The sequence below is a fragment of the Malania oleifera genome, chromosome 10, assembly GCF_029873635.1.
Source record: "Malania oleifera isolate guangnan ecotype guangnan chromosome 10, ASM2987363v1, whole genome shotgun sequence".
Classification (NCBI taxonomy): domain Eukaryota; kingdom Viridiplantae; phylum Streptophyta; class Magnoliopsida; order Santalales; family Ximeniaceae; genus Malania; species Malania oleifera.
The window spans coordinates 4,535,371-4,679,549 of record NC_080426.1 but is presented as its reverse complement, the minus strand read 5'-3'; the positions used below and the strand labels follow the sequence as shown (position 1 = coordinate 4,679,549).

General features: G+C 34.9%; 4 protein-coding genes, 2 long non-coding RNA genes and 2 pseudogenes across 14 annotated transcripts in view; 4 read left to right on the top strand and 4 right to left on the bottom strand.

The window, feature by feature from the left end:
* Positions 1–694, bottom strand: part of LOC131166395 (uncharacterized) — a 5,475-nt gene extending 4,781 nt beyond the window's left edge. The window contains exon 1 of the mRNA XM_058124910.1: positions 1–694. This exon is cut by the window's left edge and continues 53 nt beyond it. Within this exon, the coding sequence (XP_057980893.1) occupies positions 1–143 (143 nt within the window). The 5' untranslated portion in view covers positions 144–694.
* A 19,041-nt stretch (positions 695–19,735) lies between these two features.
* On the top strand, positions 19,736–21,565 carry LOC131166212 (uncharacterized). Its single transcript, XR_009139769.1, has 4 exons — positions 19,736–19,935; positions 20,028–20,073; positions 20,173–20,235; positions 21,361–21,565. It is a non-coding gene; the product is annotated as an uncharacterized LOC131166212 (long non-coding RNA).
* Positions 21,566–43,608: 22,043 nt separating this feature from the next.
* On the top strand, positions 43,609–58,963 carry LOC131165284 (arginyl-tRNA--protein transferase 2). Of its 2 annotated transcripts, XM_058122940.1 has the most exons (6): positions 43,609–43,938; positions 44,382–44,420; positions 45,887–46,037; positions 47,381–48,499; positions 57,749–58,037; positions 58,602–58,963. In XM_058122940.1, exons 1-6 carry the CDS (start codon positions 43,782–43,784, stop codon positions 58,704–58,706), a joined length of 1,860 nt encoding a protein of 619 aa, XP_057978923.1. In that variant the 5' UTR covers positions 43,609–43,781; the 3' UTR covers positions 58,707–58,963. The 2 variants fall into 2 exon arrangements, with proteins under 2 accessions (XP_057978923.1, XP_057978922.1); XM_058122939.1 differs by having other exon boundaries at positions 43,620–43,938; positions 57,749–58,963.
* A 121-nt stretch (positions 58,964–59,084) lies between these two features.
* Positions 59,085–60,195, top strand: LOC131165962 (probable galacturonosyltransferase-like 9; annotated as a pseudogene).
* Positions 60,162–65,797, bottom strand: LOC131165961 (uncharacterized). The gene is made up of 3 exons (XM_058124147.1): positions 65,792–65,797; positions 60,771–60,966; positions 60,162–60,678 (listed from the first exon to the last, which is right to left on the bottom strand). The coding sequence occupies exons 1-3, from the start codon at positions 65,795–65,797 to the stop codon at positions 60,374–60,376; spliced, it is 507 nt and encodes a 168-aa protein (XP_057980130.1). The 3' UTR covers positions 60,162–60,373.
* A 571-nt stretch (positions 65,798–66,368) lies between these two features.
* Positions 66,369–69,825, bottom strand: LOC131165283 (protein yippee-like). 2 transcript variants are annotated; one of them, XM_058122937.1, is made up of 6 exons: positions 69,687–69,825; positions 69,406–69,515; positions 67,538–67,581; positions 66,831–66,939; positions 66,687–66,742; positions 66,369–66,605 (listed from the first exon to the last, which is right to left on the bottom strand). In XM_058122937.1, the coding sequence occupies exons 2-6, from the start codon at positions 69,499–69,501 to the stop codon at positions 66,521–66,523; spliced, it is 390 nt and encodes a 129-aa protein (XP_057978920.1). In that variant the 5' UTR covers positions 69,502–69,515; positions 69,687–69,825; the 3' UTR covers positions 66,369–66,520. The 2 variants fall into 2 exon arrangements, with proteins under 2 accessions (XP_057978920.1, XP_057978921.1); XM_058122938.1 differs by having other exon boundaries at positions 69,406–69,503; positions 69,687–69,819.
* Positions 69,683–70,704, bottom strand: LOC131165960 (large ribosomal subunit protein uL14-like; annotated as a pseudogene).
* A 9,037-nt stretch (positions 70,705–79,741) lies between these two features.
* LOC131166484 (uncharacterized) lies at positions 79,742–125,646 on the top strand. 7 transcript variants are annotated; one of them, XR_009139868.1, is made up of 3 exons: positions 79,742–80,181; positions 125,002–125,093; positions 125,204–125,623. It is a non-coding gene; the product is annotated as an uncharacterized LOC131166484 (long non-coding RNA). The 7 variants fall into 7 exon arrangements; XR_009139866.1 differs by having other exon boundaries at positions 79,806–80,181; positions 125,332–125,646; XR_009139869.1 differs by having other exon boundaries at positions 79,806–80,181; positions 124,725–125,093; positions 125,332–125,623.
* The last annotated feature ends 18,533 nt before the right edge of the window (positions 125,647–144,179 follow it).

Below are 144,179 nucleotides of genomic sequence, written 5' to 3'. Positions count from 1 at the left end.
TTCTCCCGCCTTCGCATGTCAAGAAACAATGCTAGCTCCTCTTCCTTCTCCTTCATCATTGACGTCCTGAGACTGCCTATTTGCTGCCTCTGCCTCACCGCCGCCTGCATTTGCGACTCCTGTGCCCTAAAACTCCGATTCATGGCCTATCCTCAACTCCGCGAATACAAAATATCTGACGAAAATAACCAACGAAACAAATCTGAAATCTCCAAACCAGAAAAACCTAGTTCCTCCTCCGCGTCACCGAACTCAACTACAGCTTCCACTCTGAACTAATCCTCACCTCCATCCAAAACAAAAACGAACAGCAACAGATCTGAAATCGAGCTCGAAATCTCTGAAACATGAAGCACAAATTAACAGACTACACATTGCCATTCCGCTTCACTTCCGTCAAACTCGAGAGCGAGAGAGACTCAGCTCGAGCACATAGCCATTGCCGCAGAGCAGAGCTGAAGAGTGGAGAGAGAAACCTAGAGAGGGAACGACGGGAATCTAGAGAGAGAGAGGGAGAAGTGAAATCGGGATCACAGGTGAGGGGGAGAGAGAGAGAGAGAGAGTGTGGCATTTAATGTTATTTAGGTGTGGAGTGGAGTCTGAAATGGGAAAAATTGATTTGTGTAGATATGGGGCTGTTTTCAGAACGCCACTCTCTCCTTCTCTCTCTTAAGGCCTACGCTTTCAGATTTGTTCCCATTTTGGGTGGATAATCACGAACACTGCCCTTCTCACATTTTCTTTCTCGTTTCTATTTTTCAGAAATTTGAATCAATAGTTTGCAGTTCCGCCCCTGAAATATTTTTCATTTCTGTTTGGCCCCGACAATTTCGGCCCCCTGTGGATTTGATCTTAAATATTATCCCCACCTGGCCGATGATGCAATAAATACATAAATGTTTGGGGATGAAAACACAATTATGAGGGATGGTAGGGAGAGTAAAATCAGCGAATAATGAAAGTTAGTTTGCGTTTTGAAGAGAACTTAATTCTCTTTTGTTTTTGTTTTTTGCAGTTCCTTAATATGCTACAGTTGGCAAAGCTTTAATTATTAGATCTTAGTAATTGCAGTTTTGTGGTTCTAATAAAACACAAACGTATTGATACAACGATTAATACCCATTGAATTTGGAACTTACTCATTAAAAGATCTTATGTTATTACTTATATTTAAACAAGTAAAATATATAACTTGATATATATCTCAATAATATTGATGTTATATTATTTTAAAGGGTCTAAATCTAAAAAATTATTAGGTCAGGTTGTCTGTAACATTTTAGACAATTAATTATGTTTTTTGATTTTTGACTGATTTCGAAGCAGTGTTTGAAATATGAATTTTAGGGTTTAAATTTGAATATGCATGAATTTGAAAAAAAAAAAAAAAAAAGAATCCATACTAATCCAAATTCAAAACCGAAATTCCATGCTCCCAAACATACCTTGAGTAATTTTGAAAGTTTTTAATTTAAAATCATTTAAAATTTAAAAATCATATCGATTGTCTAAAACGAAACATGATTATGCAACCTAACATAATAATTTATCATCCAAATATTAATATGATATCTTATCATTTGTAGGTTCTAAATGCTATATATAAAAAGTTAAGAATGATTTATTATAAATATTTCTCTCGACCAAGAACATTAAGTTGATTCTTTGTCCTCATCCCAAAAATGACGTGAAAGTATGAATCTTTCATTTGGGGAAAAAAATAACCTTTTATTTTTTCGACTTATGGATATTATTTTCAAAACGTTACTCATTATTAGAATGAAATAATAATAATAGAACAAATATTATATGAATTTAATAATTTTTTAAAAAAAAGGTCATGCAAAATTTTATTTGATTACATCTAATATGGGATTGGGTACAAGTAGAATCATTCTTAGATATTTCCCACTATGGATATATAAAAAATTTGCACCACACAATTTCTTTAGTAAATTTATCAAAATTTTATATTGTGACCCTTTTATTAGTATGAATATACATTCACGTAATCATATAAATTCTTAATGGCATATTTATTGAATATTAAATATTATTAAAAAATGATTATAATTATGATGATTAAATAATAACTTAATTATTATTTTAATGCATGATTGTTATCCAGTTATCCCAAAAAACAAAAAAGTATTATTACTTAACATGAGTACTATTTGTATGAACAATTATTGAACAATATTAACCCTTTTTTTAAAAGTAAAACAAAATATTGGGAATTGTTTTTCTTTTCTTAGGAGGCTTATTAAATTCAAGTTGCACAATAGAATATCTTATTTTTCCCACTTGAAACGCTTCTCCATTCTTGCCAATGTTAAAGTTTAAAACATTTAATATAAAAATGTTATGTTATAACCATTTGTACGCGAGAGACATTACATTAACATTTAAATAATACAATATTATAGTCAATGATCAATCTTTTATTCTATAAGGTTTAATGTAGCAAAATTATTTCCTTGCTTTCTTTATTTTTATTTTTTTTGGTAGGGTGACTATTAGAAATACTTTATAGAACGACCAAATCATAACAATTTTTGCTCTTCTGTTTTTTTTTTTTCTTAATTCATGAGACGTTATGTCTGAATTAGAGAATGAGAATTAAACTCATTTCTCATCTTATAACTCATTCCATATCTTTCTTCAAATTTAAACTTCAAATTCCTAACACTAATTACTCCCAACATTTAACAATTAGATATAACACTCACTAAAAATAATTATTAAACTTAACCCATAAATATTAAATATATAATAGCATTGTAAATGATACTATTCTTTCACTCTATATTTGGAGAGACTTTAGTTTTGGATTTTTTATTAAATTTGAATAAGACGTAATATAAAATTTATATTGAAATTTATCGAAATCCATAGAAATTCAAATCTAAGATCGAAAATTCATGCTCCGAGATATAATGTTATTATTGAATAGTGATCCAAATAAAGTTATTTTTTGGTTTGACTAAATTTTAAATAGTGGAACTTAGGGTAGAAGATTCCTACTTCCCACTCTTCCATGCATATAAATTTTTCCAAGGGGTTGGTGGCATGTGAACTCCTAGCAATTTCTTAGTTATGTCCTTTTCTTGTGGCATGTGAAACTTGTTCTTATATGGGATATGAAGATTTCTCACTTTTTCACTTTTGGGTCATGTGAATTTGTTGTAGAAGGATTATTATTTATTTTTTTCTTTTGGCTTTTTGGTTGCTTAGAGTGGGAGATTCATGACAAGGGAAAAGAAGGACTTGTTCTATTTTTATTTTTAAATTTCAGCATGCTTGTTTACTTAGCTTTTTTTAGTGAATGAATGAGATTGTTTTTCAACTTTAGTGTCTAAATTGTACAACTATGTTTGTTGTAGTCTTTGACTTGTTGAACTTCAGCTATAAATATATATTTATTAAACTATATTAAATGCACATGAATAAAAATTAAGGAAATATGTCGAGTTAAAATTTTGAGATGAGTTCATTTATAACAGTGGGCTATCGTTGAAAGTTGTATCTATCTAGTATAAGTTAAAATTGTATTTCAGAAGTTATTACACGGTAAATAAAAAAATAAAAAAATAAAAAAGCTCTCCTTTTTATTTGTTGCCTATATAAGGATATTTTCCACTTTAATGGCTACTTTTTATTTTTTTTAAATACCCTTTACACGAGTATTGATCAAATTTGGAAAAAAAAAAACTTGGTGTAAAAAAAATGTTAGGTAAGCTATAAATAATTAAAAATAAAATACAATGTTATAATTAGCAGCCGAGGATAATCACTTCCTTTATTTGAATCAATATTAAGTAGAATAAATATTGACAAAATATTACAAGTGATTTAGAATAAATAATACAAAATCATGCTCAGTCGGGTTAACTCAAGTGGTAAGGGCGAGTTGTAACTTTGGTGACCCCAAGGTCACGAGTTCGATTCTCCTTTAAGAGTTTATCCCGATGAATTACCAGGAGTACGTCAATGGGCGGACGGCTTTCAACCTCCTGGATTTAGTGCACACTATAATGTCCAAAGTGATACGATGATGGCGGAGTCTTCAGGTTATAAAAATAAATAAAAATACAAAGTCATTCATGCATGCATAAAGGAGACACTAACACTTATACATAGAAAAGTAGATCTTTAATGTGAAGAGACCCACAAAATTAAAATACACTTTTAGTTGTCCATCATGTTAATATAGTAAGGTTATAATATACATATTTCTTGATTGAAACTAGATGCATAGATTAATTATAGTTATGATCAAGAAAAATAAATTCTTGACACCTAATGCATGATAAGTTATCAACAAAATAGGGTGAAATCAAATAAGAATAAAATATAGTGGGGTCTCACCAAAAAATAGAGACTATTAATTGTCGTGTCAATGAAATTCAACATTAGAAGTGTTTTAAATCACAATTATACCATCCATAATAAAGAAAATAAGTCATGAACATATTATTAATAAGAAGACATTATCCGATCATCTATAATAAATTAGCTTTGCAAGCCTCTGCAACCCACAATTTTTTAATAAGCCTTTTATTTTTCACTCTTTCGGTCTTCTTGTTGTTCCAATGCATGTACAAACCAAAACTCCCAATAAGTTTTGCTTCTTCAAATAGAACTACTTATTTTTCTAAATAAAGTGCAATAAACCAATAGAGCAAAGCTTATTTCACGAACGTCCAATCTAATGGGGCACCCCCGAAACTTGATATTTACTTAAACATGGGTGAAGGAAAATTTTATTATGTTAGACTATTTAATAATGTTATATGGTAGACAGACAATCAAATTTTTAGAAAATTTGACTAATTGTGTGAAAACTTAACTTCAATATATGGACGTGCTAAAATTTACTCAAAATCTAAGGATTTAATGAGTTGCTTAAAATTTGACATGGTTAGATATCCAACCTAGTAATTTTAGGGAAAAACATTAGGTCCTTCGGTAGCCCTTCAAACCCTATCATCCCATGAAATCACTCCAAACAGAGAGTCTCACTTGGTAAGACTCAAGTGTATTTTAATGGATCTTACTCTTTAGAATGATTTTATTGGATGAAAGGATCTGATGAGAAGACCATGTTGATCCTCTCGAAGGATTGTCTTACTCTTTTAACTACTATTTAGGTGAATTAAGCAAGTCTAGAGAAACTAATTTTCTTAATAATTATAATATTAATAATAATACTAATAATACTAAGAGGAATTCTTATACTAAAATAGTTAATCTATTTATATCTTAATAAAAATTGACGTAATGTGCTTTACACTTGCACATAATTCAAAATTAGATATAATCAATAAAATTTTACTATTTTATGATTTAACATTAAATAAAAAAATTTACTAAAGAGCACCTACTTTATATTTGAATACATTACCGAAAAAATTCACCACCAGGAAGCTAATATAACATCCACCGCAATATGATTTAATACTTTTTTTAACAAAAAAAAAAGTCTGCAATTTTTGACATCTATCTATTACATATATAAAAGCGATTTTCCCACTTTAGTGCAGAGCAAATTTTTCTCTTTTTAAAATACCCTTAAATAGATATTGGTAAAATAATATAAGAACAGTACAATGTAGAAAAATATGAAGGTGACTAGCAACAATTAGAATTAACACACAAAATATGTTATTACTAACTAATAACTTGATTAAGTAATAAGTAATTAATTTTAGTGACTATTTTTTTTTTAAAGATTAAACGATGTTTCAACATCAAAAATTTAGTAGACCAAATTTTGTCGCCTACAATTTTTGTACATGTTAAAAATATATTTTAAAAAAAAATTTAACAAGTTATAAAAATAGAAAAAATATATATAAATTAAAAAAAATGCATAGAAACAAATTTAAATATATTGCACATACATTGTGCGTATCCAATTTTTTTAGTATATATATAAAGAGCAATTTCTAACTTTGGTGTTTACTTTTTTATTTTTCAAAATACCTTTAAAAAATATTAATTCAATAATAAAGTTATTGGCACTTCATAGCTAACTATTAAATAAATATTTCACAGCTACTTAATAGTTATCATAACTCCTTGTGATGATAAAGAGGTGTAAAAAGTAGCGGTGAGTGTAACGCCCCGAACCCTTAAACCCGGTCCATTGTTTTATTCCTTATTAAATCCTGATAATCCATAAATACATTCAAACATACACAGCAGAAAACATAATTATGATCCTCAATCATAAAAATAAATAATACCAGAGTTACTAATTCTATTTGTATTCCATAATAACCATTCATCAACTGTATTCTCGTATATCCACATATTTCCAAAAATATACAGTATTCTCAACACCAGTATGTTCCACAATCATCCATTAAATCCACAAAAACTTAAAACATAAAGCATAAAACATAACTTATATATATCACAAATATCATCAAAATATTTATACCCTTTTCTCTATCTAGAATCCAAAATGCTATCAACCTCAAGCTTCTCTAAGCTCGTTTATGCGGAGGTCCTGAAAAAGAATCATTTGTAATCGGGTGAAATACATCTCAGTAAGGGAAGGAAAAAATATATATTAAAACAGTGTGTGGTCTACATGAGAATATAATCAACATTTTAATATCATTTCCAAACCATTAATATAAATTCTTAAAAAATATTTCCTGATCCTATTCAAACACATGCAAAATATTTACCCATGAGACTACCCAATGATAGGGGTGATTACCCGTCCATACAAGTAGCACATCTTTGCTATGATATATTAGGCAACTCAAAGGTCACAACTGGAGCATATTAGGGCACTCACCTTACTTAGTAAGCCCTTAAGTGATAAATTAATCTTGTACTCACACAATTCATACAAAGTTTACCAGCAAAGACCCCCAAGAATAAGGAAATCTACCCACCCATACAAGTAGTTTCCCTATACCCTAGTGCGTTATGCAGCCTACTACTACATCTGATACTACTAGACCACTTGCCTTTTTCAGCAAGCTCTCAGGCGAAGAGTTTGCCCCACCCTAGCATAACATGTTCTACTGGCATAAATACTTGATAATACCATAATACATTATTCTGTCTGTCATTATTCAACCATCTGTATTTATTCATGTTTATAATTTTAGCATTTCTTGGCATTTCACTTTACGTAACCTTTAACATTTTACATTGTTCACATTTCATATTTCATATCTATTTCATTCACATTTTCATTTTATTCATTCGTACTACAACTCCTTTTAGTTGTACATCAGTTAGTCTACAAAGATATGCGCTAGAATCTGCTAACATAATTCCTTTTAACTATCATCAATTAGTCTATAGCTCCTTTTAGCTGTCATTGCATTCATAGTTTCATTATCAAACACAAGCAACATAGTCCTTATAACATTTCATTAACAGTGCATTTCTTACGTAACATGCATCTTATACGTATAACATACGTTCAAACAGCATTACTATGTAATGACTCGAATAATAATAATGTAATTTAAATAGGGAGGAGGGGAAATGGAAACAGTAACAGAAGGAGGCAGTCGACTTCGTCAACGAACGCGACATTGCACTTTGGGAGAAATAACTAAGGAATTTATCAGGTCCTCGTTGACGAACACAGGGGATTTGTCGACGAGGTTACAAGAGGGCCTCGTCAACGAAGAAAAGTCTTGTTGACGAGAAGATACTGAGAGAGGATTTTGGGGAAGTCTGAAATTCATCGACGAAGGTGCAGGTTCGTTGACAAACTTTCTACAGGACTGGTCAATGAGGTGACGTGTCTCGTTAATGAATCCAACCCTATAAATATCAAAAACCTGGATTTAAACGCACAATTTAAGAAAAATCACTCTCTTTCTCTCCCTTCGGCTTCTCTCTCTTCTCTCTTCGATTTTGGCTCCGTCATTCGTCAGATCAACTATTTGAGGCCACCACGACGCTCCTGGGGAAGTTCTCTCCAAATCTGTCAGAGCGGATCGTTGGTGGAAGTTAGTCGAAATTCATTCCTGAGTTGAGGTAAGGCTTTTTATGCCAAATTTGGTCTTACTGTAGTTATAGGAAATGATATTCACGTGAAAATACTGAAATTTAGTTATGTAAGTTATTATTTTTAAGGAGTTGAACGAGGAACCCTACGAGTGCAGGACTAGAAATTTTAGGGGGTTTCTTTCAGTGTCAGGTAAGGGAATAAACTAAAGCAGTTATTTTTCATGCAAATTATTATTATTTATCAATAAATTTATTTTCAAGAAAGCATGTATTATATCTGTATATTACGAAGGAAATGTACATTTGGAAAAATACTGCTAATATGTTGAAATGTATATGTATGTATGAGATGTCAGAAACTATGATTTTAAAATACAATGTATGGTTTTATACAGCAAATGTGTGACATGAATATTATTTTACGTGAGAAATATTATGATATGATAATGTTATGAATGAAGTATGTTTTTCAAATATTATGAAAGAATACAGTACATTATGATTTTAAAGTACATGATAATTGATTTATTATTCAGAATGACATGTATGAGATATTCGGCGCAAGGCTGTGATTGATAGCCGACGCGAGGCCATATTTTATGTATGATTTTGGCGCAAGATCGTATTTATGAAATGTTCGGCATGAGGCCGTATTTATGAAATGTTTGGCGCAAGGCCGTATTTATGAAATTATAAAAATGCTATCAATATATTTATGTTAAATGTTATATTATCATGTACTATATGTTATCAAAACCCGGATGTTAGTTTAGTTCAGTTTCAGGAGCACGGTACCGTAGCTTATAGATAAGATATCTATGATCAGATTGATGCTAACCACCCCACGAGAGGGTGGGAGATGGATAGTCGATGTGACTTTCAGTGTAGAGAGTAGACGTCCACCTAGCAGTCCGGAACAAGGTGTGGCGGGCCCATCGTACTTACAGACATTTTTGACTCGACAGTGGTCGGCCAGCCATTGTCGAGTCTCGCCTTCGAGTTGTGCACAACCCGTCATGGGGAGTAATACATGAGATTAGCTAACTATTCATCCTGGGTATGTTTTTAGTATTATTAGCTATATTAGACAGTTATGATTAGTATGATTTATAAAATATAAAGGTATCCATTTATGCAGTTATTAAATGATGAATGTTTTCTGGTATGAAGAATGTACTGTATATCTATATTATCATTAAATGTTCATATTGTCACACAACTGCATTTAGTTTATTTTCCCTTACTGAGAAGTGTCTCACCCCCGAATATTAAATGATTTTCAGGAAACCCAGAGAGACCAGCGGAGCGTGGCCGCTGTTGAGTTTATTGAGTTACCCCGCTAGGAGGGTAAGTGTTGTGCTAGGATCAATGATTTTTGTTGTAGGATCCTAGGAAATACTTTTTGGTGTTTTTTTTTGGGTATTTTGGAGATTATATATAAATAAAGAACGTGATGGTTTATAGTTAACTCTGACATTATGTATATTATGGTTTTGAGAATGTGATTTATATTTACTACTGCTTAGGTTTTCGCTATGAATGACATGTGTCCCCGTTACCCATAGGTTCGGGTTGACTATTTTATTTATTATGGTTCATTTTATATTAAGGAAAGGGGGTCGTTACATACTGTCCACTCATGTCACACATTTTAGCAGAAAAGTTCATACATTGTCTGTAAAATAAGTCAACCAACATTTAACGTTTATTTACTAAAAATATACCTTCATTTCTTACATAATTATCCTGAAATGCTTTCCACTTTCATCAATTCATTTTCACATATACGTAGCTAAATAAGTAGTCCTAAGCTTAGAAAACATAATTTACATGATTGACATTTTATATCCACATGAAGACATATATACATAAATAAAACATAATTCATTTTCATTTAATTCATGAAAACCTGATTTTATATATAAATTTCCCCCTTACATGAATCCTCGAACTACACCAACAGGTATCCCAAACTGACGCCTGTGATGCTCACCTGGACCCTGGTTCAAAAACCCTAGTTTAATTAAATAAACCCCAAATAAACAATTATTTCTACATTTTCTCAACTTATAAACCTTAAATAAACTTATAAAAACCCAAAACTGAGAATCTAGACCCTTACCTTAACTTAGGAGTGTTTCTCGAAATGCCCAGTTTAAGAAACAAATCCGTTAGATGTGTAGAGAATCTTCCCTAGAACACTATAGCAACTTCCGTTTAGCGATTCGGGCTGAATCTAGGCATGATTCTTAAAGAGAAGGGAGAGAAACGGGTTTAGAAAGAGAAACGTGAAGGAAAAATGATTCTCTTCGCGTGAAAACAATCTTGGTTCAATTTATAGATGTTGTTGTAGAGACCCGAACCCGAAATAAGCTGGGTTCGTCGACGAAGGAATCATGTTCGTCGATGAAGTCCTTTAGAGCCTCGTCGAGGAAATTCAAAGCTTTGTCGACGAGCAAATACCGAGCGGGTCAGAGAAATATCAGGAACTTGGGCTCGGCGACGAAGGGATGGCTTTGTCGACAAGCTGTGTGGTGGATTCATCGACGAAGACGCCGCCTCGTCATCGAGTTGGACTTGGTCAAAGGCCCTCTAAATATCCATTTCGGTTGCTTAGAAGTTAAGTTTCTTCTCAAAGCTCTCTCTCTCTAAACCAACGGTGACTTTCTCTCTCTCTCTCTAAGATTCTTCGTTATTCGTCATCCGTTATCCGTTTCTAAAAACAGAAGTTCCTACGGGGATTAGAAGAAGAAGTTTTACAACTTTAGCGGATCGGACCGTTACTTTGAGGATTTTCAGGTTTTCCCCAAAATCATGGTAAGGATCTAATCTCAATATTGATTGGATATTTGGATAGTAGTCGGAATTATAGTAAGGTTATGTTTTGTGGTTTTAGGTTTTCAGGATCCCGGGTTGTCGGTTTGGATCATTTTCGTACGAAGTTTTGTTTTGAGTTTAAGGTAAGGGGAAATTGATTACAATACCATTTTTGGAAAAACTAAACTTGTTACGACCTGCTCATTTTCACATATTATTTTTTTTAATAAAAATCAACATCACACATCTCACATTCCAACTCAGCAGGTCACAATCTACCTGGACCCGTGGGTACTAGGGATACATCAGAACATACAGCAGAAGCCTACGCAGCAGAAAATATAAAATCATATACATCTCATCATAATGTGCAATACAACATACCAGAGTACTACAATCACTATCTCTCCGTATATATAGATTCCAAAAATGGAAACTAGGGACAATTCCCACAAAAACCCAACTGTCCCTACCAAAAACTTACCCTTCCAAAAAGGGCTGATAATCCACACTATGTCAGCGGGGCTTTTCCCGCTATCCTATTTGGGCTCTTGAAAAGTTAATGAAATATAGGGGTGAGACACCTCTCAGTAAGGGAAATAAACTAATACTAGTGTGTGGCAACATGAGTATTTTGTGTTCTACATATATCATACATAACATAATCAGTACTATTTATCAAATCTGGGAAAACATAAGTATATCAAAACATGGCAAAACATACTGCATTCTCATAAACATTTCCCATCTCATATCATAATAATAATAATAACATAAAACAATCCTGATAGGTTAGCTGGCTGTTGTCATGTATTACCCCCACATGACTGGGTTATGAGGCCTGAAGGCGGGACCTGACAATGGTTGGCTGACCACTGCCAAATCAATAGTCTAGTCTATAGGTCTGATGGGTTTACCCAGATTGGTCCATACACCAGGGGCGATAACAACACACTTCTTGAAAATAACCACATCGACCATCCAATCTCACACCACTCTGTACAGCGGCGTTAACACAGATATCATGATCACGAGGACCATGGACACATAGCAATGGTACCGTGCAAGTGCTAGCCTAAACCAAGCCAACCAGGTTCTGATATCATATACATATACTAAAATCATGATACATAGATATCTTATATCATTCATTTTCTCATCATTCATATCATTTGCATATATATACATGTGTCATGATAATCATCGGCCCGTACGCCGATATTACACATTTTAGCACAGCTCATACGCTGGCAAATCACATCACATAGCACAACCCGTACGCTGGAAAATCTCACCCACATAGCACAGCCCGTACGCCGGCAAATCACATCACATAGCACAGCCCGTACGCTAGCAAATCACATCACATAGCATGGCCCGTACGCCAACAAATCACATCACATATCTCGACCCGTACGCCGGCAAATCACATAAAAATCTCGGCTCGTATGCCGGTTTTCCATCATAAAAATCCATATCATCCATATTCCCATAAAACAGTATATCACAACATTTTTACTCATGCCACACAACAGGTTTTCCATATATTCAACATACAATCATTTTTACAGTATTTTGCAAATATAAAACATATAGATGTTAACATATACGTTTTCCATAAATCAAATGATAAGTATATATATAAGCATTTTCTCAAAAAAAGAAACTAGCTTAGTTTATCCCCTTACTTGATTCCTGGAAAGCCCCTACTAAAACTGCCTCGCACCTACAAGGTTCCTAACTCAACACCCTGAAAATGAAAAATCTCAGAATTAAAGTTTAGTATTTCGAAGCATACAATATTTTCCTCAACTGCCAAAAACCCAAATATTGAGTAGAAAGTTTTTACCCAAAAACATTAAAGTTTAACACCTGAGGGGTTCCCTGACTAATACCCTGAAACTAAAAACCTCAAGTATTAAATTTCAATATTTTCATGCGCATAACATTTCTTATAACTAGCGCAAGACCAAATATGGCTTAAAAAACCTTACCTCAACTCTGAGATGATTTTCAACTAACTTTCTCCCACGATCCGCTCCAGCAGATTTGAAGAGAACTCCGCGAGGAGCGTCGTGGTGACTTCAGATTGTTGATCCGGCGTAAAAATAGCCCAAAAACGAAGAGAGAGATAGAGAGAGTGAGCCGAAGGGGAGAGAGAGAGAGAGAGAGTGTTAGCTTCTTTAAGAAGCTTAAATATCCGGATTTCCCCATATTTATAGAACAAGGGATTTCGTCGACGAGTCCGACCTTCGTCTACGAGTTCTTCACAAATTTCGTTGACGAAATCCACTCTTCGTTGATGAAATTCAGTCAGCTCAAAAACCCCCTTGGTATTTTCTCGTCGACGAAGCCCTGTGTTCGTCGACAAAATTCTTAAAGCCTTCGTCGATGAAACCTTGTGTTCGTCGATGAAGTTCGGCAGCTTCTTTCTATTCCTTTTTCCAATTTTCCTTTCTTTATTATTTAAATTCCACTTAAAATTCGGGTCGTTACAAAACCGCTAAAAAATTAGTTTATATTTATATGTATGATTGAACTGCTTATTTTCTAAATTCTACCGAGTAGAAATGTCAGTTTTTACGATTTTTGGTAAAAATGAGGATTTTGGCGCATGATCTCCAAATTTTGTGAAAATCACCTATTTGCATTTAAATTGTAGTAGGAGATGCTTGAATCCTTTACTTTTACATTTAAATGATGTTTATTGGATTTTTATCATTTAGCGGATTTTTGGATTAAACTCGTGTGATATATGTTGAAATAAAAATGTATGAATTTTGTAATGACCCAAATTTTAATGAAATTTAAAATTATAAAGAAAGGGAAATTGGAAAAAGAAACAGAAGGAAGCTGTCAAGCTTTGTCGACAAACACAGGGTTTCGTCAACAAAGGCTTTAAGAATTTCGTCAACGAACACAAGGTTTCATCGACGAAGAAATACCGAGAGGGGTTTTGGTGCCGACTGAATTTCGTCGACGAAAACTGAATTTTGTTGACGAAATTAGTGAGAATTCGTCGACGAAGGAAGCAGCTCGTCGACAAAATCACTCGTCTATAAATATGAAAAATCTGATTTTTATTTCATTCCAAGCTGCCTCTCCACTCTCTCTCTCTCCCCTTCGGCTCTTTCACTCTCTCTCTTCGATTTTGGGCTAATTTTACGCCGGATCGAAGATTTGAGGCTACCACTACGCTCCTGGCAAAGTTCTCTACCAGTTTTCCGGAGCGAATCGTTGGGGAAACAAAGTTGAAAATCAACCCTGAGTTGAGGTAAGACTTTTTAAGCTAATTTGATGTATGCATGAAAATACTGAACTTTAATATTGGGAATTTTCAGTTTCAGGGTATTGACTAGGAAATCCTACGAGGGTCAGGCTAGGATATTTTAGGGGCTTTCTCAGTAGCCAGGTAAGGGAATAAACTAAAGCAGTTATTTTCCATACAAGTTAAGATTAATTATGAGCACATTTATTTTCAGAAAAATCTATGCTATATTTGTTTATCACATATGAAATGTATGTTTGGAAAATACTGCTATTATGATTAAAATGTATATGTATGTATGAGATGCCAAAAATGATGACTTTAGAATATGAAGCATGATTTTAAACGGCATATGTGTGACATGAACATGATTTTTATGTAAAGTGAATCATGATATGAATGATTTTACGAGCAAAGCATATTTTCAGGTATTTTGAAAAGAAGAGTTATGCTATACTGAATTTGATGAATATATGATCAATGAGTTATTTTCAGAATGTAAATACCTGAATGTATCTGGCGCGAGGCCATGTATTTATACTATCGGCACGAGGCCATATTTACGATTTTGGCGCGAGGCCATGTTGTAACGTCCCTCAATTTCTTAACATAAAATATCACATAATAAATAAAATGGTCAACCCGAACCCGTGGGTAGCGGGGACACCTGTCAAACACAGCGGAAAACCCAGCAGCAGTAAATATAAAATCTCAAACATCCAATCATAAAACATAATACCAGAGCATTCTATACATCCTCACATACATCAAAATATCTCTAGAGTCAAACACAAAATAACTCTGACCCTATTACAAAATCTTACCCTTCTCACAGGGTAATCTCACTAGCTCAACGGCGGCCCTGACCCGCCAATCTCTTAGGGGCTCCTGAAAAATTAATTAAGTTTGGGGGTGAGACACTTCTCAGTAAGGGAAAATAAATTAAATACAGCTGTGTGGCAACATGAATATTTAATGCATTTATACGTATACAGTACATTTCATAATTCTATAAACATCATCATATCGTACTGGATAAACATATATTTTCACATCTGTTAATAATCATAACATACATTAAATCATCTTTTATAACTGTAATACTGAAAACAAACCCAGGATGAATAACTAGCTGGTGTTATGTATCACCCCCCATGACGGGTTGTGCAGCTCGAAGGCGGGACCCGACAATGGCTGGCCGACCATTGCCGAATCAAATATGTCTGTAAGTACGATGAGCCCGCCACACCCTGGTCCGGATTGCCAGGTGGACGTCCACACTCTACTGAAAGCCATATCGACTATCCATCTCCCATCCCCTCGTGGGATGGTTAGCACTAATTTGACGTAGATATCTGATCTACACATATAGCTACGGTACCGAGTCCCTGAACTGAACTAAACTAACATCCTAGTGGTGATAACATATAATACATGATCATATATATAACATCATTACGGCCTCGTGCCGAAAATATAGTAATTACGGCCTCGTGCCGAAAACATAAATACGTGGCCTCGCGCGGCCTCGTGCCGATAACAAAAATACGGCATCGTGCCAATAATATAAATACATGGCCTCGCGCCAATAACATAAATACGGCCTCGTGCCAATAACATAAATATATGGCCTCGCGACAAAAACATAAATACGGCCTTGTGCCGATAACATAAATATATGGCCTCGCGCCAAAATTGTTTCAGGTATATATATTCTGAAAATACATCATTTATCACATAATCGTCAAAACCATCACAACATAACTCATATTTTCATAATACCTAAAATTATGCTTTGTTCGTAAAATCTTTCACATCATAATACATTTTACACAAAGTAATATTCATGCCACATATATGCTGTTAAAAGTCATACTTCATATTCTAAAATCGTGAATTACTTACATCTCATACATACATATACATTTTAATCATCATAGCAGTATTTTCCCAATCGTACATTTTATGCGTGATACATAATATAACATATGCTTTTCTGAAAATAAATTTACTCATAATCAATAATAATTTGTATGAAAAATTACTGCTTTAGTTTATTCCCTTACCTGCCTACTGAGAAATTCGTTAAGATCCAAAATTTTACGCCCTTGGCGCCCAAAATTTAACTCCTGCAATATACATTTTTTCCCAGATTAATTAATCTATTTATCCAAAATAATACTCATCTAGTCTTCCCTAGGCTCCATATACTTCAAATTAATATTTAAACTATTATTTAACATCCCTAATTAATTTTCCAAATTTTGCTTGTGGGTCCCAAAATTACCCCCGCGGCGCTCACCCGGGCCCTAAATTCCAAAAATCCTATTTTAGTCCTAGATGCTTAATATTTTAGCATTTCTAAATTAATGGTAATTAATTAAAAATAAGTCCCTTAATAATCGCCGCACCCCAAATTTGGGGTTTTGGCCCAACACCCCCACGAGAATTTCGTCCCACTAGACTTGTAGAGAATCATCCCTAGATTTTGGTGGTGGTGTCCGTTCATCAATTGGGCTTATATCTTGTAAGAAATTAAAGAAAAAGGGAAAATGGCTTACCCCAGGGAATACGCTTACGTCACTCCGACCACCGATCCGTTTCGGCAGAAATGACGGCAGCAGCGAATGGAGTCCAGTGGTATCTTTGGATTTTTGATCGGGCGAAAATCCGTCATGAAATCGAGGAGAGAGGAAGAGAGAACATGAGGAGAAAGAGAGAGTTCAGAGAGTTGTAGAAGAGAAAACAAAAGAAAAGAAATAAAAATGAAGAAGAAGAAGATAATCTGGGGGGGGGCGCGTGAATTCAATTTAGAATCCACCTGAAGCTTCTTTGTGGTTAACATTATATATATATATATAAAATAATAATAATAATAATAAATTTAATTAATATTAATAATAATATATTTTATAAATAAAATAAAAATAAATTTTAATTAATTAATTTTTTTTCTTTTCTTTTTCTTTTAAATCTGATTAATTAATTAATTAATTTTTTCTTTTTAAATTAAATTTAATTAATTAATTAATTAATATATTTTTTTTAATTAATTTTTTTAAAAATTTTTTTATTTTTTTATTTTTGGAAATCAATCCACTAATCTTTTATACTCTTTTTGGGGTTTTTACACATGTATTTATGATTTCGACACAAGGTCATATCTATATTTTCGGCACGAGGCCGTGATGATGTTATGTATGTTCATGTATTATATGTTATTACAACCAGGATGTTAGTTTAGTTCAGTTCAAGGCTCGGTACCATAGCTATATGTGTAGATCAGATATCTACTTCAGATTAGTACTAACCATCCCATGAGGGGATGGGAGATGGATAGTCGATATGACTTTTAGTAGAGTGTGGACGTCCACCTGGCAGTCCGGACCAGGGTGTGGCGGGCCCATCGTACTTACAGACATATTTGATTCGGCAGTGGTCGGCCAACCATTGTCGGGTCCTGCCTTCGGGCTGCACAACCCGTCATAGGGGGTAATACATGACACCAGCTAGCTATTCATCTTGGGTGTATTTTCTGTACTACTGTTATAGCAGATGTTCTATGTACGTTATGAGTTATTAACAAATGTGAAAAATGTATGATTGTTCAGTATGATATGATGAACGTATTTCCGATTTACGAAATGTACGGTATATGTATAAATGCATTAAATGTTCATGTTGCCACACAGCTGTATTTAGTTTATTTTCCCTTACTGAGAAGTGTCTCACCCCCAACATTAATATTTTTTTTTTAGGAAACCTAGAGAAACCGGCGGGTCAAGGCCGCCGTTGAGTGAGTGGAGCTTCCCTACTAGAAGGGTAAGCGTTGAACTATGACTAGGAGATTTTTGTGGTATGGTCCTAGTCTTGTTTTTGACTTTTTAGAAATTGTACATATAAATAATATATTGATGATGTAGTAAACTCTGGTATTATGTTTTATGATTGGATGTTAAGATTTTATGTTTACTGCTGCTAGGTTTTCCGCTGTGTTTAACAGATATCCCTGCTACCCACGAGTTCGGGTTGACCATTTTATCTATTATGTGACATTTTATATTTAGAAATTGAGGGACATTACAAATTTGATATACTATGTATATGAGATATGGGAACTGAAGTTCCAAATTTGTTATACGGGAAGTGTGGAAAATAGAGGCCGGCTATACACTGAGCATTATCAGTGAAACAAAAAGGGATAAGCCGAGTGGATAGGCGCTGGTTTGAACCCGATGTGATTATCTGAATTTGTGAAAATATTATAATTGCACAGGTTATTATATTTTGCTATAAATTGTATATATGATAAATGAAACCACAACTTGCTACAAAAAGGGGTTGAAAGATACTCCAGAAAAAGGGGTTGAAAGATGCTCCAGTAAATGGGGTTGAAAGATACTCCGATGTGAGAAGTTGAAAAAGGTTCATTAATGGAGGTTAAAGATACTCCCAATAGCAGGGAATTCTTCAGATGGAAGGGTATAGTGCAACCACACATGTAAATTAGTGTGGGTACATAGATAGTCGACTAGCAGGAGTAATAAAACCACTGGTGGAATAATAGACCAGATAGGGGTAGTCGGATTATATATTAGATACTTGACAAATGTCTGCACGAACAGGGCATTATTGATGATATCAGTGCACAACTCGTGCCATGGGGTAAACAGGCAAAACATGTTATGACAAGTTGGTCGTTGTTCTAATATTCATATGCATGATTTAAATACTAGAATGTGCAAATAAATTTTATATATTGCAATATTGTAAAGAAATGTTTTACATATACATATATGGGTTTTATTCAAATGTGCATATGTGATCACACACTGTTGTAACACTTTCTTCCTTACTGAGAGGTGTCTCACCCCAATATACAACCTTTGTTTTCAGGTCCATCAGGACGTTGGTCCTTATCACAACCTGCTCATTTTTAGCTGTCACGACCTGCTCATTTTTCACATTTTTTTTATATTATCAACATCATAAAATCAATACTACATATCCCACAATCCAGCTCAGCAGGTCACCATCCACCTGGACCCGTGGGTACCAGGGATATAACAAAACATACAGCAGAAGCCTACGCAGCAGAAAGTATAAAATTATATACATCTCATCATAATGTGCCCAATACATACCAGAGTACTATAAACACTATCTCTCAATATATATACATCCCAAAAATGGAATTTAGGGACAATTCCCACAAAAACCTAACTGTTCCTACCAAAAACTTACCCTTTGCAGAGGGCAGATAAACAACACTAATTTTGCGGGGCTTTTCCCACTCTCCTATCCGGGGCTCCTGAAAAGTTAATAAAATTTAGGGGTGAGACACCTCTCAGTAAGAGAAATAAACTAACACTAATGTGTGGCTGTAGTAACCCGAAAAAAAAAATATAATAATAATAATAATAATAAAATAATAAAATAAAATTAATTAATTAAATTAATAAATAAAATAAACAGTATGATAAGGAACAAATATATATATATATATATATACTTGTGTGTGTGTGTGTGTATATATATATATATATATATATATATAAAAAAGGTATGAAAGCTTCTTTACTTTACTTTAGGTTTATTATATATATATATTATTAAATTAGCAAGCTTCTTTAAGAAGCTTTGGAAGGAAATCCAATTTTTGGATTTGTTGGCCGTGTCTCTCTTCTCTCTCACTTTCTCTCTCTCTCTCTCCTACAACTCTCTCTCTCTCTTCGATTTCGGGTTAGTTTTACGCCGGATCGACAAACCGAAACCACCACGACGCTCCTGGCGAAATTCTCTACAAGTTTGCCGGAACGGATCGTCAGGAAAACGAAATTGGATTTCATCTCAAATCCAAGGTAAGGCTTTATATTCAATATTTGGATTTTTGACAGTTGAAGAAAGTGATATACGCGTAAAAATACTGAACTTTAAAACTGGAAATTTTCAGTTCCAGGGTGTTGATTGGGAACGTGGGAAATCATCCCTAAGTTGAGGTAAGACTTTTTAAAGTCGAATTTGACTTAGTGGTAGTTATAGAAAATGTTGTACGTACGAAAATACTGAACTTTAATTCTGCGAGTTTTCATTTTCAGGGTGTTGAGTTGAGAACCTTGTGGGTACGGGGGAGATTTTCTTAGGGGCTTTTCAGGAATCAGGTAAGGGGATAAACTAAGCTAGTTTTGTTTAAGAAAATGCATGTATACATATATGTAGCATCTGGTTTTAGGAAAAATAAATATATTTATATATATGATTTATATTTGGAAAATACTGTTTAAATGATGATATGTTGAATACGAGGAAAATTTGTTTAGTGTGGCATGAGTATAAAAATGTTTTGTACTGTTTTTTTTTTGGAATGGGGATGATATGGATTTCTATGATGGAAAACCGGCGTACGAGCCGAGATATTTTTATATGTATATGTGATTTGCCGGCGTATGGGCCGTGCTATGTGGATGAGATTTGCCAGCGTATGGGCTGTGCTATGTGATTTGCCAGCATACGGGCTGTGCTATGTGATTGTCGGCGTATGGGCCGTGCTATGTGGATTGCCAGCGTACGGGCTGTGCTATGTGATTTGCCGGCGTACAGGCCGTGCTATATTAAAATGTGTAATACCGGCGTACGGGCCGATGATTTTTATGATACACGTATATATGTGAAATGATATGATTGATGCGAAAATAAATGATATGAGATATTTATGTATCACGATTTTAGTATATGTATATGATATCAGAACCTGGTTGGCTTGGTCTAGGCTAGCACTTGCACGGTACCGTTGTTATGTGTCCATGGTCTTCGTGATCATGATATCTGTGTTAACGCCGCTGTACGGAGTGGTGTGAGATTGGATGGTCGATGTGGTTATTTTCAAGAAGTGTGCTGTTATCGCCCCTGGTGTACGGACCAGTCTGGGTAGACCCATCGGACCTACAGACTACTGTTTGACTTGGCAGTGGTCGGCCAACTATTGTCAAGTCCCGCCTTCGGGCCACACAACCCAGTCATGTGGGGGTAATACATGACAACAGCCAGCTAACCTACCAGGATTGTTTTATGTTATTATTAGTGTATGAGATGAGATATGTTTATGAAAATGCAGTATATTCTGCTATGTGTTGATATGCATATGTTTTCCCAGATTTGATAAACAGTATTGAATATGTTATGTATGGTATATGTAGAACACAGAATACTCATGTTGCCACACACTGGTATTAGTTTATTTCCCTTACTAAGAGGTGTCTCACCCCTAAATCTTATACATTTTTCAGGAGCCCCTGATAGGAGAGCGGGAAAAGCCCCGCTGATCTAGATCAGTTGGTTGCCCTCTTTGGAAGGGTAAGTTTTTGGTAGGGACAGTTAGGTTTTTGTGGGGATTGTCCCTAGATTTCATTTTTGGGATGTATATACTGTGAGATAGTAATTGTAGTGACTCTGGTATGTGTTATGCACATTGTGATGAGATGTATATAATTTTGTACTTTCTGCTGCGTAGGCTTCTGCTGTATGTTTTGTTATATCCCTGGTGCCCACGGGTCCAGGTGGATTGTGACCTGCTGAGCTGGAATGTATGATGTGATGATAATTTATTTATATAAAAAAAAATAATATGCGAAAAAGAGCGGGTCGTTACAGTGGCAACATGAGTATATCGTGTTCTACATATACCATACATAACATATTCAATACTGTTTATCAAATCTAAGAAAACATATGTATTATCAAAACATAGCAGAACATACTGCATTTTCATAAACATTTCTCATCTCATATCATAATAATAATAATAACATAAAAACCATCCTGATAGTTTAGCTGGTTGTTGTCATGTATTACCCCCACATGATTGGGTTGTGTGGCCTGAAGGTGGGACCTGACAATGGTTGGCCGACCACTGCCAAGTCGATAGTCTAGTCTGTAGGTCCGATGGGTCTACCCAGATTGGTCCGTACACCAGGGGCGATAACAACACACTCCTCGAACATAACCATATCGACCATCCAATCTCACATCACTCTGTACAGCGGCGTTAACACAGATATCATGATCACGAGGACCATGGACACATAACAACGGTACCGTGCAAATGTTAGCCTAAACCAAGCCAACCAGGTTTTGATATCATATACATATACTAAAATCGTGATACATAGATATCTCATATCATTCATTTTCACATCGATCATATCATTTACATATATATATATATATATATATACGTGTACCATGAAAATCATCGGCCCGTACGCCGGTATTACACATTTTAACATAGCATGACCTGTACGCCGGCAAATCACATAGCACAGCCCGTACGCTAGCAAACCACATAGCACGGTCCGTACGCCAACAAATCACATAGCACAGCCCGTACACTGGCAAACTACATAGCACGGCCCGTACGCAGGCAAACCACATAGCGCAGCCCGTACGCTGGCAAACCACATAGCACGGCCCATACGCCGGCAAACCACATAACACGACCCGTACGCCGACAAATCACATCCACATATATATATATATGTAAAACATCTAGGCCCATACGCTGGTTTTCCATCATAAAAATCCATATCATCCACATTCCCAAAAAATAGCATTTCACAACATTTTTACTCATGCCACACAGTAGATTTTCCACATATTCAACATACGATCATTTTCACAGTATTTTGCAAATATAAGACATATTTATATATATATAATCATATACATTTTCCACAAATCAATTGATATCTATATATATATATATATATATATATATATATATATATAAGCATTTTCCAAAACAGTACTAGTTTAGTTTATCCCCTTACCTGATCCCTAGAAAGCCCCTAATAAAACTGCCCCGCACCCGTAGGGTTCCTAACTCAACACTCTGAAAATAAAAAATCCCAGAATTAAAGTTCAGTATTTCTAAGCATACAATATTTTCCCCAACTGTCAAAAACCCACATATTGAGTAGAAAGTTTTTGCCCAAAAGCATTCAAGTTTAACACCTGAGGGGTTTCCTTACCAATACTCCGAAACTGAAAACCTCCAATATTAAACTTCAGTATTTTCATGCGCACAACATTTCTTATAACTAGCGCAAGACCAAATATGACTTAAAAAGCCTTATCTCAACTCTGAGATGATTTCCGACTAACTTTCTCCCACGATCCGCTCCAGCAAATTTGGAGAGAACTCCGTCAGGAGCGTCATGGTGACTTCGGATCGTTGATCCGGCGTAAAAATAGCCCAAAAAATGAAGAAAGAGAGAGAGAGTGAGCCGAAGGGGGAGAGAGAGGGAGCATTGGCTTCTTTAAAAAGCCAAATTATCCGAATTTTCGTATATATATAAAACAGAGGATTTCGTCGACGAGTTTGTTCTTCGTCGACGAGTCCTTCACAAATTTCGTCGACAAAGCCCTGTATTCGTCGACGAAATTCAGGCTGCCTCAGAACCCCTCTCGGTATTTTCTCGTCAATGAGCCCCTGTGTTCGTCAACGAATTCTCTTAAGCCTTCGTCGATGAATCCCCTGTATTTGTCGACGAAGTCCTGTTGTTTCCCCCCCTTTTTCCGTTAGTCCTTCCAAAGTTCAATGTCGTCGACGAAAGCGAAGCGCTCGTCGACGAAGTTGATGGCCTCCTTCTGTTTTCGTTTCCCATATCCCTTTTCTTTTATTCTTTAACTACCATTTTATTCAAGTCGTTACAGTCCTAGTTGCTTAAGGGACTTATAGAATTGTTTTTGGTTATAACATACGTAAGTGGTTTATGTGTATATTGAATGTAGTTGGAATATCTCTTTTGGGATTGTATTATTAGGATATGTTCTAAGTCTGTATAAATGTATTTGAGGATATAACAGTAAACTTTGGTATATGTCTATTAGAATTCCGATGAATGTTTATGTTTTTCCGCAACATTTACATTCCTGTTATGTATGAGTTATACCCGTATGTCCCTGTTTAGGGTGGGTTGTCTACGTATCTTGAGCAGGTATAGGTATTTTGTATGAGTGAGTGACACCTGGGTCCGAATTAAGGGTCGGGTCGTTACATTTGTTGCCATGTGGACTCGTCGACGAGAAGATAAGACTCGTCGATGAACCACTGAAGAATGTTCGTCGACAAGGCCGTGAGCTTGTCAACGAGTTTTAGAACAACCAAACCCTCTCGGTTAATCCTCGTTGATGAAACACACATACTCGGCAACAAGTTTCTGAAGATCTCTCATTGACAAGAAAATCCTGCTCGTCAACGAGCACCTGTTTGTAGCATTTTACAATTTTTTTTCCCTTTTTTTTTTTGTAAATTTTTCTTTTCCCCTCTTTTCTTTTATTCCTTATTTATCTTTTTCATCTATTATTTTTCCTAATTATTTTATCATTAAAATATTTTGGGTCATTATTGTGAGCATAATTTGGGGAAAATCAAATTAATTGATTGAAATTGGTCGATTCGGTTCAATTCAGCTCGATTAAAAAATCGGTTTGGTTAATTCGATTATGCCTTCCAACATTTTGGTGAATCGGGTTTCAGTTCGGTGAATAGAAAATAAAAATTTGGTTAACCAATTAACCAATTTAATAATTAATTAAATTTTAAATATAAATTAGTAATATAGTATATGTTAATTTGTTAAAGGCGCGGGCAGGATGGGGGGAAAAAAGGCGGAGCGGAGGAGGGCTAAGGTTTACTGTTCTCTGAGTCCTTTACACCGCAGCGAAGCTTCTGGGTCTGGTCGTCTGGGTTCTCCATCTCCATTCTCCACTAGTCCACTTCTCAGTTCTCCGATTCTCCCTCTTCTCGAATTGCCTCTTCCTAGCTTCGCCTGAGCCCCTCTTCCAGTCTTCCCATGTAATGACCCCAAAAATGTATATACAATTAAAGTATAATAATAATAATAAAATAAAAATGGTTATTAAGTTAATATCAATATGAAAGTGTTTCTCTGTTAGGATCATTGATTCCATGATTGATGTTTAAGAAAGACCTTGTCTAAGCGAGTGCTCAGTGACCATTGCGGCTTAGTCGCTCCCTAGAGGTCGGCCTAGTCAAAAATGAAATTTCATAGGATAAATGGAGATAAAAAATAATAATAATAATAATAATGATAATAATTAATTAAGTAAATTAATTAAAAACTAATTAAATGGAAGTGTCGACAAGCACTTCCATTTTTTTTGTTTCCCTCACATGTATCCCTATCCCCATCCCATACCCCTCATCCCAAGCTCATCACATTCCCATTCTTTCATTTTAAAAAAATTATAATTTTGCCCCTCTCCCTACACTTTTATAAATCTCATTTTCTACCCTAAAATTTTTCTATAAATAGGAAGCTCTCAACCTTCATTTTTCACAATAAATTTTTAAAGAAAGAGAAGGATTAGTGAGTAAAAGAATTAATGGTGGAGAGAGAATTTTTGTTATACTTAAAATTCTCACTCACTCACTCTTTCTGATCTCATTTTCAGAGATATTCGTTGTGACCGTTTCACATGGTTAAGTAAGAGTAAGTAAATTTTGATTATGTTAGCTATTTTTCATGAAATTTTCTCAAGTTTATTTTTACGCATATTTAATTATATTAGTTTTGTAATAACCCGAACTTAAAAAAATAAAAAATAAATAAATAAAAGGAAGGGGAAAAGAAATTTAATAAGGGTGTCAAGCAGGGACTCGTCGACGAATTTGTTCTCCTCGTCAACGATGAATTACCGAGAGTAGGGAAAATTCGGGTTTTTAAACGCTTCATCGACGAACATTTTGATCTCGTTGATGAATGTTCTTCTTGGCTTCGTCGATGAACCCACGTGTCTTGTCGACAAAGATCTGGTTATAAATAGGCCCTAGATCCTCTTTTCTGTGAATTTCTCTCTCCTCTCTCATTTTCTCTCATTGGGTTTCGGTTTCCTTACTGATTTTCTTCAAATCTGACCCGGATTTAGCCCGATTCGACTATCAAAAGCTACCATGAGATTCTTGGGAAGATTCTCTACAACATAAGCGGAACATATTTTCAGTTTGGAGTACTTGAGCAACACTCCAAAACCAAGGTAAGTAGGGTATTTTAAGTTTTATTATTATTATGGAGTATATAGGGTCTAGGGAATGATAAAATGACATTCTATTGAAGTTTGGGTTAATAAACACGAGTTTTTGAATTAAGGTTTGGGTGAGTGCGCAGGCGACGTTATGGGGTTTCCATAGGTGTAATATAGGAAACTAGGTAAAGGGAAAACGTTATAGCAGCTTTTTATTAATTTTAAACGGGTTAATTTTGAGTATACAAATAATATATATATATATATATATATATGTATGAAAATAACTTTCAAATTTAAATGGTTGCGAGTATTGCTTGATTACGACTGTTGTTTGCATGTGGCTACTGATTAGGTTATAAGTTTTGTTTGGTTGTGAATACTGTTCAACTATGAGAATTGTTTGATTATGAATACTGTGGTAAATGTGTGGATGTGCCTGAATGATTGGTTATGCGTTGGATGTGTAATTTGGTTCATGTAAATTGCAATATAGTGTTGGCAGTGGTATAAGGAGGTCGTTATATCATACCTGATATAAATCACCATATAACGTTGGCAGTGGTTTGAGGATGTCTTTATATGGGCATTTATTAAGGGGGTAAAACATTGACAGTGGAATAAGGAGTTTGTTTTACCGATTTACTATGAACGGGGTTGTGTGTGTGTGTGGATTTGTAATCTGTGTGGTTGTGGTGCATGTGTGGGCCACGATGTACTCTGTGAAGGTGTTAGTCCTGTGTGGACCATGTATTCTATGAAGGTGTTAGTCCTATGTGGACTAGTCCTGTGTGGACCATGTATTCTATGAAGGTGTTAGTCCTGCGTGGACCGTGTGTTTTGTATGAATGAGAGTCCTGTGTGGACGATATTTCTTTGTGGATGTAAGTCCTATGTGGACGTTATATTTTGTGTGGATATGGACCCTATTTGGGTGTGAATGAAATATGTGTGTATCCTGTGTGGATTGGTTGTGGTATGCGTATGTATGTGCATCTTTGTGAAATGATGGCATTAGATACGTGTAACTTTAATTATATAAGTATTTATGGTAAAGTAGAGTTCTCCACTCGAGGGCTTGCTGAGAAAGGTGAGTGCCCTGGTAATTTTTTGTGGTACCAAAGTAGAGGGAAGCTACCTTCGTCGACGAGGTCCCTATGGTTCCTCGTCAACAAAATTCAGAGCCTCATTGACAAGGGAATACCGAGGGGTTTTGGGGAGTTCTCAGGAAAGCCTCGTCAACAAAATTCAGAGCTTCGTCGACAAGGATGTCGACAGCCTCGTCAACGAAGCCACCGCCTCGTCGACGTGGCTTTGTCGACGAAGTTAACTCGGTAAATGACGCTTTAAAGGTGTGTTTGAGGTTGCTTAGGGTTTAAGAATTCATAAAATATAGCTCTCTCTCTCTCTCTCTCTACCACCGAGCTCTCTCTCTCTCTCTAAGATTCTTCGTTGTTCATTGTCCGTTTCCAAAAACGGAGGGTACTGCATGGATTAGAAGAGGAAACTCTACCATTCTAGCGGATCAGATCGTCGTTTCGGAGATTTTTGGGTTTCCTTAAAAATCGAGGTAGGGATCTAATCTTAGTTTTGATTAGATATTTGGATAGTAGTAGAAAATATAGTAAGGTTATGTTCTATGGTTTTAGGTTTTCGGGATTCCGGGTTATCGGTTTGGATTGTTTCCGAATGAAGTTCGTTTCGAGTGTAAGGTAAGGGGAATTTGATTACAACAACATATTTGGAAAAACCAAACCACTAAAAAGCTAGTTAATGTTATTATGTTTAATTTAACTGCTTATTTGCTAAATTCTACCGAGTAGAAATGCCGGTTTTATGATTTTACGGTTTTTGGTAAAAATGAGGATTTCGGCGTATGATCTTCAAACTTTACAAAAATCATTTATTTGTATTTATACTATAGTAGGAGATGCACGAATCCTTTACTTATTCATTTAAATGATGTTTACTGAATTTCTATCATTTAGCGGGTTTTTGGAATTAAACTTGTGTGATATATGTTGAAATGGAAACGTATGAATTTTCTATACTATTGATATAGATTATGGGAACAGAGTTCCAATTTGTTATATTGAATATGTTGAAATGGAAATGCATGAATTTTCTATACTATTGATATAGACATGGGAACGAAGTTCCAATTTGTTATACTGAGAATGTGAAAAACGGAGGCCGGGGATACACCGAGTTGAATCAGTAAACAAAGAGGGGTAAACTGAGTGGAAAGGCGCTGGTTTGAACCCAATGTGATTATCTGAATTTGTGAAAAATACTGGAATTGCACAAGTTGTTGTTTTGCTATAAATTGTATATATGATACTGGAACCACAACTTGTGACCAAAAGAGGTTGAAAGAAACTTCAGTAAAAAGGGGTTGAAAAATACTCCAGTTCGGGGGTTGAAATAAACTCTTAGGGCTAGGTACCGATGCTGGCAGTGCAACCATACATGAGAAAATCAGTATGGGTATATCAAATGGTCGACCTGCGAGGAGTTAGTAAGCTGTTGGTAAAAATAAACCAGGGGGTGGTCGTATCATAAAAGTTGCTCGGCTTTGTCTGCACGAACATGACACTGTCGGAGGCAATCAGTGCACAACCCATGCCACGAGATAAATAGGCAAATTGTCATACCAAGCTGGAGGTGTTCTAATAATCATATGCATAATTTAAATACTTGATGTGCAAATAAATGTTTTATGATACAGTATTATAAACAAATGTTTCAAATGCATGAGTTCTTATGAAAATGAGCTTATATGCAGTCACACACTGTTGTAACTCCTTCTTCCTTACTGAGAGGTGTCTCACCCTTTTTCAAGTCCATCAGGATGTCGGTCCTAGTAGAAAAAGGGGTTGGGGAGATTACTTTTGGTTAGCTTACATAAGCGTTTTAAATCTTGTAATAAACCTAGATGAAAGTCCTTTTTAGAAGGTTGTAATAATAAGAATTTATTCTAAGTCTGGTTTTATGTAATTGTGGATGTATTAGTAAACTCTGGTATAAGACTGATAGAAATCCCAATGAATGTTTATGTTTTTCCGTAACATTTACATTATTATTATGTATGAGTTACACATGTATGTCCCTGTTTAGGGCGGGTTGTCTACATATCTGGAACAGGTACAAGTATTATGTATAAGTGAGTGACACCTGAGTCCGTATAAAGGGCTGGGTCGCTACATATGGGCGAGTAATCTTCCCTATTCTCAAAGACTTTACCTGGATACATAACCCAGTAGCTCACTGAGTAAGGTAAGTGCCCTAGCATTAGTGTTAGAGCATAGGAAAACTACTTGTATGGGCGGATAAACTTCTTTATTCTCGGGAATTATCAATAAAAATAATCATGAATGTGTGTATGATATCAGATCTGTGTTGCTATTAGTGATGTGACTTCTCAGCTTCTATGTTATTGATTATCGGATAATTATTTTTTGTATGTATTAAACTCTCTACCACACACTGTTATAACTTTTTCTTCCTTACCGAGAGGTGTCTCACCCCCATCAAATTATTATTCTTTTCAGGTCCTTCAAGTGATCAAGCTTAGACAACTCTAGGGTGGGGTTTAGTTGTGAGTGGTTAAAAGAATGGGTTTATATACAGTTTTATGTTAAAATTTTCCTGGTTATGTAATATGGAGGATTTGGTATACTCTTTTATGGGTTTGTTTATATATGTATATAGAACTCTGGTATTTTATTTTAGGTTGTCTATTTAGTCCTTATAACGACCCGAAAAATAATGGTATTTAAATAATAAAAGAAAGGGAAATGGAAACAGGAACAGAAGGAGGCAGTCACGCAGAAGGAACTGAATATGAGGTACAGAAGGTGGTTGAAACTGATTAAGGATTTTGATTGTACCATCAGTTATCACCCAGGGAAAGCAAATGTAGTAGTTGATGCATTGAGTAGGAAATCCAGGGAATCAGTGTTGGCGGCTATGGAGATCCAGTATCCAATCATGATGGATTTGGAGAGACTCGACATAGAGTTGGTAGAGAGTGATCCTCCAGCGTGTATTGCTAGCCTAGTAGTACAACCTACTATGCAAGAAAGAATTAAAGCAGCTCAAAAGGAAGACCCAGAATTAGCAGAGGTGATGGATAGAGTGCAGAATGGTTAGGGGGAGGAATTCTGTATTTCAGATGACGGAACTTTGCGGTTCCGTTCCAGACTATGTGTTCCTACTGATGCTGACATTAAGAGAACTATTTTAGAAGAGGCTCACGTATCTTTATATACGGTTCATCCCGGCAGTACGAAAATGTACAGGGATCTTCGAGAGTTTTATTGGTAGAGTGGTATGAAGAGAGAGATTGCCGAGTATGTAACCCAATGCTTTATGTGCCAGCAGGTAAAAGTTGAGCACCAGAGGTCAGTAGGTCAGTTGCAGCTGTTATTTATCCCATAGTGGAAGTGGGATCATATATCCATGGACTTCGTTTCAGGGCTGTCGTCGACATCGCATGGCTAGAATGCGATTTGGGTGATAGTAGATCGGTTGACTAAGACCGCTCATTTTCTCCCTATCAAGATCAACTATCCCCTCAGCCGTTTAGCGGAGATTTACATTCAGGAGATAGTTCGTTCTTATGGGGTGCCAGTATCGATTGTGTCAGATCAAGACCCGCATTTTACATCACGTTTCTGGAGAAGCTTATAGGAAGCTTTAGGGTCTCAGCTATCTTTCAGCACGACATTCCATCCTCAATCAGACGGGCAGACTGAAAGGACGATACAGATACTAGAAGATATGCTTCGAGCGTGTGTACTAGATTTTGGGGGTAGTTTGACTCAGTTCATGCCGCTGGTAGAGTTCGCATATAATAACGGTTACCAGTCCAGTATTGGCATGACACCGTTTGAGGCTTTGTATGGTAGGAGATGTCGATTTGCTTTGTTTTGGGATGAAGTGGGTGAGCGGCGAGTAGTGGGGCCGGAGCTTGTGCAGTAAGCATGTCATAAGGCTTGGCTTATCAGGGACAGGATTAGTGCAGCTAAGAGCCAACAGAAAAGTTATGCTAATAATCGCCGCAGGAATCTGGAATTTGATGTGGGTAATCATGTGTTTTTGAAGATAGCTCCAATGAAAGGGTTTATGCGATTTGGGAAGAAGGGTAAACTTAGTCCTAGGTTTATCGATTCATTTGAGATTCTAAATAAAGTGGGGCCGGTAGCCTACAGGCTAGCTTTACCACCTGTGTTATTTAGGATCCACGACGTATTCCATATTCCTATGTTGAGGAAATACGTCCCAGATCCTTCTCATATTATCAGTTATGATGAATTAGAACTTAGTGATTCACTGGAGTATGAGGAGGTACCGGTACAAATTTTGGATAGAAAAGTACAAGAGTTACGTAACAAGGAGATTCCTTAGATGAAAGTGTTGTGGAGAAATCATACCGTTGAAGAGGCTTATTGGGAATCCTAGGAACAAATGAAATAGAAGTATGCGCATCTATTCCGAGAAGTCTAAATAGGTAAAATGTAAGTAGTTAGGTAGTATTTCTTTTGCAGGTACATATAATGGTTTAATTAGTGTAGCATTTTAGTTTTGGGAGAATTTTTATTTAGTTTATGTGTAATCTTAGAGGACTCGGAATGTAACCACGGTATTCCTCCGCCATAAGTGAGGGTAAGTAATAAAATAAGTAGACCATTTTCTTGTTAAGGGATGACGAGTTACGTGAATAGTAATTTTTGAGGATGAAATTTTATAAGGAGGGGAGAATGTAACGACCCGAAGAATAATGGTATTTAAATAATAAAAGAAAGGGAAATGGAAACACGAACAGAAGGAGGCAGTTAGCATTCGTCGACGACATTGCATTTTGGATGGCATAATCCCGAAGAATTTTTCAGCTCCTCGTTGACGAACACATGGGACTCATCGACGAAAGTATAGGAGGAGCTCGTCGACGAGGACAGGATTCGTCGACGAGAAGATATCGAGAGAGAATTTGTGGAAACCTAAAATTCATCGACGAGGGTTGAAGTTCGTCGATGAACTTTCTATAAGACTCGTCGACGAGGTGACGTGGCTCGTCGACGAATCCCGCAATATAAATAGGGTTAGACAAGAATTTTCAGTCATTTTCCTGCTCTGAATTTCTCTCTCTCTCCTCATACGGTTTCTCCTCCTTCTCACTAAGATTTTGGGCCAAATTTCCGCCGGTTCGACGATCTAAAGCCACTACGACGCTTTTAGGAAAGTTTTCTGCAAGTCTGCCGAAGCGGATCGTCGGTGGGGCTGAGTTGGAAACCATCCCAAATCCAAGGTAATTAGTATTTGGTTAATTGATAGTTGTAGGAAGTGATATACATGTAGAAATACTGAACTTTAGTTTTGGGGAATGCTGTTTCCAGGGTGTTGAGTTGGGAACCCTGCGGGTGCGGGACAGATTTTCTTATGGGCTTTTCAGGAATCAGGTAAAGGGATAAACTAAGCTAGTATTTTATGAAAATATGTATATTGTTATAACATTTGATTTTAGGAAATAAATATATTTATATATGATTTATATTTGGGAAAATACTGTTAAAAATGATGGTATGTTGAATATGTAAAAAACCTGTCAGTGTGGCATGAGTAAAAATTGTTATGAAATACTGTTTTCTGGGAATGTGTGAATGATACGGATTTTTATAATGGAAAACCGGCATATGGGCCAAGATTTTGATATATTTGTGACTCACTCGAAAAATGAGCAGCTCGGAAGCTATCCCAAGTATAGGAGTTCTGTCGTGTAATACTAAACCCAAGGGCTAGATCGTCTTCTCAGGGAATGCGTTTAATCTCAAAATTTACGTTCGTCAAATCGAAAACAAAATTGTACTGAACTCAGTTTAGATTCGGGTTTTTTAAGATTGTGGAGACTTAAACAAAAACATAAATTAAAGTCCTAAAACTAACATGCTTCGAATTAAAGAGTAAGGATGGAAACTCTAATCTACTTAAGGAAATATCAAAACACGCGCTAATTAAGGATGATAATTTTGAACATGGAATTAAAAACACACAGGCAAGGAAACTCAATCAGATTCAAACGCACACACTAAAAACCAAGACTTTAACACAAAGCAAGAACTCGAACCAAAATAAAAAAACACAAATAAAAACCTAAATTTAAATACTAACGAAACACAATAAAAATGCAAACTTTGATAAATCTGACCGTAAATAAACCGAGCTTCAAAAAAAACTAAAACTTGGGAAACTTCAAAACAAAAACAATATTTTTTCTTTTTTTTTTCTTTTTAATAACCAAACTAAACCTTAACAAAATTAACTAAATGACTCGAACAATAATTAAATCTACCACCGAAAACAATAAAAAAAAACATTAATAAATAATTAACCACTACAATGATAATAAAATATTTAAAATTCAAGATCTTGTCTTTCCAAATAACTTCAGCAAATAATTTAAAATAGTAGCATCCAACTTAATATTGAAAGAAATAAAAGAAGAGAGAGAGAGAGTTGGAATAATAACACCACAGTACTTAACATAAAAATAAAAGGAAAAGAAAAGAAGAAAAGGAAAGGAAATAAGAAAGAAAAGAGAAAAGCCCAGCCATGGTTGCTGCATCTGCTGGTTTCTTGTGGAGGTTGCTATGCGTGGCTGGTTGTAGAGGTGAGTTTCAGCAGGAATGAGGGGCCAGAGTCCTGCAAGGAGGCGCTGCTGCGTGCTGGTACAGCAGAGAATGGTGGAGGAGGCTGGCTGTGCTGAAAGTTGAGAGAGAAATAGAGACAAAGAAAAAACTGCCGGAAGGAGAGAACAAGAGAGAGTTCAAGGAGAGAAACTGAGGAATGAAAAGAGAGTAGTCAAAAGAAAAACCATAGAAGAGAAAAGAGAAAAGAGAAAGGGAAAAGAGAGAAGGGGAGAGGGGGAGCCCTCATGGGCTGCCTGCGTAGGGGGAAGAAACAAAGGAACTTAAATAGGAGGCATTGGGTGCCCTAGACCCGAATGAGAGATTTGACCCATTTAGAGGACCCGAATTATTATATTTTTTTGTTCTCTGTTCATTACAAATTCTGCTCTTCTGGAGTTCTTTTCTTGCAAAACTTAAAACATAAAAGTTGTAGATAATCCTTTCCTCTTTCTCTAAAAATTTGAATCGTCTCGATCGGAGCTCGGACGGAAAAGTTATGCATGAAATACGAACAGGTGTCGGTTTTAATTCTCGAGAATTTTCCTGCGACAAAAAATTACCAAAACTTCATAAATTGTGCAATAAAGTTCAAGAATGATGATTTTGGCACTTCATTAAAATATTGGATAATTTTGGACATTTAATTAAAAATATAAACCATAAAGCTCGGGTTAAACGCCCAATTACGCAGTTTTGACGTGTAATCAATTTGCCGGTGTACGAGCCGAGCTATGTGTATGATTTGCCAGCGTACGGGCTGAGCTATGGATATGTTTGCCAGCGTACGGGCCGAGCTATGGAAATGATTTGCTAGCGTACGTGTTGTGTTATGATATGCCGGCGTACGGGTCGAGCTATGGTAATATGTAAAATACCGGCGTACAGACCGATGATTTTTTATGATATACGTAAATATGCAAAATGATATGTTTGATTTGATAATTAATGATATGAGGTATCCATGTATCACAGTTTCAGTATATGTTATATGATATCAGAAACTGGTTGGCTTGGTCTAAGCTAGCACTTGCACGGTACTGTTGCTATGTGTCCATGGTCATCATGATCATGATATCTGTGTTAACGCTGCTGTATGGAGTGGTGTAAGATTGGATGGTCGATGTGGTTTTTAAGAAGTGTGTGAGCACCCCTAGTATACGGACTAAGTCTGGCAGACCCATCAGACTTACAGATTGTACTTTTGACTTGGCAGTGGTCGGCTAACCATTGTCAGGACCCGCCTTCGGGCCACACAACCAAGTCATGTGGAGGTAATACATGACAACAACCAACTAACCTACCACGAATGTTTTTGTATTATTATTATATGAGATGAAATATGTTCATGAAAATGCAGTATGTTCTGCCATGTTTTAATGATATATATGTTTTCCCAGATTTGACAAAATAGTTACTGAATATGTTCTGTATGGTATATATATAACACGGAATACTCATGTTGCCACACACTGGTATTTGTTTATTTCCCTTACTGAGAGGTGTCTCGCCCCAAAATTTTATAAACTTTTCAGGAGCCCCAGATAGGAGAGCGGGAAAAGCCCCGCTGATCTAGTACTATTTGTTTGCTCTCTTTGAAGGGTAAGTTTTAGTAGGGATAGTTGGATTTTGTGGGAAATGTCCCTAGATCTTGTTTTGGGAAGTATATACTGAAATACAGTGGATATAGTGACTCTAGTATTTATGGTAATGTGATGGATATTTTCATATTTATAATATTGTGATTGTATGTTTCTTACTGCTTAGGCTTCTGTTATGTGTGCTGATGTATCCCTGGTACCCATGGGTCCAGGTGGATTATGATATGCTAAATTGGGATTTGTGATATTGATTTAAAAAAAATGTGGAAATTAACCAGGTCATCACATTCCTGCTACATGAATGGCATCGGAGACATGTGATAGGTTTCATAACACCCTAGACCCCACTTGGCGGGATCAGGGCGTTACAAGTTTTATCTTTAATATATTTGCATTATTTTTGAGTTAAAAAATATTCTAAATCCCTCAGATATTTTACAGCATTAATTTCTATTCAAGAAAATATTTTTAACACGAAAATTTTGTGACATGAGTTTATTTTTACGTTGCATATTTCACGAAAATGTGAGTAAAGATGACATGAGTTTATTTTTACGTTGTGTATATCATGATAATATAAGTAAAAATGAGATTTTTATGATATTATTTTAATTGCATAAATTATATAATAAGATGTTTTCTGTAACGACCTCAAAATTCTTATCATTTTAAAAAAAAAAAGTATATACAATAAACATTCTTACGCAACGAAAACACAAATCATAAAACCATTTATACATAAACTGTACAATACCATAATCCAGAATATACAAACCATACAAAATGCCCCTCAAGTATCATCTATCCCAAAAACATACACAGCTCTGTCAAAACTCACCCTATAACCAGGGTGATCTGAGCTACACTCTATCCGCGAGCCTGATCTGCTTGCCTAACTGACTCACCTGAAAAATGTTAAAGTAATGGGATGAGTCAACGCTCAGTAAGTGGAAATGTGCAATAACTAGTGTGTGACAACTAAGTTAAGGATACTTTTAAAAATAATAACTAAACTGTAATGTAATAAATCATCTGTAAAACAAATCTTTCTTTCACAATTTAAAACATATTGTATCGTCTGTTTTTCTACTTTTTATACTGATAATATCATACTATACTCATCATATACTATAAAACTGTAAACATATATATATATATATATATATATATATATATATATAACTTTGCGGCCTAGACCCCTCCCATGTGATCACATTTCAATCTACCCATCTCCTATTTCTCTCAAAATCCACTCCTATATATAACATATACTATAAAACTGTAAACTGTAAACGTATTCCACGTTTCTATGCTGAGGAAATACATCCCAGACCCCTCCCATGTGATCATATATGAGGCACTGGAGTTGGGTGATACTTTAGCTTATGAGGAAGTGCCAGTGCAAATTCTTGACCGGAAGGAACAGGAGCTACGCACAAAGAAGATTCCACTGGTAAAAGTTCTGTGGCGTAACCATGCCATTGAGGAGGCTTCCTGGGAACTAGAGGATCAGATGCGTCAGAGATATCCGCACTTATTCAGTGGAGTTAAAGCTGAGCCAGTCAAGTGAATGGAATATTGTTAGAGTTTTATTTGTATAGTGTAACGTAAGATAAATAGAGTTTTTAGTTTTGAAAAGTGAATGGTTTTGGGAGAATTTTGAATAGTTGTAATCTCCCAGAATCGTCGTTGTAACCACGGTATTCCTCCGCCATAAGTGAGGGTAATCAATAAAAATTGAAAGTGTTTTCACTAAGGAAGGGAAACAGGAGAATGACAAATTTCGAGGACGAAATTTTTATAAGGAGGGGAGAATGTAAAAACCCCAAAAAGATATATAAAAGATTAGCAGATTGATTTCCAAAAAAAAAATAATAAATAAAAATAAAAATAAAATAAATAAATAAATAAATAAATAATAAAAAATAAAATAAATAAAAAAATATTATTATTAATTAATTAATCAGATTTTAAAAGAAAAAAATAATTAATTAAAATTACTTTTATTTTATTAATAAAATATATTATTATTAATATTAATTAAATATATTATTATTATTATTATTATTATTATTATTATTATTATTATTATTATTATCAAGCTTCAGGTAAGTTCTCAGAATCGTAGGCAGCCCCCCCCCCCCACGACATCTTCTTCTTCTTTCTTTTCTTTCTTTTCTTTTCTTTATTCTTTCTCTGCAACTCTTGCAATCTCTCTCTCTCTCTCCTCACGTTCTCTCTCCCTCTCTCCTAGATTTCATGACGGATTTTCGCCCGATCGAAAATCTGAAGATACCACTAGACTCCACTCGCCGCTGCCGTCATTTCTACTGGAGCGGATCAGTGGTAGGAGCGGCGTAAGCGTATTCCCTGGGGTAAGCCATTTCCCCCTTTTTCTTTAATTTCTTGCAAAATATAAGCCCAGTTGACTAACGGACACCACCACGAGAATCTAGGGATGATTCTCTACAAATCTAGTGGGACGGAATTCTCGTGGGGGTGTCGGGCCAAAACTCCAAATTTGGGGTGCGGCGATTATTAAGGGGCTTATTTTTAATTAATTAGCATTAATTTAGAAATGCTAAAATATTAAGCATCTGAGACTGAAGTAGGATTTCTGAAATTTAGGGCTCGGGTGAGCGCCGCGGGTGTAATTTTGGGACCCGCAGGTAAAATTTAGAAAATTAAGTGGGGGTATTAAATAATAGTTTAAATATTAATTTGAGGTATATGAAGTCTAGGGAAGGCTAGATGGGTATTATTTTGGAGAAATAGATTAATTAATTTGGGGAAAATATAAATTGCAGGAGTTGAATTTCAGACGCCAAGGGCGTAGAATTTGGGATTCTAGGGAGACTCTCAGTAACTCAGGTAAGGGGAATAAATTATAGCAGTATTTTTAGAATTATTATTTGAATGAATATGTGAAATTAAACATATGATATTTTGTCTGAAAATTATTATGATATAAATATCAGATAAATTGTGTGGCATTTGAGTAATTGTAAATTGTGATATTTTTAAGTATAAAATATAATAATGTATAATTTCTGAGAAAATATTGAAATGAGAATTACTGATCTGATTAGTGAAAAATAATATAATATGGTATTATTATATGAGTAGAAATGTTTTGCCTGGAAAATGAGATTTTGTGAATTATTGATATTGGAAAATAATGAAATGTGGTATTTATTTGTGAGTGAAAATTATTTGCATGAGAAATGAGTATTTTGGGAAAATGTGAAAAATACATGAAATATGATATATGATATTACGAGATGATGAAATGTGCACAAAAAATGATGAGAATATTTATATTGAACTGAATTGTGATATACTGGAATATAATTGATAAAATGTCAATACCGCATAATGATTGCGGGTATGTGGTGATAAACCCTGTTGGATGGTTATGATATTTAGCACGGTACCGTTGCGAGTGGTGTTAGTGCAACCACACGGACTCTTGGAGCGTGTGGCGTGACAGTCGACTATGCCATTGTGTAGGGTTGTTGGGCCCCCTGAGTCCGGATCAGGGTATTAGGCCGGCCAGTCGTACTACAGACGCGATATGTGATATAATATTTGATCTAACCGGGTCGGCCAACCGCGGTTAGATCTAGCCTTCGAGCCGCACAACCTTGACCATGGGGGGAAGCATGGCGTGTATAGAAAGATCCTCAGGGTGGCCATGAGTTACAGACGTGATGTTGGTATTTGATACCGAGGATACTCATGAACCGAAAAGTAAAGTGGAAATGAAAAGTGAAAGAATGATAAAATTGGCTAAAATGAGAAATGAAAAAAAGAATGGAAATTGAGAAATAAAGAATGATAAAATTGAGAAATGGAACAGTGTGAGTTAATAATATAAATAATTAAACCGAAGTGAAACTCTCCGCCTGAGGGCTTACTAAGTAAGGTGAGTGCCCTGATGGGTATCAGATGTGGCTATACCCGGCTGCATAACGTGTTAGGGCAAAGGGAAGCTACCTGTATGGGCGGGTAATCTTCCCTATTCTCAGGAACTTCGCGTGTAAATATGTGTTGGAAATCATTGAATTTGATAAATGATTTTTAAGCTTATAAAAGCTTGTGTTGTATATCTATATGATTATGTGTATGTGAATATTAGTATATTTTCTCAAATGAAATGGTGATTTGAAAAGTAAAGTGTATTATAATTGTACTCATTTGGCCACACACTGTAAATAATTTATTCCTTCTTACTGAGATGTGTCTCACCCAATTTATCTAAATTTTTCAGGGAACAGAGACCGGCCGGGTGACAGAGCTCCGTGATAGTAGGGAGCTGAGACCCTGATACACAGGGTGAGTTTTTGGACTAGGGGAGATGTAATTCCCCTAGAGTTGAATAGTAATTTTTAGTATGGGAAGGTAGTGTGAATATTTGTATGTATATTGATACTATGGGTATTGTATTCTGACTGATATGTGTATATTGTTTTTCGCTGTTAGGTTGAATATAATAAAATACTCTTTACCCGGTACCCAATGCGGGTCGGGTTGTATGAATGGTACTAGGATTGTTGATGTGGCCGATTTGTGGATGTTGTGGATTTATGACGTGATTATTTATTTATTAAAAAAAAAATTGTACGTAAATCGAGGGTGTCACACAGGTACTTCCCGCAGTACACCAACACTATGCTCCTACACCAAGTAGTTAGTTCCGGTTACTCGAAGGACCTGAAAAATATGTACGTACAGTAGGGGTGAGACACCTCTCAGTAAGGCAGATACAGGTTATATCAGTATGTGGCATTTGAGTGTTATCATGATAGCAAAACATATACAGTTAAATGCAATTTTCAATACTTCCACAAAACAATGCATACACGCACACACACATGATCAAGTAACCCGGTGTCGTCACACCCTTCGGCCTGAAGCCGGCCCGCAATATCCAGCGTCGGCCCGTAGCCGACCCGAGAAACACAGCGTCCCCGACACATGGCAAATCTTAGGCTCCTATGGCATCATATTGGTACAAACTGGTAGATTCACACCCTTCGGTGATCAGCCAGTAAGGCTCACGTCCTCGGATATAGAGTCAGACACTCTTGCCAACGTCGCAGGTGGTAAACACACGCCCTCGAATATAGAGTCGAACACTCTTTCAGTACCTGGAATAACTTGGAACCCAGTTCCTATTGCATTTCATTTTAAAACACAACCATGCATGCTCATATAACCAAATAAACCACACCCATTTGGTAATCTATAAATCATGATTTTTCAAACGCACATAGTTTAATAAAGTCAAGGCACGGCCATCCCTAACACAGTACATAACACAATATACCAAATGTTTTCCAACAAAACCAGGGAATGCAGCCCAGTACCCCTTTTTTCCCAAAAATTGTCACATGAAAAATCCACAATTTTACCCATTAGATTTCCCCAAATGAGTAATCAAAACGCATGCAGGATCGTAAACCATAGTTATATCGAGTCCGATTTCAAAAATAACCGACATGAACTGAATCCCCTTACCTTTTCCCGAATGACAAATCCAGAACTCCAAGGCCCCTAAATCGTGAATCGAGTTCCAAAACCTACAACCCATAGTACAAAACTCGCTCACAACTCTGTTATCTACAAGACTACCAAATCATAACTGAAAACCGAGCCTTACCTCTATTTTGGGCCAAAACCTGAGAATGCCCGAAACGAAAATCCAATCCTTAGAACTTGTAGAGAATCCTTCCCTAATCCTTGTGGTAACATTGGATCTACGATTCTCGCTACATGCGACAAAGAAATCTAAATAGATAGAGAGTAGGTTGAGTTTCTAGAGAGAGATAGAGAGAGAATTTGAGTTTTCTTGGCTAAGAAATAATGAAAATATCTATTTATAACCCTTTGACTCGGCCACTTCTCGTCGACGAGACTCTCAATTTGTCGCCGAGAACTACAACGACTTCGTTGACGAACTCTGGCTTCATCAACAAAGCTTGCTCAATTACCAATTTACCCCTCTCTTAATTAATTAATTCCCTATATCACGATTCGGGTTCTTACAAAAAACGTGTGGCAGTGCTTGACGTGCCAGAAGGCAAAGGCTGAGAACCAAAAAGCGGTAGGACAGTTGCAGCCACTCTACATCCCTAAGTGGAAGTGAGACCATATATCCATGGATTTCGTTACTAGGTTACCGTCAGCACCGCATGGTCAAAATGTCATCTGGTTAGTAGTCGATCGACTGACAAAAACAGCCTACTTTCTACCTATTAAAGTTAGCTACCCTATGAACATATTAGCAGAGATCTACATTCAGGAGATTGTTCGACCCCATGGAGTGTCAGTATCTATAGTCTCAGACCGTGACCCACGCTTTACATCACGGTTTTGGAAGAGCTTGTAGGGGTCTCAGTTAGCATTCAGCACTGCTTTTCATCCTTAGACAAACGGTCAGATAGAGAGGACGATCCAGGTACTTGAGGATATGCTGCGAGCATGTGTATTGGATTTCGGGGGTAGTTGGACCCAGTATTTGCCGCTAGTTGAATTTGCCTATAATAATAGTTATCAGACCAGCATCAGCATGACACCTTACGAGGTGCTTTATGGTAGGACGTGCTGTTCTCCTTTATACTTGGATAAGTTAGGTGAGAGGCGAGTTTTGGGGCCAGAAATAGTGCAACAGGCGTACGATAAAATTCAGCTTATTTGAGATAGAATCAGTGTAGTTTAGAGTCGGAAGAAAAGCTATGCAGATACCTGCCGCCAAGAATTGGAATTTAAAGTGGGTGACCATGCATTTTTGAAAATAGCACCGCTAAACGGAGTCATGAGATTTGGGAAGAAGAGTAAGTTCAGCCCTAGGTTTATTGACCCATTTGAGATACTTGAGAAGATTGGGTTAGTTGCCTATCGGCTAACTTTACCACCAGTTTTGTTCAGCATACATGACGTATTTCATGTTTTTATGTTAAGAAAATACGTTTCAGATCCTTCCCATGTTATCAATTACACAGAATTAGAATTCGGTGATGCTCTAACATATGAGGAAGCTTCAGTGCAGATCTTAGACAAAAAAGAACCAGAATTGCACAGTAAAAACATACCACTAATAAAAGTCTTATGGAAGAATCAAGCAATGGAGAAAGCTTCTTGAGAGCTTGAAGAGAAAATTAGACAAAAATACCCACACCTATTTAGTGGGGTATAGTAGGGATTAGTGACAACTCCGTTAACTTACAAATAACTAATTTCTCAATTCCATAATTTGCATCAAGTTTCACATGATATCAAGTTTGCCACTTATTTGAAGTGATTTGGAGATTTGACTTCCTTTTCTTTGGGACGGACCCTTTAAAGACGTTGCGACAACAATTTCATTCACATTTTAGATATTATCTAATTAAAAAATTAATAAACAATTGTAAGTAACATAAATTTTAACTAATTTGTTATTTAGAAAAAATAACAAATTTGCTCTTGTGCAATTAAGATTTGACACATAGAATGATACATGGTTGGCAAGGGCAATAGAGGTAGTGGTGGCAGTGGAGGAGGGGGAAGAGGAGGAGGAGGTAGCAATACATGGAAGAGGAGTTCAATAAAGGTAACCAAGGAGGAAAATGAGGCCGACAAAGGAGGAAAAGGAGGTGGTGGAGTGAAGAGGAGGAGGAGGAGGAGCTCCACGAGGGTGGAGGAGGAGCGATGGGATGTGGGAAACGAATACATCAAGCCACACTTAAGAGAGCGTAGAAAATGTTCAAAAAGCATGAAAAATATTATTAAAAATTATCCAAATTACAAGTTTCATTGTATCTCTAAGTGGTTAAAGAACAATTTCTCATTATTTTTTTTAAATTAATATTAAAAAATAATTTTTGAACTAAATATTTAACTGTATGCAAGTCAAACAATATGTTTTACATATGTATTTATTTTAGATATTTTTTCTTTTAAAAACGGAGGCATAAAATTAGAAATGAGAAAAAAAAAACTATTATTTAAATCAGAGTTACACATTAAGAGGTTATTTCACATAATTTAATTTTTCTTTCAACATTAAATTTGAATATGTTTAATGTAAAAATCTCAGACGGTTGATATGTCCCTAGGGCCCACTAATGGTATACCCCGAAGCAATTTTCGGACGCAGACGGCAAAGTTCTATTCAGTAATTAATACTAGCAGGTTAAGAATTAAAACTCACCTTGGGCATCATTCGAAGAATATTTGAGACCCCAAAAACCAAATCAAACTAATAAAAAAAAAACACGTACAAATTCCAGAGAGAGAGAGAGAGAGAGAGAGAGAGGGACTTGCAGTCGAGACTCGGAGGGAGAGAGAGGGCTGAATCGGCTCATTAACCCCAGATCAGCCGATAAGCCGATAATGGCGGGGAAATCGGGAAACGAGGCTGGCAGTAGCAGCGCTGCGGGTCAGGGTGGCAGAAGCAGCAATAGAAGGGAGAGCGTGGTGGTTGATGTACGCAAGCATCGGAGCTCCTGCGGCTACTGTAAATCCGGTGGTCGCACTAGCATTTCTCACGGTTCGTGTCTGATTCCAATTTTCTCTGTGTTTACATATTTGATCGGGTAGCGGAAACTCGAAAGTTTGGGTGATTTGTTGTTGTAGTTCATCTGAATTTTAAGGTCTAATTAATTTTTGAATTGTTTGAAAGCATAATATCGGATTATTAATAGAAGGGACACGAATTTCTGTGGTTTTATTGGGAATTTGTTGCCCATTTTCCGAACATGGGGTTCTGATTAACATTAGCGTGAGTATTGGTGGGTGCCAAAGGCTTTCTGAATTTCATAGTTTTGACTATCAGTAGCTCGAGAAATGACAAGTAGAGTGGATTGATGTTTTAAGTATTGTAAAATTTTAGTTGTCTTGATTCCCCCCCTCTCCCCCCAACCCTCTCTCTCCTTGTATGCCATTTATTATTAATTGTATGAAATCTGAACTTTTATTGCCTTCTTTTTGCAGGTTTATGGGCGCACAGCCTTACAGTTTATGACTACCAAGGTTGGTAATTTTGGCTTCTCCTCAAATCGGGATGTGAACTTATGTATAAGGTTCCTTCAGTCATATGGTAGTGCCGGGGGATTGTTTAGATAATGAAATGGTGTCCTCTTGTCATACCCAGCTGCTAAAATCAAGAGGGGACATCACTGATTTTAGAAACAATGCTCCATATGTCATCATTTTCTTTTGTATTCCTGCAATTACCTTATATTCTGTTGATCTTCTATAGCTCGATGAGATTTAGTATGTAATTATCTCATTTTAGCTTTAGCATATGCTATGTTGTTATATGAACGAAATTCACGAGTCCTTGTATTGTGTTGATCTTCAATAACTTGATGAGATGAAGTAAAATTTATTTCATTTTATCTTTAGCATATGCTATGTTGTTAAATGATCAAGAGTCATTAGTCCAATCATAATACCGACCAGGATTCTCTCTCCTTTGTTCCTTCTGGATCTCTACCTGGCATATTACTCATCCTAATTTTGCCTTCATCCTAATTTTCTAGGTCGGCTTGACAAATTTTTTGTTTCTCTCCTTATTTTGACTACAAGTTTCAGTATTGACCTGATGGAGAAACATTATAAAATAAACCTGCAAATTTGCAATACAAATAATGGATTTTGCACTTATGAAATATGTAGTTGAATAGTAGTGTAACATGATAGAACAATTTTATGTCTTCTCTGGTTCTAGTAGGCGACACATGCCTTTATTTTTTCATTTATTTTTATTTTTTAGTGTGATTACGACTGCCTGTGCTATTGTAATGTTTATTCCTGTTTTGTTGACAGCTGCTTTATCTTTATCCTCTTCTTTTTATTTATTTTATTTTAAACTTTTCGGCAAGGATGGTTGATAAATAGATTGATGGATAGGTAAGAATTTATTTAGATGTTTTGGTACCTGACTTTTTGTTTGGCTTTTCATTTATGTAATTTTTTAGAGAATTCCACAGGGTCTACTGCCATGGTGTGTAGGTGATAATGCTACATGCTTGGACTTGTATAGTTGGGTTCATGTCGTTTTATGCATTTCAGCATTGTCTAGTTGCTTTCCATGTGGATGCACTCGTGTGCACACAAACACGCATATAGGGTCTGTTGGACCAAGGATTTTATTTGGGGAAGGGAAAATAAAGAAAAATAAGAAGGAAACTCATTTTTTACTATATTTTCTCTCTATATTAAATACAATTAAAAATGAATATTTGTTCTAATAAGATTAAAATTTAAGAAAATTAAATGTTATTGATGTGTAAAATCAAAAATTTATTTACTGATTTGGTATATATATAAAATTTTTATTTTCTTTTTCACTTTCCTTGATAACCAAACATAATAAAATGGATACCTTTGAATTTTCCTTTTCTTTCCCTAATATTTTCCAAGTTCCAAATGGGCTATAGGGGAAACAAAATTTAATTTTGATGGCTATTTGAAATTCAATGCTTCTTTTGCAGATCTACTTGACAGAGGTTGGAGAAGATCTGGCTCTTTCCTTTACAAACCAGATATGGAAAAGACATGCTGCCCATCTTATACCATCCGTTTGAAGGCAGGTGATTTTGTTCCTTCTAAGGAGCAGCTTCGAGTGTCTAGACGAATGCAAAGGTATTGTTCTATCGCATTTATATGTGTTAGTTTCTTCCTGCTGTGTTGGTTCCTTTCAAATTCCTTTCTCAACTTACATTTTGTTTGTCCAAGGTCTTTAGAGGAATTCTGATGACATTGTTTAAATTGAAGACATGGTGATTTTATTAAAAAAAAATCTGAGGTACCTCCGTATTGGGCATTTATAGGCATGCGAGATATTAACCTCCCTTCAGTAGAAGTTCCAAGCAACAAAAAAGTCAATGCTCTCTCAAGATGTATTTTTGATACATCATAACTGGGGGACATTAGGATTGGGGCAGTTGATTTAGGGTTAAGTTTGTAAAGGGAATTGGGCAATATGGGAAATTATGGCTAAAAAAGGGACTCAAAACTGATTTGGAGCCAAATAATTAGAATAGTGAAGATGCCCACTAGCCTTATGCTACTAGGGGCTGGGAATTGCTTCCGGGAGAAGAAAGCCTCGCTAGGGTTTAATTGAATTAGTTAGCTGCAACATGAATGATAATGCTTCATTCCAATGAAGAGAAAGCCAATACAAAGCTTATATAAACTCTTACTGGTTTAAACCTATTAACAACTAAGCTTAACTTTTGAAGCTAAACTAATCTCAACCCTAGATAACTGACCAGATAAACTGAAGAAAGGCACAAGATATCAAACTAAATACTCATAAATAAGACTCAATGCAGAATAAAAATAGGCCAAAATGGCCTGCAAACAGTATTTGTATTACAGCAACGTGTCACAGTATCATGAACAGTATCGCTACAATTCTTTTAATACCCAACTCCTAGGGAAATCTCCTCTACCATCAAATCAATGCCTATGATCTATAAATTCATCCCTATTCGTGTATTCTACAAACTTGACTCCAAGATATTGCTTGTACAATCGTGGGCCAATTCATTGAAAATTTTTTTTTGTAACCAGCACTTCTAATTGAAACAATATGATCACCTTGCACTAGTACATCGTACATCTTCAATCTCATCTTTCATTATCCTTCCACCAAATCATTGCTTGCCGATAATAAAAGGACCTTTTTTATTTCATTTTTCTGACTGCATCAATTTTGTTCTTGTTTCAGATGTTTCTCAGATCTTGCCATGTTTTTTGCTGGATTATTTCAAAGTTCAAACACTGATTAGCTAAACCCCTGGGATGGGTGTCATCAATGGGGTTCTATAGGAGCATGAGTGGAGTTTTGTTGTTCCCATCCTCCTCCACATTCCATGCATTAATTAATTTGGCGTTGCCTTCTTGTTAATATTATGCTCATGTAGAACATGTTTAACTTTCTGGTGAAGTCCACAGTGACAGCAATAATATCTAATGACCAGGTTTCTGGATGGCACACTGGATGTTAAAAAACTAGACAATCATGACATTTCAAGCTCTGCAGTGGGAAAGTCACTGGCATATAACCATGAAGAGAACAGCAAAGAAGAACAATTTATGTGTCAGTTATCAGAAGAACTTGATAATGTGGTTGGTACATGCACTAGAAATGGGGAATTCCCTCACCATATTCAATTACCGAAAGCTTCTGTGAAAAAAGTTTTGCAAGCCAAAAGGAAGCTACTGGCTGAGGGATCTGAAGAACTCTTGTACTCCAGCAACATATCATTTCAGATAGCAGCCACTTTAAAGCAGGCACAATCAGCTAGAAAGGATGTCAGCCAGTCAAGTTTTTCAAGACACAGCTCTGAAGAAAATGGGTTATCTCCAAAACTCTCTCCAGATATTATTGCAGAAAAGCTGGCAAGTTCTTCAAGTCAACTGGAAGAAAGCTTTGGTCTGTCTATCAGAGCTTGCAAGGGCCACATTAATTTTTATTCTGCCTCAAAGCAAGCTTCTTTGGACATAGGGCTTCAAAGAGCTACTGTCCCTGAAGCGACCTTGACAGAATGTGAGAATAAGGGCGCTTGTCTGAAGAAAAGCCCTGAAACACCTGAACATCCCAGGGTTAAAAGACAGAAGCTTGAGATCCGTTTAAAAAGGTCCAGTTTTGATCCGAAAGAATATGCCTTGTATAGAAGATACCAAATTAATGTGCATAATGATACACCAAATCAGGTCACTGAAAGCTCATATAAGAGATTTTTGGTCGACACTCCCTTAATATATGTTCCATCTATTGGTGATGGTACTGTTCCGCTTTGTGGCTTTGGTTCTTTCCATCAGCAATATTGGATTGACGGTCAGTTAGTTGCTGTTGGTGTGATAGATATTTTACCCAAATGTTTGTCAAGCAAATATCTATTCTGGGACCCAGACTTTGCCTTCTTATCACTAGGCAAATATTCAGCCATCCAAGAAATAGGTTGGATAAAAGAGAATCAAGCCTTTTGTCCTAGCCTTCAATATTATTATCTTGGCTACTACATCCACTCCTGCAGCAAGATGAGATATAAAGCAGCATATCGCCCATCCGAGCTTCTTTGTCCCTTGCGCTACCAGTAAGTTCTTTTTCTTTAGTTGGAGCATGAACTATAAAGAATCCCAAACAAATTGCAAGTTCTTTCGGTATTCTGTTTTGAGCACCTTTCATTTGTTTCACAGAAGTATGAGTGGTTTTCCATACCCTTCATAAGTCTTTTCACAACTTGTTTTTAGTTGTGTAACTTACAGCTGAATGGGCCTCATTTAAAATGCTCAAAAAGGCAAGAAAATTTTTAACCTAAAAATATGGAAACTTTTCTGGCATCCTTCTATATTTTTCATCTAAAGTATCATTATAAAATTAGAAAATCTATAAGTGTTAGTTTCTTGTTTCATGCATGCAGTTGGTATGGTTAGTGATCAAGTTTAAAATTATCATTGGTAGCATTTTTTTTTTCTCTTTTGCTGGCTAAATTCCCGAAGTACATTACAGTTCCTGCAGTCATCCATTGTTTTGCTGGCACTCCCAATAAACAACTCAACTTTTATTTTCAAAAGCTAGAAAAGTACTTTGAATGATCAAGCCAAACAGAAGTCTTAGGATCACTGTAAAAATTTATGAAAACTGAAAACAATAAATAAAAACTAAAACCAGCAACTTGGTTAATCTTTCTAAAACTAAAATAAATTAGAAACTTGATTGAAATGCTTATTGAAAACTAAGGTGTAGTCCCAAGAGGGGGGGTGAATTGGGTTTTAAAATTTCTTTTAAATTCTTTTTGTTTTTAATGAAGTCTTAACCTTTTATTGATTTGTTCAATCCACGACCACGGCACAAATAAACATTCAATCAACCACTCAAACCAATTAATCACAAAGTAAGTGACCAATCAATTAACTACACAATATTTAATTAAGATGTTTAGTTTGTTTGCAGCCCTGTAGTGAATGAAATTTTGAATCAATCCCTATATTTGTGAAATTTGTTTCTCAATTGATATTCAACAAAACATCCACTCTATTCCCAAAATTCAGATTTCAAATAAACCTTAATTAATAGGTTTTGGGGTGTTAACCAATCAACGTACTCCTTTACGGTTTCCGGAAAATATTGATTAACCAACTTACTTCCTTTCGGTTTCCGCAAGCCCAAAAACAAATTACACTTCAGCTTTATTTGAAATCCAATCCACGTAGTTTTTAAGATTAATGAATTTAAAACATCCACACAGTTTATATGTGCTGAAAATAAAGAGAGTAAGGGAAAGAGAGTGACACCGGGTTTTTTACGAGGTTCGGCTTATCCCCATCCTACGTAGTCGCTTTTGGCAAACCACCAAAGGATTCCACTATATTAGTTCCTTTTTGGGCGGAACAACACCGTTACACACTCCTTCAGTAGGCTAGAGCCCACCTCTCCAAGTGATATTCCCTCACTCCGTCACTCATTCAATTAGGATAGAGCAGCACCTCTCTAAGTGATCCCCTACGCTTAGCCAACGATCCAACAATCCTGAAATCGTCAAAAACACTACAAGAATACAAAATGATAGCTGCGTATAAAGAGTAGATTAGTACTATTTCTGCACTATATACGTCAAACTTTAAATATCAAGATGAAATAAGATGAAGTTCAAGTATAGAATTCACCAAGATTCTTTCTTATAGATAGAGAAAACTTAATTGCAAATTAGAACTAAGGCTTTTGATCAATCAGCAATTTTGTAGAGTTCTCCCAGCAAGGATATAAGCAAGTATGGGCTTTTGGAGAGTATGAACGTAGAATGCTTGTCTTGCTTTTTCTCTCAATTTGATTCATGAGTCTAAAGCGATATTTATAGAGTTTTTTTTGTGGAAGAGTTTTCCTTATTTACCAAGTTGACTTGGAGTCTTTGATCAATTTCACAAAAGATTTAAAATCGTAGAATTAATTTTGAAAAACTTCCCGTTTAGTTCGAATTTCAAAATCTCCACGGAGTCAGTCGGCTGACTCACTCGACTGGGTCAATTTTGTGCAGATCAATTGGCTGGACAGGCGGCTGACAGCATTCTGTTTGTCCAAAAATTAATTCCAATAAATTGTTAATCGGTTGATTGAACTTAGTTCAAAAATGTTAGTCGACTGGCCAGATCAGTTGTCAGTCAGTTGACTAATCACAAGTCAAAATAGTTAGTCGGTTGGGCATTTTATTCATTCTAGTGTTTTGTTAGTTGGATGAGGAAACCCTATGCAAACTGGTTAGTCGGCTGACCAATTAATTCTTCTGGTTTTTCATTTTTAATTTTCAAAATTAATTTTGCTCTCTTGCTTTGATATTTCAGAAAACATTTTTCGAGATTTTAAATAGGTCTTTAAGTCCATAAATATCCCCTAAAAATTCCCTAAAGAGCTTCAAAGTATTTCAAATGATATTTTAACATTAAAGTACTTACATAAAGACTTCTAAGACATTTTGACATTCTTGGTGCTTGAGTCTTCATGCTTGTCTTTTCTTTGAGCTCTCTTGCTTTGCTTTCTTTTGTCTCTCTTGTTTTTCTTCAAGCTTTGATATACTTTTAAGCTTTCTCTCATATTCTTCAAGCTTTAAAATATCATCTTGAAATCTATACTTTAAGCTTCTTTTGATCATCCTTGTATACATATTCTTGAGTTTCAAAAACTTGAATTTTGAAATATCATTACTCAACCAAATATGTTAAGTTCCATTTGTTTGTTAGCATCAAAACAAGATGTTAAGCCTTGTAAGACCAACAATCTCCCCCGTTTTGATGTTGACAAACAAAGAGCAAAAATTTGAGTAAACCTTAAAAAGATTCCCCCTTAAAATAAGCATCATCTTAACAATATTTGTAGTTTCAAGACCAATTTCAATATCATACAATATCATGCTCATTACGTTATTCATGTTCAAGATCATTCAATACTTTTCCCCCTTTTGATACATATATCATGTTTGAATTTTTCAATACCATGCTCAATTTTTTTTGCTCAAAACTTATCCCCCTTTGGACATCAATCAAAAAAGAGTAAGACATAAAAAATGATTAAGTTCAAATAAAATCATATTTTGAGCATATGAACATATGAACACACACTTCCCAATATATTGCAATATAGTATATGTAGTGTGCTTCAATAGTCAAATAGTCATGCATATTTCATATTTGTCATTCATATTGTATATGTATTATGACATCTTTAAATTTACAATTAGGCATATGTTGTACAACATTCATATTAGCTAAGAATATTTTAAAAGTCATATTTGTCATTCATAATTCATCATTCTTTCAACATTCTTTCCCTCTTTGACATTAATTCATGATACCAATTGTTTATTTCATGGTACCAATTTGATAATCTCATATGATAACAATTGAAAATTAGGGAAAAATCATAATACAAGCAATGAGTCATAATACTCCCCCTGAATTTAATACATTCAGATTTGATACCAATTATGCTTTTAAGTTTATCATCCCATGCTTCAAATATTGATTCATATCATGTATTTGCTCATGGATACTAATATCAAATACCAATATCATGTTAATATCATCAATATCTTAACATGCTCATGGATATAATTATGTTGTCTTGCTCAAATACCAATTGATATATTCATGGATACCAATATACTTCATAGATACTAATGTTGATGTCACATCATGCACTGCTCATGGATACCAAATTATTTAGATGCCAAATTTTCAATTTAACTCTCTCTCCTTTTTGACATTAGTTAACATAAAGAATATTATCAATAAGCATATGTAGTTTAGTACAAGGAGCAGCATAAGACAAATAAGTTTATCTATGTGATCCATCATTAACATGTATGGTCAAGAATTAATTTCATATTCATATATCAATGTCATATCAAAATTCATGCATCAAAATTATGCTCCATTTATTAATAAATAAATGGAGGTGCCGCCCTCTTTTACAAAAAAAAAAAAACTTCAAGCTCAAATTTTCAATATATAGTGAGCCATAAATTATCAATATAAGTCAAATCATTTTCATGTCTTTGGCACTATGAAGATATCAGTATGTAAGCATGTAAGTATAACAACATATCATAGAGGCATGGAGCATAATATTGCATTGTGCTACAATTTTGCTCATGTTTCTTAAGTGTTTTTCATTCTGCTTAACTACTTCTCATTTTGCTCAAATATTTTTCATATTGCTTCAGATTTTCTTTCTTTTGATTTCATGTGAACTCCAAAATTTGCTTTGCAGATCTTAATGTTTTCTAACTCGTGCCTTGTACGATTCATTCATTGATTAAGGCCAACAATTTTTATTAGTTTTAATATGATAAGCATCAGTAAGCTTCTTAAAACTCATTTTTCATTCAACCAATTCAATATCCTTGTAGAAGATGTGATTAAGTTTCTTTCATAATTCTAAAGGAATACCTAACATCTATGGAGTCCTTCATTTATGAACTAGACTTTTATCTTGGTACCCATACTTTCTTGGGTCCTGATGGTTTGTTAAGACTTGATTTTTCTTTTATTCTCCATACTTGTTTAATTCTTACATTTTTCCTCCTTAATGGACATCTGAACTTAATGTGTCCTTTTTTCTACGTTTTCTTACGTGGATAGCATATGGTGTGCGTGTAAGCATTTGAGGAGGTGCTGACATAGTCTTTGGAGGCTTTTTATAAAGTATCCCATGTAGAGATTCTTTTTCCTTTTATTTTCAGTTCCATTAAATCCTATGCCTTCTTTGTTTAAGGACATTCTTTGTGATCCAATCATTTTGTCAAAATTTTCTTTCCCTCTAGTAAAATTGTAAATGATCTTTTCTTTATCTTCAATTTGACTTTTGAGATCATTTATCTCTATAACTTTCTTGCCATCACCATTCACTTGTGATTTCACTATTTCTTGAGACGAGTTATTGATTTTACTTTTTAATGCAGAAATATATATGTCTTTCTCAATTTCCATAGAAGTTTGGAATCTTAGATCTTCTATTTCTTTCACCATCTTTTCATTTTTGCTTTCTAATCTCTTGATTTTTAAATCTTTCTCTCTTTCAACAAGATTTTTAGATTCTAATTCCTTCATGACAGCTTCATTCTTATTTTTCAATGAGATATATTGTTTGGTTACTTTAACTAACATTTTATGAGCTTTGAATAATTCATTTTGTAACTCTTCATAAGATGATATACTCTCATCATCGGTTTCATTAGATGGATCATTACCATATTCATTATCCAATTTGGATGAGGAACAATGTTCTTCATCAATCATCCCATGCCATATAGCAAGTATAAGCAACCTCTTTGTCACTTGATTCATCATCTGAACTACTTGTACTTAGATTATCCCAAGTATTGACTTTCATTGCCTTCTTATTTTTGGAATCCTTCTTAAGTAGTGGACATTCCGATTTTATATATCCAGCTTTGTTGCAATTATAACGTGTAGGAATTTTATTTCTTGATTTCTTCTTTCTAATTTCTTCTTCTTCTTCATTTGATTTAGATTTTGATTTTCTTGTAAATTTATTCTTCCTTCTAAGGATTTTAGAAAGTTTCTCAGATATGTAGGCTAATTCATGTTCATTCATCTCTTCTTCATCATCACTAAAGCTTTTATTTGTTTGAAAAGCTATGGATTCTTGAGCTTTAGTTTTTCCACTTCTTTCATTCATGGTCATTTCGTATGTGAGGAGAGAACCTATGAGTTCATCTAGGGAAGTGTTTTTAAGATTTATTCCTTCAGTTATTGCTATGGCTTTTGGTTCCCATATTGGTGGCAGCCCTCTAAGAATTTTTCGAATCATCTCATAGGTGGTGGATGTCTTTCCTAGTGCATTGAAGGAGTTTATAATATGGGTGAACCTAGTGTACATACTAGTGATTGATTCTTCGGGATTCATCCTAAAGGCTTCATATTCACTAGTGAGCATATCGATCCTATTATCTCTTACATCTACAGTTCTTTCATAGGTTACTTCTAGTTTATCCCAAATTTCTTTGGCTGTTTTGCAGGCCATGACTCTATTGAATTCATTAATATCTAGAGCACAATACAAACCATTGATTGCACTTGAATTTACTTGCAGCATTTTGTGATCTATTTCAATCATGTCCTTTTTCTCCTTAGGGATTTGTTTTCCATCTATTAGTTTGGTAGGAATTAGATCACCATCCGTGACGACCTCCCAAGCTTTCCAATTCATGGTTTGAAGGTAGATCCTCATACGTTATTTCCAAAATGTATAGTTTAAACCACAAAAGAGGGGGGACCTAGTTGAGGATTGTCCTTCTCCAAAGGGAGCTACGCCTAAGTGTGCCATCAAGATCTTTGTATAGCTACTAATTAAGATTTGCTATAACCCCGCTCTGATACCAATTGAAAACTAAGGTGTAGTCGCAAGAGGGGGGTGAATTGGGTTTTAAAATTTCTTTTGAATTCTTTTTGTTTTTAATGAGGTCTTAACCTTTTATTGATGTGTTCAATACACAACAAAAGCTTAAGTCTTTTATTCAATTTACAGCCACAACACAAATAAACATTCAATCAATCAATCAAACCAATTAATCACAAAGTAAGTAACCAATCAATTAACTACACATTATTCAATCAAGATGTTTAGTTTGTTTGCAGCCCTATAGTGAATGAAATTTTGAATCAGGCCCTCTATTTGTAAAATTTGTTTAAAAATTGATATTTAACAAAACATCCACTCTCTTCCCAAAATTCAAATTTCAAATAAACCTTAGTTAATAGGTTTTGGGGTGTTAACCAATCAACGTACTCCCTTACGGTTTCCGCAAAATATTGATTAACCAACGTACTTTCTTTCGGTTTCCGCAAGCTCAAAAACAAATTACACTTCAGCTTTATTTGAAATTCAATCCCCTTAGTTTTTAAGATGAATGAATTTAAAACATCCACACAGTTTATATGTGCTGAAAATAAAAAGAGTAGGGGAAAGAGAGTGACTCTGGCATTTTTACGAGGTTCGGCGTAACCCCAGCCTACGTCCTCACCTTTGGCAAACCACCAAAGGATTTCATTATATCAGTTCTTTTCCGGGCGGAACAACATCGTTACACACTCCTTCAGTTGTCTAGAGCCCGCCTCTCCAAGTGATGCCCCCTCACTCGGTCACTCTTTTAATTAGGCCAGAGCAGTACCTCTCTAAGCTATCCCCCACGCTTAGCTAACTATCCAACAATCCTGGAATCGTCAAAAACACTACAAGAATACAAAATGATAGCTGCGTACAAGAACACTCTCTTAAAGAGTAGATTAGTACAATTTCAGCACTATATACTTCAAACTTTAAATACCAAGATGAAATATAATGAAGCTCAAGTATAGAATTTACCAAGATTCTTTCTTATAGATAAAGAAAACTTAGTTGCAAATCAGAACCAAGACTTTTGATCAATCAGCAATTTTGTAGAGTTTTCCCAGCAAGGATATGAGCAAGTATGGCCTTTTGGAGAGTATGAACGTAGGATGCTTGTCTTGCTTTTTCTCTCAATTTGATTCATGAGTCTAAAGAGGCATTTATAGAGTTTTTTTTTGTGGAAGAGTTTTCCTTATTTACCAAGTTGACTTGGAGTGTTTGATCAATTTCACAAAAGATTTGAAATCGAAAAATTAATTTTGAAAAATTTCCCGTTTAGTTTGAATTTCAAAATCTCCGTGGAGTCGGTCGGCTGACTCACTCAATTGGGTCAATTTTGTGTCGGTCAGTCAGCTGGACAGGCGGTTGATAGCATTATGTTTGTCTAAAAATTAATTCCAATAAATTATCAGTCGGCTGACTAATCACAAGTCAAAAGAGTCAGTCGGTTGGGCATTTTATTCATTCTGGTGTTTTGTCAGTCGGCTGAGGAAACCCTGTGCAAACTAGTCAGTTGACTAACCAGTTCATTCTTCTGGTTTTTCATTTTTAGTTTTCAAAATTAATTTTGCTCTCTTGCTTTGATCTTTTAGAAAATATTTTTCGAGATTTTAAAATAAGTCTCTAAGTTTATAAATATCCCCTAAAGATTCCCTAAAGAGCTTCAAAGTATTTCAAATGATTTTTAAACATTAAAGTACTTATATAAAGACTTCTAAAACATTTGGACATTCTTAGCGCTTGAGTTTTCATGCTTGTCTTTTCTTTGAACTCTCTTGCTTTACTTTCTTTTGTCTCTCTTATTTTTTTTCAAGCTTTGATATTACTTTTAAGCTTTCTCTCATATTCTTCAAACTTTAAAATATTATCTTGAAATTCATACTTTAAGCTTCTTTTGATCATCCTTGTATACATATTCTTGAGTTTCAAAAACTTGAATTTTGAAATATCATTACTCAACCAAATATGTTAAGTTCCATTTGTTTGTTAGTATCAAAACGGGATGTTAAGTCTTGTAAGGCCAATACTCATTTTTGTCATTCAACTAAATAACAATTAAAAATAAGATTAAAATAATAAAAAAATATAAATTTTAAAAATGATGATAAAAATAGATATTTATTGTAGTTATTTTACTTTATTATTTTATTTCAAAGCTCATTTTTTACTGCTGCAAGAACAATATTATTGTGCATGATAATTGAATAATGGTAAAAAAAAAAAAATTGAATGGCTTTTATTAATATTATTTTAAAAATGTTTAGAAATTTTATGGATATTTTTTACTTCGGTTATATTTTAAATTCACATGGTCAGTTATTTTTAATTTTGATTAAAAAATATGTATAAAATGAGTGATTTGATTTGCAAAGTTAATTTTGGATATTAAAAGATTTTGTTATCAGTTTTGTTTTTGAAGAAACTGAAAAGATGATAGTAAAAACAAAGAACTAGCAATATAAATCAATATGTTATCATAATTTGTCTCCTCACTGACAAAAATGATACGCCAAACAGCCCCTTAGATAAAGGACGCCAGAGTGATGGACTAACAATGGAGGATTTTAGGCCCTTATTTAGCTATAGATTTAGAAAATGCAACTTTGTTTTGAAAATTTGCTTATTCTGGAAGTCTTCATTAATTTAGGGTTATTATGAGTAATTTTAGTTTTTTTAGATGATGCTTTTTAATTATTTGTTTTACTATAATGTTGGCTGTGTAAGTACTTTGTCCATGCATAGTGTGCAAATCTCGCTTACTGTCTCTCCCTCCTACGTTCCTCTTCTCCTCATATTCTCTCCTTTCCCCTTATTTCTTGCTCTAATCTCCTCCATCTCTTCTCTCTCCAGTCTCTCGTTGTTTCTTGGCTGTCCTACAGTACATAGGTATTTATGCTGCCTTGGTTCTTTTGCTGATAGGAACTGAATGTTTCTCCAGGTGGGTACCATATGATATTGCAAAGCCTTTGCTTGATGCAAGGCCACATGTTGTCTTATCAGATTTTTCCACTTCACAACATGGAGAGTCCTTGTTGCCTATTCCAGATGATCTGATGGAACAGCAACATGATGACCTTGGCCGTGAAGGGGACTCGAACGATATTATGGATGAAGATGAAGAAGAAGAAATAGACGATCTTGATTCTGAAAACTCTGATGGGGAAATGGAAGGTGATGATTTTAATAATGTTTTGATTGGACTGCAGGAGTCTCGTCTGAGATACAAGGTATGCAGAATTGCAAACTATTTATTTGGTTGTACTTGGCCAAGCCAAAAAAGAAAAAAAAAATCTTCAATGTGGCCAAAATGGAAGCAGAAACAACGCGAACCGATGTGTTTGACATGGTCAATGTATCTGGTGGATGACTCCAAATATTTCCTTCATTCTTATCTGGACTATGCTATTATATAGCTAGTTAGGAAGTACGTGCTCAGAGTCCATGTTGCAGATGTGGTGACCAAAAGAGAGTGATAAAACAAAACAGAATCAGTGCGACTTGCTTGTCTTTTGATTTTTCCCCTGTGGTTCTGATCTTCCCCTTTCTTCTCTCTTTTTTCTTTTTTCTCCTATCCCCAGTCTCCCCATTATGCTTCATCCCCAAATGTTGAATAACTTGATCATCCTGGCCTCTGGAGGATGTCTCCTGACGAGGGTGGTTGTGTTTTACAACAAAAATAATCTCCCTTAATAATAAGACATGAAGTTGAAGGAATTTCTATTTAGTTCAACATTTTTCTTTTTCATATAGATTGCATGAAATGTAATTATTGGTTTCTTTTCTTGTTGAAGGATTTAAGACACGCCTTCACTCCCGCCCATAGGAGTTGCCTGCATAGATATGCGAAGGCAGTGGGCGCAGAGCTTTCAGAGCGAATGGTTTATTCACTTGACTAGAGTACTGGATAAGACGGTAGTGTGATTCTCTTTCCAGCTTTGAAACAGAAGGGGATGTTCCATAGTGGAGGTTGAATTTGTTGCCTGCATGTAGCGTAGGGGCCTAAAGGAGTGCTGTTCTGGAGTTTGTTTCTTTGGATTGGGGATAGTTTTTTAATTGATGCATGTTCAATGAACCCTGGATTCCAATTTTTATGTATTTCTTGTGCTCGATCAGTTTCCTTAATTCGTGAATTGAATGGAACTGGATTTTGAAATGCTTTTATTTGGGTTTTGGATGAGAACAGAAGTTCATGGTTGTGCCATCTTTTTATAAGCCTATGTTAGGGAAATGGAATTGTGTAGCTTTTCTTGGTGTTGTATATGGTCATTAGCACAATGGTACATGCTAACTTTTACCCTCTGCCAAAGGACCAAAACTGGATGAGAGCAGCTGACCCAGTTGCGGAAATAAATTATTAGAGTTTTTCCTATTTTTGATTTTTTTTTTATTTTATAAAATATTAAATAACGGTTTGATAGGAATTTTTTTCCCATTTTGATGCGTCCCAAATCTCGTTGGACAATCTAGCGAGATCTAAACAATGAGAGTGACCGCTGCTTGACACATGGTGGGCAAATCTTGTTGGATGGTTTAGTCAATTTTCATCAAAATCTCGCTCCAGCGAGATTTAAACTAATTTTTTGAAAAATTGCTACTTCATGTTTCCTCAAGAACATCTCTCGCCGGATCAAAAGTCATCGGCGCACCGGAGTACTGTCAAGCCAATTTCAAGGCCTACTTCACGGGTACATTCTGGTCTGACCCAGTTCTGTCCAGGGCATTCGCATGAAGGCGGTCGACACCGGCGTGATGGTGATGGATTTGGTGAAATGGAGAGAAGGAAATTGCAGAAAGAAAATCGAGGGGTGGATGGAGTTGCAGAAAAAGAAAGAGGATTTACGAATTGGGTTCCCTCTCTCCTTTCCTCATCTTCGCTGGAACGTTGAAGCCATTGATCACCGGTGGAACCAGCACAGGCTCGGCAGTGACAACGTGAACGCAAAGTTGCCGGCCATTGCACCCTGGGCCGGTGAGTTTGCTGCACTGGGGAGAGCTAGACAGAAAGAATCAATCTGTACACAAGTATGAAAGAATTTCCAGAATAAAAAAAATAAAAATGAAATATAAAGAATCATCATTCTAAAAGTTCCCATTTTCATCTTCGTCTCCATTTAGTAACGACTTTGATAACGCTAGAGACCTCTAGTTGCATCCATGTCTGCAGACATAGTTTATTTCTCATTCCAAAGTTCTACTTATATTTTCTCTTCAACTTTTTCATTTCCCATTTCTTCTTGTGCTGTTCCCTTGCAATGAGGTGCTTGAAATGTTTTTGAAATCAAACAGAATCTCTGTTTTCTTCTATTTTCAATTTTTCTGTTTAAGCATTTTTTTTGGCAGCAAATTGTGAAGAATGGAAAAACATATTTTATAGCAGCGTTTTAAAGAAGGAGGGAAGAGCAAACATCCACCGGCATTGGTGCCGCACTAACCAGAAGAAAATTACTTCTTCCCTTAAACAACAACGCATTGCGATCCTTTGCCGTTGGAACCGCGTTGGAAACATACGCCACCGGTGACAAGCAATTGGCCAGAAGCACGTAATTATTGGCGGCGACATTGCTCAAGCAGGGTTCACGGCGGTGGTTGTGGTGGGGCGGCATTGCGGAGGGATGCCGTTGACGGCCTCCAGATTGATCTCGAAGAGCTCTTCTTCGTCTTCTTCCATGTCTACTCCTCGGATTGGTGTTGCGCAATCCACGACGGGAGAAGCCATGGAAACTGCGAGATTGATCGCAGTTGTTCTCTCTCTTATGCTAATGCCCTTCTTGCCTCTCTCTATTTTCCTCTGTTTCAGTTCCACAGAGCCCATCTCAGCGCGTAGGAGTCGTCGAGTTTGGCATTGCTCAGGAGCTCCCTCACGAACAGCTGCAGGAAATTAATAAAAATAATTACAATAAATTAATAAAACTAGTTGAAGAGAAAACAATATTAATTAGATTTAATATAATTTTTCTCACCTCTCACATCATCTCTGTCGAGTTCACCATCACGCACATCTTGGTCTCGAGCCAGAGCTTGAAGATGGGGCCGTGGGCGGCGGGGAGGTTGGTGAAGCAGCGGCAGAGGTGGGTGTCGAGGAATGGAATGTAGCCGAGCAACGGCAGGCCGTAGGGGCCTGGCGGCCGCGGCGCCGTTTTGAGTTTTCTTGGACTTCTTGGGGAGAAGCCAGATGAGGAGAGTAAGGTGACAGAAATAAGGCTGATGATTCTTTCTTCTTCGAAAAAACGTAGCTTGCTTCACGGAGGAGAGGGAAAATACGTCCCATGCACTTATGGTCAGGTGAGATTTGAGGAAAACTCGCTGTACTCCAGAAAGATTTGCCCGCCACGTGTTAATCCGCGGTCACCCTCATTTGTTTAAAACTCGTTGTACATCCAATGAGATTTGGGATACATTAAAATGAAAAAAAAAATTCCCCTCAAACCGTTGTTTACTATTTTATTAAATCAAAAATCAAAAATGGAAAAAACTCTAAATTATTAGGTTTGGCAGTTTAGTCACATCGAACAACTAAATCAAAATCTAAATCAAAATCTATATATTTTGGGTGATTTTTGGAAATTTTGAATTTACGATATCAAATTTAATTAATTATTTAAAATGTGAGTGGTTAGATAAGGTTAAATTTTGGCAGTCTCTACCAAAGGTCTTATGGGTCATCATCGCTATGCACCCAACCTTCTAACCCTTTGTAATCTAAGAAAATGACAAATTATCGAACGTAAATAAATTTCATTTCAGCATAAAGCATAATCTTCAAGTGTCATCTTAGTGAAGCTGAGTGGATGCCTTTAGATTTGTGACTTAATGAGATGCATGTTGAATGTGAACTTCTTTTATGCATGAATGTGACATGGTTAAAGCTTTAGAAGTAAATATATAGTGAAAATCTATACAGAAAAGAGCACTTTTAGATGAAAGAATTGAATTCCCTATTTAATAAATTTTTTATTATCTTAATATGGATGCGGATTTAGTTACTTTGCTATATCAAATTTTAGATTTCCTTATCAGTACTAATACTGGGCAAAAGTTTCTCGAATGAAAATATAATAAGGTTTTGTAGGAGGGTCGTATTCTGAGGGGTTGAATGAGGGCAAGCCTCAAATCGATAATAAGTGTGTTACATCCGAACTTCATAAGCATACAGTTTCTCCAAATTTGGAGGAACCATATAAGTTCGTATCTTTTCCAAATTCTTGACATGCAAGACTTGCAGGTGTTGCATATTTTGTAGGATGAATGTGATAATAAAATTGGATTGAAATTTGACTTGATTACTGAAAAATTAGACGGAAAGGAAACCAACATGTTCAATTTTTTTTTTTTTAAGTTTTTGAGAATGTTTTCCCATCTTAAACTTTGGGCTTGATTTTTAAATCGATAAATTTAAACCTTGCAATTTTAGATCGATGCAATTTTTTGTTTTATTTGAAAATTTACTTTCAATTTGGAATATAAATATTTACACCAGTATATTGTACACACTTCTCACATGGATGGATATAAGTTGTATGATTATTGCGTTACTAACCCAAAAAAAAAAAAGATCAAACAATCATGTGCATATCATATTATATCTTCTAAATAAACATAGCACATAACAATTAAGTAAAAATAAGTAGCTTTAACTTATAATGTCACACAATGACACATACTGTATTTGGAAGTGGGAGGTAGACTTTTTTATAAATCATTTGTATAGAGAAGGGAATAAAGTAGCAGATGCTTTGATTCGACAAGGTGCTATGGGGAGGAATAATTTGTTTACAAATAATAGTCAACTTCCTAGAGTTATCAATGGTTTATATAAATTGAATAAGATGGATACAACTTATATGAGATATGTTTAGTTGATTTACTTTTGATATTAGTATATATTTATTTTTTTCTTTTATTTGGTTTGATGCGTGGGTTGTTTTATTGGTTGGTAGGTCCTTGTCTAGATTTGTTTGGACTTATAGTCTTATTTTGATTGGATGTTGTTGTTATTTTCATGAGGCCTTTAAATTTTTTTTCTATATATAATCTCTCATTACTTATCTTGTAATCACGGTATTCTTTCGTCAAAAGTAAGGGTATATCAATAAATAAATGAAAGTGTCGCCCTTCTTTAAAAAAAAAAAAAATTATTTGTAAGTGGGAGGTGTTCATAATTCACCAATAGAAAGGAAGAAATTAACAAATAAATACAAGGCAATACACGACAAATAACACAAATCATATGTCAATGTGCCATTTTAAAAATTGCAATTGTGTTGAAGTGGAGGAAGCACTGGGGCTTACCCATTCCTCCCCACTTCCCAATAATGTCGTCGGAATCGCCGAAAATAATGTGGGGGATGGCGTGTGCAAGTTTTTATTTATTTATTTTAAAAAATCCTTAAAAATTAAAATTAATATACAAATTAAAGGCATCTTTGGTATTATTGTCATTTTTTATTTTCTATTTTTATTTTTACGTAATAAAAAAATAGTTTATAAAGACACATTTGTTTATAGTGTCAGTTTTATGTTTTTTTTATTAATTTTCATCGACTTGCAAAAAATTTGAAATTAAAATTTAATAATTTTCAATTATTAGTTATCAAAAAAATTTTATATCCAAATTAAATCACTCATTTTGTATGCAGTTTTTATTAAATTAAAGTAAAATAATTATATGAATTTAAATATAATTAAAATAAAAATATAGATAAATTTCAAGAACATAAAAAATAATAAAAGCAAATTACAAAATATTTTTATCATTTTTCAATTAGCATGTGCTATAAGATTGTTACTTACTTTTAAAGTAAAATTTGGAAATATAATAATTAAGATAATATAATAATTTTATTATTATTTATATATTATATAATTTGTATTTTTAAAAAATTTATTATTTTAATTATATTTTATAATATTATTTGATCTAAAAGAGAAAAGTGAGTATTTTTAATTTATTCATTTTAAATTTTACAAATATTAAATCAAATATGCTGTTGATTTCTAGTTCTTTGTTTATATTTTTTATTTTAAATTTTCATTTGACTTGCAATTTCATATTTTTTGTTGACAATTATATTCTTGAAAACTCATATGGAAATGAATGTCCATACCTTTAAAAAAGAAAAAAAAAAAAGAAAAAAAAAAAAGACAACACATTATAGAGACCTTTTGTTAAATAATTTTTTTTTACAATAATCTATGAATTTAAATAAAATCAATAACAAAATGCTAATTATGAAATCTTGGATTTAGCTACATAATTTAAAATAAATTTAATATAACTTTCAACTATATTTTTTTATTTAAAATCATAAAAATTCGAAAGCATAATAATCATAGGTATATGCTGCCAGAAGTTCTCTCCTCCGTCCTCGCCCATCACTTCAAACTTTGGCCCACAATTTATTAATGATTAAAACTTCTAGCAGCCTCTCTCTCTCTCTCTCTCTCTCTCTCTTTCCCTGTGGAGAAAGAAAAGCAAAGCATGTCAATTCGCCCACCCACATTGATGAACACAATACAGTTTCATACAAATATACAAGTCAACGCAAAAATTTATTTCTCCTTTGGTAATGTTTGAAACAAAAGAGGTCATTTGGGGTGAATTTAAATAAAATTAAAAATCAATTTATAAGAAATTTTATTCAAATTTATAAAAAAATTAAATCTAAAATCAAAATTTAAACTGTTAAATTTTTTTATAGTTACATTGAGAATTTTTAGAATCCTTGGCCTAATAATAAAATTAATAAAAGGTTCTCCACTTGTCCAATTTTTTTTTCAGAACTAGACATCGTGGTGTGTTAAAATGATTATAAAATAGTTTCTATAATTCCAAATATTAAGAGATTTGATACAGTTAAGTGTTAATTGTTAAAAATTGAATTTTGAATTATAAATCAGATTCTAAATTCAATTGAATTAGTTTCTAAACATAAATTTTGAGTTTTTGTTTTAGAATTGCGTGGATGTGGATCAAACGTAATACAAAATTATTTAAGTTTTTTTCGAATTCAACAAATTTAAATTCGAACTCTGCAATCCATACTTTCAAATGCTACCCAAGAGGTAAACTTTTATTCAACAACTATAAATTATAAACAAGTTTAGACCTTTACAACTTTTTTAGTATGTTAGAATAAAATGAAAATAAAAAATTATCTGTCAAAACATATAAAAATATAAAGACTATTTCATTTCATTCCATTAATAATTGTATAGATTATGAAAATGGATGGTGGAATTTTATGAGCAAAAAATTCAAAGCTCCAACCTTATTACTCTTTTTTTTTTCAAGTCAAAATTCAAAATTTCAACACAGTATTGACTGACTATTTCCTTATTGCTCTTGGTCGGTCACAACTAAAAGCTAGCTTGTAAGTGAACAACTTATTTAACATTAATAATTTATTACTTTATAAATTAAATTAAATTTATTTTATTTTATTTGTAGGGCCAAAATTATGGTGTACCTAACCAACCAATCCACCTTAGCACGAGATGTCCAATCAAATGCCAACCCTTCATCCTGGTTTTTGGGTAATTGCAACTCATTAATTTTTTATTTTTTTATTTTTAAATTATTATTATTATTATTATTATTATTATTATTATCCCAACAAATAAAGGGTGGGAGCACATCACTGTCAGCCCTTTGCTAGAGATTGGCACGTACACTGATATTTGCAGCTCCAGTGGCTTGGGCATTGGGAAGAATGTTCTAATTTAAGCAAGCATGATCAGAAGAACTTTGAATTTATATTGAATTTAAATAAAATATAATATAAAATTATTTTAAATTTTTTTAAATTCACTCAAATTCAAGTTTAACGTTGCAAATTTTTAAAGTTTTTTTTTTTTTTTTAATTTGATTATGTAATTCATTGACAAATTATTATGCAAAATTATATTGACTTATATTAAACTCAAATTCACAACTCTAAATTCATCCTTCTAAACATGATTTAGAAAGAAAAGCGTTTATTACCTTCATCTTGAAACCCCTATATTTATTTTTGGAAATAACAGTGCAAAACTTAGTCTATGAGGATTTTTCTTTCTTAATTTGTTGACATGCCAGAATTAGGCCGCATGTGCTATTTCCTCTTTACCTAACAAAACAATGATGAAAGTAATTTTCAAAAAAGAATGAAAAAGAAATTTAGGTGTAAAAGTAGAAAAGCAACATGAGAAAGAAGAGAATCACTAACAAGACAATGACTAAAGTAAATTTCAGAAAAGAATGAAAAGGAAATTTGGGTGTAAAAGTAGAAAAGCAGCATGGGAAGGATGATGATCACTGACAAAGAAGATCGAGCAAACCGAGATTACTTTTATTCAGATTTGCTCCTATACATATCTTCTCTTACCGCTGAGCATTTATGCATGTACCCATTTGCATTTTTCTTTTAGGGCTTCAAACATTGAGACAAGATTAGATGACAATAAAATGTGTCAACTGTGTAGAACCCACCATTTTGCTACTAGGACTTCACAGATAACCTTTCCAAATAATTACCACACAAGTAAGCTCCAACAAAAAGTTTAGCTATCAAAAATCAAAATGAACAATCAAACGTTTGTGTTATTAGGGGCATATGCTGGGCAAGCTGCCACAATTGGAAATTACTAGTTTGAGTATCCATGTTGAATGAGAACATTAGTTTGGGGGGGTAATGAAGGATAAAGAATGTACATTTAACAATGAAAGGGTTTGTCAAGCATCATCTGCATCACTTCCACCAACTTGGGTTTCATGACTCACCCAGTAATTGCTTCCATCAGGGCCTGAAACCTTAAACCTGCTCAACAACAAAACCCACATCTCAAACACTGAATACTACTTTTCTGAAATTATGTCATACTGAAATTAATCTACCGACCGCTCGAGGACAGATTTCCCTTCCTTGTATTTCTGGTTCTTTTCATGGGCAGTTTCCTGGGGAAAAAATTCAAATAACCAACATCTACAATTGTAGAAACAAAAATAAAACATGATTTTGAAATTTTCAACCACCCAAACTTACATATTTCCATCCCACGATTGATCCACAACCAACACAGAAAATGTCAGCAACAGTGTGCAGTCCAGTCATCATCATTCTTTCTTCCGTAGCTCCGACAGAGACATTCACTCTGTCAAATAGCAAGAGAATTGAATCAAGAGCAGCAACCAAATTTGAACATGAAGTCTATGACTTGCATGCAATCTACAAAAGTATGCAAGCAAGCATGTCCTGCACGATCCATGATGATCTTATTTGTCACATATGGGCCACCCACTCATATTTTATACAATTATACCTGCATTTTCTTCACAACTTCTCTCTCATGTCCTGTTCAGAGATACTTATAGACTAAGAGAGGCAAAGTAGGAGTATGAGACATGCTTCGAGACAGTCAAGCGTTATTCGCATCATAGTGAAGCGTTATTCGCATCATAGTGAACTGACGTTTGAAATACTAGTGCTCACAATCTTTAAGACAACAAACTAAATTCATCGAGGATTAGAAAAATTGGTCAGGCATGCAGGCAATTGACAAAAATTTTTCAAAAAAAACTACAGGCTGAGCAAAAGATTTACCAGCTAAACTTTTTCCAAATGTGTACAAACAGCGAATTGTTCTAACTAGCCCAAGTTATTGCCATAATATAGCATAAAAATGGTTGAAGTATGAAGTTGTTTCTCAAAGATTGGTATCAACGTTACTGCACAAATCAAGAAAAACTTACACCTTATTGAAGAGGTAAGCCTTCCCATGCCTGCAGTGGAAAGACTGAATAGAAGAACACAGGCGAAACATGTAGTCAGAATATTTGCATCTAAAGAACTCCTAAATTCCTAATCAAAATGCATCAGAGACACTGAAAGAGAAAAAGAAGAGGAAAAAAGTCTTCTGCGTGCTAAACTATTAGGAAAACACATCTATAATATCATCATCACTGTCATCAAAGACTCATAAAACTACCTGGGTTTGGCTGTGCTAATGTTGCCTGCCATTTAACTCTATGTTATCATTTCTTTTGCTGATAATTACGAGTTTGACTTATGTATATGTGTCTGCCTTTAAAAACATACTTCATGCAACTTCAGGTGCTTAAGCACATAAAGACAAATAGCTTTAAAATAAAAAATAATAAAGATATAACAGCACAATTTATTGCACGCTACCTAAGTTTATCTTTCAACATTTCAAGTTTGAGACATTGCAACCTTCTAGAGCATTCTTCCACATGTGAATTTGAACAGTAGCCCCGATGGGGACATTCATGAAACTACTTTAAAATAGAGAACAAGATCCATCTTGAAGCAACAAACTCAACAATGCATCCAATTAACAGGGTTAGGGCTACAGTCATACTCCATTACACAACAAAATGATCTGCAATTCCATAAACTCAAGCAACTTCGGGATTTTGATCCATTAGACTGAACATTAAATTCAGTTAAAGGTCCTAAGAGCTGGAAATCAAGATCAAATGTGGGTAATAGGCTGAGCCAAAATCATCAAACTGATATAAAGTGAGAGGTAAATGGTTAATGGAAATTCCAGTAAATTTTCTTCCAGCAAGGAGCTATATTAGATTTAGTAAAGTAAGCTCGTCTGCTGACTATCAAGATGACACATTCAACAACTGAAACTCAAATAGAAACAAATTGACATGATTTTGGGACAATTATTTCAACGGCAAGGAATACAATGAGCACATCTCTGCCAACCAGAGGCTCATGGAACCGAAGGTATAAGACCATCAAGTCAACTGTCAGGTCTTACACCATTCCAGTTTTGTCAGTTTGACCCATCCAGTGCTGAATTTCTGTTCAATTGTTGGCTTTTTTGGTCTTACCAAATTTCAGTTGACAAAGAAGTTTCCACATCATAAATTAACCCTGTAACCCAGATAGAATAATCGGCAGATGACACAGAGAAACATCGAAACACCAAAAAGACACCAGCAAACAAATTTCTGACATCTACTTACCTTGTAAAGCAAAGAGTTTCATCTCTTTGCAAGAAAAATATGTAACAAAAGTAAGATATTCTTGGCATCCGGATTTGGAAGGATAATGACATTTAATCATTCAACAGCCAACAGAACATAATTGGACCCTATAAGAACATTTGTAGTTGCACTTCAATTGCTTCACAATTTAGTAATTACAACAAGAGATTCACCTTGAGGATAACACAAAGTCCAAGTGACTTTATTTGAGATATAATAAAGAATAACGGACTCTGCCACTGCCAGGTTGCGACCCCAAAACAACATGTTTCTTAGGTAGAATTCCTCATGCAAGACGCTATACAAAAAGCTAAAGATACTCGAGCATACCCTCCTCCAATTAAATAACTCTCCTCTTGAATTTTGATATCAGAAACGGAAATTCTGTACTAATAAATATAATGATGCCCAACTGTATTAAACTAAAGGAATCATTCAAAAAAAAAAAGGACAACGTAAAACATAAAATTCATTTACAAAAAAAAACAGATGAGAATTTCGCAATATATACACGGGAAATACCAAAAAGCTCGATCATCTAAAGAAACAAAAAAAAAAACAAAAACAGAAAAGCAGCGAGAAGAAATGATGATGACCTTGGAAACGATGTCTTCGCAGAGAGCAAGATGGGTTCGGCAGTGCTTGCAGCTGTAGATCTTGCCTTCCAGGTTCACTACAAATAGCCTCCCCATTTCTATATACAGATCTTCACAGAACTCACAGTAAGAAAAAGAAAATTCAGACAAAAGAGGTTCGAGAAAAAATAAATAAAAAAATATCAAAGAGACAGAAGAATCAAACAAGACGACGACTGCATTATGCGAATATTAAGATGAACAAGAGAGAATTGCGCCATTGATCGTTGAAATTTGCTTACCCCGGGTGTTTGCAGTTGGAAGAAATGCGAGCAAAGGAGGCAGAGGCTTTCTGAATCCACAAATCACAAATATGGCACTATTTTTCTTTTTCTGTAAAAGGACGAACCTGACATGACGTGGACACTACGGTTCGGCTATTATTATTTTTTTATTATTCTTTTTATTTTATGTCGTATTTTTCTGAATTTTGCACCGCTGCCCCTCTTTTATATTTTTTCATACTTATAGCCCTGTGCTTTAAAATTTTCTAGTCTGACCCCGAAACATTAGCACTTCTTGCATTTATACACCTAGGGTCTGGGACCGTAAAATGATCCGCGTGAGGCAATAGTATGCCCCCAAAAGTAGGGGTGAGCATAATTCAGGGAAACCCAAAATAACCGATTTAACCGACTGAAATTGGTCGGTTTGGTTCGAGTAAAAAAATGGGTTGGTCGGTTCGGTTAAACTTCACCAAAATTCGGTGAATTGGTTTTCGGTTCGGTGAACAGGAAATATAAATTTGGTTCACCGATTTTTTTTTTAACAACAATTTTTAAATATTTCAAATGATTCCAAAAGTCTAATCGCAGCCATGATCAAAGAAAATAAAATCAAGACCAACACACTTAGACAGAAGCTGAAGCCTGGCCATAAATCGGCACACTCCTTACCAATTAGACCAGTTATGGCAGAACCTTTCATTTCACCTTTAGGATTCACGATAACACCCACATTATCTTCAAAGTACATGTAGACGCCATCCTTCCGGTGCCATGGCTTGCGTTGGCGAACAATAACTACAGGCATGACCTTTTTGCGGAGATCAGGCTTCCCTTTCTTCACAGTAGTCACCACCATGTGCCCAACACACGCCGAAGGCAACCAATTCAATCAGCCATTGATCCCCTTCACCGAAATAATATAGAGATTTTTAGCGCTAGTGTTGTCCGCACAATTTACAGTCGCTACGACTGGTAGACCTAGCGACATTCTGAACTTCTTTCTAGCCGACCTTCCATTACCTCACTTCGACATTGTGGCCTACAGGCAAAACACAGACAACGAATTAGGGTTTTTGGGAATTTAAAATATAAATTAATATATGTTAAATAATTAAGTTTTTCCAAAATTTTGTTTTTAATAATTAGTTTTATATAATTTCGGTTAAATTCGGTTAATCGAATTACCCGAACAGGTAACTCTGTAACGACCCTAATTTTTTCAATGAAATTTAAATAATAAAGAGAGAGGGAAATAGAAACAGAAACAGAAGGAGACAGTAGACTTCGTCGACGAACACAGGGCTTCGTCGATGAAGAAATACCGAAAGGGGTTTTTGAGCCGACTGAATTTCGTCGATGGAAATTGGATTTCGTCAATGAAATTTGTGAAGAACTCGTCGACGAAGGTCGGGCTCGTCAACGAATTCTGCTGCCTATAAATACTAAAAAATCTTATTTTTATTTCATTTGAAGCTTCCTCTCTCTCTCCTCTCTCTCCTCTTCGGCTCTCTCACTCTCTCTCTTTGATTTTGGGCTCGTTTTACGCCAGATCGAAGATTTGAGGCTACCACGATGCTCCTGGCGAAGTTCTCTACGAGTTTGCTGGAGCGGATCGTTGGGAAAACGGAGTTGGAAATCATCCCAGAGTTGAGGTAAGACTTTTTAAGTCAAATTAGACTTTGTGGTAGTTATAAAAATTGGTGTACACATGAAAATACTAATGTTTAATACTGGGAGTTTTGAGTTTCAGGGTATTAAGTAGAAAATCCTACGGGGGTCAGGCTAGGAAATTTGAGGGGCTTTCTCAGTAGCCAGGTAAGGGAATAAACTAAAGTAGTAATTTTCCATGCAAATTATTATTGATTATGAGTAAATTTATTTTCATAAAAAGCATATGTTATATTGTGTATTATGAATGAAATGTACAATTGGGAAAATACTGTTATGATGATTAAAATATATATATATATATGTATGTATGTATGAGATGATAGGAAAGCATGATTTTAGAATATGAAGTATGATTTTTAACAGCATATGTGTGGCATGAACATTATTATTATTTTTTTTATGTGAAATGAATCATGATATGAATGATTTTGCGAGCAAAACATATTTTCAGGTATTTTGAAAGGACGAGTTATGCTATACTAAGTTTGACGTATATATGATAAATGAGTTATTTTCAAAATATAAATACCTGAAACGATTTTGGCACGAGGCCACATGTATGTTCTCGGCACGAGGCCATATTTATATTACCGGTGCGAGGCCGTATTTACTATGTTATCGGTCGAGGCTGTCTTTACTATGATTTTGGCACGAGGCCATATACATGATTTCGACACGAGGCCGTATCTATGTTTTCGGCACGAGGCCGTGATGATGTTATGTATGTTCATGTGTTATATGTTATTACAACTAGAATGCAAGTCTAGTTCAGTTCAAGGCTCGGTACCGTAGCTATATTGTAGATCAAATATCTACTTCAGATTAGTGCTAACCGTCCCACGAGGGAATGAGAGATGGATAGTCGATGTGACTTTCAGTAGAGTGTGGACGTCCACTTGGCAGTCCGGACCAGGGTGTGGCGGGCTCATCGTACTTACAAACATATTTGATTCGGCAGTGGTCAACCAGCCATTGTTGGGTCTCGCCTTCGGACTGCACAACCCGTCATGGGGGGTAATACACGACATTAGCTAGCTATTCATCCTGGGTTGATTTTCAGTATTACAGTTATAACAAATGCTTATGTATGTTATGATTTATTAACGAATATGAAAGTATATGATTATCCAGTATGATATTATGATTATTTCCAGAGTTATGAAATGTATTGTATATGTATAAGCACTTTAAACGTTCATGTAACCACACAACTGTATTTAGTTTATTTTCCCTTACTGAGAAGTGTCTCACCCCCAATATTAAATGAATTTTCAGGAAACCTAGAGAAACCGGCGGGTCAAGGCCGCTATTGAGTGATTGGTGCTTCCCTACTAGAAGGGTAAGCGTTGAACTAGGACTAGGAGATTTTTGTTGTATGGTCCTAGTATTGTTTTTGACTTTTTGGAGATTGTACATATAAACAGTATATTAATGATATAGTAAACTCTGGTATTATGTTTTATGATTGGATGTTGAGATTTATGTTTACTGCTACTAGGTTTTCCGCTGTGTTTGATAGATGTCCCCGCTACCCATGGGTTCGGGTTGATCATTTTATATATAATGTGATATTTTATGTTAAGAAATTGAGGGACGTTACAAATTTAGTTGGGCAAGGTTCGGTTAATATCCCTTATTCGGTCGGTTCGGTTAATGGAAATGATTAACCGAAATTTTCGGTTAATTAACCGAATTTCATCGAACCGACCGTTTGCTCACCCCTACCCAAAAGGGGGGTTGGAAACTTGTTAAATTCGAGAAGTTCTAGCTATAATAGTGCCTTTAATTAGTTGTTAGATATTTAGGAATTGGGATAGAAACAAGTTTTAGGAGCTAGAAAAAATAATATTTCAATTCAGAAAAAAAAATTATTAATTTAGAATTTTATTTTTAAAAAAATTGTCTATAATAATTCTATATAAAAAGTATTATTATAGAAATAGAATTCAATTTTATTTTTTTTATTACCATTGTAAACATCGTAGTCAATTAGGGACATAAGTGAGTTAAGCTTACTCGTGAACTACTTGGATTCAACTCATCTCCTAACTCGAGTCGACTCGATCTTACTCGAGTTCGAGCTACTCGAATATTATAACAAGTCAAGTTTAAGTTTATTAATAGTATCCGAGTCGAGTTTCAAGCTTAATCAATCTTTTTAATTTTATTATTTTTATATTATATATATAATATAATATATATTTTTATAAATATATTTAACATTATATATATATATTTCATATATTAAATTATAATTAAGTTGAGCTTGAGTTTTAAAAAAAACTTGTTTCAAGTCAAGTTCAAATCTAACAATTATGAAATCGATTAAGTTCAAGTTAAGTTTCGAGTTTAACACTTTTTAGTCAAGTCGAGTTCAGGTATTTTACTGTGTCGACTCGACTCGACTCGAATACACCCTTATAATCAATAATAAAATACTAAACAAATAGAGAGTGAGATGAGATTAAAATTTAAGAGAAAGGGTCAAAATAAAAATTGTTGAAATGTTAATAGAATAAGAAAAGAAATACATGAGAGCGAAATATTTACCAATATGTAATTTGTGAAAAAAGATGTGTCAAATTGTTGAAAAAAAAAAAAAGTGAAGCTAATAAAGGGAGCCTAAGATTTTTTTCTCCTTATATAATCAAAACTCAATCTTTGATTTCTTTTTTCTAAAATGATTTTTTTTGTAATCTTTTGAGACATGTACTTTGACTTTTTAAATTTTTGTTTTCTCATATGGTTTTGGACTAAATGAGATTGCTACATCAATACCAAGTTGAAAAGAAAAAAAAAAATTGCATCAAGAATGATATTTGAACAATTTTGGTGCACAAAATTATAGTCATTTTTGGCTTTTAATTTTCAATTCCATAAATCCATCCAAATGAAACAAGCTAGGCAAACTTCTTTATTTATTTATTTATTTAATTTGCTGTCAAAACCCGTTATTACAAATTAAGAAATTTCATTGGTTTGAACAATCTATTTTCTAATAAAGTTATCTGATTTTTCCTAATTAAAATGCAAAAATAACTAATTACAAAACAATCTTCTCTTAGAAAAAATTGGTGGCAACACCCCTCAAAGCTCTCTCTCTCTCCCCCCGTCTCTCTCTTCTTTTGAATTTTTGGTTGTTTATTATTTTATGTATTAGTATAATAACGAAGCAACCATTTAAACTCTTATTTTATTTTCATTTTTTCAAATTATTTTGCTTTTTTCATTTATTTTTGTGGATCAATTATTAAAAATTCCATAGCCAGGATTTTTTCAAATCTACTTTAATTCCAAGTTATTTACATTATTAAAAAAAATTGAAATGGAAAAACAAGCAAGTTTCCATTGCTATTGTTATCGTTGTTGTTGCTATTGGTGTTGACGTGAAAATTGAGCTTCATTTTACCTTTCACAAATCGAGTTAACGATCATTTTCAACTATACAAAACAAAAAATGTTTGACAAATCTTGGGTCTGATAGCATTGGTAGTGTTACGACCCTGTGAACAATAAACAAACACCAGAAAAATTGAGAGACACCAGAAATTTACGTGATTCGGTCTAGATTGACCTATGTCTATGGAGCACACCATAATCCACTATACAACCGAGAAAGAATACAATCTCTCAGATAGCTCTCTCCTCTTCTCTCTTCCTCACTCCTCTACATTCTCTCCTTCTTCTCTGTATATTAACCTCTCAACAGTTATTCTCTATTTATAGATAGCTGGAGTAAATTACAATAAATGAAATTGAAGAACTACAGTTAATCATCTTCATTCAATAGCCGCAGATTACGGCTATGTTGTCACGCCCCGAACCAGGAAATGGGACCCGGGGGTGAAAATTGTAATCTAACCTGTTCCTGTATCATACAAAACATCAAAGATACAGTACAAAGGATGATGGTCCGACCCCGTGGGGTTCCCAAGCACCCTAAACACATCCAATCATATTTATATACACAGTGGAAAAAGTCATTTTATATCAACATATCCAGTACCATACCAGAGTCTATAAAAGAGCATAATATGGCTCTAACAAAACGTACAAATTGGGTACCCAAATACAACTTAAAATGGCAACCCAACAAAACTACAGTCATAGCACTTACCCAAGCGCTAACGCGGTACATCGACCATTACGCTCCCTACACCAGGACGTTAGTTCCGGTTACCCGAAAAACATGTAAAAATGTACGTATAGTAGGGGTGAGACACCTCTCAGTAAGGAAGAACGCATGTTATATCGGTGTGTGGCATTTGAGTGTTATCATGATACAACATACACGCAATTAAATGCATTCCAGTACTAATTTACATAGTGCATACACGCACACATACGGTGGCCATTTATACGCAGCCCTGTCACAATACATACACATGATCAGTAATCCTCAGTGTCGTCACACTCTTCAGCCCAAAGTCGGTCCGTGACATATGGCGTTGACCCGTAGCCAACCCGCGAACACGGCGCCACGGGCACATGGCTAGTCCCTGACTCCCATGGCATCGTACCGATGCTAAACTGGTGGATCCACACCCTTTGGCCTGATCTACTGGAATAGGCTCACGCCCTCGGATATAGAGTCGGACACTCTCAGTACTTGGAACAATTTCGGAACCGCGTTCCTACTAGAATTTCAACATATCACACAAACATGCATGCTTATATAACCAAACAAACCACACCCATTTGGTAATCTAAATCATGGTTTTCCAAACAGATACAGTTTAAACAAGTCAAGGCACGGTCATCCCAATCACGCAGTATAAACCACACATATACTCGGTTTTCAACAAAACCCGGGATTCAGCCCGTCGTCCATTTTTTCCCAAAACTGTAATAATGAAAAACCTATAGTTTTCCCCGTTAGATCCCCCCAAATGAGTAGTCAAAACACACACAGGACCGTGGACCACAGTTCCACCGAATCCGATTTAAAAAATAACCAATATAACATAGTTCCCATTACCTTAATCTCGTAAGCAAATCCCAAACTCTAAGGTCCCTAAACAGCGAACCGAGTTCCAAAAGTTACAAATCACAGTACAATATATGTTCACAAGACAGTTACCTACAAATCTATAGGATCATAATTGAAAACCGAGCCTTACCTCGATTTTACGCTGAAACCCAAAAATCTCCGAAACGAGATTTCGATCTGTAGAAATTGTAGAGAATCCTTCCACGATCCTTGTGGTAGCTTCTATTCCGTCAACGATCGACGAAGAATTTTAGAGAGAAGGAGTAGGGAGAGGTTTAGTGAGAGAGAGAGATATTTGAGATTTCTTAATGAGGAAGCAAATGAAATTTCCTTTTATAGCCCTTTGACCCGGCAATTTTTAATTTTGCCCTCTCTCTTAATATTTAAACCCATTTTTCATATTTCGGGTTATTACATATGTCGTGGACGCGTCTTCAGCTTGCAGTTCTGCAGATCACAGCTCACGTGCATCTCTTGACTCCAGCTACACAACAGGTAGTCCTTTTTGACACTCATGTCAAATGATAAATCAAGTTGACAATCATCTTTAACTAAACAAAACAAAAAGAGTTTGATACATTCGGGACTAGCTACATTGGAGTATTTTTTGACATCCAAGTTAGAATTAGGATCAATAATATCTAATGTGATTATAATGTCTTCTGCAATACATCTTGTGTCTTTGTCTTGTGATCTTAGAACACTAAATTCGCCAATTATCTTTACTACGTGATATATATGATTTTTAAAGAAATTATAGTTATGGATTAAATTTTTCAAATAAATTATTATTATTATTATTATCATTATTATTATTGTTGTGGCGACTATTAACAAATCCTCATTGTTTTTTGTTTTAGATTTCAGATAGTAATGCCCAATACTGCCTCCCTGCCAAACGAAGGTTGGTTTTAAGGTGTCAAAATCAGCCTCAGGCCATTCAATTATGACAGTGAATCTTGGTTTATTGTAGCAAAACTTTAATAGCGACCCATGGATGTTAATTGTGGAAGTGTAGTTTAATTTTTAATTTTTTAAAAAATATTAAAATATATAAATTAAAAGTAAAAATATTTATGGTTAAATATCAAAAATTTTAAATAGCATAATCTTATATTTGGGAGAGATTTTGAACTTAGATAAAATATAATATTAAATCCTATTATATTTGTTCTGAGCATATTAATATTTAAATATATAATTCAAATTTCATACTCTAAAAACCTAGCACATATATCTTGTACAATCTCTAAAAACTAACAGATGCACACGAGATACGAAACTTTCATTCAATAATCTTTTATGAATGACATATTCCCATATACTTATTTTAATGGCGATTTGATGAACTCTCAAAATGTTCAAAATAATGCTATAATTTACAAATACACAAACATATAAAAATAATGACATAAAAATAATCCCTTGCCAAGTTAAGTATATGTGCCAATTTTTTCCTTTACTTTATATTTTTTTATAAAAAAAAAATTAATGCAATATATACTTTGCATATCTCAGGTTTGTCATGAAGAAATGTGGAATCAAAGTAAAGGCAAACAGAATTGTGTACTTATCTTTGCATGTACTTATCTTTGATTTTATTGTGTGGTTGGTTTTGAGTTAGGAGAATACAAAAAGGATGTCCTAAAAAAGTAAATAGAAATAAAGAGAAAAATAAAAAAGAAAAGGGATTATTTGCAAAAAATTTGAGAGAAAAAAAAATTAGTCATGCTACATAATACGAGACTCAAACCGCTTCACCTAGTGAGATACTTTCTTGTGAACCTATAATTAACATTGTTTAAAAATATTTGAAAATCGAGCCAATTTAGAAAATTAAACTAAAAATTTTATTAATCAATTTGTTTAGTTCAGTTTCAATTTGTATTGATCATAAATCGACAATTACTCAAACCAAACAAATATATACATATTTATTTATAATATTATATATAATTAAACTATATTAATATAAATATATATATATATAATGCCTTTTAAGATCCAATTTTTTTTAAAAAAACATGGCTATATTTAATTGGTTATTGAGGTAAAGACAGTGTGTGGCTAACCACGCCAAATCATAACTCAAAAGAAAGAAAAATTAAGCCCCCAAAATCCTCTTCACCAAGCTGCTACTTAGATATTCGTCAGATTGTGCTCAGATTTCCATTGCTATTTGTTACCCATCACAATTTTATCATTGCAACAATGTTGAACCTTTTCTTGACCACCTCCTCCTCCGCCTCACAACCTCTTTGACAACCTCAACCACTCAATCATCGTTCTCAGGCCTCCTTTTCCTTTAAAATGCTCGTAGATATGATTTAACTATTCGTTGATCTCAAACCTTCACTTCAACAGTGCTTTCCCTACCTTAAAATCATTGCGGATCTGGATTTTTTTTTTTTGTTGTCAAATGTGCCTTCTTTAAATCTATTGTTTATTGTGTAGATGAAGGATGGTTAGCCTTCAATTTATATTGGATATCCGAACCTAACACTTGGTTAACTATGCAGTCAATTCACCTAGTGTTCGATTTATAAAATCTCAAAATTTATGGGATTGGTCTAGTTCCATACATATAGATTGGATTCAAATACCTAAACCATGAAAAGCCCAACCTATACCGGACCTTATTATTGAGCATTTTTTAATTAGAAAACTACAAAAAGAAATATTAAAATTTAATGCCTCTAAAGTAGTGTTTGGGAGCAAGTTTTAGGATTTGAATTTATATTTATGAAAATATTTAAAAAAAGTTTAATAAAAAATTGATATTATGTTTTATTTAAGTTTAAAGTTCCAATTTTATGCTTTGCAAATAAATATTTAAAAAAAATTATAAACAAGACTTATTCTGTCACTCCTTGAATAATGCGAAAACTCAAAATCTTTGCATTGTAAATATTTAATTTTTTTTAAAAAATGTAAAATAGTTCAAAGAATAAGTATACAAAATGACCACTTCCCTTATATAATCTTGTATTCTCCCGAGAATTTAAGTTCATATAACAAAAGTATTCCCGTTCATTACTTTTTGACCATTATTTAAAAAAAAAAACCATATTTTTCTTTAATTTTAAAATGTTATCTTTAAGAATATTAAAAAAATGTCACAATGAAAATCACACTTCTTTCCTTATTTATATACTACTACAAGTCCCTTATTTGGTGTCATATTTCTAAAATTCAAAATTAACCTTAAATAAGATATATTTTTATTTGTTAAAAGAATGAACAGTATAAGTGTACAAAATATATTACAATCCATATTTAATCACTAGTAGTTTTTATTTCCCTTTATTCATTTTCAAACTGTCATTATATTATTTAATTTTTTGTTAATTTATATATATTTTTTACAAAATTTTAAAAATAAAGTAGCTTTGAAGCACGCACATGATGTGTCCGTGGTTCGGTATTTTTAATTTTTTTTTATAAAGAGGTGAAAATCCCTTCATTCAAATTGCATCCCTAACCTGCAAGGAAGGATTCCTCCCGCCGCTGCAGTTCTCCTCCTCCGTCGCCGAGGGCGCCACTGACGCTGTATGTTTCCTTCTCAGGTGATTTCTCTCTCCGTGTCTTTTTGAAGACGCAAGCCACTGGTTTGCCGGCAGCTTGGGGCTGAAGCCCTTTCCGTTCTGCCGTATTTCAGCTCTCTCTCATGGAAACAGCCCTCCGTTTTGAACTATTTTAAAAGCAGTGTTTGCTTCACATGTCGTGATTTGTTTGTTTCTGTGCGCGGGGTGACTGATTGATTTCCGATTGTTTAGCCTATCACTTCAATGATAATTAAAACTACAATGAAAACCAGGCTGCTCCAGTTGCACTATGCTGCAAAACCAGGTTGAATTCCCATTTACTTCTCTGCTGTAATTCTATTTGTACGTAAAAATAATTTTTGTACATTTCAACTGTCTGTGTATGTTGGATGCAGTTGCTGCGATAGTTATGATTTTTAGGGACGAATAGTCCTTGTAAAAACTGATTCAGATCTAGATGTATGATCTGATGCCTCTGCATATGGACAACGTGTTCCTTGTTCACAATTATGTAATGCATCATTATTTTTCACTTTTGGAGTTTCAGTTTTGAAACTCCGAAGGTTATTATTACTTAATGTTGGGGTTTTAGTTTTAAACTCCCAAAGGTTATGGGAGTTTGTTTTTGAAACACCAACTATGGTCCAACATTGAAGGAGTCACCACCATGATCCGCTGCGGTTACCCATGGTTCTTTGATTTGTGGCAATAAAACTGCATGAAGCTATTTTTTTTTGAGTTTGATGGGGGTTGGCTATTATATATACTGTTTTTGGTCCCTAGGCTCACTCACTTGCTTCCTTAAGATATACACCATCATAATTGAGTGAGGTTAGAGCTTGGAAGCACCAAATCACAAAAAAAAAAAAATAAAAAAAAATGCAAGAGCCATAGATCATGAGTTACCTCCGGCCATTGCCGAAAACTTGCAATCTGTCTTTCTTTCTGTGATTTGGTGCTTCCAAGCTCTAACCTCATTTAATTATGATGGTGTAAGGCTTGGTTTTGTTGTTGTTTATATCCTAAGGAAGCAAGTGAGTGAGCCTAGGGACCAAAAACAGTATATATAATAGCCAAGTCCCATCAAACTCAAAAAAAATGGTTTCATGCTGTTTTATTGCCACAAATCAAAGAAGACCATGGATAACCGTAGCAGATCATGGTGGTGACTCCTTCAATGTTGGACCATAGTTGGTGTTTCAAAAACAAACTCCCATAACCTTTGGGAGTTTAAAACTAAAACTCCAACATTAAGTATATAATAACCTTCGGAGTTTCAAAACTGAAACTCCAACATTCTCCCACTTGGTCCATACGTTTAACTTAATGTCTTAACTTAGTCCCATTCATTATATTTCTTAAGAAACAAACACAAATCATGGTGATAAGTACTCTAATAGTGAGTATTACCTTCCATGTATTACAATGCATTTAATTTCCCAAGCATTACTCTATATGCGGCAATCTTACTCAATGAATAAACCTTATGTTTATTCTTGGCCCTATATATATGAACTTTCTCAAATAAATTAAGGTGCACAAAAATATGAGAAAACATCATAATAAATAAGAGTTTCATTAAAATAACATTGTCCATGCAACTAAAAATTACATAATGGAAGCAAGTCCCATTTTCACTACATGATCCTTGAATTTCAACGGTGGCATGCCCTTAGTCAAAGGATCAGCTATCATCAACTCAGTATTGACATGCTCAGTGACCACTTTATTTTCCTTAACACGTTCTCTTATGGCTAAATACCTGATGTTAATGTGTTTGCTTCGACTACCACATTTGTTGTTCTTTGCTACAAAGACAGCGGCTGAATTGTCACAGTGTATTCTCAATGACTTAGAAATGGAATCCATGATTCTAAGCCCAGATATGAAACTCCTTAACTATACACCATGTGAAGTGGCCTCAAAACAGGAAACGAACTCAACTTCCATAGTGGAGGTAGCAGTCAAGGTTTGCTTAGAACTTCTCCAAGACACGACTCCACTGGCCATCGTAAAAATATATCCAGATGTTGATTTGTGTGAATCAACACAGCTAGCAAAGTCCGAATCTGAGTAGCCAGTTATTTCCAGATTTTCCTTCTGTCTATACATTAGCATGTAGTCTTTGGTTCCTTGAAGGTACTTCATCACTTTCTTTGCAGCTCTCCAGTGGTCTATACCTGGATCACTCTGATATCGTCCCAACATTCCACAACAAATGCAATGTCAGGCCTTGTGCAGACTTGAGCATACATCAGACTTCTGACAGCAGAAGCATATGGAATGTTCTTCATTTGTTCCCTTTCAAAACTATTTTTCGAGCATTGGTTCAAATTGAACCTATGACCCTTCACAATGGGAGCTACATCATATGAGAGGACTAGACCCAAAGCTTGAGACCTTTCATTTTGCACTTCCTTGTTGTCTATTTTGATGATATCTTGATTTATAGCCAAACAAGGAAGGAGCATCTAATTCATTCGAGAAGAGTGTTTGAAGTGTTAAGAGAGCAAAAACTTTATGCAAACTTGAAATAGTGTGCTTTCACGATCTCATAGGTAATTTTTTTAGGATTTGTTGTGACTGAAAGTGGAGTTTCTATTGACCTTAAAAAGGTCAAGGCCATTCCAAATTGGCCTACTCCTAGGAACATTCATGAAGCAAGAAGCTTCCATGGGTTAGCCACATTTTACCGAAGGTTTATTAAGAACTTTAGTATCATCATGACACCCATCACAAATTGTCTTAAGAAAGGTGAATTTATATGGTCTAAAGCTGTGACCAAAACTTTTCTTAGACATAGAAGACATGATGACTAAAGCACCTATGTTGCACCTTCTTGACTTTCAGAAATTATTTGAAGTTGCTTGTGATGATTCTAGTGTGGGCATAGGAGGAGTGCTTAGTCAATAGGGGCATCCTATTGCCTTCTTTAGTGAGGAATTGATTGATGCAAAACGACGTTACTCCACATATGACAAAGAATTTTATGTTGTGGTTCAATCTTTGAGGCACTGGAGACATTCCTTACTCCCACAAGAGTTTGTACTCTTTTCTGACCACCAGGTCCTTAGATATTTGAGTACCCAAAAGAAATTGAATCATAGGCATGTAAAGTGGGTTGAATATATTTAGTAGTACACTTTTGTGCTCAAACGCAGAGCTAGTGTTGAGAATTAGGCTGTTGATGCCTTGAACCGAATTGTGGCCACTTTACATACCTTGGAGGTGAGTCATAGGCTTTGAGAGCATAGAGAGAATATTCCCAATGTCCTGATTTTTGTGATATCTTTTTTGACTTGTTACAGGGACTTCCTAGATCATATCCTGATTTTGTGATCCATGGTGGATTTCTATTAAAAGGGACTAGGTTGTGCATACCCTCTACATCTCTACGTGACCAGTTGATATGGGAATCGCATGCAGGTGGTGCTACAGGTCATTTTGGTAGAGATAAGATCATTGCCATGGTAGAGGATAGATTCTTTTGGCCTAGTTTGAAAAGGGATGTTGCTAGAATTATGTCTCATTGTGGTACATGCCAAACTGCAAAGGGTAGAAAGCAAAATTCCTTTACCTGTGCCTCATACCCCTTCGCAGGACATTGGTATGGACTTTGTTTTAAGACTCCCTAGGATTTCTAGAGGAAATGATTCTGTCTTTGTTGTTGTGGATGGATTTTCTAAAATGTCACATTTTATTCCATGCAGCTAGACACATGATGCATGTAAAATTGCCACTATCTTTTTTCAGGGAAGTTGTAAGGCTACATGGTCTTCCCAAGACCGTTGTTTCTGACAGAGATGTGAAATTTGTGAGTTATTTTTGGAAGACCTTGTGTGCCATCTTAGGCACCAAGCTCCAGTTTTCTAGTGCCTACCACCCCCAAATTGATGGACAAACTGAGGTGGTTAATAGGAGCTTGGGTGACCTATTGAGATGTCTATAGGTGAAAATATAGGTTTATGGGATTTGTGTCTTCCTATGGCTGAATTTGCATTTAATAGTTCCATGAATAGAACCATAGGATTAAGTCATTTTCAGGTTGTCATTGGTTACCAACCTAGGAAGCCCATAGATCTCATCTCATTATCCCCACAGGCTAGAGTGAGTGAGCAAACTGATGCAATTGCAAAGCACATACATGATTTACACTCTGAAATAAGAATGAAAATTAACTTAAACAATGAGCATTATAAATCCAGTGTTGATGTACATCGCAGGATGCAAGAATTTTCACAAAGTGATATGGTTATGTATTCGTCCCGGGCAGATTCTTGTAGGAAAGGAAAGAAAGTTGCATGCCAAAAAGATGGGATCTTTCAAAGTTTTAAAGAAAATTAGTTCTAATGCTTACATGCTTGATATTCCTATTGATTTTGGTATAAACAATGTGTTTAATGTTGAAGATCTAACCCCCTTTCTTGAAGATTATTAGGTGCATGAAGACCCAAGTGAAGATGTTGAAGAAAGATCAAACCTTAAGATCCATGTGGGCCCCACACAGTTTTATGCTCCATAGGCCACATGGTTTTGGCCTCCTTTTGGCACATGTTTTGAGTTTCAAATTTGAATTGTAATAGTGCAAGACAACTAAGCTTGAGTTGTGTGTGTATGAGTTGGAATTTCTTGTTTTTTAGTAAGTATTAATTGTGTTAGGTTGTCTTTAGTGTGAGAGTTATTGAGAGTGTTTAATAATTTGTCTCTCATGCTTGTGTGAGAGTTGTGAGAGTGTTTAATGCTTTGTCCCCCATGCTAGTCTTTATATCTTTTCTCATTGTAAGAACTCAAATTAGTCTATGATTGAATATTGAAGAAAAACTCCGTTTGTGATGCACTTAATGTCCTAATTTTTTCACACATAGCCGGTCCCAAGCCCAGGTTAAGGAGGAGGGTTGCGTTAGGTAGTTGACAGCCAGCTTAAAATTTGTCAGATCACTATGATATGAATCTTTACCGAATATTTGTTGGAGTGTCCCCTACGAGCGACGTGTTGCCCTTGAACCACCCGGGTGTAGTGAAAAGTGGGCGAGGGTGGGTTAGGTTGTTGCCCCGAAGCGACGCGCCGTGTCGGCGCCTGGGTACGGTGTCAAATATGTGAGGGTTCCTGCATCATTCTGGACGTAGGCAGGTAAAGACGTTAGTTCAGGAAACTAGGATTAGATTAGCAACTTGGAATATAGGGACACTTACGGGTAAAAGCATGAAAATTGTGGATACAATGATTAGAAGAAGAATTAATATAATTTGCCTTCAAGAAACTAAGTGGGTGGGGGAGAAAGCTAGAAAAATCGATAAATCAGGATTTAAACTCTGATATACTGGAAAAGAAAAACATAAGAATTGAGTAGGCCTTATTATAGACAAAAACTTAAAAGATAGTGTTGTGGATGTAACTAGAGTAAGCGATAGAATTATAAAAATTAAGATGGTATTAGGACAAGAGATAATAAATATCATTAGTGCTTATGCTCCTCAAGTTGGCTTAGCATAAAATCTTAAGAGACAATTTTGGGAAGATATGGATAGTATTATACAAGGCATAGGAGGGATTGAAAAAATATTTATAGGAGGAGATCTGAATGGACACGTTGGAAGAGATAATAAAAATTATGAGAGGATACATAGAGGATATGGATATGGAGACAAAAATGAGTCTAGGGAGATGATTTTAGACTTTGCTATTTCATTTGATTTTAGTATAATGAATACTTGCTTTAAGAAGAGAGAAAAACACTTAATAACCTTTAAAAGTGGACAAAATAGAAGTCAAATAGATTTTTTTTTTTAACTAGGAGGGTAGATCGTTTATCATGCAAGGATTGTAAAGTTATTCTAGGTGAAAGCCTAACCACACAACATAGAGTCTTAGTGTTAGATATATGTATTAAAAAATGGAAGAAAAATGATAAAATAAACCAGTGTAGGAGAACTTGATGGTGGAACCTAAAAGGAGAAAATATAATAAAATTTAAAGATAAAATGATCAAAGATGGGGATTGGACCTTAGAGGATGAGATAGATACAAATACTCTTTGGAATAGATTAGCTAGCACTATTAAAAAGATAGCAAAATAGATTTTAGGTGAATCAAGGGGAAGATTCTCGAATAGCAAAGAGAGTTGGTGGTGGGATGAAGATGTACAAAAAATAATAAAGACAAAAAGAATTTGGTATAAAATGTGGCAAAAATGTAGAAACAGAGATAACTTTGAAAAATATAAGGAGGCAAAAAAAGATGCAAAAAGGACCGTTAGTGAAGCTAAATATAGATTATTTAATAGTTTGTATGATAGATTAGGTACAAAAGAAGGGGAAAGAGATATATTTAAACTTGCTAAAGTTAGAGAAAGGAAGAGCAAGGGCTTAGGAAATATAAAATGTATAAAAAGCGAGGATGATATTGTCTTGGTTAAGGACGAAGATATTAAAGAAAGATGTTGAAGTTACTTTAGTAAGTTCTTTAACGAAAACCAAATAGAAGGCTTAAACTTAGAATTGTCAAATGAGGAAAAGACTAAAAATATAAGATTTATTTGCAAAATTAGAGTTAACGAAGTTAAGTTGCACTAAAAAAGATGAAAAATGGGAAAGCTATGGGACCGGATAACATCTCAATTGAAGTTTGGAAATGCTTGGGTGATAACGAAATTATATGGTTAACTAATTTATTTAATATAATTGTAAAAACTAAGAAAATGTCAGATGAATGGAGGAAAAGTACTTTAATACCTATATATAAAAATAAAGGAGATATTAAAAATTGTAATAACTATCATGAAATTAAACTTATGAGTCATACGATGAAATTATGGGAAAGGGTAGTTGAACAAAGATTAAGGTTAGAAACGAAGATCTCAAAAAATCAATTTGGTTTTATATCTGGGAGATCTACCACAGAAGCTATTTATCTTTTAAGAAGATTAATGGAAAAATTTAGGGAAAAGAAGAGGGACTTGCATATGATATTTATTGACCTTGAGAAAGCATATGATAGGATACCTAGGGAAGTTCTATGGTGGGTTTTAGAAAAAAAGGGTGTATGTTGTAGGTATACCGATGTCATTAAGGATATGTACGATGGAGTAATGACTAGTGTAAGGACTATAGATGGAGAAACTAGAGAATTTCCAATTACCATAGGGGTACATTAAGGATTTGCTTTGAGTCCTTATTTTTTTGCTTTAGTGATGAACCAATTGACTAAGAGTATTCAAAAGGAGGTTCCATGATGTATGTTGTTTGTAGATGATATTGTATTAATTGACGAAACTAGGTACGGAGTAGTGGTTGAGTTAGAATCATGGAGAGAAGTTTTGGAATCTAGAGGCTTTAGGATAAGTAGAAATAAAATAGAATATATGAAATGTAATTTTAGTGGAGACAAAGTTAAACTTGATGATGAAGAAATAAATAACACTTGTAGATTTCGATACCTTGGATCTATTATGCAAGCTGAAGGAGAAATTGAAGATGATGTAATGCATAGAGTTAAAGCAGGTTGGGTAAAATGGAAAAGTGCTTCAAGTGTGCTATGTGATTGTAGAATATCCTTAAAATTGAAAGGGAAGTTTTATAAGACAACTATAAGACCAGCTATGCTATATAGATCGGAATGTTGGGCGACGAAGAAACATAATATCCAAAAAGTAAAAGTTGCTGAGATGAGAATGCTTAGATGGATGAGTGGTATAATATTGAAAGATAAATTAAGGAATGAACATATTCATGGCAAGTTAAGGTGTAGCTCCTATAGAAGATAAGATAAGGGAGGGACGACTCAGATGATATGGACACTTGCAACGTAGGCCTTATAGTGCACCTATGAGGAAGAGTGACTTAGTTACTATGGGGGGCAGTAAAAGAGGTAGGGGTAGACCTAAAATAATTTGGGAGGAGATAGTGGGTAAGAATTTAATATCCTTGAATCTATCAAAAGAAGTGGTTCATGATCGCATAAATTGGCAGAAAAGAATTCATATAGCCGACCCACTTAGTGGGACTAAGGCTTGGTTTTGTTGTTGTTGTTGTATTGAATATTGAAGAAAACTCCATTCTTGAAGCTTGAAGCTTTGTCCAATCTTGTGATTGCGTAGTGTGAGGCTACACCGTTCTCGCCAGAAATCAAGTGGTGAGAGACCACTCTATCCAACATCACCATCACCCCTCCTCCCTTTGGCAACACACGACCTCCCACTCTAAACACCCATACGACCTCCCCCTCTAAACACTCACACGGTCTCTTCTCTCTACACATCCATACCCGGTTTTCATCTTTATGTTTCAAAGTTTGATTGAAGGACTTTCGGCGTGGTCTAAGCTCGTGTTGAACAACGTCAAATCATCCAACCATTCTCTTGGGTAAACTCGTTACTTTTCTTCAATCCTTGTTTGATCGTGTGAGCCATTGCTTGAAGCCTAGAATCCCATATTAGAGGAGCCCACTTGATGATGTAGGACGGGTATAATTGGCCTAGTCCTACGGTCAACCCTCAAGCAAGCACATACACGTGAACACTTTGATTCAAGAATTCAATCAACTAAGCACAAACATCATAAATTATGTGACGATTCACATGTTGTAAGATTTTTGAAAAAGTGTATAATTTAATCCAGAAATCAAGTCCCAAGTGTTCCTTTATCAAGGAATCAAGTTTTTATGTGGAAAGATATTATTTTCAAAATTCAAGAATGCAAATTTTAAGTTAACAAATTAATATTTTTACGATTGATATTAGCAAGTGATAATAATGAAATCTAAGGATTCAAGTAGGCTCCTCTAATATGGGATTCTAGACTTTAAGTAATAGTTCACACAATCAAGCAAGGATTTTAAGAATAGTAATGAGTTTACCTAAGAGAATCATTGGATGATTTGACATTGTTCAACACGAGCTTAGACCACGCCGGAAGTCTTTCAATCAAGCTTTGAAATATAAAGATGTAAGTGCGTATGGATGTGTAGAGAGAGGAGGCTGTGTGGGTGTTTAGAGGGGGAGGCCATGTGGGTGAGAGAGGGATGAGGGGGTGATGGTGATGTTGGATATAGTGGTCTCTCACCACTTGATTTCTGGCAAGAAAGATGTAGCCTCACACTACGCAATCACAAGATTGAACAAAGCTTCAAGCTTCAACAATGGAGTTTTCTTCAATATTCAACCATAGACTAATTAGAGTTCTACAATGAGAAATGTTATGACAACTAGCATGGGAGACAAAATATTAAACACTCTTAATAACTCTCACACTAAAATACAACCTAACACAATTCATACTTACTAAAAAAATAAGGAATTCCAACTCGTAGACGCACAACTCAAGTTTAGTTGTCATCCACTATTATAATTCATATTTGAGACTCAAACATGTGCCAAAAAGAGGCCAAAGCCGTGTGGCCTATGGAGCATAAAATTGTGTGGGGCCCACATGGGTCTTGGGGCTTGATTTGCTTCAACATCTTCACTTGGGTCTTCATGCAACTAATAGTCTTCAAAAATAAATATCTAAGTCTTCAAATCTTCAATCCATGAGTCCATAAAGTCTTGAAATAAAATGTCTACGTCCAAATTAAAGTGTCCATGCAAAATATAAAGTCCAACATAAAGTATCATCTTCAAGAATGCATCCACAAATAATAAAGTCTTCAAAATTGTTCAGGTAATTTCGCGTGTACCTACAAAACAATTATGAGTAATAGTGGACATCAAGAGGTCATCCACGTATCACCATATCGGCAAAGGAGATAGTCAAAGCATGTTGATCTCCATCATCTCTCTTGGGCCCAAAAGAATTCTTTTTTGAAGAATGAGAAGTGATGTACTTTGAATACAACTCTGGGTTGAGACAAAGGAGGTCCTCTTTATCCAACTCCTCTCAGAAAGTGGCTTGCCTCTCTACTTGACCAAGAACTTTTGGTATGATCCGACTTGTGTGAATGTAGTCTTGTCATCCAAGATCTCTTCAATCTTATCAAGCTTCTGTGGTATAGGCAAAGGTGGAGGCAAAGACAACTTTGGGTTTTCATGCTTATGAGAAATGGGGGAATGGAGTAGGATCACTTGCAAGGTTAGAATTGGAAGGCTCCACAAAAGATGACGCTTCAAGAAAGGGGGTTATATCTTCAACATTAAACACATTGCTTATACCAAAATCAATAGGAATATCAAGCATGTAAGCATTAGAACTAATTTTTTTTTTTTTAACTTTGAAAGGTCTCATCTTTTTGGCATGCAACTTTCTTATCTTTCCTAAAGGAATCTACTCGGGACGAATGCGGACCATAACCATATCACCTTTTGAAAATTCTTGCAACTTGCGATGTACATCAGCAATAGATTTATAATGATCATTGTTCAAGTTAATTTTAATTCTTATTTCAGAGTGTAAATCATGTATGTGCTTTGCAAATGCATCAACTTGCTCACTCACTCTAGCATGTGGGGGTAATGGGATGAGATCTATGGGCTTCCTAAGTTGGTAACTAGTGACAACATGAAAAGGACTCAATCTTGTGGTTCTATTCACTGAACTATTAAATGCAAATTCAGCCATAGGAAGACACAAATCTCAGGAACCTATGTTTTCACCCACTAGACATCTTAATAGGTCACCTAAGCTCCTATTAATCACCTCAGTTTGTCCATCAGTTTGGGGGTGGTAGGCACTAGAAAACTAGAGCTTGGTGCCTAACATGGCCCACAAGGTCTTCTAAAAATAACTCACAAATTTCACATCCCTGTCAGAAACAATGGTCGTATCTCTATCAAAGTGACCTGCAACACCACCTGCATGCAATTCCCATATCAACTGGTCACGTAGAGATGTAGAGGGTATACTTAACCTAGTCCCTTCAAATAGAAATCCACCATGGATCACAAAAATCAGGATGAGATCTAGGAAGTCCCTGTAACAAGTCAGAAAAGGTATCACAAAAATCAGGACATTGGGAATAATCTCTCTTAATGCTTCCAAAGCCTATGACTCTCACCTCTAAGGTCTGTAAAGTGGCCACAACTCGACTCAAGGCATCAGTAACTTTGTTCTTAACATCGTCTCGGTGTTTGAGCACAAAAGTGTATTGCTGAATGTATTCAACCAACTTTACATGCCTATGATTCAATTTCTTTTCGGTGCAAAAATATCTATGGGTCTGGTGATCAGAAAAGAGTACAAACTCCTGTGGGAGCAAGTAATGTCTCCAGTGCCTCAAAAATTGAATCACAACATAAAACTCTTTGTTATATTACATGTGGAGTAACATTGTTTTGCATCATTCAATTTCTCACTAAATAAGGCAATATGATGACCCTCTTGACTAGGCACTCCTCCTATGCCTTCACTAGAAGCATCACAAGCAACTTCAAACAATTTCTGAAAATCAGGGAGGTGTAGCATATCCGCTTTAGTCATTATGTCTTTTATGTCTAAGAAAGCTTTGATTGCAGCTTTAGGCCATATGAATTTACCTTTCTTAAGACATTTTGTGATGGGCGCCATGATGGTACTAAAATTCTTAATGAACTTTTGATAAAATGTGGCTAACCCATGGAAGCTTCTTGTTTCATAAATGTTCCTAGGAGTAGGACGGGTATGGTCGGCCTAGTCCTACGGTCAACCCTCAAGCAAGTATATGCACATAAACACTTTAATTCAAGAATTCAATCAACCAATCACAAACATCATAAATTATGCGACGATTCACATGTTGTAAGACTTTTGAAAAGGTGTATGATTTTATCCAAAAATTAAGTCCCAAGTGTTCCTTTATCAAGGAATCAAGTTTTATGTGAAAGATGCTATTTTCAAAATTCAAGAATGCAAGTTCTAATTTAACAACTTAGTATTCTTACGATTGATTTTAGTACGTAACAATATTGAAAACTAAGGATTCAAGTGGGCTCCTCTAATATGGGATTCTAGGCTTCAAGCAATGGCTCACACATTCAATCAAGGATTTAAGAAAAGTAACGAGTTTACCCAAGAGAATCGTTGGATGATTTGACATTGTTCAACAAGAGCTTAGACCACACCGGAAGTCCTTCAATCAAGCTTTGAAACACAAAGATGAAAAATGGGTATGGATGTGTAGAGAGAAGAGACCATGTGTGTATTTAGATGGGGAGGCCGTATGGGTGTTTAGAGTGGGAGGCTGTGTGGGTGAGAGAGGAAGGAGGGGGTGATGGTGATGTTGGATAGAGTGATCTCTCACCACTTGATTTCCGACGAGAACGGTGCAATCTCACACTATGCAATCACAAGATTTGACAAAGTTTCAAACTTTAATAATGGAGTTTTCTTCAATATTCAATCATAGACTAATTTGAGTTCTTAGAATGAGAAAGGATATAAAGACTAGCATGGGAGACAAAACATTAAACACTCTCACAACTCTCATACGAGCATAGGAGACAAATCATTAAACACTCTAAAAAACTCTCACACTAAAGACAACCTAGCACAATTAATACTTACTAAAAAACAAGAAATTCCAACTCATAGACACACAACTCAAGTTTAGTTGTCTTGCACTATTACAATTCAAATTTGAGACTCAAACATGTGCCAAAAGGAGGCCAAAACCGTGTGGCCTATGGGTCTTGGGGCTTGATCTTGCTTCAACATCTTCACTTGGGTCTTCATGCACCTAATAATCTTCAAGAATAAATATCTAAGTCTTTAAAACTTACATCAAAAGGTAGATGATCTTCAAGTAATTCCATGTGTACCTACAAAACAATTATAAGTAATAGTGGACATCGAGAGGTCGTCCACGTGTCATTATATTGGCAAAGGAGATAGTTAAAGCATGTTGATCCCCATCATCTCTCCCAGGCCTAAAAGAATTTTTCTCTGAAGAATGAGAAGTGATGTACTTTGAATTCAACTCCGGGTTGAGATGAAGGAGGTCCTTTTTAAGTATCCAACTTTTCGTGGAAAATGGCTTGCCTCTCCACTTGACAAAGAAATTTTGGTATGATACGGCTCGTGTGAATGTAGTCTTGAACCACAGGATTGAGTCCTTTTCAGGTTGTCACTAGTTACCAACCTAGGAAACCCATAAATCTCATGCCATTACCCCTACAAACTAGAGTGAGTGAGCAAGCTGATGCATTTGCAAAACACATACATGATTTACACTTTGAAATAAGAATGAAAATTAACTTGAGCAATGAGCATTAGAAATCTAGTGCTGATGTACATTGCAGGTTGCAAGAATTTTCATAAGCTGATATGGTTATGGTTCGTATTCGTCTCGGGCGGATTCCGGTAGAAAAGGTAAGAAAGTTGCATGCCAAAAAGATGAGACCTTTCAAAGTTTTAAAGAAAATTAGTTCTAATGCTTACATGTTTGATATTCCTATTGATTTTGGTATAAGTAACGTGTTTAATGTTGAAAATATAACCCCCTTTCTTGAAGCATCATCTTTTGTGGAGTCTTCCAATTCTAACCTTGCAGATGATCCTACTCTATTCCCCACTCCTCTTGAGCATGAAAACCCAAAGTTGCCTTTGTCTCCACCTTTGCCTATGCCAAAGAAGCTTGATGAGATTGAAGAGATCTTGGATGACAAGACTACATTTACACGAGCCGGATCATACTAAAATTCTTGGTCAAGTGGAGAGGCAAACCACTTTCCAAGAGGAGTTGGATACTTAAAGAGGACCTCCTTTGTCTCAGCCCGGAGTTGTATTCAAACTACATCACTTCTCATTCTTCGGAAAAGAATTCTTTTGGGCCCGGGAGAGATGATGGGGATCATCATGCTTTGACTATCTCCTTTGACGATATGGTGACACGTGGACGACTTCCCGATGTCCACTATTACTTATAATTGTTTTGTAGGTACACATGGAATTACTTGAAGATCATCTACCTTTTGATGGAAGATTTAAAGACTTAGATATTTATTCTTGAAGACTATTAGGTGCATGAAGACCCAAGTGAAGATTTTGAAGCAAGATCAAGCCCCAAGACCTATGTGGGCCCCACATGGTTTTAGGCTTCATAGGCCACACGATTTTGGCCTCCTTTTGGCCATGTTTGAGTCTCAAATTTGAATTGTAGTAGTGCAAGACAACTAAGCTTGAGTTGTGTGTCTATGAATTGGAATTTCTTGTGTTTTAGTAAGTATTAATTGTGTTAGGTTGTCTTTAGTGTGAGTTATTGAGAGTGTTTAATGATTTGTCTCCCATGCTCGTGTGAGAGTTGTGACAGTGTTTAATGCTTTGTCCCCCATGCTAGTCTTTATATCCTTTCTCATTCTAAGAACTCAAATTAGTCTATGATTGAATATTGAAGAAAACTTCATTGTTGAAGCTTGAAGTTTTGTCCAATCTTGTGATTGTGTAATGTGTGAGACTACATCTTTCTCGCCAGAGATCAAGTGGTGAGAGACCCTTCTATCCAACATCACCATCACCCCCTCCTCCCTCTCTTACCCACACGGCCACCCACCGTACACACCCATATGGCGTCCCCCTCTAAACACCCTCACGGTTTCTTCTCTCTACACATCCATACTCGCTTTTCATCTTTGTGTTTCAAAGGCCAAAGCTTGATTGAAGGACTTCTGGTGTGGTCTAAGCTCGTGTCAAACAACGTCAAATCATCCAACAATTCTCTTGGGTAAACTCGTTTCTTTTATTAAATCCTTGATTGATTGTGTGAGTCATTGCTTGAAGCCTGGAATCCCATATTATAGGAGTCCACTTGAATCCTTAGTTTTCAATATTGTCACTTGTTAATATCAATCTTAATAATACTAAGTTGTTAAATTAGAACTTGCATTCTTGAATTTTGAAAATAACATCTTTCCACATAAAACTTGATTCCTTGATAAAGGAACACTAGAGACTTAATTTTTGGATAAAATCATACACCTTTTCAAAAGTCTTACAACATGTGAATCATCGCATAATTTATAATGTTTGTGATTGATTGATTAAATTCTTGAATTAAAGTGTTTATGTGTATGTGTTTGCTTGAGGGTTGACCGTAGGACTAGGCCGACCATACCCATTTTACACCAGGCATTGGTTCAAATTGAACCTCTCACCCTTCACAATGGGAGCTACACTTGGTGAACAGTAATTTATCCCAAATCTCTCTAAAACTTTATTGATATAGGTTTCTTGAGACAGACCCAAAATGCCTTGAAATCTGTCTCTATGGATCTTAATGCCAATGACATAAGATGCCTCACCCATATCCTTCATGTTGAAATTTTTAGAGAGGAACGTTTCACGTCATGCAACAAACCCTTATCATTGGCTGCTAGTAGAATGTCATGTACATATAAAACAAGAAAACAAATCTTACTCCCAGTAACCTTCTGGTATATACATTGATCCATGATGTTTTCTACAAAATTTGAATGAAGAAATTACATCATGGAATTTAAAATACAATAGATAGGACGCTTGTTTTAAACTGTATATGGAGTTCTTGAGCTTGCAAACCAAATGCTCATAATTACTAGAGGGGAATCCTTCAGGTTGTTTCATGTAAACTTCCTTCTCTAGATCTCCATTGAGAAATGCTTTTTTCACATCCATTTGTTGCAACTCCAAGTCAAAATGGGCTATTAATGCCAATATGATGTGCAATGAATCTTTCTTAGATACAGGAGAAAAGGTCTTTGTGTAATCGACTTATTCCTTTTGAGTGAATTCCTTAGCAATGAGTCTTGCTTTCTATCTCTCAATGTTGCCCAACGAGTTTTTCTTTGTCTTAAATACCCATTTACATCCAATGGCTTTTGCACCATCAGGAAACTCAACAAGATCCCAGACTCTGGTACTCTTCATAGACTTCTACTCTTCTTTCATGGCATTATACCATAATTCTGATTCTTTGCAACTCATGGCTTGCGAAAAAGACTCGGGATCATTTTCTGCTCCAATGTTGTAGTCAAATTCTTGTAGATACACGACATAATCACTAGGAATTGCTGATCCCTTCGTTCTAGTAGATCTTCTTAATGTTGCACCATCATCTTCCAGAGAAGTATGTGGTTCAATTGGTTGTTCAAAAGTTCTTGGTTTCTCTTGAACTATTTGATCTACTGGAATATTGTCAGCAGATTGTGGAACTTCAACGATTGGATGTTCAACACCAGTTTGTACTTGAGGGGTGCTGTGAACAATAATCAGTCTATCACTTGAGGTGAAATGTTGAGATTCTGAATGATCATTCTCAGAAACTATGTTTCTGGTTTGATCACTCCCATTAATCAAGTCATTTTCAAGAAACTTCGCATTTCTTGATTCCACAATCCTAGTGCTATGAGATGGACAATAAGATCTGTATTCTTAGACCTTTCAGCATATCCATTTAAATACCCACTAATGGTCCTTGGGTCCAGTTTCTTTTCTTGTGGATTATAAATTCTTACTTTAGACGAACATCCCCAAACGCGCACATGTCGCAAACTCAGTTTCCAACCTTTCCATAACTTGAATGGTGTTTTTCGGAACAACTTTGGTTGGAACTCGGTTTAATATGTACACTGCTGTCTTTAGTGGTTTAATCCACAAGGATTTAGGAAGATTAGAGTTGCTTTGCATACTCCGCACCATGTCCAATAATGTTTGGTTTCTTCTTTCTGCTACACCATTCTGGTCTGGTGAACCAGGCATGGTGTATTGAGCAACCATCCTATTCTCTTGAAGAAACTTTGCGTACGGACCATGTGCTTGTCCATCCTCTGTGTATCTACCATAATATTGTCCACCTCTATCTGATCTCACGATCTTAATTTGCTTTCCACATTGTTTCTCTACTTCAGCCTTAAAAATCTTAAAGGCATCCGATGCTTCGTACTTGTTATGAAGCAAGTAGAGATGCATGTATCGTGAGTAATCATCTATAAAGGAGATGAAGTATTTCTGATTATGTGAGTCCATCTCTGGACTACATATATCAGTTGTATGATCTCTAATATGTCCGAACTCCTATCGACAGCTTTCTTTGTCTTGTCGGTTTGCTTTCCCTTAATGCAATCCACACAAGTTTCAAAATCAGAAAAATCAAGAGTACTAAGTACCCCATCAATTACCAATCTCTTAATTCTTTCCATGGAGATATGTCCCAACCTCCGGTGCCATAACATAGAGGAATCCTCATTAATAACACATCTTTTAGTGCCAGCGTGAACATGCATAGAGCTATGAGTTGTATCATTTTGCAATTCAATATAGAAAAGACCATCAGACAATGTACCATTCCCAACAAGATCAGATTGATAAAACAAACTGAAATATGTCTTTGGAAAAGTAAAAGAATAACCCAAAGGTACAACTCATGAAACAAAAATCAAATTCCTTGAGAAACTTGGAATATAAAATGCCTTTTCCAAATTTAAATTAAAACCACTACTTAAAACTAAACTGCATGTTCCAACAGCCTCCACTTGTGAACGCATCTTGTTTCCTGAATAGATGTCGTGCTCACTTCCCACCGGCTTCCTTAGGTTTCACGTACCCTTTCTTCTCTAGCCATTTCTTAAATTTAGCACATTCCTTCTTTATGTGTCCCTTCTTTTAACATTAGAAACACGTGTGGTTCCTTCTTAATATCAGCTTGGGGAGTTATTTTACCCTTCCCCTTTTTATTGGCTTGAGCTTTGTCCTTTCCCTGCATTGCCAACATTGCACTTTCTCCCAATTCCATTACCAACCTCCCTTCCTCTTGAACACACATGGTCATGAGTTCATTGATTGACCATTTATCCTTATGCATGTTGTTCGAGACCTTGAGGGGCCGGTATTGTTGTGAGAGTTTTTCAGGATATAGTGCACAAGGAATGATTCTGACATCTCAACCTCAAGATTCTTCAATTGAGCTGAAATGTCCCTCATTTGCATGATGTGCTCGCGCACACCTCTCACAGTGGTGAGCCTCATGGATGAGAACTTCATGATTAGGGTGCTTGCAAGTGCCTTATCTGAAGTGACGAACCGATCATCTATGGCCTTTAGCAAATCACGAACCTTCTCATGCTGATTGACCAAACCACGTATACCAGTAGATATCTTAGTCTTTATGAACATTACGTTGAGGTGATTAGATCGCTCCCATCATTCATAAAGTGCAATGTTTTCTGGAGTAGTGGTATTAGTAGTTGTAGGTGGTTCGTCTTTCCTAATAGCATAATCAATGTCCATACACCCTAAATGAAGGAGAATTTTCTCCTTCCACTCTTTTAAGTTATCACACTTGAGATTGGGAATATCACAACGAATATTAGAGAAATTTACAGGTTGTGAAGGTGCATACAATTTTGAAATGCATGCTTATGTTAATTGAGGCCTAAATAAATGAATTTCATGTTTTACCAATGTAAATCATGCAAAAAATTGAATCTAATGACATTAAAATTGCATGTGGGATAAATTTTAAATTCAAGTAGATTCATATATATACCATATAACATAATTATCAAATTATGCACTTAACTCACAATTTTGTGGGAAATATTGTGAGATTAATTTGATAATCTATCTTAAACTTTAAGATAAAACGATCAAATTATTTTCTAATCCATAATTCCTGTGGGTATGCTATGGAAAAGTAATTTGAAATTTTATCTTAATTAATTATAAAAATATAATAAAAATTCCTGTGGGAAAAAAATTATTATATTAAGTATAATTAATTACAACTAATGTCTATAATACTTTATGTGATCCTAAACATAGCATAATATATAATTTTATTTAATTAAAGATGCTGTGGTTAATCCCTAATTAATTAAAATTATATGGATCACTAAACATTAAAACATTATGAAAATAGTTATCTATTGCATAATTTAACCAACACAAGTGTAACACATTTTATGCACAAAATATTTCATATTATATTGTGCACAAAATAAAATGATTAGTTTATGCAGGAGTGAATATAAGCATAGGCACAGTAACATTGGCCCAAAACCAGAGCCATAAGCTGGCAAATTTTGGCCTTAAAATAAAATACAGTTCACATCTAAATCAGGCCCAAAGCAGACAGATTTTGTCCTGAAAGATCAAAATGAGATTAGTTGTCTTCTACCTTCAGCCAGATCAAAATGAGATTAGTTGTCTTCTACCTTCAGCCAGGTCATTTTGTACCGCATGACCCGGCTTCAAGACCCGATTGAGAATCAACCATCGGGATATCAAAATCATTGTTTTAAATCACAGAATTCTTAGAAATCTAACTTACTAGTGATTTCTAATCTCATTGTACGTAAAAAACAATCATGAAAGTAGATCTAAATTTTAGATCTTCATAGCCCAAAAACAGAGATTTTCAGAGGAAAAAATTCTTTTTGAAAATCGCCAAGGCAGAGGTATAGATTATGCTCTAATACCAAATAAGAGTCTAAAACCGATCCAATACAATTATGCCGCTGCATATAGACAATGTGTTCCTTGTTTGCAATTATGTAATGCATCCTTATTTCTCACAAGCCAGTTAAACAATTGAATTATATCAAAAGCACTGCTTACATTAAAGCCGACAAAAAGGCATTTCAGATTCCAGATACTCTATTTCCATCCAATCTATATTTGTGGTTTGGTCATAAACAGAATTACAGAACGCATTGAACCTTTCTGTTTTTTGGTTTTTTTTTTGGACCCGGCGGGGGGGAGAGGAGTTATAGTTATTATTATTTTTGTTTGCCTACGATATATATTTTTACCCCTTCCAAGTAAATTCCTAGTGCATGGTTTCATATTACTGTAGATTCTCTTACCTGACTAATCACCTGGGTATTTCAAATTTCTTCATGAGTTTTTTAATGCGCAACTGTTAGTTCAACTATTATCATCCCCAAAGACATAAATTGAAATCTTGTAATAAGCTGATAAAATAATTAAATTCAGAATATGAAAAAAGGAGAACCAAACAAAACCAGGATTTTATCTCAATCCACATTTATTTCCCAACATCTTTGCCATCCCCTGGAGGAGGTTTTTCACTGTCCAGTACATTAATTCCCACTTCACCTTCAGCATTGTCATCAACCAATTTGTGAATCATTGATATGTGATTTTTTCAAATTTCAACCATATATCAACAATATGCAGCTGATATGCATGCTATATATGCTTTCGTATTTTCAAGCAACCTGTGAATGATAAATAGTTTTTCTTCCCCAGCTGGTTCCTTGTTAAAGTTGTTTGCAGACAGTGAGCCAAAAATCAATAGACCCCTCTCTTGATTATTATTTCTTATTTGTTTTTTTCCTCATATGTGGATGTCTTATTCTCCTTTTTTGTTCATTTTATTTTGGTTGATGAAGTCTCTTTTATCCGAGAGAGAGAGCGAGAGAGAGAGAGAGAGAGAGAGAGAGAGAGAGAGAGAGAGAAGAAGTTGTTTGGTGGCCCTTGACTGTGTTGTATGCCCATTTCAGAAATCAAAGGAACACATAAATTGGATAAAGTTTCTTTGTTAATTTTGTATAATTTTCGTCTCTTGTTGTCTGTAAAAAGGATTGCAGTGGCTACTGGCCTTGCAAAATGTTCTGAAGTATACTCTCTCTCTCTCTCTCTCTTTCTCTCTCTCTCTCTCTCTTTTCTAAAGAATTTGTTTCCTCTGGGTTCATTCTTCTTGCCTTGTCTTGGTTGTGTGATGTAATGTGACTTGATCTTTCACAAAAGTGGTTATTCCCTTTATGAATTGTAAGCTGGTATGTTCAAAATTAATTTAGTCGCCAGTTGGGGGTGATATAGTAGTAGTGCTGTTATTGCTATCACCCTATTAGATTAAATTATAGATGTGTACTTACAATTTATCAACACAATATTTTTATTTCTCTTACAAATAGTCTTTAGACTAAATTATAGCTATGATTCATTAACTATTTTCATGTTTATAGTTGATAACTAAGAAACATACAAGTAAAAGTTTGGTGTTTGGTTGGTGCAATACAACTTGAATGTTGGGGCCTTCCTCCCACACCACTCCCAACCCTTTTAATTTTCTTTCTGACTTAATTCTTCTATTTTGTAATAGAGCACTAGTTTGGTGGTTGCATAACCATTGCAGAAACTGCAAATAAGTTGACTACTTTTAAAGCCAATTTGGCTAACCAAACGTATAATGAGTGGAGTTCTAGTCAAATTAGATGATGGTTAGACCTTTTTTTAATGTTGTTGTCAAGTAGCTGTATGTGTTTGGAATTTTTTGATATTATTACGTACTACTGTAAAACTTTTGACCCTACTGTGCTGCAAAACTTTTTATTTTTATTTTTCACAATGCTCCTCTATTTTGATGATTTTTATTTGTAAAAACTTGCACTTCCATATTTGATTACGTTTATACCATATGGACAACTCAAAGTTTGATAGAGAACCACCAATGGAGAACTTTAGATGTTTATATTATAGATCAGTTTTTTATGAGTTTGGGAAAACTCTGGTTATTTTAAAAGTTTAGTTTATTTAGATTTATTTAGTTTAGTGTATTTAATAATTTTGGGTTTAGTTTGTAATCCTTTGTTATAATGAGATTTTTATGTAAATATGTGTTAGTAGTGGCGGGTATAAGTGCTGGATATGTAAGTTATTGTACATTTATTCTTTAATTAGAACTACTCTTCAGTTTCTTCCTCTCTCTCTCTCTTCGCAGCTTCCTATTGCTTCTCCTTCTTCCCTCTCCTCCTCCTCCTCGTTGTTTCTCTCCCTCAATTTTGTCTCTCTTTGTTTCTCTTATTGTCCTACATCAGCGAGGAAGGAGCAAAAGAAAGTGGACATGTGAGGGAGATTCAAAACTCATTGAATGTATTCTCAAGATGCGTAACAAAGAAAATATCAAGCTAATAATGGATATAAACATGGAGTATTGGTGGCCTTTGAATGGATGTTTACGAAATAATTTCTTGAATTTGATTCTAGCCAAGTCATATATTGAGTTGACAAAGACATTGACGGGAAATTTCAGCATTTTGTATGACATAATTTATGGAGTGCCACTCGTCGTTCTGGATAGGATTCTATGAAGTAATGTGTAATTGAGTACAAACACATGTGGAAGCATATTTAAAGATGAAAAGTTAAAAGGTTAATTGTGTCATAAAACTTCAATCAAATAGAAATGATTTATCTTGGCTATACCCCACTATTCTATTTTGGTCTTCAAGGATCGACTCAATGCATTATGCATAGAAGGAATTGTGAATGATCACCTAACTTATGTTGATGATTTAGGGAAGAGAATGAAGAGAAGTATTGGAAGTGAGAAACCCAAGTTAGAGATGGTTATAGCTGTAAAATTCTTGTTACGGAAGTGAAAGAGGCCAGCCTGACTTATTATCTTGCATTAACCAAGGAGTGTTGGACGCTCTACAAGGAAGTAGATGAGAGAAGACATCACATAGATGTTTGCTTTTTTTTTTTTTCCCCTTAAAACTACAATTGAGCGTTGGAGAGATGGAAGGATACTTGATCTTGGCTCTTGAGCCTAAGTCAACTGATGAAGTTCACTATAACAAAAAATTAAGCTATATTGCTGATGAGGGAAAAACTTGTTCCACAGACCTATTGCCTAGTCAAGAAAATAGACCATTTTCCGAGGAATAATGGAAGAAAAATAAAGGGAGTATAATCCCCTCGTAAAGGATAAGTAACCCCCTATTCGGGGGAGGGGGGTGGAGGTGGGTATTGAACCTAGGAGATCAAGCCTGTACAAACGATGTAGCGTAATGAGATAAGGAACACTCTTTTTAGTTATAATAGTTGCCCATACATATTGTTTCCCTCATTCTCCATCCTAAATCTGACATAAGCATTGGACATTGAGGTCAATTTGGGTGCAGTAGCCTGGGATACCATTCTATTAATAAGAGGTTCCATGTTAGTAACCCAGGTTCGTTTTCTCTTTTGTATGCAGTTCATCACATGGTCCTAGTTGCAGCAACAGATTGGTGTGCCAGATATGGCAAGAGAGGGAGGTTTTTTTTATTTAAACCACCTTCGGATCATGTTGATTGAATGTAGTATCATCTCAGGTCAACCTCTTGCAAGGAGAAAATTTACCTCTAGATGAATGAAATTCACCCTGTCGAGAAGGTTCACATGAAACAATTTGTAGCTTTTCAAAAGTGAAAATGAGACAATGTTTGGAGATATCCTCGAGTAGACAACAAATTTGTGTGCTGTGACAAATGGAGATTAGGTGGCAGTTGCAACGGAAGAAAACCTTGTGATGCAGCCTGCAGGACAGGTATGAAAGTTGATATATATAGATAGAATTGAGAGAATTAGAATTAGAAGAAGAAGAAGAAGAAGAAAAAGAAGAAGAAGAAGAGAAGCAACAGCAGCAGTAGGGAAACAGAACAGAAAGAGAAGAACAGAGAAGGGGAAGAACAGAACAGAGGTGAATAACTGCAATTGATTCAAACAATAACTGTACAATAACTTACATGTCCAGCATTATATCCACTACTAACTAGAACACATATTTACATAAAAACTCTCAATAAATCAAGAAATTACAAAATAATCCTAAAGTACTTAAATACCCAAAATAAACCTAAAAGGACTAAACTTTTAGAGTAGCAAGACTTTCCCAAACTAAAATATATAGACTTAGATACAATATGAACATCTAAAATCCTGCATTGGTGGCTCTCCATCAAATTCCCCTTGTTAGAGAAAACTCGACCTCGAGTTTTGTAATGGCGTAGTAGCTTTAGCTCCATGTGTGGGAACAAAGTCAAACATGCAGGCGAATCAAGAGGAGGCACGATCTGCATTGCATTGTTAATCACCATTGGAGAATATGTAGTAGATTGTTCAACCGCACGTAGCATAGAAGGCTACCATGTCCTCTGATAAAATAACAAGTGCTCCAAACAAGAACTCAATTTAATATCCAAATCTATTGGCAGCTCAAGCAAATATGCATTTGGTTCATACTTTAAGATGATGGACAACGTTTCAGTAGATTTGGTTAAGGAAAATGTAGAGGGAGAAGATGAAAGGGATGGAGGCGCAAGTTTACTGAATTGAGGAGACAATCTCAAGAGGATTTTCATCAATAGGTTCCATGATTGAAGAATTTTCAACAAACTCTACAGCTGCCAATTGTTCCTTGTTCTTTGGGCTAGAAATGGAAAATTTAGGTTGAAGAGCAAGGTCATTGATAGGCATATCTGTCCTAGTAGTTGGCAACTCATCTTGTTGTTTTTTTGCAAGTTTCAACAACCAATTTGTATAGTCATGAAACTCAATTATACAAGAATTTGCATTGGAACTTTTGGTATTTGATTGTTTATTCTCAACAGTTTGAGTTTTCTCTTGAACATCTTGTGAGGATCTAAGAATACTGCATGACCATGGAGAAATTGATCTAGAATGATGAAATTCTTTAAGATAGGAAGTGGTGGTATAAGTTAGTGGTTGGAGAAATCTCTCAGCTTCCAAAGTCGTGGTAAGCCTCAGATAGAGTAGTGGGATATTTTTGAATTCGCTTAGTCCTAAACCTTTTTGATTTCATCCCTCAACCCTTTCTTGAACAAAATTACCATTCTAGGCTCCTAAGAGCACACAGATAAATGATGTCCTATAATTGTTGAGAATTGCCAACTATGTAGGAACCACATATACGGAAATTACCATTTTTTTTTTTTAACTAGAGAGTAAATATGGACTGGTGCAAACTTGAACAAGTACCAAATAGATAAGCAAAATTAAATCAATTTCTATGGAGTCCAAATAGTGTAAGTCCTTACAATGTTACCAAAATTTCCTTGCTCTGACTTTGTAGTTTCAAGATTTCAAATATTTCACTTTAACTTCTCACATATGTTTCAAGAACTATGCTAGCGCACTGATTTTACCCTCCAAAAATATGTACTAAGCAATCCAATATTAGTTTTTTTAAATCAACATCAAAATGTCATGGAGAAAAACCAATTTGTTTCAGTAAAATCTCAAAACACAGCAACTAGGCCTCAATTTGGATGTTGGAAGACCTTCAAAACTCTGAAATTTGCTTGAGCAGCCCAAGATTACGCTGAATTTCACCTTAGGAAGGCGAACCAAGCTTGATACTTCAATATTCACTCAGAAACCTTCAAAATATCAGGTAAAATCCAAATTCTTGAAGCTGGAAGCAATTTCTCGAGAATCTGAGCAAAAAAGGAAAGCCCAGCAACTTCCCCACGCGCATGTGGCACGTGATCCGCCATCAGGGTTTTTTGAGTGATGAGCTTCTGGGTGGAAGGAGATCAGAGGGTGGTGGCTGTGCAGGAAGAAAATTGCAGGAAATGGGGGGATTTAGGGGGGCAGTTGATGTAGGACGGTTCTAAGTAGCCCTAGTCCTACGGTTGTTCCTCTTTGTAGCACACACACAATATCACAATCTATGGGAAGAATTCAATTAACCAAGCATGGGCATCACAAACATATTCTAATGATCACAAGTTGTTGAGATTTTGAAAACGTATATGATTTGGTTTAAAAGCCCTTAGTTGATCATTTCATTCAAGTAATCAAGTTCACTTTAAAAGATGTTATATTAGAAGTCTTAGATCACAAGTCCTAGCGTACAAATGAAATATCCCTAAGCATGGTACTAGCAAGCATGCTCATGTTGAAAATTTAGGAAGATTCAAACAGAATGAACAAGGTTTTTCAATGAAGGATTTGGGTAGAAATTCAAGGCCTACAAGTTTCCTTTAGGGGCTGTTTTAGATGGTTACAAACCAGGAATTGAAACGAGCTTACTAAAAGGTTCGGAATGACAAACACCAAGACACACGAGTATTGGATCACACCACGAACAAGCTTGTTGATCCTTAAGAATCTTGAGACAAGAATGAAGCTTGAGGAAAGTTGTGGCTGTGAGCTATGAAAGAGGAGTGGGCGTGTAGTGTTCATGTTGACGTTGATGTTGTCATGGTCTCTCACCACGCAATCTCCGGGGAGACGGAACGTAGCCTCCATAGTAGTTAAAAGCTAGGCACGAGGCGCAGAGAGGCGAGGAGGCCAGCGCCTCATACCATGCAAGGCAAGGCGACCTGCAAGAGGCGGAGTGAGGCGTGATAAGGTGTAGAGGGGCGCCAGGCCCCGTGGGGCGTGCCTTGAAAATTTTGGGTTTTTTAAATGAGAAAATAACCAGAGGCCAGAGCCCTAGCCCTCATTCGACTCAAACAAACAGGAGCCCTAGCCCTCTTCGACCCTTCAAAGCCCCACGATCCTTTGCGAGTTCGTCTTGCACATTTCGAACCAGCAAAAGCCTTCGCAAGCCTTCGAACCAGCAGCGTGAGTTCGTCTGCAAGCCTTCGAACCAGTAGGAGCCTTCGCGAGCTCGTCATCAATTCTTCGAACCAGCAACGTGAGTTCGTCTTTGACATTTCGAACTAGCACGACCCTTCACGACTTCGTCTTCCACATTTCGAACCAGCAGGAGCTTTCGCGAGTTCGTATGCGAGCCTTCAAACCAGTAGCGTGAGTTCGTCACTTTGTCTTTGACATTGTGAACCAGCAGCGAGCTATATGTAATTAAATATGTAGTTTAATCTTTAATGTAAGTTTATAACTAATACATAATATTCTTTTTACTGAATTTAGCTACTGTTTTTTAATTTTCTCTTCTGCTGCTTCTTATAATATTATATGTAATTAAATATGTTGTTTAATTTTTAATGTTAGTTTATAATTAATACATAATATTCTTTTTACTGAATTTGGCTACTGCTTTTTAATTTGTTTGGAAATGCATTATACAAATCTTAAATCTTAAATGGGTTATTGCTTGTATTAGGCTATTAGCTACTTATACAAAACGAGTATGTTGATGTTTAATTAGGTTATTGCTTTGAAATCTTATTAGGTTATTGCTTTGAAATATTTTATTGCACTCTTTTATTTTGATGTTGAACTATGTTGAATTGTTGATGCTTTTGGCCTTGGCAATTTCATTAAATTTCCAATTTTGCTATTGAATGTTTGGCATTTTATATTTAAATTCTAATATTACTAGATATTCATATTTTCATATACCAATTACCCCAAATAGGCATTTTACAGCATTTTAATAGTTGTGCGCCTCACCTTTGTGAGGCGCCCGCCTTCGCCTCGTGGCTTGGCTTCAAATACCCTTTTTGCCTCGGCTTGCCTTGCGCCTGTAACTACTATGGTAGTCTCACACTACTCACTCACAAGGAGAGGAACAAAATTCACAAGTTCAAGCAAAGGCTTCCTTTTTTTCTATTGATAATGCAATGATCTCTTTTACAGTATAAGTGATGACATATTTATAGCCTTATATGAGCATGCACACGACTTGCACATGACTTCTTAAGAGATTAAAGAAAAGACAAAAGTAAAATAAAACATTTAAAACATAGGTAATGAGATTTCTAGGAAATAGTTTGTCACAGAAAATAGGTGCCTAGGAACTAGAATAATTATGATAGTGGAGTCTAGGTAGGTCTGGCAAAACGGGTCATGACCCATCGGGTCACCCGGACCTGCCCGTTTAAAACGGGTTCGGGTTTAAAGGAGCTAACCCGTTTAATAATTGGACGGGTCGCGGGTCAACTCGTTTATAAACAGGTTTGGGCAGGTCACCCGGCGGGTGACCCGTTAATTTGGATCCTTAATGCTTCACAGTCACAAACACTTCACAGCTTCAGCCTTCAGGCTTCAGTCAACACAAAAAAACCCTAAGGGCCCCTAACCCACGCCACGGCTCTCAGCCTCTCCTCATCTCTGACCTCTCAGCTCTCACTCTCTCAAATCTCAATCTTCTCCTCTCCTGAGTCTCCTCTCCTTTCCTCTCCTCTGGTGTGCTGCTACGTGCTGGACCTGCCGATGCTGCGAGCTTGCGAACGATCCCCAGCTTGAGTCGTCGTCTCCTTAGGCTCCACGGACCACAGCCATAGGCATCAGTCATCCCTAGCTCCACAGACAACTAGACTCCACACCTCCAGCCTCCAGCTGCTCCACGGTAAGATTAAGCTCCCTCAGGCATCACGAATCAAGCTCCTTCACGATCCACAGACGCAGAGGACTAGAGGTGGAGTCGTGGAGCTGAGTTGCGATTTTTTTTTTTAGGTTCTTTGTTACTGGCTTGTTAGGTTTCATGGATTCGTGATGAATAAATAGTAGATAAATATAGATTTGTGTTTGTTGTATAAATATTTCCAAACCTAGCATGAATTCATTCATGGCCCTAGCCTTGACCTCCTCCTGCTCTACTGCATCAAATCTATCCCAAACCTAAAATTTAAAATTATATTGTAGAAACCCTTTCATTTTATCTTATGTTCTTTTTATTTAGAAATTAATAAATATAATGCAGTATTTTTTTAAAAAAAAATGTCATTTTATATGAAATTTGTTAAAAATTTTAAAATAAATAAATTATATTTTTTAAAATGGGTGACCCGTTACCCACCCGTTTAATAAACGGGCGGGTTAGGGTTGGCATGTGTGTGATCTGTTTAACATCGATCCGTTTATGACCCGGCCCATTGGTGACCCGCCCAAACCCAGCCCGCCCGCTTGTTTTGCCAGGCCTAAGTCTAGGAACTTAAAATGAAATAAATGCTTCTTGAAAAACTAAGACTTTCTAACTTGCAAGTTGTCATCCTCTTTTCAAGCTAACTTCCAAGAGAAGATTCAATTGCTGCAAATAAAGTTCACATCCAATGGTGGACTTCGAGTGGTCGTCCACGTGTCACAATATATGCGAAAGATACTCGAGGTGCATGTTGATCTCCATCAGGAGTAGGCTCGAAAGTTTTCAGCCAGAGCGTGGTGCCTTTTCGGTGATAGTATGGTGATGAAATTTTGAGGGATGGTGTTTCGGGGGTGTTTGATTTTGGTGGTAAGGGACGTGTTGTGGTTCGGTTGGTAATAAATTAGGGTTTTAGAATCCAGTGGTGCGACTGTAATTTCGTGGAAAAGTTGCAGGTTGATGAATGCTTCTGTTTTCTGGGATTTTCCTGCGACTCGTATGACTTCTGATTTGCTAGAATTGCTCTGAAGGGATAACTAACAACAGACTAGTTGTTTCACCTAATTCACAATAGTATACATAGAAGATGTCCTAGTTTTCTCAGAATCAATAGATCAGCATTTCAAACATTTAAATAAGTTTTTTTAAATTATCAAAAACAACGGACTAGTTGTTTCTCAAGCTAAAATGAAGCTATTCCAAACTGAAATAAGATTCTTAGGACACGAAATTAATCAAGGGATGATTAAATCGATTCAAAGATCTTTAAGCTTCACTGATAAATTTCTAGATGAAATAAAGAACAAAAATCAACTCCAAATATTTTTGGGTTGTCTTAACTATGTCTCGGACTTTTATCTAAATCTAAGAAAATTAATTAAGCCATTATTATTTCAACGTCTTAGGAAAAGTCCCCAGCCTGATCTTCAATACACACAGATGTTGTTAAAAGAATCAAATCTCAAATCAAGTCCTTGCCAATCCTCAGTATCCTGCATTCTAAAGCCAATATGATTGTTGAAATAGATGCTTCTGATACAGGATATGGAGGAATTCTCAAACAAAATCTAGAAGGTCAAGAACGATTATTTAGATTTCATCTAGGGACATGGTCTGGACCTCAATTAAATTATTCTACTATAAAAAAGGAAATTTTGTCAATAGTTTTGTGCGTTCAAAAGTTTCAAGACCATGTTTTTAATAAAAAAATTTTACTTTGTATTGATTGCAAGTCAACGAAAGATTTTACAGAAGGATGTTCTAAATCTGGTTTCAAAACAAATTTTTGCTAGATGGTAAGCTATTTTATCAAGTTTTGATTTTCAAATAGAATTTATGAAAGGAGAATCAAACTCTCTTCTAGACTTTTTGACGAGGGAATTCTTGCAGGGCAAAGCCTCTGCATCCAATTTCAAAGAGTGATGGGTGCTAAAGGAAAGTGCCTTGCAAAGGGTCAAGCCTCCCCAAATTCAAGCAACTTCAAAGTTCAATCAGCAGACGATTATGCTATTCAAACACCTTCTCCATCAAAGCCTTTGATTCGATCAAACCCACTTGTTGTTTCTCAATCTCGTTTCGAAATCCTCAATAACAAGACATTCCTTGTCCATGAGCTCACCTTCAAACTTTTCCTAGGCAATTCGTATGTCCCAATCTCCAATGGACGTATCCTCCAATTTTTCCAGACCTCAATATTTTAACAAAGAATCAATAATTGTCCTATCAATTGTTGAGCTAGAATTTTCCATTGGTTCAAATTATGAAATTGTTCAAAAAATCTTTCCACCTTATTCCATTTTTTTCTTGAGGCCCTCTCCAAAACTCAACTATTCTATGAGTTTTAACTTGCAGACATAGGTTCCATATTATTGAAGAAACATTTTGACAAAAATAATGATAAATGGGTAGCTTATTGCACTGTTGAGATCCAAAAGGTCTTGACTTTGCAAAATTGGAATCAATCTATCCGCATAGGCAAAAAATTTTCAAAACCTTTTCAACCTCGGCAATACACATAATTAGATTATAAAAATGCGTGGTATAACACATTTTATTTTCAAAACTTCAACCATTCCTGGTTTTTCTATTTTAAAAAGGATTTTTAAAAGACAATTCCAAAATGGTTCTATGAATGGTGGGTCTACTTTGGTGCAATCGAGCAGATCTTCCCAGATTATGTCAAAGATAGTCTACAAATTTTTCAACAAAAAATGTTGATTAAGGTTTCAGACACGAGACTCTACAAATTTGTCGTTCAATTCAAGGTTCCTTGGATCTTATGCTGGGATTACATTAAAGCGAAAGAATTCAATTTTGCATTTTCCTTCGCCAGACAATTTAGGATCAAATGGTGGGCCAATATGCCAAATCCAGATCACCTTAGTTCAAGCAATATTCAAAAATGGTTTCTATAAGCAGGAAGTTCTTCAAGTCTTTCAAAACCATATTCAAAAAATGGTTTCTAGAATTTTCCATTGTTTCAAACTATGAAATTGCTCAAAAAATCTTTCAACCTTATTCCATTTTTTTCCCGAGGCCCTCTCCAAAACTCAACGATTCTATGAGTTTCAACTTGTAGACATTGGTTCCATATTATTGAAGAAACATTTTGGCAAAAATAATGATAAATGGGTAGCTTATTGCACTATTGAGATCCAAAAGGTCTTGACTTTGCAAAATTGTAATCAATCTATCCACACAGGCAAAAAATTTTCAAAACCTTTTCAACCTTAGCAATACACATATTTAGATTATAAAAATGCGTGGTATAACACATTTTATTTCCGAAACTTCAACCATTCCCGGTTTTTCTATTTTAAAAAGGATTTTTAAAAGACAGTTCCAAAATGGTTCTATGAATGGTGGGTCTACTTTAGTGCAATCGAGTAGATCTTCCCAGATTATGTCAAAGATAGTCTACAAAATTTTCAATAGAAAATGATGATTAAGGATTCAGACACAACACTCTACAAATTTGTCATTCAATTCAAGGTTCCTTGGATCTTATGCTGGGATTACATTAAAGCGAAAGAATTCAATTTTGCATTTTCCATCGCCAGACAATTTAGGATCAAATGGTGGGCCAATATGCCAAATCCAGATCACCTTAGTTCAAGCAATATTCAAAAATGGTTTCTAGAAGCAGGAAGTTCTTCAAGTCTTTCAAAACCATTCTCTGATGATCATTGAAATTTCTTAAATTCAAAAAGTTTTCTCCAAGCCAAATTATCGGCAACATTTTCAAAAGAAGAATACAAAAGGATTCTCAAAGTGTCTCTTTTCATATTTTGGATAAGGTTTTCCATTATATTGTTTTTTAATTTATTAATCTTTTTTTCTCTTATTGGATTTGAAAATTTGAAACAAATTTCTTTTCCACTTATCTTTTTTTTTTTGATCGGTAAATTATAAATTATATTGATCAAAAGGAATATGTATAGAAAACTCCGAACATACATCGAGCAGGGAGGCCAAAGCTCCCCATCAAAACTAGGAAAAACCTAGAAGCAAATACAATCAGACTTGGGCATACCCAGGGCACAAAGGCTTAACAAGTACAAAATTGGGAAAAAATCTAGTGACAAGAACAATCAAATATGGGCATACCCAGAGAACAAAGGGAACGCAAGATCAACAGACCTCAAGGAGGCCTAGACCCCTTATTCCTATTCTTACTTTCCATAGGATGAACAGTCCAACCTTGTACCATATCAAACCCTTGATTTATGCCACTAACTGCAGTGACAAAGGGAGCTTCTCCTTTATCCTTAATCTTTTTCGATACAACCTTACCTTCCAAAGAGGGAGGATCTTTGCTAAAGTCTCCACCACCATGATTTTGTGAATCAGTAATGGAAACTTTACCTTTATCCTTACTCTTTCCAATTTCACCTTTACCTTCCTTAGAGGAAGAATCTATGGTAGAGTTTGCAGCAGTGCACCCAGTAGAACACTTACTTTTGGAACCTACTGCAGTGCATCTTTCCTTGGCGTTCAAATGCAAACTTGTGTCCTTTGCTGGTGCTTTTGCATCTGCCTTAGAAGTACCAGGGATGCCTGCATCACTGCCTGATTGTATACCCTTAACTATAGCATGCTCAGTGACAACAGGTTCAATGGTTTTCTTTCCTTGGACATCACCCCCCGGGCAAGCTTTCCTAGCTTCCATCCGTACCTTCTCCTTCTTGGTTTTACAATTTCTTTCAGCATGGCCAAGGGTTTTACAGTAACAACAGAACTTAGGAACATTTTCATAAACAATCTCTTGGGTGAATGAACGATCATTAGAGAGTCTAACCTTGAAACTCTTCTCCAGGTCCTTCGAAACATCAACCTCAACCAAAACCCTCGCATATGAAGGCATTTCCCTGTTAGTGGTAAGTTTATCTGCATACACAGGCATACCCAAAACAGAGCAAATTTTACCCAAAGCCTTCAAAGACCAGAGTTCAAGGGGGAGATTTCTCAAGTGAATCCGAACTGGGAGAATGCTTACTCTCTCCATATCAAATTGAAACAAGTCTGGCATCCTTTTAAGCAACAGAGGACGGCCAAATGCAAGGTAAGGGCCCCCTGTAAGCACTTGAAGCATGTCCTCTTCATTACAAAATTTAAAGATAATCCAACTATTCACATGGTGGAGAACTTCAACCTTTGCTTGCCAAGATTCAATAATTAGGTTGAGGGCAGTTTTTCCTGGAAATTTACCTGCAAAAAATCCCACCAAACTGTTTTCCCACTCCCTCTTTGTATCGCCAAAGTCTTCATCATCAATTTGAGCTTCTTTACCAACAGTAGCAAATTTAGGAACAGCACGACAATTCTGTTGGTGCCTATTTTTAGCAAATAAATCCGCCCAAGAGACCTTCTTGTTCCCCTTCATGAAGAACTCCTTTTCACCTTCATTTGTGGCATTTTGACAACCACCAGAATTACTAACAACTGCCAAGTCCTTACCATCTTTTGGCCGAACACTTGAAGGGTACTTAGTAGAATTAATACTAACCCCTGGATTGCCCTTAGCATTCTTTGGATTCACCCTAGTAGCACCCTTTGCAGCATTTAATTGAACACCTGGTGCACTAGTATCAAGAGACTCAACAGTGCCACTGTTACCTGGTGCATGCACACCTGAAGTACACGCACCAGACCCAACTGAAACAGCACCGACACCAACGGAATTTTCCTTCCCATCAGGTAGATTCCCTTCAGAATCTTCAGATTCACAATCAGTGGACGTACCTTCCATTTGTTCTTCATCATTTCCATCCTGATCATCAGAGGACGAAACCCCTGGGTTCTGTTCACAATCTCCATCTGATTCATTTTCAGTTTCATATTCAGAAGTAGCTTCTTCACTGCGAGACTCGGAATCTACCTCCTCCAACTTCGATTTGCTACCGGAAGCAGTATTACCCACTCCCGTAGCCTTCTGCAAATTTAAATTTGAATTTACCTTCTGCAATTTCAGATCTGAAATATCCTTAGCCTTTGAGACGATTTGAGAAATGCAAACTGGGTTTACAATCTCAGTGACTCTTTCTTCATCTTCAGAATCATCAGAGGAAGTTTCCTTCTCCTTCAAAGGTGAAAATCGGTTGACGACTGCAAAGAGTCTCCTGACCTCCTTACGAATCTGTTGAATAGTTTTTCCTGCCCAGAGGGAGCTATTACCTCCATTTTTTGCGATGAAATCTAGGGCAGTATTCCATTCCTTATTCAATTGAGATGCTGAAATAGCATTTCCAGCCTTGGAGGATGAATTTCTCCCCATGGCCGAACAGATCAAGAACTCTTAGAGCAGATTCACTCCATGCCATGCGTCCCTCCTAGAGAGAGGGAGAGAGCTTCTCTCTCTAACACAGCATTTTCTTTTCCACTTATCTTTGTTTTTATTCCTTCTTGATCTCTTACAATGGATAAATTAAGGTTAAAAATGGGGTTCCTAGTTTTATGGCTTGACTAAGATTTTTGACAATTATGAAAGAAGTATGCACACATCATTATTACAAACATGAGCTCTTGATAATTTATATTTTACTCCTAATTTTGAGTGATTGGTAGAATAAAGTTGTTCTGTGGGTTTTTCAAAGTAATGAGTTGGAGCTAGGCCTTCTTGAATGCAATTGAGATCTGCTCCGGAATCTATAAGGGCGGTTACTTCTAGTATAAATTCTTGATTAATGGAAATTCTAACTTGAGTATGCCATTTATGAATATTATTTTTTTCTATTTTATTGAGGCTATTTTCTTGATCATTTTTACCTACTTCTTCAGGTTTGATATTTAATTTTTCTTTAATTGATAATATTTCATTGTCAATTTCTAAACCTTTTGATTGAATAAAGTTATTTTGTAGCTGAAGATTTTTTATCTGAATTTTTACTTCTTTAATTTCTTTTTGAAGATCTTGAATGCTGGCTGGTCTTTCTTCTTCTTGACGTAATATCTCTTTGAGACGATACGAGTTAAAAGGTTCTGAATTTTCTTCGCGGAGAACTGCATCTTTTAATTTTTCCAAATATTTTATTTTAAGTTTTGAATCTTCTATTTCATGGATAAGTTCTAACATAATTTTCTTATCATTTTATATAACATTTGTTGTTTTGATATTGCAAATGCAAGGACCAAGGCACTCACAATATTGGTAAGATTGACTAGACTCTGATGAATAATTTGAACTGTCAGAATCCTCGTTGATTTGGAGAATTTTCTCATCTTCACTTGACTCTTCCTCATCCAATGAATCAGATTGGTTTATAAACATATTAATTAACTGTTTTCTTAGATTTTCTTCTAAATCTAATCCTTGAATCTGTTTCTTTATTTTACATTTAGATTTATAATGTCTATATCTTCCGCATTTATCACATATTATTTGATCTGTTTGAGAGGTCGATGAGGTTGATGTTTTTTGTTTTCTTTTTTTGAATTTTTTATTCTTTGGGATTTGCTCTTTGACATATTTTGTAGGTTTTTTTTATACTTTTTCGTATAGTGTCTTTTTATTTTTTTGCCTTTGGAAGATGGAGATTCTATTTTTTCATAACCATATTATGAGTAGAATGATCCTAATTATGCCCTACTCCTTTTGAGCTCATTTTTCATTTTTGCATTTCGTTTAAGATTTGTACATAAGGATAATCCTTCTTGGTTGACGAAGTTGATTAATTCTCTATATGTTAATTCTTTTTGGGGAATTGTACCATTATACTTATTTCTAATTCTTAATCTTACCTTTTCTGCAAATAATCTTGGAAGTCTTGAAATAAATCTTTCTTTCCAATAAGATTGATTGCAATCATTTCTTGAGAAGACTTTTGATAAAAATACGTCTTTGTACCACCTAAAATCTTGAAGCTTTCTACAGGTTAAGTTTGCAAGTATTTTTGAAGCTCTCTTTCTTGATATTGAAACGGATCTCCTATAAAATGTTTCATTATTGTAAGGATTAAGGTTGAGACTGCATTTTGAGAATCTTGCCTAATTGTTTCATTTCCTTGAGTCACATATTCTGTTTTGACTCTGGTTAGGATAAATACTCTTTCTTCATCCGTGAGATAATTATCCCACCATCCCTTTAGTTCACCAGTAAATTCTATTGTTATTCTTACTGCGACTGCATGGTCGTTATTACTTTTTGCTTTGAAGGCCGTGGCTGCCATAATCATTTCTTGAAGTGCATTGAGAATTTGATGCTCAGTTTGCCCATCTATGTTCCATTTAGTATCAGAGCCAGAACTTACTTATTTTGTTGCTACTTTTAAATTTAATAGAGAATTGCTAATTTATTTATCAAATTAAAGAGGTATCCAGACTATTTAGGTTAATGCATTGAATCTTCTATTGGTGTCTAATGTTTGGTCAGCCTTGGAAATCTGTTGGTCAGTCCAGTGAGTGTATTAAGGTGGTCCTGGTAGAGGCATTTGGTTCATAAGATGTTAGCTTAATTAGTTAGTTATATAAGATGAATAAGTTATTCAAGAATTTATTACAGAAATCTTGTAGTAACAATAATAGTAAGGGTCAAATGAATAATCAACAATCTAGAGAATTCATTGATCAAATAGAAGAAATATTAGAAAATTTTGAAGAAGTTCAAAATCAAAACAATCAACTTTCATTATCAGTTGATAATGTTGAAAGATATCTTCAAAATTGGAATGTCCCCATGATACAAAGTAATAAAATATATCAAGAAGGTTCGTTTGAACCAAAAGCAATATCAATTATAAAATAGTGGAAGGATCTCACTCAGTTGTCAACAATAGAGAAAGTATAGAACTATTTTTCAAAAAATGATATTCAATATCTAAGAAAGAATTTCAAATTTGTCCATATAGGAGCTGTCCAAATAGGAGTTAAACCGCTCCATAGAAGAGGTCTCGATAGGCCAATCTGCCTTTGCCTTCAAGATGCTAGGCATGATGATTTTCAATTTCTCTACTTGGACTAGTAGAGACCAACATGGCAAATGGTCCAGTTTATTTCAATTGTTATCCTGATAACATGTTAGATTGTATTGATGATTCAATTTGCAAGTCCTTAATCCTAAACATCCAAACCAAAAATTATCATGTGAGTCAAGGAGCCAAAATATTACTTATAATATATAAAGTCTATTATGAAGCCATGTCAACTTCAATAGATTTAGGCTGTATCCTTCAATCTCCTAAAGAAAATACTGTTATATTTCAAGCTAATAATGAGCATTCCACGGTTATGGTACCCAAAGTTCTTCTTCCGTGGAATCAACTAAGTCAAGCTACTACTTGGGACTGGAGTCGTCTGCATCTACCTAAACCTATTAAAAATAAAGAACCTATGATAATTGAAGATCCTGAGGATGGATCTATTATGATAGAATTCTTAAAAGAAAATGAAATCTCAACTTCAAAAGGAGCAATTAGCTCATAATTCAAATACACTCCTGCTCGAAGAAGTCTTAGGTCAACTAGTAGTGAATACGAATTAGGAGGAGTAAATTTCAAACCAAATATTCCAAACCCTATATATCGTGGAACTCAATTAGTGAAAACTCAATCTACTCAAGAATCAACCATGGATTCTCCAACCCAATCTCAAATGTTAGATGAAGAACAAGTACCTAAACATTTGTTTGTACTTTTTAAAGAAAGTGAAAAATTTCGAATAAAAGAAAAAGAAATCCAAGAAATTTTCTTAGATAAAGATGATCAAATTGGAAGAGAAAATTTATTTACAAGACATAGTCAAGAAGAGTTGGATGAATTACAAGAAATATGTTATCAATATATGAATAAGGCCCAACAAAATATTGATTTCTTTACACGGTGTGAATGTATCTATACTCCATTCGATCATAAATCAAAAAATACATTAAGTAATCAATGTTTCAAAATTTGGAAACTACCAAATCATAAAAGTGTGACCTCAATCCATCCGCCATTAGAAAAATTTAGATTCAACATAGAAAATACAGAAGTAGTTGCTTCACCTTTTAAAACGATAAACAAAAAGGAATTAGAATCAAACCCTGCAACACTTAAAGATCTTAAAAACATTCAAAATCAAAATAATTACTCAAATCAAATACTCTATACTATTTCTCAACAATTAACTAGAGTAGAAGGAAAATTGGAAGATACCTAATTTTCAAAAAAATCTAGGGGAAAAGAAGAACTAATAAAAAACGAATCCTTACCAAACCATTCTTTAATCCCGTAGAAGTACCAAAGCATCATCTTCTTAATCTCAAAAACCCATATCCATTATTAGAAGATATTTCAAAAAGGCTAACACAATTAACAATAAGTAATAGTCCCAATCATTCAAACCCCTCTACATAAAAATTCAATGTACTTTCCAAACCAACAATTTGACAAGAAATAGAAGAGCTTCAAGCCCAATTTGAAGAAAAGGAGGTAACTTAAAGGGATAACCTTGGGCAATGCCGACAAAAAAAGGCTGCCTTGGCTCAAATGGCTATGAGGCAACTTTAAGAGATGCCCAAGAAAGAAGGCTACCTCAGCTCAAATGATTTATACAATTAGGTACTTTTTGCAGCAAGTACTTACTTTTAGTAGTTCCAAATGGGCGAAGGAGACAACCTATGCCCTTGAAAGAAGGTCTCCTTGGCTTAAATGGTTGAGGAGGTATTTTTAGGAGATGCCCAAGAAAGAAAGCCACATTGACTAAAATGGTTGAGGAGGTAACTTGGAGATTACCAAAGGCAGTTACCTTAGCCCCAATAAATTAGGACCATCTCAACTTTTAACTATCTGTCAAAAGAAATGGTGGCGGAAAAGGATTCATGTAGCCGACCCCACCTAGTGGCACTTAAGGCGTGGTTTTGTTGTTGTTGTGTCAGCTTTTGACTCCAAGTGTTGACAAAAAAAAAAAGGAGAAAAAACAAGGAAAAGAGAAATAGGATGGGAGGAGTTCTGGCCCAATTGCTGGAGAGAGGAGCTTGGCTCTAATTACTGACCCCAAAAAAAAAAAAAAAGGAAAAAAGTTAAAGAGGAGGGAAAGAGCTCATGCTCAGCTCTAATACCAACCCAAAAAAAAAAAAAGAGGAAGAGGAAAAGAGGAACTTGGCTTGATCAAAGAGAAAAAGAAGAGGAGGAGCTCAACTCTAATTGCCGACCAAACCAAAAAGAAGAAGAGAAAGAGGAAAGGAGGAGCTTGGCTCCAATAGCCAACTAGAAAAAGGGTGAGCTTCACTACAAGTGTTGACTAAAAGGGCAAAAAATACAAAAAGAACTAATGTATTCCTAAATGTGAAAGATTCTCCTCCTAGATTAGGAATGGAGGCACATGAGTGCAAAATTCTCCCTTGTGCTTTAAAGACCTTTCTTTGGTTCCTAAGATAAAAAGGAGGAAAGGGAAGGTGGCCGTAAAGGATAAACAACCCCCTTTATGACCCTTTTCATTTTCTTTTTATTAAAATATTAGGTCAAATGGAAGACCTCACTATAATGATGTCTCTCCCTCTATTTACGATATACTCCAAGTACATAACAATGACCATATTACCCTTAATAACTCGTGAATCTCTATCTCTCTCTTACTAACATAGCAATAATAAACATCAATAATACTAAATAACTACAAAAACTAGTGAATGGATTTACAAATTGGAATTCAAACTTCACACAAGTCATTTTAATGAGCTTTTGCAAAAGTTTGTCTTGAACAAAGTGATAATCAACTTTAATGTGTTTCATCCGCTCATGATAGACTAGGTTGGAGGCAATATGAATAGTAGCTTAGTTATCACACGTCAACTCTATAGTTTGAGAATGTGGGAACCAAGTTCTTTAGCCAATTAAGTCACATGTAGTGTGGGTCATGACGCAATATTCTAATTGAGCACTTGGGTCACCACAATATGTTTCATACTTTTCCAAAATACCAAGCTACCACCAACATAAACACAATACACAATTGTGGATCTTTTGTTGGAAGGTGGCTCAACCCAATCTACATTTGTATATATCCCTGAACATAAGTGTGACTTTGATCATGATATAAGGGACCTCTGCCAAATGCGCTTTAAGGTATCTTATGATACGAGTGACTATGTGCTAGTGACTTGATCTTGGAGAATCCTTACTCACAGTTCTTGTTGCGAAATATATATTAGGTCGAGTAACTATGAGATCAACTTTTTTAAAAGTGTCCTATAAATTTTGAGATTAGGCAACAAATCACCCACATATGGCGTAACTTGCTGTTAGGATCCGTGGCTGTATTGACAGGTTCAGATCTTAATAGTTTGGTCTCATCTAAAAGGTCTAGGACATACTTCCTTTGTGACAAAATGGTCCACATACGAGGCCTGGATGCTTTTATACCCAAGAAGTATATTAGTGGCCCTAAATCTTTGGTTTGAAATTTAGTTTGTAGGAAGTGCTTCAAGTGCTTGATACTTCAGTCATTATCGGCCTTAATCACAATATCATTAACGTGCACAAGGAGCATAAAAGTATGATGATAAAATAAAAAGTGATTTATTGTGCACTACTAAGGGGAAACTCAAGTATTGCAACACTAAATTGACCAAACAATACTTTGGGAGGCTGCTTTCTACAATACGAGGATTTCTTGAGTTGACACACTAATTATGGCCCTGCCTAAGTTACACACCACGATGGTTGTTCCATATAAACCTCCTCCCCCATATAGGAAGGCATTCTTCACATTTGACTGGCCAATGACACTTGGTGGAAGAAATGAAGTGAGTTGGAGGATGTGTCAGAATAATATAAATTGTACACCTAAGTGTATCCCTTAGCAACAAGGTGGGCTTTTAAATGAGCGATGGAGTCGTCTATATTAACTTTCACCTATACACCTAGCGACAACTAATCACAAAATTATGAGGTACCACGCACGGTCTTAACTAGCTCCCAAGCATCATTATCTTTGTAACACACTCATCTCTTTACCATTGTAGTCCTTCACCCAAAATGGGATAGGGCTTCAATTGCAAAAGCAATAGAAGACAAAGTACTAACAAAAGAGTAATATGAGGGAAATCATGGCAATCAAATTGGTGATTGGATGTTGCTACAAATGCACTTACCTTCCCGAATAGCCATAGAGAGATCAACATCTTGGGAAATAGGATCATCATATTAGGGAACCTAGAGATGTAGAAGCTGTCGGAGGCTCTCCTCCCTTGAGATTCCGTCATGTGTACAATCCTAAATTAGGATGATCCAAGCAATGAGAATGACCAAAATTGGATGAAGATGAAGGAAAACTTTTGGAAGAGATAATAGGTTATGATTTGGAAAGCTAGTTATGATTTAGAAAGCTAGGTAAAGGAATGAGCTAACTCAAGAAATGATAATATAATATGGTATAGACTTAAAAAAGGAGACATTAGTAGAGAAAAAGAATTGATCTTAATTAGGGCTATAACATCCATTTCCCTTATAAGTATAAGAGTAGTTGAGAACAATATACTTGATAGCACGAGTATCTTATGCATTCTTGGACTTAATTAATGCACAAAGGACACAATGGACAAAGGACACAACCAAATATACGAGGAGAAGTTAAAGCAAAGGAGCCTTTCAGAAGATAACTGATTATGGGATTGTACTACCAAGGATAAAGGTTGGCATTTATTGATAAGAGAGCAAATAGTGGGCATGACATCATTCCAAAAAATTTTGGGGACATTCATTTGATAAAATAGGGTACGAATGACTTCAAGAATATGCATGTTTTGTCACCCTACAGTTCCATTTTGTTATTGAGTGTGGGCCCAAAATGATAGATGGATCTTACTAGAGTTAGTCATATAGGTAGTGAATAAGGTATGAACAAAAGGCACAAATCATATGAAACAACTCACATTTTTTCATTAAATACAACCAAGTCATCCTAGAGTTGACATATGTAACAAAGTATCAGAACCTCAGCTTTGACGTGACACATCTAGGAACTTGGACATTGGAATGGACCATCATGAAAGGGCTGACTGCCCTCCAAGGGAACATGATGGTGCTTTCCCATTTGAAGTGGTGTAACAGTAGCATTGCAGGAAATGGGAGGAAAGTGCGACTAAGTAGTACAGTCCACCAGCTTCACATCTTGTGCTGATTGTCTTCTTTGTCCACCAACATGTGTATTTTGTGTTCAGAATGCAACAAAACGAATGCTCATCTCTTTGCACACTACAGGGTGGTATGGCTGATTTGGAACCCCCTCTTTTCTTTTATGTGGGAAGAGTGGGTGGATGGGAGAGCTGTTATTGGTTAACTTCAGGGGCTTTAGACTTGGAGCAATGGCAGCTTTTGCCATTCTTTGGACCTTGTGGATTGAAAGGAATACTATAATTTTTAAGGGTTGCACTACTCACTCTTGGCTATAAGGGATTAAGTTATATTTTTCGCCTCCTTTTGGGTACAATCTCTCAGCCTATTTTGGGGATTATTGCTGTTTGATCTCATTGTAAGGCCGCGCTTTTGTAAATAAATATGACAAACAACAATAACAAAATAAAGCCTTAAGTCCCACTAGGTGAGGTTAGTTACATGAATCTTTTTCTGCAAATTTATGTGATCGTGAACAATTTTTTTTGGACAAATTCTAGGGCTTTTAAATTTTTACTTACTATCTCATTCCAAGTTATTTTAGATCTACCCTTACCCTTTCTATTGCCCCTCATAGTAACTAACTCACTTTTCTCATTGGTGCACCATGTGACCTACATTGCAAGTGCTCAAACCATCTGAGTCATCCCTTCCTTATCTTATCTTCTATAGGAGTTAACCTTTTAACAACTAGTAGTGATTTGTTTCATTTATAATTTATCTTTTACCCAGTTATACTACTCATCCATCTCGATTTCCTATTTGATAACTTTTATTTTTTGGATATATGTTGTTTCTTAGTTGCCCAACATTTTAATCTATATAGGATAGTTGGTTTATGACCGTCCAATGAAACTTTCCTTTTAATTTGAAAGGTATTCTGGCGGATCACAAAGGCAGAAACAACTTGCAAGCACTTCATATTACCCAACCTGCTTAATTCGTATGACAGACATTCCTGCTTCAATTCTTCTTTAGCTTGCATAAAATAGACACCAGGTTATTTATCGCAATCTAACAACAGTGCTATTATTTCTTCATCATTTAAAGCTTTAACATATCCCCCCCCTTTTTTCTCTTCTAATATTACTCCTACTATTACTGAAATTACATTTCATGTATTGTGTTTCATTTCTACTTATCCTAAAGCCTTTAGATTTTAAAGCTTCTCCCCATAATTTCAACTTAGCCTCCACTCCACCCCTAGTTTCATGCTTACATCAATCAATATCTTCTTCTATGTATATTTTTGTTTTTCTGTTCTTTGGATCTAGGACTTGTACTCTGCAATTTGGATGTTTGTAAAGTGTCTTCTTTTATCGAAACAAAAAAAAAAAAATCTGTTATTAAAAAGGACATGAGGGATTGAAAAGGGCGGGGGGTTTGATTTTGAGGAATGTACAAACTAACAAGCAAAAAGTAGATTTCATTGAGGGAGTAGGATTTACAATTCCTATCCTCTTAATTGTAACAATGGCCCCATGTGTAACTCAAGGTAAATTTTTAGAATGGAGGGCAGAAAAAAGGTCTAGCGGTAGAGATATCAGGTGACATTACCTTTCCAAGAAATATATGCAATGTGATGAGATGCTTGTTGAGATGTGTGATTACCTTGAATGCTCCTTCTCCGAGACAATTATAGTATGTTAATCACCAATGGTCACTGATACCTTTTGAGATTTGTGGATTGCATCCCAACACAAACACAGCCTCAAATATCTGAGCAAATCAAAAGCACACAAAAAACAATATACTTTTAGGCTTTGCGGACTTGATCCCAACACTCACAAAAGAGACCAACAATAAACAAGGTCAATAGAGAACAACTGTGAACATGGTGAACAACTGAAATGACCACAAACTAATCACAAACAAACTAGCAGGACACTGCCACAGCCCAAAAAACTCGCTAAGAAACCAACACTCAACTGTAATAGTACCAAACAACAAAATAAAGAGCCATGAGCGGACAACCAAAAAGGTTTAATAAACATGACAACAGCTTGAAATCATGGAGTTGAAAATATTTGAGGCATTTAGGAAGAAATTGGAGCAAAAATAGTGCTAAAAAACATATTGAAAAGGACTACAAGCTAGTTGAATGATTGTTAGCAAATTCAGCTTGTGACAAAACGAGTTCCTAACCTTAAGATTCTTCCTAAACTCCTCAAAAGATTTCCCAAACTACTGTTTACAACATTTGTTTGACCATTAGTTTGGAGATGGCTAGGGGTGTTGAATTGAAGATGAGTTTCAAGCTGTCTTCAAAGTGTGTGCCAAAAATGACTCAATGGATTCTTGCCATAAATGGCTTGAAAAGGACTACAAGCTAGTTGAATGATTGTAAGAAAATTTGGCATGTGGTAAAACAAGATCCCAATCCTTAATATTCTACTGTTTATTACCTCTATTTGACCATTAGTTTGGGGATGTCAAGTGCTGTTGAAATGAAGATGAGTTTCAAGCTTTCTCCAAAATGTGCGCCAAAGACAACTCAAACTTGGAATCCCGATCTGATTGTTTTTGGAATACCATGAAGGTTGACAATTTCTCCAAAGCATGGATCGACTACATTAATAGCATCTAGAGTCTTGCTACGTGTAACAAAATATGCCATTTTAGGGAAACAATCAAGCACCACCACGATAGAATCTTCCAAAAAAAAAAAAAATTGAAGGCTTTCCGAGCTATAAGCAGCAGTCTGAATGCATTTTCTTCTTAGTAGAAGCCATTGTTTGCAGTTTTATGTGTTTTCTTTCTCTAGTTAAAAATGATCTGATTTTGCTGCTTCTGCTGAAGGTTGGGAAGTCGATGGAGAGAGAACTGGAAGTAAATATCTGAATCATTTGAAAAATTCACTGAAAGTTAGTTGGATTGGTTGAAATATGATCAGGTCCTGGAGGATAATTTACCCCCTCTTTTTTCCTTATGAACTAGTAAGCATAACATGAAGAAGATACCATGAATTTTGTTTCTTAGGTGCTCCCACCAGTCCTTGCCATGCATTCAAGAATGCCCAGTAACTCAATTTCTTAGTGGTATGGCCAAGCCAGTGCCAATTGGGTGCATTTTGCAGGCCTGAAGACTCCAGATAATTGGGAACTGTAGTAAGAGATATTTAACTCTTGACAGATGCAGCAAGTTTGAATCACGAAGAAATCTGAGTAGGTATGCAAGCCTATGTTCTGTTTCTCTGAGTATTATTTACCATAGATGGCTTGGGAAGCATGGATGCATTTTTCATTACTAACCTGATGGTCTGGGCAACGTCATTGTAGGAGAAGGCCCCTTGGGCCTGGAGTAGCTATCTGAGTATGAGAGTAATGAGAGCTTGTAAAGAAAGATGTTAATCAGAGGACCATCATGTGCACTGAACTATTGCTTTATTTCTTTTTGTGGTAATTAGGGCCAATGATGATGAAGAAGGGCATATAAAATCTGGAGTGATGAAGAGGAGGACAGGAGGGAGGTAGCCTGCTTAAGCTCACTTTATGCTTTGTCCATGTATGTTATCCTTTCAAGTCTTATTTGTACTGCTTCTTCATTTGATTGATGGATTTTTCTACCATTATAATTTGATTGGAGTAACTACTAACTTAAACCTTTTTGATTGGTAGTTTGAAACGTGAACTGCTTTTTTATTATCAAATGTATTTAAAACATCTATATAATTGTTTTTCTTGAACATTACTAACAAAGATGCCATGGATATATGACACTTTTGTCGGGAGGCTGCTGGAGTACATTTTGTTTTGACCGTCTTACACTGGATATCTTCAAGGGCTCATAACCTTTAGCTTAGTCCAAAAAAAAAAAAAAAAACTAATGAGCTTTAAACTTGGAAATTGAGGGTTTCATTGCTCGTGTATAATTTAATGGCTAATGCAGTCTAGAAGCAAGTATCCCTCTTCTCAAAATTCTGAATTTAGCATTTGAAATTGCACAACCCTATAAAACTGCATTTTTATCTTCTTCTAGTTTTGGGTAATAGTATGGGAATTTGATTACTAATCCAATCCTGGAAGTAGTTATTTATAGATCTGTGGCATGTATGTGTGAAGCAACGAAGTATGAAGAAGCATGATAAATCAGCAATGCTGAACTATCTATGATAATATGAACATATGAATTGTTGCATTGCCACATGTACGCTCCTACACAGTAAAAAGAAACTTTTACTCTTTCTTATAACTCTTTTCTCATCTGCCTTGTTCTGATGCTAAGCCCATTTTGTTATGAGAATAAACTGCAACCTGTTGTTAGGAGCCCCATTCCCAAAGCTTGAGATTATTACTGTCAAAATCATAGTTCCTAAATGACCTCCACCAATACCTCCCAAGAACACTAAATGACAAGCAATTCAAAAGAAATCATTTTGTGCAAGGTTATGCTTGGGATTATCAGGTATATCCAAATATTTGGGCAAATCTTGACTAGTATTGATATAATATGTTTCATTAGCTACTTTCATTTCTTTCTTATGGCCGTCTCTGAACAGTTATAATGTAATTTGGCTTTCCCTTTTATAAGATCGGAGAAACGGTTGAGCATGATGACTTGAAACAGCAAGCTGTGTTTTTTCATCTGTTTATTTTATTTTATTTTATTGTAATAAGAAAAAGGAGGGAACAAGAGGCTAAGCACCAAAGGAAATGCAACCCAAGTACAAAAGCAGAATTTAGAAAGAAAAGAGTCAATGGCAGCCTGGACATTGGGGTAATGCAGCCATTGAACCAAAAATACTGAGTTTTAAGCCATTTATCCTTTTACCATAAAATATCTGTCCCCATTTCCTTCAGGAATAGTTTCTTTGCCTCCAAATCATCCAAAAATTATTTAGATGGATTCATTTAAAAGTTTTTATTAATATAAGAAAGAAGATTGCTCGTGCGACACAAAGAGATGAGGCAGGAAGAGGGGAGAGTCTAGATGTCTAGCTTCACTGACTGGCCTGGCCCTTTGGCATCCTTTCCTTCACACATGGTTTTTTATCCTTCTCCCCCGCTTGGGACAGAAAGGGGAAGTAGCGAGGTTCCAATTCGGTTAGGAGCTGGCAATGATTGAATACCACCATCTATGTCGTCAAGGGAATCAGTTGACTTTATTTTTTTCTCTGGGGGAAGCTTCTTGTCTCGTGTGAAATGCATGTCATTTAAAAGTTTTTCATTCTTTCTGTCTTGGTGTGCTTCTTTGGGTAGAACCTGCTGCCACCCAGTGAATCCCAGTGTTATGATCATAGATAAAGCTCTACACCAAAGGGTTCTTGACCTTGCTGCAACAAACAAGAAGTTGGTGCGCCTTCTCAGTCACCACTTCAAAAATATCACATGCTCACTTCCGTTTGACCTCTCTGCAATTTATCACTAGCATAAATCCTTCTCCAAAAATGGCCTTCCCTGTAAACACTTCTTTCTTCTGTTCTTTGTTGGTGATCGAGAAGGATGTAAATTCGAAGCAGCCTCTCTTCCGTGCTTCTCCCATTTCACCTCGTCTTCACAGCACGTAGAGTTTCCCATACAAACAAAAAAAAGCTTGCTTGGTTTTTTATGGAGGTTGGACCTCGTGGATGTCTCAATTTGGATAAAGTACAATATAAATTTGTATTGAGTTTTGTTTAAGTTCACAAAAGTTAAAATTTAATTTCTTAAATTGATGTTTTCAAATACGAAAATTTTCTGATCCGAGAGCCCTTCCAAGAATTGAACTTCCCATGTCACCCCTCATTCTATTGTATTTACTAAATTGGATAAGAGATTGATTGTGAAGTTGCAGAGAATGTATTTACCAAATCATAATGGTATTCTAAATTTATTTTTCCTAAGCTTAAGAGTAGAATTTGTATGGATTTGAACAAAATGTAATCTTAAACTATATTAAACTCAACCTTTAGAGTTGATGCTCTCAAACATTATTATTATTATTATTATTATTATACTTAATTTTGTTACTTAGATCTCTTGAAGATGGCACCCACGGGAAGAAAAAATAGGAGTTGGGGGTGGTTTCCCTTAGGCCCATCAAATAAAATGGAAAGGACCACAGCACCTGGAATTCGATTAACACCAGGGTGCTAATAATCACTGCTCTTTACAGAAGGGATCAAAGCAGAATCACTTTCCAAGCTATTATTATGCTAGTGTTACACTACTACTCCACAGATTAAGCTGTAAAGTTGGGGAATAATGACACAAACCCACTTGTTAATGTAAAGGGTGACGTGGAAAGCAACCCTAGATCACACGTGTCTATGTCGTGACATGTCACAGCAGGCACGAAAGCGATGGCCACATGGTCTTCAGGGACAGGCTGAAGTGGACTACATGAGCCACAATCATGCTCAAAAAGCAGAGAGAGAGAGAGAGAGAGAGAGAGAGAGAGAAGCAACCCACCATCCCTACGTAAGCCACCTTCTTTTTCCATTTCGCTACTTTCTTTCTTCTTAATTATGATTTAGTCTTAAACCCAACCTTATCATTATTTTACATAATCTCCAACACTAATCATTCTCAACGTCAGTTCCAACAACTTTTTAGGCATGTTATCACTAATGATGTCGGAATTTTGTCGCAGTGATTCACACAAACACGTGTACGGGTTAAAATTTTGTGTGCATGTGTGTGTACGGGATTGGGTCCAGGCGTGCAAAGTCATCTCGTAATTTGGCTTTTGGCTTTTGCACTAACTCAATTTGTCAATTTACTCGAGATAAAATTGAAGAGACGATAAGAAAAGGGAGAAAATTATCTAAATTTCCACATAAAGTAGAGGCAAGTGGAAAGAAAAAAAGAGAATAAGAGAATGAAAAAGACTATATGAAAATACTCTTAAATAATATTAAAAATTAATGAGTATGGTTGACTTTTCTCTATTTGCTTATTTTCTTTAGGTTTTTCTTGACTTGGTCTATCATGGAATCAAACAAATAAATGAAAAGTTAGGAACTATGTAATAAAACTATTTTTTACTTTCTATTTTAGTTGTTATATCGTGTGTTGTAAATAAATAAATGATGAAAATATGTTGTTATTTAAAAAAAATTATTATCGATTTTTAGCAATTGCCATTGATTGAAAATTAGATTTTATGGTTTTAAATTACTGTGATAACCTATTAATAGTTCTTTTTTATATTCAAAATTCACTCTGTGGAGTAAATCATTTAATAAAAATAAAATAAAATGACATTATGAATTTAACATATGATTAAAATAAAAATTCATAAATTTTATAAAAATATAAAAAATAATAAAAGTGCTTGGTAAATAATTTATCATTTTCAATTGTAATGTACAATAAAAATATAAACTAAATTATCATAATTAGTTTCCATTTTTATGGTAAGATTTTCCAATTTGTACTTTTGTTCACATTAATTATCTCAATTACATTTTTACAAAAAGGATAAAATGAAAATAAGTTTGATTAGTTTAAATAATTTATTTTAATTTTAAAAATATTACCTAAACAAATTGCTAGTGTTTAGTCTTCAGTTTTTAATTTTTACTTCTATAATATTTTTATGTTATGTATGTTGCTTAGTTTTTTCTTTTTCCCCTCTCATATAAATTTATTTTATTTTTATCCTATTTCTCTCTAACTAGTAAAGGGAATGTAAATAGTAAAGTTAATGTATTTTATGCTATATATATAATACAAAGAGAAAAATATATTGAAAAAAAAAAATTTTCTTATCATTTTCCTTTCTTTTCCTTTTCCCATCAAAATTTTTGATTCAAACATGTAAAGGAAGTTTTTTAACCATGAACTAATCATATAAATTTTTCTCTATCACAACTAGGTTTATTTAATAACCTTTTTTCAAATTTTTTTCTCACAAATATACTCTTCAATTGTGGTACAATCACTACTGCTGATAATAATAATAATAATAATAATAAATAAAAACCATGTTTTTCTGAAGAGAAAAAAAAAAAAGAAGCTAGAATGACAGTGGATGATTCCCACGTCGCTTCATGCACATATGGTTGCTTTGATACCATTGTGCCCCCAGGAAAGGGAGCCCCTAAATCAAAAGAAAAACGGTGGGTTGAAAGTGGATCATACTTTTTGCTGTTTTTCAAACTTCCATTTGTATATTTTGTTGAAAGCTGGAGAAGAAAAGAAAAAAAAAATATTACCATTATGAGTTTGCAAAGAAGTCTTTAGAAATCCATTAAGGAGGGAGTGGGTGAGGTAATTAAGCACGCATTAATAACTGAAAGGTACACCATGCATCAATCAAACTCAACTCAACTCTCTCTCTCTCTCTCTAGAGGTAAAATTTTTCAAAATCTAGTGAAGTTGATCATCATCTCTAGTGAGAAAGCCTAACTTCCATGCTTTTGGTGGCACATCAACATTTGCATCACCTTTGCCTTGCTTTACCAAATGTTGTAATATGTGTCTCGTATGTTGATTGGAAGACATGTATAAAGAGAAAACATAGTAGAAAATACTGAAACTGATATGTTGGAGGAAACTGTCGACGATTTTACCAGGTGCAGAAAAATAATCGACTGTTTTTGGTGTTGTTACATCGACTGTTTGGTCTCGGCTTCAAACTGTTGATGGCATATTTGAAACCGTTAACGGTTTGGCTCGATTACTTTGCGTTGGTTTTCAAATTTTGAATTGGGAAGTTGGACAGGTTGAGTTTTGGAGAGAGAAATTTTAGGAAAGTTATATATACATGTTGTATGATGTAACTCAGCGTCTTTGAACACAAGATAGTGAAAAACTCATTATTGTTTGCTCCCGTGAATGCAGGTATTGCTGAACTACGTAATTCTTTATGTCATTGTTTTATTACTTTCATTATAATTTGCGTGCTTGTGTTTTTTGTAGATTTCATTATTAAATGCTGTATTGTGAGATTATTTGTTTTTGCTGCGCATTGATTTGCACAACACCAAAAAAAATAATTTATAAATAAAACTAAATAAAAAATTAAGTCTACATTTTATTTTTGCATATCAAACATGTGCTTAGTTATGGTATGGTGTAAACTACATGTAAAGTTAGAGACTTGTTTGCAAATTACAACATAAAGCTAGCTTGTATGAACAATGCGTTGTAAATATAATAGAAGGAAAAATATTTACTAATAAAATTAATATTAAATAAAAGTACAAAAGCTTATAATAAGTTGAGGTGTGGAAGAATCCTTGTTTTTATTGTCGTTTTCACTCCTACGGAGAACATTTCTCGGTGCATATAATCATTGCGCGCACGACTTCCAAGATTACTCAATTAACTTGATTTTGTATGCACTCACAAACACCAAAGTTATAAGAGATCTAGTGTCATTTAATTACCCAACAAATTTAAATCTTAAGAGAGAATAGAAGATAAAATTATTTTGAAGAAAAAATACGTATCTTAAAAACGTTAAAACTAGTATAATAAATTTGTTGAAAAGCAAAATTAAAGTCATATTATTGTGATTATTTCTTAAAATATTAAAAGATATTGTCAAGATGAATCTATTTAATCAAGTTAACTGAAAGTACATTTTCATTTTTATCAATTTTAACATCTAAAAGATGTTGTATTTAAATTTATAATTAAAAAAAGAAGAAACAATAAATGAAATGTAGAATTTGAATCATATCACCCAATCTTACATTGGGCTAAGATGCTTTTGTTATTTTTTTTTTTCCAAAAAAAAAGGGGGGAAAAGGGGATTGAGAAAAATGGAAAGAATAAAGCAACATGGTGGTTTGGAAACACGTGCAGTTTCATGTGAATGTAATGCCCAACAGATCTGATCACCATTCACAACTCTCTCTCTCTCTCTCTCTCTCTCTCTCTTAACTCTTTGGTGGATTGGATGTTGGAACTGCCAATCACACCTCTCCATTATTAAATATGTGCACATATCATCATAATATATATATATATATATATATATATATATATATATATATTAAAAAAGACTGTCCATACGCACAAAGCTCCATGTATGTAAGGGATAAATCATGATAAGTTATAAGTTCGATAAATCATGATAAGTTATAAGTTCAATCTTATCTTACGTTTTTATGAGAGACTATTTTCACGCTTCGAACTTGTAATTTTAAAAAATAATTATTTTTTATATACTTTTTAATTTTTTTAAAAATACTCTTATAATCATTTTATATATATATATTTAAGAAATAACAAGAACATAAAAATAAATGTCTATTTTGTTTAATTCTAATATATTCTTAATAATTTTGTTCGATATCTAATAAGAAATGAATATATATTCTCATTGTGAAATTTAGAAATAAATTTTTTAATTTTTTTTTATGAATACTTAAAAAATTCATATTGCTGTTTATTTTATAGTAACAACTTACTTTATTGTATAACTACTTGTAACTAACCTTTTATAAAAATATATAGAGATATTTTTCAAGCCAAACGTAACCTTAAAAGCTATGGAAAATGCATATAATTATTTTAATGACTCTGTATAGATTGGATTAACTAAAAGAATATAAAAAAAATTTAGTATTCTTTTTCTCAGAATTTTTAAAATCCCCATTCTTCTATAACTTTAAAATTAAAATAACAAGAAATAATTTATAGGATAAAAGACACTCATCTCTCCTTAGATTTGGTAAAAAGACAGAAACCTCCTCTAAGGTTTCAAAAATACTACAAATATTTCCTGAGGTTTTAATAATGTCATAGATCTCTTTTGAGTTTTGCCAAAAAGACACACACCTATCCTAAAAAAATTTATCTTTTTGTAAAGAGAATTCCACTTGTGAGTTTGTCCCACATTGAAAAACTTGAGTGTATGATAGGTGCTTATATACATGGTTGGGCTCAAGACCTAATAGACTTAAACTTATTTTGGGTCAAGTTGGTGATCACTCATGTGTATCAAGCCTCCCATGGGCTCATTCGGTCCTAATAAGTGGTATTAGAGCCAACGATTTGTAACTTTGGGTGATCGACATCATAAAAGTCAAGATGTGAAACTAATTCTCCTGACATGCCAACATTTGGAGGACCAAGTGTGTGACCGAGGCCAATAAGGATCATCTAGGCCTGAGATGGATCCGAATGGGGTCAAGATGTGGGAGGTAGGATTGGTTCGGAGGCACGTGAAATTCAATCTGAGGCACGTAAGGCACCAATGGTAAGGCCCACTTGAGCAACTGTTGGGGAATTGAGTTTACTCCCATAAGGAAGACGATTTCCATTCAAGAGGAAGCAGTTGGAACTCACAAGTGAGGGAGAGATTGTTGAGAATTCCATTTGTGAGCTTGTCATACATTGAAAAATTTGAGTGGATGATGAGTGCTTATATACATAATTGGGTCCAAGACTTAATAGGTTTAAACTTTTAGGTCAAGTTGGTGTTCACTCATGTGTATCAAGCCCCCCATGGGCTCCTCCGATCCTAACAAGATGTTTTTATCTTTTCGGTAAACTTCAAGAGAGGTAGTTGGAATTCTCGAAATCTTAGGGAAAGTGTATAGAATTGTTGAAACTTCAAGGACATTATTATTATTTTTGTCAAATCTCAAGGGAGGTCAGTGTCTTTTGACCTAATTTATGTTCTTTAAAAAATTATTCACAATTTTTCATTATTTCTATATATACCTCTCTCTTTAACTTTCTAAAAATAATTATATATATGTATGTAGGTACATGCATGCATAATTGTATATATGTAGGCACATATGGATTATATATGAAGAAGGCAGCTACTGGTGTGGGTGTTGAATTTATATCAATCCCAATGGAAAAGGGAAATGAAGGGGCACCGACAATTCTTATATACCACCAGACCCCATACAAATGCATAATTGAGAACTCTGAATGTAGAGTTCGCCCATGAGTTCTGTCTCATAGCTATGATTAGTTCATCGGGAGTTTGTTTTTGATTTTGTTAAAAAAAAAAAAAAAAGATTATTTTTATTGTAAAATATGTATATTATACATGTGGATAACTATTTTAAGAATAGATTATAAGTTTTGATAAGCCCACATAATTGTTCATTATGAAATTGATCATTAGGACGCCATTATAATCTTTGCCTATATAAGGACATGTTTTACAATCAAAATGGAGATAAAAAAGATGATTAGCAATATCTAACTAGACTACTGAATTTCTATAACTTCAAATTTCTTTACTTTAATTTTTCTATAATTCTCTCTTTGTTTCATTTACAACACGTTATCAGCACGATCAAGTCTCTAATGGTATAATAGAATCTTTTAAATTTTGTTGGTATTATTTCAAAATAAGAATCTTATTTTTTTTTAACATTTATTATCTATATAACTTAAGTTTTTTTTGGTCATATTTATGTGTTAACTATATCTCTTATCTTGAATACGCGTCCTTAAATATTTTTATATTGAAATATATATGAGAATAATATTTTCATTTTAATATTTACCTAATTTTAAATTTTTATTTGTTTTTCAAAGTGACTTTATGATGTCAAATCTCACAAAATTTGAATTCGTTACCCTTGATATTTTTGGTAGAAATTATCTACCATGGGTACTTGATGTTGAGATTCACCTTAATATTATGAATCTTGGTAGTACAATTGAAGAAGGAAATCAAGCATCCTTGCAAGATCGCGCAAAGGTAATGATTTTCGTTCGACACTATTTACACGAAAAATTAAAAATTGAGTACCTTACTATTACGAATCTATTAGTCATTTGAAACAACTTGAAGGAGAGATATGAACACCAAAAAACGGTAATTCTTCCAAAAGCTCAATATGATTGGATACACTTGCGACTTCAAGATTTTAAAACAGTAAGTGAATATAATTCAGTCTTGTTTAAAATTAGCTCTCAATTGAAGTTATGTGAGGAAAAAATTACTAATGATGATATGTTAGAAAAAACATATTCGACTTTTCATGCCTTGAATGTACTCCTGTAGCAGCAATATCGAGAGCGTAGATTTACAAAATATTCTGAACTAATTTCTTATTTACTGGTGACTAAACAAAATAATGAACTTTTGTTGAAAAATCATCAATCTCGTCCAACTAACTCAACATCATTCCTTGAAGTGAATGTGACTTTTTCTCAAGCTCGTGGACGAGGTCCTGGTGGTAAAAGGGGTCGTGGTAGGAAAAATTGTTGGACCCATGATGATCATCCTTCAAAGTTTGAAAGCAAAGGTGCCGAAAAGACTCAAAGGAAATGAGCAAAAAATAAAGAAAGTCCTGAATAAAATAACAAAGTGTAAAATAATGACAATATTTGTTATAATTGTGGAACAAAAGGTCATTGGTCTTGAATATGTCGCACTCCTAAACACCTAGTTGATCTTTATAAGGTCTTGTTAAAAGGAAAAGGAAAAAATGTTGAAGTAAATTTGTCTGAACCCATTGATGCTAAGTATGAGTCTCATTTGAATGTTGATTTTGATGTTTCTGATTTTTTTTTTTTTTTTGGATCCTAGTGGTAAAATTGATCATTTGATTAGTGATGGAAATGTCTACTATTAAATTATCTCCATGTTTATGTTATTTTGAAAAAAATTAATTTATGTAATTTTTAAAAGTTTTACATATAATATGTTTGGTAATATTTTGTTATCTTTCTTAATTCTTAAATTTTATTTTTCATTTACTAGATTATACAAAATAAACTTGATAAATGGAGGATGACATGTGTATTATATACAGTGGCACGACTCACACAATTTTTCTTGTTAAAAAATATTTCTTACAATAAATATTAGCTGAAATTAATATTAATACAATATTTGACTCTGCAAATGTAATAGAGGGCTCTAGAAGAGTTCATATTATGTTTTCAAATGGGACAAAATTGTATATTGATGATGTGTTGTATTATAGTAGATTCCAAAGAAATCTACTAAGTTTTAAAGATATACGTCGTAATGAATATCATATTGAAACAAAAAATGAAGGAGATATGAAATATCTTTTAATTACATCTACAGTTTCAAACCAAAAGATCATATTGGAAAAATTTTCGAAATTTTCTTCTGGTCTATATTTCACAAAAATAAGGATGGTTGAATCAAATTTTATTCACTGGAAGTGCTCTGAGCCTAGAAGTTTTATACTTTGGCATGATCATCTTGGCCATCCTAGTTCAACTATGATGCGACGAATCATTGAAAATACACATGGACATCCATTAAAGGATCAGAAAGTTCTTTTACCTGGTAATTATTTTTATTTTTCTTGTGCTCAAGGAAAATTACTTGTTAGACCTTTTCCATCTAAATTACTTTTGGAGTCTCCATTTTTCTGCAAATAATATAATGAGATATTTGTGGCCCAATCCATTCATCTTGAGGACCATTTCGATATTTTATGGCTTTAATTAATGCTTCCACTTGATGGTCACATGTTTGTCTACTTTCAACTCATAATGTTGCTTTTGCTAAATTTCTTACTCAAATAATAAAGTTAAGATCAAGTTTTTCTAATCATCCCATTCAGACTGTCCGTTTAGATAATGCAGGTGAATTTTCTTCAAAAGCATTTTATGACTATTGCATGTCAATACAAATAAGTGTTGAACATTCTATTGCACATGTTCATACACAAAATGGTTTAACGGAATCCTTCATTAAGCGTTTCCAATTTATTGCTAGACCTATGCTTATGCGATCAAAGCTTCCTGCATCTACTTGGGGTCATGCTATAGTCCATGCTGCATCTTTGATTAGAATTAGACCAATTGCATATCACAAGTTTTCATCTTCACAACTTGTGTTTAACCACCAACCTAATATATCTCATCTTAGAATTTTTGGTTGCACAGTATGTGTTCCTATTGCACATGCGTAACGAAGTAAGATGAGACCACAACATCAGCTTGGTATTTATGTTAGTTTTGATTCTCTTTCTATCATTAGATATCTTGAATCACTAACAGGTGATCTTTTTAGAGCAAGATTTCTATATTGTCAATTTGATAAATCATTTTTCTCGTCATTAGGAGAAGGAAAATGTAAAGGATTAAAAACACAAGAAATTTGTTGGAACACACCAACTTTGTCTAATCTTGATACACGCACAAATCAATGTGAACTTGAAGTTCAAAGAATAATTCATTTGTAGAATGTTGCAAATTAATTATCAGATTTTTTTTACAGACACCAAAAGGGTCATTCAATCACATGTTTCGGCCGCAAATATTCCTACTAGATTGATTGTTCCTGAAGAACACCCAATGGGAATAGCATCTAATGAATCTAAAGTGCGCCAGAAGCACGGTAGATCAATTGGTGCAAAGGATACTATTTCTCAAAAGAAAAAGGAAATGAATAAAAGTGACACTCCAAAAGAGGTCATTAACACTCAAGAAGAGGTTAAAAGAAATATAGATCAACAATCTCATATTTCCACAGAAGCAATACCAGAAGTGTTTCCGGTACCGAAAATTTATGAGATCTCATTAAAAATTGGAAATGTGCGAAGAAGAAATGAAGTTATTGTTGAAAATGTGTTTGCATATGGGATTGCTTTAGAAATTATTAATGATAATGAGCCTGAACCTCAAACTGTAGAAGAATGTCGATATCGGAATGATTGGCCAAAATGGAAAGAAGCAATACAAGCTGGGTCAGACTCATTAGCCAAACGTAAGGTATTTGGACTAGTAGTCCTAACACCTGAGAATGTCAAACCTGTTGGGTATAAATGATTTTTTGTACGTAAAAGAAATGAAATGAATGAAATTGTGAGATACAAGACACGCCTTGTAGCACAAGGTTTCTCACAAAAGCCTAGTATAGATTATAATGAGACCTATTCCCCTATTATGGATGCAATTACTTTCAGATTTCTAATTAGTTTAACGATTTCTGAAGGACTTGACATTCACCTTATGAACGTAGTAACAACTTACTTGTATGACTCATTGGATAATGACATATATATGAAAATCCCTGAAGGATTTAGAATGTCTGAAGCATATAATCCAAAACAACGGCAAATGTATTCTCTTAAATTACAAAGATCTTTGTATGGACTGAAATAATCTAGACGAATGTGGTATAACCGTTTAAGTGAATATTTGTTGAAAATTGGATATGAAAATAATCTTATCTGTCATTGTGTTTTTATCAAGAAGATAAATTTTGGATTTGCTATAGTCGCAGTTTATGTTGACGACATAAACATAGTAGGAATTCTAGAAGAGATCTCAACGACTGTTGACTATTTAATGAAAGAATTTGAAATGAAGGATCTTATGAAGACAAAATTTTATCTTGGTTTTCAAGTTGAATATTTAACAAGTGGAATTCTTATTCATCAATCATCTTATGTAGAAAAAATCTTGAAACAATTTTATATGGATTAATCTTATTCATTAAGCTCCCTGATGGTTGTTCATTCACTTGATGTGAAAAATGATCTTTTTCATCATCGAGAAGATGATGAAGAAATCCTTGGTCCGGAAGTACCCTATCTTAGTGCAATTGGAGCGCTCTTGTATCTTACAAATTGCACTAGACCAAATATAACTTTTGCGGTATATTTGCTGGCAAGGTTTAGTTGTATACAAACTCGGAGACATTGAAATGAAGTAAAATATGTTCTTTGTTATCTCCGCGGCACATCTCATATGGGTTTATTTTACCTAAAGGGAGTAAAGTCTGTGTTAAAAGGATATGCTAATGCTAGATATCTTTTTGATCCTCATAAAGTTCGATCACAAGCAAATTATATTTTTACATGTGGTGATACTGCTATCTCATAGCGATTTGTAAAACAAACAATCATTGCTACCTCTTCAAATCATTTCGAAATATTGTCAGTTCGCGAAGCAAGTTGTGATACATATCATTCTTATGTTTAGTAAAAAATCAAACTTTTTATAGATATAAATGTTTCAAAAATCAAATGTCAGGGGAGGTTTTTAGGTTTTAAAAGTTTGAAGGGCGTTTTGTGAAATTTTTATAACCTAATTTTTTTTTTCAAATCTCAAAGGAGATTAATTCTTTTTTTATTTTAATATTTTTAAAAATAATTAGGGTAAAAGACACCAACCTTTTCTAAGGTTTGGTAAAAAGATAAAGACATTTCTTGAAGTTTAAAAAATACAAGGTTTTCTCTGAGATTTCAAGAATTCTAAGGACATCACTTGAGGTTGTTAAAAAGATACAAATATTCTCTTATATTTTGTGAAAAAAATAAGTCTTTTAATAAAAAAAATTGTATCTTTTTAGTAAATCTCAAAGAAAGTTTATGAGACTTTTGAAACCTAAAAAAAAAGTAAATAATATTTTTAAAACCTCTGAAAATGTCCCTATTTTCTTTGTCAAATCTCAAATGAAATTTGTAATTTTTACCTAAATAATTATTTTAAATATATTATATAAATATATATTTAATAAATAAAAAATTTCTCAAAAATGACTTGACTAATTATGGTCAAAATTAATTTGACCGATGCAAGAAAAATGTAAACAAAAGCAAAACAAAACAACACTATTTTATGAGGAATAAATAAATTAATAAGTTAACTTGACTTAGATCAAAATAGAAAGTGAAAGAAATATAAAAAAATAAAATTTCCATCCAATCAAAAAATTAATTGCTTGATTGCTGGTATTGATTTTTTTTGGAAGAATTTTTTTGTACTCTCTTCTGTTTTATCTTGTAATCATGGAATTTCTCTATCAAAAGTAAGAATATATTAATAAATAAATGATGGTTACCATGCTTTTTTGGAGAAAAAAAAAAACCAATCAAAAAAATTAGTTGCTGCAGACCACGCCAAAAAATGGAAGCTGGGAGCGCACGTGACAGCGCTGTCACGTTATGACGGGTTCCGTCTCTCTGCTAATATGGGTCGTATCGCACGTGCACTGCAGATGGGGGTGCGTCCGTGTGAAGAAGAGATAGCAGACATTGGGAAGCGTATACATCTCAGTTCTGTACAGGTGTCAGCCCACTGCTGCACACGTGTGCTTCAGACCTCTTGTCCCTTCGCTGACCCCATTTTGACTGCTGACCTCATTCCATTTTCCCACCCCAATATTTGTATATAAAAAGAAATTCTTTTCTCATGTATTCCTTTAAAATTATCAACTTTATTACAATAATTATCCATAATTATTTTAAAATGCTCATTTTACTATTGACAATCATCTCAAAATGATTTTATAATTTTATCAAATTTGTACTTATAACTACTCATAATTATTCCAAAATATTCCTCTAAGTATGTATAACTATTTTAAAATAATCTTATACTATTTAATTATTTATTATTTTCTCTAACCTGTAATCTCTAAACTATAAGCGTAATTCTCTCTTTGATCTCTTTTTTAAAAAATATCACATTTATTCCTATAGCTACCAATAATTATTCTAAAATGCTCATCTAACTACTCACAATTATACCAAATGATCTTTATAATTATGTCAAATTTACTTCTATAATTACTCATAATTATCCCAAAATAATTCTATAATTATCGACACCTGTTCCAAAATGATTTTATACTATTTTATTATTTGTTATTTTATTTATAATTTTTTTAAAGTTTTAAAAAATGGAGAGCCATGAAGCACGCACATTGTATGTGCCAATGGCTACCATCTTATTAAAAGAAATAATAGTTGTGATTTTCGATGATAAAAATATACTTGTCATATTTTGTTTTAAAATTAAAAATAATCACAAAAAGACAACTTATTTTTCAATTTTTTAAAATTTATATCAACTAATATTTGAAATCATGAATTTTAAAGATTGAAGTGGGATTTGCATGGATTTACAAGAAATTCTATATATAATTTAGACAATTTAAAATCCGAAATTTGAATTCCAATTCTTTATATGCTAAGTAAGAATTAGAATGTTAGAAAGATAATGAAAACCTTAAACCTTGAACCGTATCCTAAACCTTTTAAACCTTGAATCCTAAATCCTAAATCCTAAATCTCAAACCCTAAACCCTAAATCTTGAACCTTATACCCTAAAGAGTTTGAATTTAGATTTACACGAATTGAGGAGAATACATAATTTAGACAAATTAAAGTCAAAGATTTGAATTCTGTTCGCCCATATATGAAGCAAAAGTTCAAAATTTAAAAATTGAAAACCTTTGTGACGACCTGCTTAATTTCCACATTTTTTTTCATAATATAATAAAATCAATATCACCTATCTTAACAGATTATAATTTACCTGAATCTATGGGTACCAGGGATACATCAGAAATACATCACAGAAGCCTATGCAGCAGGAAACATAAATCACAAACACCTTATTATACCATACATCACAATACCAGAGTTACTATAGTTACTACATATATATGTATATAATACACAACCCAAAAGATATCTAGGGTCATCCCACAAAATACATCCGACCCTATCAAAATACTTACCCTTCTAGAAAGGCAGACCAATCGTACTAGATCAGCGGGGCTTTACTCGCTCTTCTATCAGGGGCTCCTGAAATATTTATAAAATTTTGGGGTGAGATACCTTTCAGTAAGGGAAATAAACTAATACCAGTGTATGACAACATGAGTATTCCGTATTATACATATACCATACAGAACATATTCAGTAACTGTTTTGTAAAATCTGGGAAAACATATATATCATCAAAACATGACAAAATATACTGCATTTTCATAAAAATATTTTATCTAATATGTTAACCTTATAGGTCACGTCCTAGTTTTGATAATGACAAATACTCTTATATTTAATAAATATCTAGTTCATGTGCAGGTCCATATTAGCAGATCATTAATGGCATTTGAAAACCTTAAAGCTTAAAGACTAGTTCGTATTTTTAGTTGTAATATATTCAGTGGTCTATTTGGTCTGTAATAGTAATTAGGACTTTTGGTTTGTAATAAGCACACACAACACATGTATGGTTTATCTTGTAAGCTCAAACCAAATCATAATGTAAAATGACCTTAGCATGACCTTAGGGTGTAGTTGACCGACACCGGACTTTTTCGGTGTCTTCTAATTGGACCCCAAGTGACCCTAGGACACACACATTTACACATATGTTTATTAGGCACTTGAATAGGGTTTGTTTGTTTCGAAACGAAATCGAAATGCACACATGGTGCACTTTCAGTCGACCAGCCAAACCAGTTCATTTTGGCCCAATCGACCGAAACCTCCCTGGGTCAATTGATTGACCAAGCCCCTGGTCGACCGAACCAACTCAGTTCAAAAAGCCCTGGTCGACCGAAACCCTCCCTAGTCAACATTTTGACCATCTGGTCGATCGAGAACTTTTGTTCTCCAACTATTGGATCGACTGGAGGGTCTTTGGGAGAAATCCCAGCGGTTTGGTCAACCGAACTAGCTAGTTCAAAGCGGCTTGGTCAACCAAACCTTGAAAAATTGGAAATTGCCCTCTCTTGGTCGACCGAGCCCTTAGTTCAATATTTTCCTTGTTGACTGAAGCATATGAGTCTTGGTCGACCGAAACCTGTTCTGGTCGACCGGACCTCTCGGGTTCCTATCATTTTTACCGCGGGTTAAATTTTTTTAAACAGGGTTAATTTGGTTAAAATGTCATTAAACTTTTTCAACAATCCCTAATAGGTCCCCAATGGTCAAAAATTCGGGTATGTCTATATATACTCTTTCATATGGATAATTAAGTAATTGATTAGCAAAAACCAAAATCAAAATTTTTCTCTCAAGCTAAATATTTCCCATTGCTCATACTATTTCAAAATCCACTCAAGCTTACCTTCTTCATCTATCTACATCATTTGTAAGTGTATTGAGTGTTATTGCTTAGAAGGTTTGCTCTCTCATTTGTTGTGTATATGAATCGATTTTTTTTTGAGAGCATAACCTAAGTAATCTTAGGAGGCTTTTCTAATAAGCCTATCCTAAGAAGACTTGTGTTAAACTTCCTAGTGTTGCATTCTCATTGCAATAGCTTAGGAGGTTTGTATTTGTTTTTGACTTGCAAAAATATTTTCAAACCTACTCAAATATCTTCTGAAAACTTTATTGAAATATTTGTGAAAAGATATTTGTATTTGTTACATTAATCTTTGTGGCAATATTTATTCAAGTATATATCATTTGCTGAATACAAAGATTATCTACTTTGCAATCCAAGCATATACATATTCACGTGATTAAGATACTCTGCTGATTGATATTCTTAAGGTTTGATATTCTGTGTTAACACATTTGATTGAAACACTTTGAAATACACAGATTGTTATTGACACTCTCACGTACGCATTACATAGATAGAAAACATGTTTGAGAGTTGAAATATTTAAACCACACCGAGCTTATATCTTAAATCATCTGTGGGGTTTGTGTTTGTGCTCATTTGTGGTACAAATCTGCTTTACGTGAAAGCACCCATATATTGTATCTTTTGATTGTATATCTAAGAGATTCCAAGCGTGGTTTGAGGGGGCGGTAATCCAGCCCAATAAGGATTGGTGTAAAGGTTGGGGTCAGCCCTGTTATAATTTGACCTGGTTTGTATAGGTGCCGCTCCACCTGTTTAAGTGAGCAAGTTAGTGTGATAATCCTTGTCCTGGTTAGCCAAGGCGGGAACGTAGGCAGTTGGTCGAACCTCGATAACATATTTATGTGTCACCCTTTATTTACTGCTTTCTGGTGCTTGTGTGATTAATTAAACTGCTTCATTTAATTTCTGATATATTTATATTATTCGCATTAGATTGGCCATAAGACTGTGAACATACTGCTATTAGGAGGAATACCTAGGGGTTAAATTTTAAAAATACCAATTCACCCCCTCTCTTGGGATCACGGTAAAGCTAACATAATATCATAATAATATTACAAAAATATTCCTGATAGGTTAGTTGGCTGTTGTCATGTATTACCCTAACGTGACTGGGTTGTGTGGCCCGAAGGCGGGACCTGACAATGATTGGCCGACCATTGCCAAGTCAAAAGTATAGTCTCTAAGTCTGATGGGTCTGCTAGACCCAGTCTGTACACCAGGGGTGTGATGACCCAAATATATATATATGATTAAAGCACGATAATTATAAAATAATAAAAATGGTCATTAAGTTAATATCAATATAGAAGTATTTTTCTGTAGGATCCTTGATTCCATGTTTGATGCTTAAGAAAGACCTTGTCTAAGCGAGTGTTCAGAGACCATTGTGGCTCAGTCGCTCCCTAGAGGTCGGCCTGGTCAAAATGGAATTTCATAAGATAAACAGGATAAACATTGTTTGTACACGTAAATAAGTATATATACATAAAATAGTGTTTTGATAGACATAAT

Bases quoted from the DNA above. Each gene is read 5' to 3' on its own strand.
- LOC131165961 (XM_058124147.1), bottom strand. The intron at 60,679-60,770 runs GTGAGAAAAATT...AATTTCCTGCAG, and splicing joins CGACAGAGATGATGTGAGAG to CTGTTCGTGAGGGAGCTCCT.
- LOC131165283 (XM_058122937.1), bottom strand. From the start codon at position 69,501: ATGGGGAGGCTATTTGTAGTGAACCTGGAAGGCAAGATCTACAGCTGC. The intron at 67,582-69,405 runs GTCATCATCATT...TCTTCTATTCAG, and splicing joins GCGAAGACATCGTTTCCAAG to TCTTTCCACTGCAGGCATGG. The intron at 66,743-66,830 runs GTAAGTTTGGGT...TTTTTTCCCCAG, and splicing joins CAATCGTGGGATGGAAATAT to GAAACTGCCCATGAAAAGAA.
- LOC131165284 (XM_058122939.1), top strand. From the start codon at position 43,782: ATGGCGGGGAAATCGGGAAACGAGGCTGGCAGTAGCAGCGCTGCGGGT. The intron at 43,939-44,381 runs GTTCGTGTCTGA...TTCTTTTTGCAG, and splicing joins TCGCACTAGCATTTCTCACG to GTTTATGGGCGCACAGCCTT. The intron at 46,038-47,380 runs GTATTGTTCTAT...TCTAATGACCAG, and splicing joins GTGTCTAGACGAATGCAAAG to GTTTCTGGATGGCACACTGG.